The following is a 125,595-nucleotide window of genomic DNA, read 5'->3' as shown; positions in this document are numbered from 1 at the left end:
CGCATCAAGTACAAAATTTTAATCAAACACTGCAAGTGACATTGCACGTTCGGTCAAAACAACCGAAAAAAAAAATAATAATACACAATGATATTTTCACATCTTTAAGGCGCAAAAAAGTTCAAAGTCTGGCTAAGCAGTTCAAGTAATCGTTCAGTCTGGTTTGTTACTTCTTTGCACTGAATTAAGCCTCTTTTGCATTGAATTACCTGAAAACTGCATTTATCTTAACCAATCAGAACTGAGTGATTTTTTCATGTATATTATTAGTTCTTTAACAGTTAATTTTTAATTATCTTGAAACAGCTGTCCGTTTAGTGAATTCCAACAATTCACCAAGTTCTGGTCGTGTTGAAGTGCGGTACAAAGGTGTATGGGGAACCATCTGTGACGACTTTTGGGACTTGCGAGATGCTGATGTAGTCTGTCGCCAGCTTGGATTCGAGGGCGCTTTAGAGGCAATGTTTAGCGCAGCATTTGGAGAAGGAACTGGTCAGATATGGCTGGATAACATGCAATGTAAAGGAGAAGAGACATCAATATCACATTGCCCTCACTTGGGTTGGGGAGTTCACAACTGTCGGCACTATGAGGATGCTGGAGTAGTTTGCCAACCTGCCGGTAAGACGGCGATACAATGGATTATCCAAAGTAAAAAAACCCTTCATTAAAACGGTGCGAATGTATGGGTGACGCTATTGGTAGAAACCAACTCTAGGAAAATTTTAAGTAAAATCATCTATTACAGAAAGTTTAGGTCTGCAGTTCCTAATTCGTTTATACTGCATCAGAAATTATAATTGAAAAAAAAAATTTTTAAGGGGGTTCCTTTCATTTGAACATACCCCACATACCCTTGTTAAGTATCATTTCCGCTTCAACTAGAGGTCCTTTGGCGAACTCTTATGAAGTGAAACAAGTAACTTATATTTTCATTTGGGAAACAGTTCGTTTGGTGAGCCCCACCAATTCGCTGTCTTCTGGTCGTGTTGAAGTGCTGCACAATGGTACATGGGGAACCATCTGTGACAACTCATGGGACTTAAATGACGCTGATGTAGTTTGTCGTCAGCTTGGATACAGTGGAGCTTTATCAGCGCCTGGTGACGCAGCATTTGGACAGGGAACAATTCAGATATGGTTAGATGACCTGCAGTGCGAAGGGGATGAGACGTCAATATCAGAATGCAGTCACAGAGGATGGGGAGTTCACAGTTGTGGGCATAGCAGAGACGCTGGCGTTGTATGCCATCCTATAGGTACGCGATGATTATGATATACGAAATCCCTTTTGACAAATGAATGGCTTAAAGCATGTGTTGCCCTGTCGATGATAAAAATTTAGGGGAGACCCTCACAAATGAACTGCAATAGGACCATAGAGGAGCCTGTAGAAAAAGACGCCTTTTATTATTAAGGATTGGGTATGATTCGAAAATTTGCCTCCTAGATACTAATTGGGTTTAACTACCCATGAGTTACAAATATTGAATGATAAATAATTTTTAAAGCGCGTAGTATTAATATTTGGTGTATCATTTCGCAAAGTTGGTTTAAAGATCTACGGCATCCAGTTCGGAACTGTCTTGAAGTTTCAGATGGCTTTGAAGCATTTGTGAAGAGATTTTACAATTTGATTTAAGTATATAATAATATGACATACAGATTATAGCGGTTCAGGAATAAGACACTTGGTCGCCGAACTCGCTTTTTGAGTTACAGACACATAGAAGTCAAACCCAGGGTGTTTCTAGGAGGTGGAGAGGTTTACATAAAAGTGATCAAGTTACAGTCAGAAAAATCGAATATTTAATTTGACATTAGTTTCGAGGTAGCCTTCACACAAAAGTGTGGTAGTATCAGCGAAGAGTTGACGTCTAGAAATAACGAAACCAATTTGAACCACCTGAAATAAACTCTAAATAGCAGTAGACCGACGAAGCGTGACTTCGTGATCGTTGATACCATACATACACAGCGCATAATTCTATTCGAATATCTTCAGCTGTGCATAAGTTACAAAAAGCGGGTTTTGGCACATGTTAGATTTCACAGCCGGCCCTTGTGAAATTCAAAATGAATTCCAGGGTCATTGACACGCGCATGTGCGCTCAGCTTCTCTTTCAACTTTTACTCTTGCATGCTATAATGTCCAGTGGTCGTCTTGTCATCTTGAACTTGTCGTCGTTTGTTACTTATTGTCTCAGTAAAGATCTGACATCGTATCAAGTGATTTCTCTTGAAAACTTGTTTAAACACGTTTCATGATTTTATTGAGATTGTCATGCCACAGGATCAATGTTGTATTAATGTTGTATCTTGTTATGAAGAAGTCGTGGTGTGCCTTAATTTGTTCCCATATAAAAACTGTCATTGGAAATGAGAAAATATGACAGTCTGAGTTTAGACCTTCATGAAAAAAAAGTCTCCGTCTTGATTTGAAAAATATCCCCATACATAATGATCATCTGTATTAATTCCTCTTTCAGTAAAGTTGAGAAGCTTTTTTGCACCACAGCTGAAAGAAGAAGTGTTTACTTCACTCCTCCTTCTGCTGGGTTTGCTCTTGTCTTGAATGCTGGTTAAATATTAATGAAATATTATCTAAACCCTCTCCTCTCTGTATTCTGAATTTTTTTTGCAAAGCTATCGTGTTGATAGTCTTAGTGAAGATCAAATGCATTCATCCTCCTTATTTGCATTTTTCCGTTAAATGGACACTCTCTATGATCTTCGTGGGAATATTATTCTTTATCACAGGCTTCTTCACCCCTTTGCACTTCTTCTCCTCGTTTCCCTCAAGAATCTTGAAGCTGTGAATCTTTGCTCTTAACCAAAAGAAATCTTAAATGATCTTTACACCAGTTTCATCTTTCATCATGCCCACAACCTTCTTGTTGCATCCGGTTAGAATACCAGAGCGGTGATCTTTAGGGAAGTTACTTGTTTCAAACTTGTCTTTCACATTACGGTTGACGTCTTCGAAGAATTAATCGCTTTTAATCTCTTAAGCAAGACCGTCCGTATATTCAAAGAGCAGCTTTGCACGATCTCCATATTTAGATTTGATAAAGTTGTAGTGAAATTCGTACATCAACGTTTCGCTGATATCGAGGATGCTCATTGCGCAATAGACAGGCTTAGCGAGTGCCAACTTCGTTCGCTTCATGTGGATTTCCATCGTATGCATCGTCGTTATGCAAGTTGTGAAACTCTTTGGATATTCAAGATCCACTTCAAGAATGCAAGGAACAGAACAATTTTCCAATTCAAAGTCAATCAACCATTTGAAATTTCCAACAGCAAGAGACTGACACATTGCCAATCCGTACAAATCATTCGCACAGAGATAGAAGATGCAATTCGTTGGCTTTGTTTCATCATGCACCCATGCATGAGTTGCTTTCTCTTCCATAGTGGCTTGAGATCACAGAGATTTCTCCCCGACCTTTTTTTCAATCATCAATTGAATTGCTAACTTTTCTTTGCTTGAGAAGGTGTTCAGACACCTGAGGCAATATTCTTTCGTGGTTGGCTTGGGAGTAACCTGCCCGTGACATTCAAAAAGAAGTAGTGCTTCATTTCACCATCTAATATGAGAAGAAGGTTGGTACTTTGCCTCCTATTTTTCTTCTTGCTTATTCTGAGAGTATAGACTTCACGGTTATAATCAAGCACGTTTACGGCGATGTCCTCATTTTTCTTTTAAAACTTTCTAATCTCGTCAGGCTCTACAGAGAAAATGGTACCACTTCAGCTAAGCTTCTCAGATGGTGCTATAAGGATCTTTGTTACTCTTTGAGTTTTTTTTCGCAACAGGATTGGACGCTCTCGTTATACGCCATTTAAAGCATACATTATCTTCGTTCTTGATATTTATGATCGTCTCCTTTTTCGCGATGAATTCTGGGATTTCGATGTAAGATGAACCACCTAATGGATGGTAATCAATCATAAGAATATTAAGAGATAGCACTCTCTGAAATCTCCGTTTGCTTCCCCTTAGATTAAAATTCTGAATTTTCTCATCTTTTTCGTCAAGATTTCCGAATGGTTCGGTTAAGAAATAAGCATTCAGAAGTTCAACATTTTCGTTACATAACTCTTCTCTAACCACCTCACAATTCAAAATCGCAATGACACTTGTCTGACGGTTCTCTTCTATTAGCATACAAGACTTCAAGTCTGGCTCTTTGCATAAATTCTCTTGGTTTTAAACCTTAATAATAATTATAATTCATTGACTATGCGCAATTATCAATATAAAATTTTCAATTGCGCACTACAATGTTAAAACCTTCAACTCTTAATTTCAAAATTGTCTCGTGAAACCTCTCAATCCGCCGGCTGTTTCACTAATCTGAGTTGATTACTTTCATCAGTTATCTGTTTGATTTCTCTTTCTCGCTCCTCTTCTTATGAATTTAATACTTTGTGGGATATTCCTCTTTTTTCTTAACTGATCCTCTTCTCCCTGACGATCGTTACGCGACCTGACATATCTTTTTGATCTGAGAATCGATATCTGAAACTGTCTTATGAAAAATATTAGAAGATCCTCGTATCAGCTCAATCAATTCCTGCCTTCTCAATCTTGAATTCTTTTGAGTCCAAGTCTTTTTGCTTCAGCTCTCAATTCCGGTGCATTCATGTTCTCCATTTTATCAACAAAATATTTAATCATCTTTCACCTTTGTATTCAACTTCATCGACAGTAATTCCTCCATTTTTAAGGCAAGTTTATTCCCACTGACTCTGAGGCACTAAAAAAGCTTTTTCTTCAAGTTCTGAATTCAAACTTCTAGCCTCCACTTGCAAAAGTATATCATGTGGTTTTGACCTCGGTTTCTCATCCATGATCTCAAAACCGAATGCTTTTTTGAACTCGTATTTAGTGAGGAGTAACTATTTTTATCTGATATTTCCTCGTCTCGCCTTGTAAAAAAGTGTATACGAGTCTGTTCGACTCGATGCACTTTGATCTGGAGGATGAATTCAATGAGATCCTTCTTTGTTTTGGCGTGTTAATGCCCTTTAAAACGTTTCACTTTTAATCTCAAAATAACAATTTTCATACGGTTCATATGTTGAGACACTCACGGCTGATGAATCATGAAACTGGTTTTTGTTTTGAACTTAGTGGAAATTGCAAAAGACTGAAATTAGCATTTTATGTATTGATTTTTCAAATTGATTTCCTTCAACCTATTTCGAACGCGTGCGAAAAACTTTTCTGATGCAAGAAAGCACCGGGAATAGGAGGGTTTCCCATTAAACATATTTTGAACCAGGAGGCAAAGAAGGAGGTACCAGCTGTTCATTTCACGAGAACCTTTTGGGTCGCTCGAGTGAGGAGGTCGAGGTCTTTGTTTACCCATCCCAATATTTTACGGTAAAATTCAGAGAGATATTCACAGATACGAAAATCAATAATGACATGAGAAATAAAGTTCAAGTTGCATTACACCTCAGATAATTTCTAATTCTACAAATCCAAGAAAAGTAATAGACAACAAAGAAACAAGACATTTCGATATGACTTAACCTGTTCATTTTCAAAGAGACCAGATTCTCAGGTTTCGATCCCCGATAACAACTAAAAGTGCGCTAGTGAAACGTCTTGCCCTATCTGAAAAGATCACATCAGGCAATAAGCAACAATAGTAAACAACTGTGATCTATTCGAGATCATAAATATTCTGTTTAGGACGACAATAAATACGAATCACAGTAGTTTGTTCTGGTGCTCTCAAACAATTTGTAGAAATTGTGACAGAAACACGATTAAAGTTCAAGTTCAAAATTGGATTAAGACATTTTTAAATTTTACAGAGAGTGCTTTTTTAAAATTCCTAACGAAGGAAAGTTGAAAAGAATAACTATGAAATAGGACGTTTTTAAGAGCGCGCTTCCAACATAAAAAAATCTGTTTTTTTTTTTTGTTACAATCGTCTCAAATTCTTACCAGGAATACAAATTTTCATTTATTAGCTCTGCGATAATAGTGATCACTACTTTCATTTTAACAGCTATTCGTTTGGTGAATCCTTACAATTTCTCACGCTCTGGTCGTGTTGAGGTGCTGTACCATGGTACATGGCGAACTGTTTGTGGCAGTTATTATTGGGCCTGGGATTTAAGAAACGCTAACGTAGTTTGTCGCCAGCTTGGATACGATGGAGCTTTATTAGCACTGAGTCATGCAGAATTTGGACAAGGAACAGGCCAGATGTGGTTGAAATATCTGGACTGTACAGGAAACGAGATATTAGTATCACAATGTCCTCTGAGGAGGAATCCTCACGGATGCTGGCACCATAATAATGCTGGCGTAGTGTGCCGACCTGCAGGTAAGACAGCGATAAACCCATACAGTACATTGAGCAAAAATTAATAATAACCTTTTTTCCCTCTCGCATTTTGTAAATTGCACCATCCTTTTGGGTTAAGCAACGATATTTGCTCTGAATCAACGTGAAAATGTTTATGCGACGAAAATGACATTCAGAAAATTATTTGATAAAAATTAAAATTCGTTCAATTGTTTAACTCTTTTTTCGTAAAATGTGTATTAACTTTCTCACTGACCGAACGTGAGGACCGAGGTCGTGGCCCAAGGTGGTGGCCCTAATACGTGGTTGGAAGGACCATAAGTAGTTTAGCGGATCTTACAGTGCGCGCATCATGATCCCATACTTATCAAAAATGATAGTAACCCATTAAGCCGATTAAATTTGTTGACCCTTCTACCGCACGTATGAGGCACTACTTTTAACATGTGCATGTCTACACCATAGGGTTACGTTTTTATAAGCAGGCGAGTCTGTAGCCTGACGTTCTTTGATTAGAATTGTGCGAATATATAATTATAATACATATAAGTTAACTTATATGTTATGACATTTGGGTGGCATTTAAATATTCAGGCTCAAGCGTTCGGTTGTGGTATTCTTACAAATACTTATATCCATTCCACAAAGGGAACCTTGATATATGCAATTTTTCACAAAATATGCGAGTTTTGCGAGGTGGGAATCTAGAGAAGGAATGATTCTCCTGACAACGCCATGAATTATAGGACGTCCCCATCTTTTGAGCCGTGCTTTTACTTTAACCTGCCCCCAACCCTTTGATCCGCAGGGACACCGAGATTTAGGATAGCTTTATCGTATTTTGACGCACGAAGTTTAAATCCACAAAAGGCTAAAAGGGGCTTCACCCCCTGCCAACTCTATATGATTATTGACTGATCCCTTAATTCCCATGTATGAATTCTTCAACAGCCAGGGAAGAATTCTAAAAAAGTGAAAGGCTAACTGAAGCTCCACTTTAAGGCTTGCTTGATCTCTGTGGCACTGACTGAGTTTATTTATTTTGAATTTGCTGGGTTATTTGACGAAAAATACACAGCTTTCGCCGTTTCCATGGAAACAGTCTGAATGGCAAAATACGGAGCAACTAGGAACCAATCAGAACGCTCGAAGCGTCGACAAGCTTCGCGCGAGGTGTAGGTCACAAAAAGCAAATGACGAGTTAAAAAAAAACTTAAAAGTATGGACGGTCCTGTAGGGCTCCTGCCGTTCGCAAGCGATTTTAAACTTCTGCCTTCAGAGATTAGCTCTAAAAAGGATATATTTGAATGAATTTCCTTTGAAATGTGATCGAGTACGTTGATTTTGAATGGGGTACCATTTCCTTATCAGTAAGTTTTTGGGGTTCACTTTTCAGATTCAGAAGATTCAATATGTAATTAAAATTAAAATTCTAAAATAAAATTAAGACTTATCAAATTCTTAACGATTTAAAAACCACTATTGATTTAGAATGACGCTCTGCACAGTTTTGTCAAGTTCCGAAATCGCTCCTTCGATATCAGGTCTACTTACTTGAGTTCTTTCCGAAAGCTACAGAGATTTTTTTGTAATTAAATTGTTTTTTCAAGCTTCTACTATGTCCAAAAGCGACAACTTTTTTTTGCCGTTCCGGAAATAGGAAAATTTCTTCACAGTTTGTGTTGGAGCGGAAATATTGTTCGCGGATCGTGATAGAGGTTCCTACTAGACTAAAGAGATTCAGTGGCCAGAGTCTATTTTTATCGAAGCTGCTATAAGCGCTAGTTCGCGAAAAATATCGCCGAAAGTCCATCATTTCGTGTAGCATTGCACTTCGAGAATCGATCGTTAAAAAGGTGTGTTGTGTTTCTAGTGTAGCACTCCTTCCTCTGCCTGACCTCTTTCCTCCTCCTTTTGCTGCTTGAAGTACCTTCCATATTGACGCACATAGCTACATATTCACGCGTGTTACACTTCATCTTCTCGACCTACATGTAACGCCTTACATAAAGTGTCTGCTCTTTCCTTTCTAGCACGCTTCAGCGCCGACAGGTAAAACATTGCCTGATGGCTTGCTCCAATATGATTGGATAACAACCTTCACAGGCGTGAAGTGGTAACGCGTTTATTTAAACAATACCGAAACCCGAAAAAATTTCAGTTCGCTTTTTCTTGTTACAAAGTGTTTTGGTTTGAGTTCTGGTCTTTGAAGGGTTCATTCTCGGCCGATATTCAGTCAATTTTCGTAAAAATTTGGAGATAACCACGTAAATGCAATAAACCCCAGAGGGTAGTCCCGAATTTTCGATTTGTTCCTTATTTCTTGAGAAGTAGCGTCTTCATTGGAAACTTTGCTTTATTGCGCTACTTTGAAGGTTAACAAAATAATTAAAAAATAAGTCCGCAATGCGTACTTGTGTGGCTTACGAAATTGAGCTGCTTTTTAGTGTCTGGTGTCTCATTGGGTTTCTATTAGAAGAGCTAATATCTAATTGCCATTAGATAGTTTTCAATATTGATCCTGTTCATCAATAACACAAAATAACTAGCATACAAAAGTCCTGAAATGTTCATTCTGAAGACGAGAGTTATTAGCCAAACTATGTTATGGAGGTCTCATTTTGACAACAAAGGTTGCACATGTAACCTGAGGATTTTAGAAACTGAAAAAACATCAGCATAATCTCCCATAGTGGCCTGATAGATTCAGTCATGATTTTGTTTACGTAACGAAGTGGAATTGACTTCTGAAGTTTGTAGGTTGATTGTTTTTTCCCAAGACAAGTGATATGAAATGAACTCTAGGGAAGCATTTCATATGAATATTTTTGACATTTTGTGTACCAGTACACAAGGAAAAAACTTTGCAGAAGGGTAGGGACATTCAGGAAATGATGTAATCTACACTAGAAGCCATTGGGAGCTTGATTTGGTTTGAATGTATGACTAATTTTGGACAATACATACGTGTGAAGTAACACAATGTTGAAAGTAGGTTTCTTTTGTCCATTAGGGCATAAAGTTCAACTTTCAGTTGGTTGAGAGCAAAACTTTCACAATAATTAATGCATTTAGGTTTTGTGGGACTGTATTTTCAATAAAGAACACAGAAAAATTTAGTTGAAGTAGGTAGATAGGAGGTTGCAAATGGAAGAATCTAAGGAAAAAAGATAGGCACATTACAAGATCAAAACACAAGCAATATATTAATGAATCATATGTTGAGTTAAGTACTCTGAAGTAACATTACATTAACATTGCTAATAATTTTTAACCCAATAAGATTTACAATTTGACCTGGAGATTTTATTTAAGAGAAAGCTCAATAGAGATAGAGTGTCACCATGATAGATTTCAGGAACAGTAATCAGAGACATAATTTAAACACAGCAGAGTTCAATGTACAGGCAAGTGCATGATGGTATCATATAATTTAAACTACCAGAAGCTTTCAAGTTTTCTTATTATTGAAATTGTAATTTTATGCCAGTGAGTCTACCAAATTCAAGTTATGTGGAGAAATGAATAGGTGAACTTGACATCATCATGCAAATGGTCAACTTCACATCATCATGCAAAGTGCTACTCTAACGTACAAAAAGGTCCAAAACAAACATGGTAAGCAACTGAACTTCATGTATCACTTTGTGTTAGAGCACACAAGAGTACTTGTGAGAACTACTTCACTCTCATTTGCCGGAACAAGATTGAACATCTGGTACCAATCAAAATTCAGAATGACTGTGACAATTTGGAACTGACCTGTTAAGACTGTGCTTTTAAGGGGTCTACAGTTGTGATTAGAACCCTGGGTCTCTGAGGATACCTGATGGTTATCTAATCCACATCAAGTAGCTCTAACTTTTAACTATAAGTGTAACAAATGTCAGTTCCATTGAACTGTCTTCATAAAAACTCAACAAAGTCTAAGCTAAGTTAATTAAAGTGTACTTTGGTGTTCTAAATAAGCACAAGTAAATTTTTCACAAACAACAAACATTGAGCTCATAGTGTGTGTGCAGTTTAAAGTATTTGAAAAATTTACAAGTAAATATCATATGAAAAATCATGTTATTAATTATTCATAATGTATACATGAAAGATACACATTCACAGGAAATCAACAAACTGATGGCAGATAAATTTGACATTATTGATTAAATGAAGTGTGTGCCATCAAAATTTGTCCTTCAGCTGAATTCTTACTCAGGAATGCAATTTTGTAAGTGTTTATCCATATACATAAAAGTATCCAAGCTTTTTTAATTTTTGTCAGCTACTGCATGTATCAATCAGAACAACCTACTTTGTGTAAATCTGATTGGTTTCTAATGTGATCTATTGTTGCTGAGCCTAGTTCATATTATTGTGTACATGAGTTATTACTTTTTCACTAATGATAAATGGAAAAGGCACCTAGCTATTTTCAGTTGATCAAAAAAGTGTAATTTCTCATGTATATCAGTATTGTGATGAATTCACCAGACTAAACAACTGAAAAGGAGTTGTAGTCTACCAAATAAAGGCCTAATACACATGTATTGCTACCAAGTATAAATACCAATGCTTATCTGAACCATTATGAAGAGAATCTAGAAGACTGCTAAGTTTACAGGAAGTCATGAAATGTTAAGGTCTGAATAATTCTGGCCATAACTTGGAAAACATAACACTAATCACAATTCAGTTGCAACATTAACATGAATTCACCAGACCAAACAACTGAAAAGGAGTTGTAGTCTACCAAATAAAGGCCTAATACACATGTATTGCTACCAAGTACCAATGCTTATCTGAACCATTATGAAGAGAATCTAGAAGACTGCTAAGCTCACAGGAAGTCATGAATTGTTAAGGTCTGAATAATTCTGGCCATAACTTGGAAAACATAACACTAATCACAATTCAGTTGTAACATTAAAGCACTAGTCTCCTATTCACATTTTAATAAAAGCGAAACCACTTTCTTACTGAGTTCAATGGATTATTCACCAAAGTTTGGAATCAATCACTACAACCATTTCGCACCATGTTAACGACAAACCGCAGTCTTAGGTTAGGTGTTAGACGTTTGTGACTTTTATTGGTTTAGCTATGTAAACATGAAAGTATAATTTCATTTAAAGAGACCGTCAAATTGAATTTCCAGACAACAGCAGTGTTTGATTTTCTAATGGCAACAAAAAAGTCCTATTTTCACTCATTGGCTAAAAATTGTTCATTCTATTTGTATTCGATGACATGTAATGCCATGGGTGGCAGGGTACTCTGCAGTTTAACCAAAATTTTATCTTAGCATGTACTAAAAAGACTGGGTAAGTAATTTTCTTACTGAGCATGTAGCATAAACCGAAATTCAGGATAAAAAACGTTCCGGTAAATGACTTACGTGAAACGTGACCGCACAGAGAGTTAATGATGACTCCTAAGTTTCAATGTGGCGCGACCTGCACTAAAGGTCCAGACCGTGAGATGTTGGCCTGTGAGAGCACAACTCCTGGCTGTAATCCGCACTTAGAAGACAAGCCGACTGTAGGAAAGCCGGCGTGTGAAATCTAAGGAACAAAGATGAACGAAAAAAATAGATAAAAAAAACGATCTTCGACAGCGTGTTGCAGTCTCCATTGAGAAATGCTCGCTTTCTGAAGCCTTAAGGCTGGCGTAACTTAGCCGAGCGTAGACTGGAACCTATCTTCGACAATAGTAAACCACGTGACAAGCACTCTATTCACCGTGACAAATCCAGCCAGGAATAAATATCTTGGATCATGACATAGCGTGGTTTACATTTCCTGTAAGCCACACAAAAATAATTAGGCGTTAAAACACCAATCACAGACACGTTTCTAATGTTAAATATGAGCAGATCATGTTCCGGTAAAAAAAATAAAAGTGTTGATTAAAATGCGTCGTTAAATGCTCTTGTAAAACGTCTCGGAGTGAAAGATTAAGCTCCCATACTGATCAATGGCAAAAAGGAATAAAAGTACAATAAATATCCGAAACTAGTGGTTATTAAGCTTACAGATAATTCATACTTTTACAGTGATAGTGAGCATGATTTTCACGCTATCTCAGTTTGAATGAATTTTCCTTTTATGATAACTTAAAATGAATCCTTTCTTCACACCCGGTAAATATTGTTGACGGGCCAGTGCGACTCCTGCTTAGCGTTGAGTGTACTGTCGACAATTGTCCCAATATGTAAACAAATACAGAGGCGTGGTTGACTAGGATCCTTTAACAGAAGCAATTCGACCGAAAACAAATATTAGTCCATAAAAATGTTGATTGGATACGCTGAAAGTCAAAGATGATCTGGCGAGGAGAGAAAATAAGTCGCTTTATAGAAGTACCAACTTGAGATAGAGTCCCCTTTGTCCCATGTTTTTACAGTGCATCCAGGAGTCAAGCACTCGGCCATTTTCATAGGTAAGTGTGATGGAGTGTTCGCTACTTTGGATAATGCGTGGCGTATCTACGAAGGATAGTGGGAACGATTTCCTATTTCAAGGTCGAATCGTCTAATAACCATGACGAAATCCCTTGCAAAACTTGGATCGGTACACAGAAACCCAAAGCTGATGAAGCGAAGAAAGAGGTGCAATCTATCGATGAAACTGGGAAGAATACGTCCACCCTTTGATATGCTTTCAAAGTAAATTCAGAAGTTTAGCAATCGGCGATTTGGCAGCCTTTGTAATCGCAGGAAAGGGGGGAGTGTTTGCGATGAGTTTATCATATTAGCATCTTTACTTTATGCGGGTATTCCTCACGGTGTTTACCTGATTTGCTATAAATCATATTATTCATAGGTCGAATGTTATAAAACCGTGACCGTGAACCTTTATAATATATATTCTTCCAAAACTGGGATCATGGGCAATTGATTTCTGAGGCTGCTTCTTACAACAGAACATGCATTGACCAGGTATCTACAAGTTTGAATGACGAAGCTGTTCAATCTCATTTCCTGATTACAATCTTGTTGGTGTTATATGGCGAGAACTTACAATGTTTTGATTGATATTATCCCTTAAAGTAAAATTTTAAATGTGTTGACAAATGTGAAAAAGGAGCATTTATATACATAATACACACTCGCCTTTGGTTTTATGGAAGATTTCTTAAAAAATTACTTCATGTTTCAGGTTTGCTTAGTATATAATTTTTCAGGATAGCTGGTTTAGGGTCATTTATGATTTAGCTATTAATATAGTTATTGTATTTTGAGGGTTAAAATTATTGATACTGAAAAAAATATAATGTTATCTTAAATGTATTAAATACATTTAATTTATGTTATATTAAATGTATCTAACAACATGCAATTATATCATGATTTTGAGAAAAATATGACTGCTTCTTATTTTTCTTTTGTAGCTCGCATAGAGCTCACGACATATATGTGCGACACTGTAAACAGATTGAGATTAGCTTGTAGAATGTGCTTCCTGGATACAAGTTAAATATATTTTAAAACTGATGTGCAGATATTCTGGATAAGCTAAACAAATTGTTCTCAACCATACTTACCAAGCTGGAAGTGAAAGCAGTGACACCTTTTCTTCTTCACGCATTATTGGCTCAATTAATGACCGCAACAGGATTGATTAAGTGAGCTAAGTTGAATGTTGCTACAAATTCCATTCAGCAAACATGTGGAGCTATTAAATAGTACAGATTGACTTTTTGGTCGTGTTCATTAATACCCAAGGAAGTGTACTCGTCCAATTTTTACTTAATGCGCTTATTATTGTAGTATCCCACAGATACAGCTATAGGATACCCACTTTTTTAGGAACATTTCTCACGTTAAATGATTCAACTTTTGTTTTTGAGAGAAAACCATTTTTTCTTATAAAAACTTCTCTGACTATCTTTTTGTCGGAAGTGGAAGTCAATTTTCTACGAACTGAGTTCACGAGAGGGAGATCGTTCCATTCAATGCTCTTGAAATGTGTTGTAAAATTGTCTTTGATCCAAATAGGTAATTAGTTTGTATAAATAAACAGAACATTACATATCCGCTTGAGCATGCACACTTAACTTCACAAATTGAAGACATCTTTTCTTGTTCACGTTTTGACTTTTTGTTCCTTCTTCGTGATGTTGGTAACACTATTTGCGGCAACGCTAACGGAAGTTCATATTTTATTTATACTCCAATTGAACAATCTGGTTAAGTACAGTGATGCTTATTGATGCTTATACTTGAAAAGTGTTAAATGGGAGTTCCTTCTATTTTGTTAAATACCGTGATTCATCGCAATATCATAGATCTTTTTCAAAAACCCTGACAAAGTGCAATTTTCTAATTTTAATATATTATCTGTTAAATTTACGGGCTCTACCGGTATATTAACTGGTTAACTACAACTGCTACGCTAAGCTTACGGACAAAACCCCTACAATACCAGCATCCCACATTAACAGCTTCTTGTTAGGTGAGCCCCACCAGTTTTGCGTTTTCTCCTAGGAGCTTGAATTATAGTTATATAACTAAAGACCTTCTGCAATCTTTCTAATTGGGCATATGTTCAGTACCTATTTTTATATTTGTTCCATCGAGCCAGCGCTTGCGATTATTACGTCATGTAGCATGCGCTATTTAACAAATAGAGAAGCCTTGACTGTGCTCTGTTCTGTTATAAAGCACGCAGGAAGCGGCTAGAGCACGAAAGAAGTGTTGGGAGAAACACGAGACGTAGTATTAGGACGTATTACTTTCAATTTTCAAAACAAACTTTATTTCCAAAGCGAACAACAGTGTCGTCAGCATGCTTTATACTCTCATAGAGCACGCTACAATAAGCCAATCAGAATCCCTGTTAGAATGGTTCAAATAATCTGATTGGCTGTACAAGACAAAAGCTGTCAAAAGTGTCAAACCATCAAAGTTCAAAAACCATCAAAGTTCACACTCTGCGATAGTTTACAAACTAAAATAATTCGGCAGGTCGAATCTAACGCTTTTGCCTGAAGTTTTTAGTTCAGAATCTTGAAGTGAAATGTTCAGTGAACTTCAGCCGAATTATGGCTCATAAAAACACGCGGGTTTTTTCACATGACAAGGTAGAAAACAAACTGTTCAAGGCGAGTGTTTTTTAAATGAACGACAGCCGAATTCACCGGAACATGAAGATCGCTCAGGATGACAGTGCCGCAAAACTCGGCTGCAGTGACTGAAGTGACTTTCCACTCAACACATTGAAAAGGATATCAGAGCGAGCTCTTACTTTTTCACTCGAAGGGCAGCTGATGTAGTTTGTGAGGCTTACTTTACTGTGATGACCGGAGATCGCCATGATAAGTGAGCCGCGACGGACTTTAGCATGATCATATTTGCTCAGACACCGTCATGATTAGTATGAATTTTAACAATTATGCAAGTTTGGTTATATTTTTCATCATTTCTGTTTTGTTCTGTTTTGTTTTTTAACTCTGAACTTTATATACTATACGAGTGTTGGCTGTGTTTGATTTTCATTACCGTACGTAAGCTTGCAATCTAACTGAGCGTGAAAATCTTTAAAACTCGGAATGTCTATTTTGTTTTTTCCTTTGAGGATTTTTGTATCTGCCCACATTTTAATAATGTAAATAACAGCGCCTGGTATGTTTACAAACCTTTCTTTGGTTCTTCTGTTACTACTTGCCGGCTCGCTTGTTCCGAAATAAAAAGAAGTCCCGGAAAAGGTCGAACATAGTACAATTTGGCAGATGGCGTGACAGCTTTAGCTCAGTTCTATGCTCTATACTCTCATAGAGCACGCTCTTTCAACCAATGACAGCGCGCGTTATATCCGAACTTTATTGTAAGTTTATAGGTTGTTATTATTATTATTGTTGTTATTATCGATTGATCTGGTGAGTAAGTAAGTAGTAGGATTATTTCAGTTAGGTAACGTGTAACGGTAACCACAAATACGAATACTAATCGAATGCAATTACAGTTATGAGTTTTACTGTGATCTTTTTTTTCTTTTTTTTTAGCCATAAAGACATTTAATCAGACCAACCTTTCTCATGTAAAACTTGCTAACGAACAGTTATATTCTCATATCGACAACAGTTCGCTTGGTGAGCCCCAGCAATTTACCGTCTTCTGGTCGTGTTGAAGTGTTTTACAATGGTACATGGGGAACCATTTGTGACAATTCGTGGGACTTACAGGACGCTAATATTGTTTGTCGTGATCTTGGATACGGTGGAGCTTTATCAGCCTCTGGTGATGCAGCATTTGGACAAGGAACTGGTCAGATATGGCTAGATGACGTTAAATGTGTAGGAAATGAGACAATGATAGCTCAGTGCAGTCACGGAGGATGGGGAGTTCACAGCTGCGGGCATCATGAAGACGTTGGTGTGGTGTGTCGACCGGCAGGTATGGTGAAAACCAGTGTACATACTATTACCAATAGTACCAATCAATAACTGTACCCTTTGGGTGCTAAAGGGTCAACACTGGAGACACCAGCTCTTCAAAATTCGCGGTTACAACTTTAGTCTTAGTCTTACTCTAACTTCTTCGTGATGATCATTAAGGTTAAGGAAGTTGGCATTTATGAAAATGATAATAACAGAGTAGGACAAAAATTGTGTCTCTATTATGCAAAAGCTTTAATATCCTATGATAGACAAGTAAATCGCAGATTGAGGTTAAAAAATTAGTTAAACCTATTCGATGTTCCTTTCAAAATGAATAAAAGTTGTGATTCTGTTCAATCAATCATAAAGCTTTTCCTATCGCTTCGAAAGAGGGCACTTGTTTAATGGGTTTCAATAACTTTATTTCAAGCGAAAGATGGTCTTTGTCTTGTCAATAGCGTAGGACAAAGAGTCCCCAAAAAGAATCAAAGCTTTATTTTTTTAAAAGTTTCGTTGTGAGAATCGGTTCAACTTGTATAATCATAACAGTTATAAACATTATTTGCTCCTCGGTAACCAATTAACTCATACTTCTGCAATAACAGCTGTCCGTATTGTGAATTCCTTAAATTCGTCACGTCATGGTCGTGTTGAAGTGCAGTACAAAGGTGTGTGGGGAACCATTTGTGGCGACTCTTGGGACTTGCGGGACGCTGATGTAGTTTGTCGCCAGCTTGGATACGAGAGAGCTTTATCAGCACCAAGAGATACAACATTTCGTTACCCAACACCTGGACAAAACACTGGTCAGATATGGTTAGATGAAGTAAATTGCGAGGGAAATGAAACATCATTATCAGATTGCAAGCACCTTGGATGGGGAGCTCATGACTGTCGGTATCATTTTAACGCAGGCGTAGTGTGCCGACCCACAAGTAAGGCGATGAAACACCTGATAAAAATAATTTTAAAAATTGTTCTTCCTTTTTTTTTTCGCATGCTCCTTCGAATCGACGGTTATTAAACGAATTACATTGTAGTCAACCAAGGCTAACCTGCGTCACGGGTACTATGAAAGATCCGGTTACTAATTTCCAAATAAAATTTTAGAAAAGGCATTTTTAGAAGTTCCCTTTCATTTGATTGATTTGTATTTTCAAGTTAAACAGCTCCATATTTTAAAACTACTTATGAAAAAAATAGAAATTTATAATTATACGCTATAAACGACATTACTGGTGAACCATTAAAGCATTGACATAAAATGCAGCATGTAAAGTGAGCTACATTGTTTTCGCTTTAATCATAGTTCGTTTGGTGAGTTCCATCAATTCACCGTCTTCTGGTCGTGTTGAAGTGTTTTACAATGGTACATGGGGAACCATTTGTGACAATTCGTGGGACTTACAGGACGCTAATATTATTTGTAATGAGCTTGAATACGATGGAGCTTTATCAGCACCTGGTGATGCAGCATTTGGACAAGGAACTGGTCAGATATGGCTAGATGACGTTAAATGTGTAGGAAATGAGACAATGATAGCTCAGTGCAGTCACAGAGGATGGGGAGTTCACAGCTGTGGGCATCATGAAAATGCTGGTGTGGTGTGTCGACCCGCAGGTATGGTGAAAACCAGTGTAAATACTATTACCATATCAATAATTGTACCCTTTGGGTGCTAAAGGGTCAACACTGGAGACACCAGCTCTTCAAAATTCGCGGTTACAACTTTAGTCTTAGTCTTACTCTAACTTCTTCGTGATAATCACTGAGATTAAAGAAGTTGGCATTTATGTAAATGATAATAACAGAGTAGGACAAAAATTGTGTCTCTATTATGCAAAAGCTTTAATATCCTATGATAGACAAGTAAATCACAAATTGAGGTTAAAAAGTAGTTAAACTTTGTATAAAACCTATTCGATTTTCCGTTCAAAATGAATAAAGATTTGATTCTGTTCAGTCAATCAGAAGACTTTTCCTATCGTTTCGAAAGAGGGCACTTGTTTAATGGGTTTCAATAACTTTATTTCAGGCGAAAGATGGTTTTTGTCTTGTCAAAAGCGTAGGACAAAAAGTCCCCAAAAAGAATCAAAGCTTTATTTTTTTTAAACGATTCGCTATGAGAATCGATTCAACTTGTATAATCATAACAGTTATAAACATTATTTGCTCCTCGGTAACCAATTAACTCATACTTCTGCAATAACAGCTGTCCGTATTGTGAATTCCTTAAATTCGTCACGTTATGGTCGTGTTGAAGTGCAGTACAAAGGTGTGTGGGGAACCATTTGTGGCGACTCTTGGGACTTGCGGGACGCTGATGTAGTTTGTCGCCAGCTTGGATACGAGAGAGCTTTATCAGCACCAAGAGATACAACATTTCGTTACCCAACACCTGGACAAAACACTGGTCAGATATGGTTAGATGAAGTAAATTGCGAGGGAAATGAGACATCATTATCAGAATGCAGGCACCTTGGATGGGGAGCTCATGACTGTCGGTATTATTTTAACGCAGGCGTAGTGTGCCGACCCACAAGTAAGGCGATGAAACACCTGATAAAAATAATTTTAAAATTCTTCTTCCTTTCTTTTTTCACATGCTTCTTCGAATCGATAGTTTTTAAACGAATTACATTGTGGTCAACCAAGGCTAACCTGCGTAACGGGTACTATGAAAGATCCGGTTACTATTTTCTAATCAAATTTTAGAAGGGACTTTTTTAGAAGTTCTCTTTCATTTGATTAATTTGTATTTTCGAATTAACCAGCTCCATATTTTAAAACTACTTATAAAAAAATTGAAATATATAATTATAAACTATAAAAGACATTAATGGTGAACCATCAAAGCGTTGAAATAAAATGCAGCACGTGAAGTGAGCTACATTGTTTTTTCGCTTTAATCATAGTTCGTTTGGTAAGTCCCAGCAATTCACCGTCTTCTGGTCGTGTTGAGGTGCTGTACAATGGTACATGGGGAACCATTTGTGACAATTCGTGGGACTTACAGGACGCTAATATTGTTTGTAATGAGCTTGGATACGATGGAGCTTTATCAGCACCTGGTGATGCACCATTTGGACAAGGAACTGGTCAGATATGGCTGGATGACGTTAAATGTGTAGGAAATGAGACAATGATAGCTCAGTGCAGTCACAGAGGATGGGGAGTTCACAGCTGTGGGCATCATGAAGACGCTGGTGTAGAGTGTCGACCGGCAGGTATAGTGTAATCAAGTGCACATACTATTACCATATCGATAACTGTACCCTTTGAGTGCTAAAGGGTCAAGACTGGAGACACCAGCTCTTTAAAATTCGCGGTTACAACTTAGTCTTAGTCTTACTCTAACTTTTTCGTGATAACCATTGAGGTTAAGGAAGTTGGTATTAACGTAAATGATAATGTCAGAGTGAGAATAAAAGTGTGTCTCTATTATACAAAAGCATTAATATCCTATGATAGACAAGTAAATCTCAAATTGAGGTTAAAAAGTAGTTAAACTTTACATAAAACCTACTAGATTTTCCTTTCAAAATGAATGAAAATTTTGATTCTATTCAGTCAATCAGGAAGCTTTTCCTATTGTTTCGAGAGATGGCATTTGTTTAATGGGTTTCAATAACTTTGTTTCAAGCGAAATATGGTTTTTGTCTTTTCAAAAGCGTAGGACAAAGAGTCCCCAAAAAGAATCAAAGCTTTATTTTTTTTTAAACGTTTCACTGTGAGAATCGATTCAACCCGTAAAATCATAACAATTATCAAGTTTGTTCTTCGGTAATCGATTATCTCATATTTCCGTATAACAGCTGTCCGTATTGTGAATTCCTTAAATTGGTCTCGTTTTGGTCGTGTTGAAGTGCAGTACAAAGGTGTGTGGGGAACCATTTGTGGCGACTCTTGGGACTTGCGGGACGCTGATGTAGTTTGTCGCCAGCTTGGATACGAGAGAGCTTTATCAGCACCAAGAGATACAACATTTCGTTACCCAACACCTGGACAAAACACTGGTCAGATATGGTTAGATGAAGTAAATTGCGAGGGAAATGAGACATCAATATCAGATTGCAAGCACCTAGGATTTGCAGTTCATGACTGTCGGTATTATTTCAACGCAGGCGTAGTGTGCCGACCCACAAGTAAGGCGATGAAACAGCTATGTATAATTTTAAAAATTTTTCTTCCTTTCCTTTTTCGCATCTTCCTTCGAATCGACGGTTTTTAAACGAATTACATTGTAGTCAACCAAGGCTAACCTGCGTAACGGGTACTATGAAGGATCCGGTTACTAATTTCCAAATCAAATTTTAGAAAAGGCATTTTAAGAGGTTCTCTTTTATTTGATTTAATTGTCTTTTTAAGTTTAACGGCTCCATGTTTTAAAATTTTCTAACAAAAAAATAAAAATATAAACAACTATAATCTGTAACAAACATTAATGGTGAACCATCAAAGCATTGAAATATAATGCAGCATGTAAAGGGAGCTACATTGTTTTTCGATCTAATCATAGTTCGTTTGGTGAGTCCCAGCAATTCACCGTCTTCTGGTCGGGTTGAGGTGCTGTACAATGGTACATGGGGAACCATTTGCGACAATTCGTGGGACTTACAGGGCGCTAATATTGTTTGTAATGAGCTTGGATACGATGGAGCTTTATCAGCACCTGGTGATGCACCATTTGGACAAGGAACTGGTCAGATATGGCTGGATGATGTTAAATGTGTAGGAAATGAGACAATGATAACTCGGTGCAGTCATAGAGGATGGGGAGTTCACAGCTGCGGGCATCATAAAGACGTTGGTGTGGTGTGTCGACCGGCAGGTATGGTGAAAACCAGTGTACATAGTATTATCATATCAATAACTGTACCCTTTGGGTGACTAAAGAGTTAGCACTGGAGACACCATCTCTTCAAAATTCGCAGTTACAACTTAGTCTTAGTCTTAGTCTTACTCTAACTTCTTCGTGATGATCATTGAGGTTAAGGAAGTTGGCATTAATGTAATTAATGCCAGAGTAAAAAAAAAAGGATGTCTCTTTTATGCAAAAGCTTTAATATCCTATGATAGACAAGTAAATCTCAAATTGAGGTTAAAAAGTAGTTAAACTTTACATAAAACCTACTATATTTTCCATTCAAAATGAATGAAAATTTTGATTCTATTCAGTCAATCTGGAAGCTTTTCCTATCGTTTCGAGGGATGGCACTTGTTTAATGGGTTTCAATAACTTTATTTCAAGCGAAAGATGGTTTTTGTCTTGACAAAAGCGTAGGACAAAGAGTCCCCAAAAAGAATCAAAGCTTTATTTTTTTTAAACGTTTCACTGTGAGAATCGATTCAAACCGTATAATCAAAACAATTATCAAGATTTTTTGTTCTTCGGTAACCAATTAACTCATCTTTCTGTAATAACAGCTGTCCGTATTGTGAATTCCTTAAATTCGTCACGTTATGGTCGTGTTGAAGTGCAGTACAAAGGTGTGTGGGGAACCATTTGTGGCAACTCTTGGGACTTGCGGGACGCTGACGTAGTTTGTCGCCAGCTTGGATACGAGAGAGCTTTATCTGCACCAAGAGATACAACATTTCGTTACCCAACACCTGGACAAAACACTGGTCAGATATGGTTAGATGAAGTAAATTGCGAAGGAAATGAGACATCGATATCAGATTGCAAGCACCTTGGATGGGGAGCTCATGGCTGTCGGTATTATTTTAACGCAGGCGTAGTGTGCCGACCCACAAGTAAGGCGATGAAACACCTGAGTAAAAAATCAAAAATTTTTTTTCCTTTTTTTTTTCCAATGCTCCTTTCAATCGATGCGTAGCGGTTATTGTCAAGGATCCGTTCCCTTTTTTTGATCAAATTTTAGAAAAGGCAGTTTTAGAGGGTCTCTTTCATTTGATTTATGTATCTTCTCGACTTTGCCAGCTCCATATTTTAAAACTACGTTTAAAAAGATAGAAACATGTATATAACTATAAATTATGACAAACATTAATGGTGAACAATCAAAGCATTGAAATAAAATGCAGCACGTGAAGTGAGCCACATTGTTTTTCGCTCTTATCATAGTTCGTTTGGTGAGTCCCAGCAATTCACCGTCTTCTGGTCGTGTTGAAGTGTTTTACAATGGTACGTGGGGAACCATTTGCGACAATTCATGGGACATACAAGATGCTAACACAGTCTGTCGCCAGCTTGGATACGATGGAGCTCTATCAGCACCAGGTGATGCAGCTTTTCGACAAGGTATTGGTCAGATATGGCTGGATGCCGTTAATTGTATAAGAAATGAGACCTTGATAGCGCAGTGCAGTCATGGAGGATGGGGTGTCCACAACTGCGGGCATGGCAAAGACGCTGGTGTAGTGTGCCGACCTGCAGGTAATGCCACATCTTGCGTTCAATATATCAATATTTATCTATTCACTGAGGATATTGCTGATACAGGTTTTTTTCAGTATCGGTCTTGACATACGAATTGGCCCTTTTCACTAAGTGGTTGATCACATGTGCAGGATAGATGAGGCGAATCACGCGCGCTCTCATTTGCTACCATGGGGGCTTAATGGAGGTTTTATGAGTATGCTACAAGAAACAAGTGATTGTTTCCAGTTCATATGCCCCGTGACCTTGATAAAACATTTTACCTTATAAAATGGGTTTCCAGCGTTGTTGCATTACAGGATCACAAGAATTTTTCTATGACAGTCAAACAAAGAAAATATGACAAGAATAGTGAATGCCTTAAAAAAAATCTGGCAATTTTCTATGGCTCCTCGGTGCTCTCACTTAAGTGAGTCACTGGTTTTTACTCCTTTCAAAGTCCTATCTCCTGGTTTTACTACTAAATAACGAAAGAACCTAACAATAAACAATGGAAATCTGTGCTGTCTTATTCAGAGAGCCACATGGCTTTTGTAGTAATGTTGCACGTTTTAACCGTCTTCAGTTCAGCTTCTCCTTCTGCTGAGCTAATCGTTTGTGAACGGTACATTCAAATTCTGCCTTCGCTGAACAGAAATAGGTCACTGTTTCCTGTTCTCAACATGAAATTCCTTCATGGCCAGGGGGGAATCAACTTCATTGCCAACTTTTATTCACAAAGCACCAATATCCATGACTGTGGAAACGTTCAAGACATTTTTAGAAGGGAAAAAATCACAGCAAGCATCACTGGCCTGCATGACCCCTAACATGTTACACCGATACAAAATTGCTTTCTTCCACCGTCAACGAATTTCTCACAAGAGGCTGCTGTGGAAGACTTATATAATGCATATTACGACTTATGTTAACAATTAAGAGGGTGCAACATAGGTTTAGTAGGATGCGGGATGAGGCTTAAAATCGAGACGTGATAAAAATAGGAAGGCGAGACCTGGATATGCTCCGTTTCGAAGACGGGAAAGGGGACAGGAGGAGTATAGGCGGGACCATAATTTAGCTCAAGTTACGCCTCACCCGACCTCAGAGAAATGAGAAAGTATTTACTTTCTTAATAAACGAGCGGTTTGTTAGCACTTTTATCGAAGATTTGATTTTCAATTTTAGACATGAAGGTGTTTGAATAAGCTGCTCCCTTTTTGGCGACCATGGCGATTCTGTTCGTTTGCAAGTACTTTTGTTCGTGAATTTGAACGAGTTTCGTCCAAGTGCTTTCTCTAGCAAGGTCTTTGGAATGAGGGAGGCATCTCTCTAAAAATTCTCGTGCGCGGTGCATACTTTGTTTATGCCCTCAACTTGCGGTATGTTTAAGTATAAGCTCGTAATATGCATTGAAACGAATATCACTTCTTTCGGAAGCTCTTTTCCCTCTGAAGTTCGCGACGTTTGTTGTAACGGAGATATGATCTTTATTGTTGTGCGATAGGCTAAATAATTTGATAGCTTTTCTGTTGGTCCTCCTGTAGGTGAAGTTCTTTTAAGCCGGCTAACTACGCTTAAGCATGTCTTTGACTTTTTCCATGATAGGAAGAGTACATTACCAATATTGCAAAGCTGTAATTTGTCCATCAGTTTAAATAAGGCGGTGAACTTGAGCAACTTGGGTTTAACAAGGCGGGATCGGGATGGAAATGTTCATTGCAGCGGGATGACGGAATGGGATGAAAAATAGCGGCGGGTTGCTGGATTGGAAAAGTTTTTTTTGGACCCTCAGTTAAAGGTTTCGAGGTACAGATTCTCCAATTTTCTAGTATTGATGAGCCAAGGAATAAGAGGAGACTCTCCGGCTGAAATCGCTGACATGGTTCTAGCAGTCGTTTTTCTGTCTGTCGATACAAGCCGTTAGAATCGTCACCTAACACTTATGCATTTATTGTAGAATGTAGTGGACATTATAATCACCTTGTCCTTGTAGGAAGCTATTTCAGTGCTTTGCGCTATGTTCCTGATGTCAGCAGAAAAAAACCGCAAGATTATATACAGAGAGTAGGAGAAATTTAAAATTCCATCAAGAGAGCTGTGTAATAAAAAGAAATTGGCATAAAACAACAATCAACTGCAAAAAAACGCGCAGACTAAGCTTTACCTATTGAGCCCTAAGATGCCTTGGCCTATAAATCTCAGGCAAAGAAAAGGCAAAAAACAGATACACTCGATAAGCTGGAAACCACTCCGCTTCGCGTCGTGGTTTCCTAAGTTTATCGCGTGTTATCCCAACCTCCCGCGTGTTTACATCAGGCTATGTGAACACGGAAACCATTTTACATTTCTTCAATATGATTCGTGAGACAATTCCAATTTTATATACAAATTAAAAAATCCGAGTTTACCATTTCCACGATGTCTAGTTAACGTCTACATTTACGATTTCAGATATTCGTTTGGTGAGTCCCGACAATTCACCGTCCTCTGGTCGTGTTGAAGTGTTGCACATGGGTACCTGGGGAACCATTTATGATAATTCATGGGACCTACGGGAGGCTGATGTAGTTTGTCGTCAGCTTGGATACGATGGAGCTTTATCAGCGCCTAGCTATGCAGCATTTGGAAAAAGAACTGGCCAGGTATGGCTTGACTTTGTGTACTGTGAAGGAGATGAAATTTCGATCTTGGACTGTTATCACAGCGGATGGGGAGTCCACTACCGTTGGTATTATAATGACGCTGGCGTTGTGTGCCGACTCTCAGGTAAGGCGGTGAAACACATTCAAAGTGTATTGTTTAAAGTGATTCTATCTACTGTTTCCGATTTGCTAATCGACGCTAACCCATTCACACCAACAAAACACATTTAGCTAAACTTTCAGGATTAACTGAATGAAAATCAGATCCAAGTAGTCACTGATTTGTTCATTAAATGTGCTAAATCTGAAGTCGTCAAACATCGGTTTCGCAGTTTCTTTGTAGAAAACAAATTTAAACCGTTTCTAACGAAACAGATTTAAAACATGTTTAAGCTTTTGTGTGAATGGGGTGTAAGATCCGTTAAAAGAAGTCTTAAGTAACGGCCCTTTTTACTGTCCAGTTTTTCTTTCGTTTGCATACCATCATAATAATCTGATCAGTTAATTACTCGTAGAAAAGCACCAAAGAGGGAGTTCCTCCTCATTTGAATTGACATTGTACTCGTCGAGTTAACTGTCATAGTATGATCTGTCGAGTTTACCGTATCCATATATTGTCTGCCTAAGGCGACTCCTTAGAAAAAAAAAGTTATCGCATAATTTTTTTTTTTACACGTTCCGTAAATGTTCCCTACCATTGTCTGTTTCGAAAAATACAATGAGAAAGATAGGTCAATGATACACACCTTATATCTTTAACTCTTTCTTCTCCTTGTCAGAGACTTACGCTTGGACTTACGGGAAGAGTCCAAAACAAATCATTTGATCATTTCCTTGAAAGGTTATGAAGTTTGGCCAAAAGCCAATCTATGAAGCCAATCGCAACCCCGTACTTGAATGGGTGACTGTTAAAAAAATATCCACGTTATGAACTTTTCGTTGTTCTTTTGAAGATAGCTAAGCCATGGTACAAAACCCATGAACATTTAAAATTAAAAGAAAATACGCTTAAGGACACTACACAATTTTAATCAGCTGAAGAGCTTCATTTCAAATCTGCAAATTAACTTGTAAGAAGTGTCTTCTGCTTTGCCTTTTCTATGCAATAGATTTATCTCGCTTCAGGCTAGTACAAGTCGCATATTTTTCACAATTTTGAAAGTTGCGTCTTGGGTCAGTGGTTTGGTAGGTAGGTAGTGGAGTAAGTTACAAAGTGAATGGCTAAGTGAATGCCCGTAAACAGTCAGGTTCGCAGCTCGCGCATATATTATGACCGTCCACTGGAAGGTACCCAGATTCCAAAATTTGAGCCTCAAATGGCTACCATTATTTTCATGGGACAAAGTAGGAGTAACACGAAGAATGTACGGCGATAAAAAATAAGGCGGTGGCCAAACTCTCACATACTCAGGCGTTCTCTGACAAAGCTGAAATACAAAATCGAAGTGATTTCTTGCCACCCTTACATCAGTACGTTGTTTAAAGTTTACGGTGACGTTACAGCTTTGTTGCTCCCGATTTTTGTTCCCCGTAAGTACATAATTTTGTTTGAATATTTCGGGCATCAGTTATACTTCTTTTTTAAGATTTCCAAGTCTCTGATTCTATGGTTCGAGTTTGGGTCCGGATTATCACAAAAAGTGTTTTGTGAGCTTAGATTTAATGTAAGAGTGAGTGGCGAATTAGAGCAAACGATCTGAAATAACTCGGTTTCCAGCGTCTCTCATTTAAATAGATTATCGTGATCTTCTTGTATTGTATTTTATGTTTTTTGTATAAACCATCCAAAGATTTTATAAAAGCAAATCTTTAATCAGCCATCCCTTTAAGATGACGTTAAAAAAAAACTCTATATGAAACGTCTCAGCATTTTCTGAATCAAAACTGGTAAAACGCAATGGTAATCCAAAACCCTGAGTAACAACCGACAATCTTGGAAGTTGCAACTCGGTGGCCTCGTGGTTAATTTTGAAAAGACCGCCTCTGTGCACTTCTGAAACCTGAATATCCAGTATGGGAACCCAGCTGGGGAGCGCGAAGTCCAGCTGCAACAGTCACTGTTACCTGCTACGTCATTTAGCTTACGAAATAAAGACGCGAGAAGAGTGAAACCCAGTTCAAGAGATATAGGAACATTGTCAAGGCCCACTCCCTATCTGGGCGATGACAAGAATTAGTAGGGGATAGGAAAGGCTTCAAGCTCACCACAAACCGGCCCAAAGGTATATACAGGGCAATAGTTCTGCAAAAACTTCGTGTATGCCCTTGAGTCCTAAAAAGTATACGGGCGACGAGCCAGAACCGTGAATCATTTTCATGTAGAACGCTGGAAAAATATCCTGTATATTAGCCGTCTGGACTAAGTTCCAGACACAAGTGGTGACTCAACACCTTAGGGCATGATTTTACCGTCCTCACACTGACAAGCTGGTGTAATCCACCTCGTTGTGTGGCGTTAGCGAGCTCTTCCATTGGAGGCAGGTTATTTAGTTTCCACTAGACTGGGCAGCATCAGTAACTACGTTTTGAGTTGCATACGGCTTACAGGCGGTGCTCTTAGTTACTCTCATGACTTGATCGGTGATAGGGCGATCTCGGTGGCCTAGGGGTCAGTCGCAGTTTTGATGTCTTCGTACATCCTTATGGCGTTCCTTTTTACTGCGGCTTACTTTATCTTACCATATCTTCCAAGCTTCGCTGTCGGCTCCCAATTTAACGTTGACGTTACCAAGAAGGTACATTCCTTCAATGAAGGGGAGCCTGGAGACTGCCTGCAAGGATCTCTTAATTTCGTTTCTTAACCGCAGTGCAAACATATGAATTTCATATATCTAAAATCATCATTCATCACTTGGATGGTTTATTTGGACCCAACACATTGATCAGCTCCCAGTTGGCTTGTTAACTCAGTTGGTAGAGCGCTGCACCTGTATCGCAGAGGTCATGGGTTCAAATCCCGTACGGGCCTGAATTTTTTTCAGGTCCTATTTTCAACTACTAGTTCAGTAGTGTTCTTAGCTACGAGGATCTCTTAATTTCGTAACTGATACAATTTGTTAACAGGTACAAGAATTGCCGAAAGGAGATGCATTACGCCCTCAAGCATTGATTAGTTATCGAGCCCTCTTGGAAAAAACAGCGAGTCGTATTTCCACTGTCCAAGAAATCCTGCCAGCTAAATTGGCCATACCACTCGGATCACGAATATTATTTTTAAGTCTGAATTCCCCTTATTTTACCACGTGTCCTCACTCGTTCAATAATGAGCACACTTACCGGGCATAAGATCCCTTTTGAACAACGACAGTTACTTGCATTACTATTTTAGATAAGAAGGGAAACTATTCTATACCACAGTATTTTTCTCGCGCAATTTCACTCGACATACTGACATCTTTCTTTTCGCAAGTCGATAAGTCTTAATATAATACGGAAATTATTTTAAATTAATTTTTTAACTGATCTTTTTCTTTTCTCTTTAGCGGGACCCCAGATTTTAAACATACAATGTCCAAGCTCTCTAGTTCAGGGAAGTAACTTGACTCTTTATTGTAATGCTACTGGTAATCCTTCTCCGAATATTACTTGGATATGGGAAGAAACAGGAGAAGTTCTTAGTAGCAGTGAGGAGCTCACTTTTTCAGCTTTTAACCGTAGCCAAACAGGCAATTATAAATGCCTGGCGTGGAATGGAATTGGTAAAAGTTCCACCAGAACATGTCGCCTAGACGTACCTGGTAAGTTGAAATCGTGTCAACCAAACCCTTAGGGCCGGTTATTTAAACAAATTTTAGCCTTTGTTTAACAAAACCACGTTCAAGGCTATCTTCAATTTAGCCCAACCTTTTATCTAAGGATCAATTGTTTGTGAACAGTGTCAAGAGGCCGAGACTTTGTAGTGGAAGGACATTTATTTCTCTGAAATCAACCCCCCTCTGCAGAATCACCGAAGTTCACTGCTTGCGTAAAACCGCAATTTGGGTTGGATCTCGTTTCAATAACCGGCCTTTACTGTTTCACTACACAAATGATGTCTTTCTAATTCATACAAATTATTGTCAAATCAATAACTTATTTCAAAATCAGAATCAACTGTACAAAGCGTGAATCCAGGAATTACTGAAAAGGAGGGTTCAAAGAAATTTTTTTCGTGGCAAACAACTTTTCAACCGACCCAGGTTCGCCGAACCCTCCTCCACCCCACGGTCACACAGCACACCCCATTATCAAGTTAATACCTTACCGTGTCCATGAATTGTACTCATAAGAGGAGGAAACTGTAGACCATTAAAAGAAATTATACCAGACGAGGAGTAATATTTCATCCCTTCAATGCAAAACTTTGGTGGGAAAACTCACTAGTCTGATAAGGGGAAGGGGTCTCCGCACCTCCCAGACATCCCTCTGGATCAGCCGTTGAAGTACACCTTTTAAGACCTTTAGATTCTCAAATGCCATAGCGCGTGGGATATTTCCACTGAAGCAATTTCTACCGATAGGGGCTGACCTTGACAGTAGAGTGATCGATTCGCCGAGCAATTCATCAATATCAAGTATTATAACACTTAATTTTCCTTTTTTTCGTTTAGACGAACCTCTGGTTCTAAACTTAGAGTGTCCAGCATCAATCATTGAGGGACATAACGCGACTCTTCACTGCAATGCAACTGGAAATCCTCCCCCAAATATTAACTGGATACGGAAAGACACAGGAGATGTTCTTGGCACCAATGAACAACAGCTTACTCTGTTGGATGTTCATCGCAGCCAAGCGGGGACATATCAGTGCTCTGCATGGACTGGAATTAGCAATAGTTCGATCAGTACATGTCAACTGGATGTGTTTTGTGAGTCAATTAACTGTAATGTTTTTAGTGCACGTATCAGCTGAGGCGCATGCCAAGAGTAAATGTGGTGATGACTATAGAGTTTAAAACTCTAATGTAAGAAATTGTTTCTTTCGTGGGAGTGGCATGACATACGAATGGAATTTTTGATACAGTCGTTCCCCAATCAGGCCCTGATGCGCGACCGCGAGAACAACGAACTTTGTTTGTGTTGCAGACTTGCCATCTGGGACAAGAATGACACTTGACCTAAAGGATACTGTCGTGTTAGCTGGAGGCAGTTTGTTCCTAAACTGCACCTCAGATGCAAACCCTACAGTTAGTGTGTTTCAGTTGGTATTCGATAGTGCCTTAATCGCCAGCAGCAGCTCTGGGATGTTTAGCGTTACTGTGAAGAAAGCTGGAATGTACACCTGTATCCCTGTTAATGAAGTCGGCCCAGGAGACAGTGCTACAGTCAGAGTCACTGTCCTCGGTAAGTAGATAACGTCTAAACTCCCTTTTATTACTCAATGCTCCGGCCTGAAATTGCCATTTTAATTTGAATTAAGTAGTAGCATAACACTTATCTGGCAGGTGCTACATCTGTAAATGATACTGTCGGCCGTGAAATTAATCAGAATAGAATGGATGAATTTGAGTCAGCATAAAAATCACGTCTAGATTGCTACTGAGTTATTTTGATGAAAATCATGCAAATCTTTCAGTAAATGTCCTTTCATAGGATCAAAAGTCTATTTAAAAAAAATTGGCAAGCATGTGCTTCCGTTTGTTGGAAAATCTAAAAAGTTACTTCTTAGACAAGGTTGATAAAAAAATACATCTTCTAAAGAAACCAAGGATATGTAAATCAACTATTGAGAGCTTTTGATTTTCGGAATAATCGGCAAGTTTCCGGAGTACTAATCTTGGTGCTCACTGCGCTTTAGCAGTGAGTGTGAAAATTGAATGATCCGTAGATTTGTGCAGTTCTGCAGCCCCAGCTTGAAAATTCTTTTTTTTTAACTAAATTGGTATTGCATTTTACTGAACGATTGCTCCTGAAGACCCGCAGCCCTGTCGCTGGGAATGAATGAAATGAAGTGTGAAGAAATGACTGTCCCTGCCTTTCCACGGTCCTTTTGAGGATAGGTGATGAAATTAGGTGTGATGAATTGACAACGACAGTTTGTTGTCCTGTGTTTGATGAATGATTAAGTAATATGCGGAAGGAGTGCTACCGCGGTCCCTCGGTTATTTTGATCTGTTAATAATTTATGTACAGGTTCAGAGGATTTTGGTACCAGAATCATTATTTTCTCAATACGTTCGTTGATTATATCTTGTTTTTGTTTGCTTTTTTTTTCTCAATTCCGTTTATATGTTTTTGAAGATGCCCCTGGTTTTCCGGTATTTGTAAACAACACCGTTGATACAATCACTATCAGGTGGTCACCAATTTATCTTCAATCTGCTACATATACCGTAAATATAAGACCTGGGGAAGAAACAACGTGGATGAACGCAACGTGTAAACAGACTATTTGGAATAATAAATGCACGGTGACAGGCACAGTTGCGGAGGTTTTTGGTCTCGAAGAGGACTCTGCGTATCATTTTAGAGTTTATGCTAACTACAGAGGAGTCAGAAGTGACGCCAGTTTACCGTCAGGAGCCTTCAGAACAGCAGGTGATGTTGAATTATGTGATTTTATGAGTTGTTGCCATGTAATGGAAGTTTTTCCTTCATGTAATGTATTCAGAGATATTTAATTGATTATAAGTATTATTGAAACGAAGCATTCAGATATTGAATGTTTTGTTTTTTAATTTGTATTTCCATAAACTTGCAATTTGCATTGGTATTTGCTAATCAAATCAATAGTCAAATAGCAATGCTAGCGAGGCCTGACAACTGTACAAGTGTAAAATATACTGTATAAAGAAACCCAAGAAGTGGTTTTTCTTTATCATCTGTCACTCAAAATATGTTGTATATCTTTACTGCGCATGGCAACAGTAACACAACAAAGATATATTACGACTCTAGTTACCTTGTTTATTTAAGGTGTTAGTTTTACCTTATCTAGACATCACTTATTTTACCCTGACTGGCACTTAAAATAGCAAGTGCTGGTCATGGTTCAACCTGCTTCATAACAATTTTTCCCTGGGGCGCGCTTAACTGTCGAAAATAGGGAAACCGTTCATTGCTATAGACGGGTGTGTAGTTTTCTCTTTCAGGTTTACTCTTTTTTTTTCAGTACTGGCTTAACTGATGTTGCAGCAGATGCCTCTCACGTTTGCACCGGTTTACGGTCTTAAAGCACTTGAGGCCTTGAAATGTCTACCAACGGTAGGTATAGTAGGCTATAGTTGTTTAGCCATAATCATAACAATAGCAATACTTTACTATCAGATGTTCATAATTTTTTAAACATTTCAAAATATGCTCCAGAAAGCATAAATTTCTTCCTTCACCAGCGGTGATTTTCAGATTAATAATATACATGGAAAAATTTCCCAGTTCTGATTGGTTAAGATAAATGCAGTTTTCAGGTAATTCAGTGCAGAAGAGGGTTAATTCAGTGCAAAGAAAGTAACAAATTAGACATTCTGATTGGTCAATAATCAAAGAAACTCACAGATAAGCCAATCAAATGCGAGCCTTGGATGTCGCAACAAAATTTGAAAATTTGAACATTTGAAAATTTGCGAGCGAAACAATGGCCGGCGTTTTAAGTAGGTTTTCTTTCGCCACCGCAGCTGAAAAACAGCTCAAACAACGAAAATACTGTAAAAAACACTGCTTTTTGGTTGTCGGTTTGGGAAAAGTGGTGTTTAAAGAAGGGAATTACCAAGGAAATCGAGAATTACGAGCCGACCTAGCTTAACATTTTGCTCGAGCGATCCAACGCCGAAATTAGAAACAAACATGGTTAAACCTCGGAAACGATTCCATTTCATCGAAAGTGATTCGGACACAAAATGAACAATTCCTTGAACTGTTTAGCCGGACTTTGAACTCTTTTGCGCCTTAAAGATGTGAAGATATCATTGCATATTATTGTTTTGATCGTACGTTGTTGTTTTGCCCGAACGTACGGTTTGAATAAATTATTTTTGCACTTGATGCGCGCCCTTTGCTTATGCTTAATTTTGATAAGCCGTCTCGAATGTTTCCATGTATATAATTAACACGTAATCACATGATTTTTCTCGTGCAATTTGGAATAAACAAGGACTTGTTAATTTTTTCAAAGACCACAATTTTGTTAGTCTTTGAAAAAATTTACCCGTGCTTATTTATTCCAAATTGCACTCGAAATCATGTGATTACCTATACGAATAGAGAGGAATTAGGTTGATTACTGTCCTCGTTTTCCTTTTCGAATACAGCTCCTATTCCTAACATGATCAAGCCAAAGCTAAAAGTTGTATACTTTTTTATCTTTTTGACCGAAGGTGAAAAAAAACATGATGAAAATTCCTACAGAAAATTTTCAGAGTAATATGCTAATCACGATGCAAAAAAAGTTCATGTCAATTTCACAGAACAAGTTTACAGAGACTGGCTGATGTTCTTTGAAACCATCCGAATAAAACTGTATTATGAAGACTGTCAATCTATCTTTGAAAAACGGACTTGATTGTGGGTTTTTTCTTTCTCGCCTTTCTTTCTAAACCAGTTTTATTACGTATAATAATGCAAACTCACTTTTTGCAGTTTTGATGTCGGACTGAAAGCTGGAAATTCCTGTTTTAGTTTCATTACCTTTGAAAAATTAAAACATTCCATGCAAGTGTCAAGGATACGAACCGAAACATCTTATATAAGATAAAATTTAATTTCTCGAAAGGTATTAAAGAATGAAGAAATTTTCGGAGGATGTGTTAATGAGCTTCCTCTATTTTCTGGTCGTCTCTCAGACTATCCACTGGTCACAATAGCTTCGCCATCTTGTTTGACGCAGAATCCAGGCACTCGTATGGAAATCTACGTTCTTTGGCAGCGGTCCTTCCCTCCAACGTTCTGAAGTTATCCAGATTGATGCCTCACCACACAAAGTAAAGCCTGGAATTTCTAGCCTTTCTGATGACCCGACTCTAGTTGAGTCTTTCATGAATCCTCTACTTGAATCTGCTTAGCAAACCATCCCAGACGACAAACAAGTATCCACTGCGATATATTTGTTAGCAACAGCAGTCAAACGCTATTTTAGATGAGCTTAGGAAACTGTGTAATGACAATTTCAAATGTCCTTTTCTATTTAAGAACGATTATAATGCTAGAATCATCGTATGGTAGTTTAGAAATGGAAGGAGCATCCCACCAAAATTCTCGGGAAACTGACAAAGTAGTCCTGTTGTTGTTGTTTTTGACGTGGCTAAGAAAAAATAAGGGGTTTTGGCTTTTTATCGTGTTTAACAGATATAGGCGCTGTTTGTTCTGACTACGTCAAAAACACAGTCAATTCTGGTAAAATAAGGCTGTCCTCGAATTCATTCTGTAAGAAAGACTACAGTGAGATTGATAAAAACCCTTATGCCAAAAATAACTGCTTTGGGGGAAATTATATAAACGCGCTGTTGACTGAAAGGTTTGGACTCGGTCGATTAAAGGTAATTTACTGAATTGGTTCCAGTTAGGCTGGACCTTAGGTGGAGGTCTGCTTAACAGGGTAACGTGGACGAGTAATTCGTTTATTTCCTAAGTTCTTCTTACAATAGATATTGAGAGGCTTCAAATGCATCACCTCGAGAGCCAGAATATGTCTTTTGAATAATCTAAAGAACATGAATAGAGCTCACCTTAGAGAAGCAACTTCCATTTTTTATTTTTCGACATAATGTCTTATAACTCATCATTATTCATATGGAAAATTTAAGTGGAGCACAAACTATTAGGAGGCCAGTTCTTTTGATTAATCGACCGGTCGAACGCTATATTCAATACAGGCAGCATCTAAGCTCACTTGTTTTGGGTGGTAATTGAAATATCAATGGAAATCCTCCTCCAAACATCATTTAGTTAGGAGAAGACAAAAGAGGTGTTCTCTGTGTCTGAAACATATGACTCTTACAGCGTTAATCGCAACCAAGCACGAAATTATCAGTGGCATACAAAAGATGGATTTGCTTATAAATTCATCAAAATATGCCGCCAGGATGAGCATTGTAGGCCTTCTTCAAACCCATGAAATGTCTATTTTGTCAGATGATCGGTCGCCCAAGATAATTTCTGAAAAAGCTGTAAGTGCTGGAATGCCTCTATGCTGGAAACATCTACCGCTGATTATCATATGATATATTAAAACACCTTTGCTTATTAGATTGAGCCTTCTGAGTTGTTGAATAGTAGTGAGCTACCGTAGGCTGAACAAACAAAGGGGACAGCGGAAGGAAAGAGAACGAAGGAATCTTTTAACCCTGTAAGAGGGACTCATGTGTATTAATCTGAAGAAGTTTCGTAAAAGCTAAAATGCTATAACGCTTATTATTCTGAGGGAAGATGATTAACATACATGTATAAAAACGGCTAAGAATATATGAAAGTCATATATTTGAACTGAGGATAAAGACGTGAATGAAAGGGATCCTCGCAGTAATGTGCATTACTCGAGCAGTACTGAAAATAAGGCCTGAGATTTGAACCCATGAACCTCTGCGATACCGGTGCAGCGCTCTACCGACTGAGCTAACAACCCAACTGAGAGCTGGTCATTATGTTAGTTCCAAATAAACCCGTGAAGTGATGAATAAACGGCTAAGAATAAATGAAAGTAATATATTTGAACTGCGGATAAAGACGTGAAGGAAAGTGATCCTCGCAGTGATGTGCACTACTTGAGCAGTACTGAAAATAAGGCCTGGAAAAAAAAATCAGGATTTGAACCCATGACCACTGCCATACGGGTGCAGTGCTCTACAAACTGAGCTAACAAGCCAACTGGAAGCTCATGTGACATTGTTTCAAACTTGTAATTAAACAGTCCGTTTTCGTTTTCTTGAAAACGAGTCGACTTAATTTTCCTTTTGATAGATAGTTAGATAGATAGTTTTATTAAAATTACCCTTGCAGCCCGAGGGCTGAATTACGATAATTTTTACAAATTTAAAACGTAAATTAATTATAACTATAAATTATATAACGATAAATTAAGAAAGTCAATTCATAAGAATTTAACAATAATAAAGCTTATCATTATGTAAACACTAAATTAATTAAGATACAACTAAAATTGTTCGAAATCAGATCAATTAATATATATGAGTTGTTCAAGGACGTTCATTTGACTTATTCTGATAAATCTAAGCTACTTTTTGAATCGTTCACGGGCCTAAATCATGTCATTAGATCAGTATTTTGGCCAGGATCATAGTAAAACCTTGCTCTATTGTTGCTTCATTAAGCCTTATGAAACCAATCAATTTAGGTCCTGAAGAAGGCAAGTGATCAAGTAACGACGTCAAACTAAGAGCGTTTATTGGGATTCCTGCCTTCATAATCTTTCCTTTAATAATTTACATAATCTGGCTACACGGGAGAGGTGAGTAGCAATTTCATTACCGACGTTAGAGTGGTGGGGCAGGATCCGTCGTGAAGCAAGACAAACTTTTTTTACCTCAAACCAAAGAATTCCAATTTTTTTTACCTTTTTCTTCCTCCTTAGGCGCTGAAGAGAAACAAAGGTAAGAATTTGCTCTCACGTGGAATGGTTTGAGATTATTCTTCAGATATGATTTCATCCTAAAATATAATGAAACAAACTGACGAAATTCATTTCCTAAATATTTGTATGTTAGCGCCAAAACGGCTGCCGTGAACTTTGAGCTCTTGAGAACTTTTTACTTCGTTCTTTTTTTTAAATAGTCTTTCATTACCCGACCATTTATTCAAGGATGCTCGGATATACCTAAATTCTACCGTGCCATATAATAATACTGTTTACCATGATTTTGGGCGAAATCCTGACCTTTCGATTGCTTATATACGCCGAAGTCTTAGATTTAACTCCAAATGTTTCGTCGAAGCATATTAATTCATTTATTCTTCTAAAAACCTACTTTTCTAGCGAGCTTATGACTAAGTTAATTAGTTATCAGTGATTTTTTTCTCCTAGTTTTTATTTTTTAAATTCACATCAATGCCAGTTATCCTTAACTTAGCTTCATTATTTGTCATGTGCATATGAACATACTTATACGTGCGCAATGTAAGTTCTTTATTCACTATTATTAGTATTAGTATTAATGTTAATTATTATTATGATTTTATTTTTCTTTACAGTAGGACTTATGAAGAAGAAAAAAGTGTTTAGGACGTAAGTTACAGCTGAGACATTAAGGTTGCATCGAAACGAGGAAAAAGTGCGTGATCTTTATCTTAATGTGCTTTATTCAACATTCGCAATCTTGAAACGAAGAGAAAAAGGATTCTACTAAAAACGCAGAAGGAATACATTTAAAATGGGTGGCAGATACCATGTAATTAAATTTCTCTACCCGCCCGTAAGGTGACTGCAATTTGTGGTCTTTGGAAAAATTTTGCTCATGCTCATTTATTCCTAATTGCACGAGAAAAATCGTGTGATTACGTATTAATAATATATATGAAAAAATACGAGATATCATAATTGTGCAGAAGTAAAGCGCGCATCAAGTGCAAAAATAATTTATTCAAATCGTGCGTTCGGTGAAAACAACCGCGTATAATCAAAACAATAATATACAATGATAAGTCTGGCTAAACAGTTCAAGAAATTGTTCAGTCTGGTTTGTTACTTCTTTGCACTGAATTAACCCTCTTCTGCATTAAAATTACCTGAAAACCGCATTTATCTTCACTAATCAGAACTGAGTTGTGCCCGTATCTATTCCCCTATTTACGTGTGAAAAAGAGTAACAAATTCACATTTCTCTAAGAATTAAAGCATTGAATTTTATCAGTACATCTAACATTTCTTATTGTAGAGCTGGTCTGAATTTCATCTCGCCTTACTGTTTGTTAATGTGAGCATATAATACAATGATTAAAGGGGATAAGTTTCTACAGAAACTGCGGTGCTGCGTCGGTGGGAGAGTATAAGAACGTAATTTGGTATTATTTACTCAGTTAATAATCTAAGTTGGCAAAAAAGGGTTTCAAAGCTGACGTTTCGAGCGTTAGCCCTTCATCAGAGTGAATGGCGAAGGGCCAATGCTCGAAACTTTTATCCTCCATGGAAACTTTCACTCAACGCGTCTTTGATAAGTTTGCACCATGCTGATACAGCTGCTTTTCCAGAGACCATTCGTTCTGGCTTTGGAATAAAAGTGCCTTCTTATTGCGTTTTCAGAATTTACCTTTATAGCTTGGGAACACCAAGGAACCCAAACTGGAATCCAACAGGAACCCAAACTAGAATCCAAACTCGAGCATGCCTTACTTTCCTTAAAAGCGCATTTACTTTCCGTTAAAGCAAAATTGTTTCACACTTTAAACAAGTGGGAAAGCCCTGCCGAAAATAGAATCGATATTTAACCAGAATTAAAACGAAATTTTTGAAGTTTCAATCTGCAACTCTTTGACTTTCTGTTTTCGAATAAGCTCGTTGTAAGTGTCATCGAGTTGAAAGTACTTTATCGACTGAATTATTACAGTAACAATAAACATAGTAAAATGATAAATAATTAATAATATTTTAAAATGAGGCCTCCAATCGCCCGAAGGTGGTTTTCAGGAGGACCCTCATAAAAATTAAAAAAAAAAGATCTTAAATTCTAAAACGGGCTGAATTACGTTTAGACTGACGATAAGATATATAAAATGTCCATATAAAAGTATTAATAAAAAAATTAAGTACTTTCCCTTCGAGTTCGAGGTCCGTACAGTGAGTTACGGACCGAGGTTTCAGTTCGAATTTACGACCCAAGCGCAAAGTGCGCGGGCCATAGGTCCCGATGAGAAAACGAGGTTCCGTAATTACCGCGAAAACGAGATAAATTATTTATCATATCACTGGGTCACGTCGTGGTGAAATGGAAGCCAGTTTATACTTTTGAAAAATTCAGTACTGTTCGCTTGCGTGTTAGCGTCAAAGATGTTTCGCGCTGCTCGATTTTAAAGGCGAGATACTCTTTGCAAATTCCCAACAGAACACGACGACCACACTGAGGAGGCATAGAGCATTACTTGCTTGATAATCTAATATGTTATCCGCTATTCAAGGGGGAGCAATCTATTAATTCTCCTTACCACAGTAATTCGCTGTGAGAGTTTCCTGCAGAGTTCATCGATATGGTCAACGAAGGACAACTTGTGATCTATTTTGGCTCATAACAGTTTTTGTGAATCTTTCCTTCCTCAATTTCGGTGGCATTTAATTTGACTGAATATGTGTCAGTCTTTTTTCAAGCCATTTAACGGTTGCCAGCATTACCTTAGTCTTTGCAGCTTTGACAACGATCTTGCTAACCACACAAACTTAACACCTACAAAAATTGCAGACCTCTTGAATTTCGTCAAATTTTTCAAATTTCGATCAAAACATATTTCCAATACAGCGGGTAGATTTATGAACAACAAGACGGAGCAGCTATGGGAAGCCCTGTTTCCGCTGTCATAACTAACATCCACATGGAAGAATTTGGGGACTGAAAAGGCGACAGCAAGAGCGACTTACAAACTTAAGATCTGTAAGCGATATGTAGATGGTGTTAGACCGAGACCATGTAAACGGCTTTTTACAATGTCTATAACACCATTCCTTTTCTTGACAAATCAGTTACAAGGGACTCAGACGGTCTTCTCACTAGCACTGTCTACAGAAAGCCCACTCACACTAACTAATACCAGGAGCACATAACTTAAGGGCTCCTGCCAGTACCTAGCCTATGATTCACGCCATCCTCAGTCAGTGAAGCGTGGTATTGTTAAGTGTCTATACGAACGAACCAAACACCTCACAACGAAACCATCAGTTATCTCTGAGGAAAAGAAAACGAGAGTAACAGCCAACAAAGAAACCGTGCAGGAATTTAAATCTACTGCCGTTCTCCTTTACATAAAAGGGTGTATCAGAGGCTCTTCACCTCTGCCTACAACATCAAGGCATACCGTTTTCGAGTTTGAAACAACGCTTAGGTCTCACTTAGTGCGACCTAAAGACGCCTTAGAACTAACAAAACAAAACGGTTTCGTTTGCAAGATCCCGTGTGAATGCAGCAAAGTGTATATCAGTGAAACAGGGAGATCAATGCGAGAAAGGATAAAAGAACATGACTGACACAGTTTGCTCGTACTCAGACCTCTGCGGTTTCGGAGCACGCTAATGAAACGGGGCATATTCCTATTTGGAGCAAGGTTAACTTTATTGATCGTGACCCTCACTGGTACACACGTAGGGTCAAAGAGGCTATCCATATAAGATTTCATCCCTGCAACATCAATAGGGATAGTGGAATCGAAATTCCCGAAGCTTGGATACCCACGATCCAGGCGGTGTGCGCACTCCGATTGCATTGCATTGTGGTAGCTTCATTTTGAATATGGCGCTGAAAGCGGCAGAAATCAACAGATTTTGACTGGATATTCCGTAAAAAATAGGCTGTTCCTTTTTCCTTTCACCATAGTTAAATGTAATTTGATTTATTCTGAATATGTAAAAGTATTTTTTGTACTTATTTGTCCTGTATTCTATGGTTCTCAACGACAAACGAGAAGGTCAAATTTGATGTAAGTCGTAGTTTAAAGCCTTTCAAAGATTTGGATGGCCACTTTGATCCTTCTTTAACAGCTCTGACCAAACGCTCTTCAACGGTACATGTGTTTCTCACATTTTAAGTGCTAATGTTTGAGGCCGATTATGATCGAGAAAAAGCCTGTTGTTACAGCTGTGTTTAGTGCTTTGCGTTACACAGCGTTACTATTGTATACTCAATTGTGTTTTAAATCTACTTTCCTAAGTAAATTAACTAATCGCGAGTGTTTTATGGTAATCTACTACCTTTATCATTGAATGACGGACAGTTGTATTAGAGCAATAAAAAGAGTCACTTGACCGATAAATAACTCTACAATGTGCACGGTGACATGTCGTGTAAGCCGGAAAGCAAAACGCAGTCGATCGCTAAATGGTCTTCATAGGATTGTGCGAATCCTGCCACTCGCTTGCGCTTTTAAATCTTCTAACTTTAAGCTGTTATTAGGATATCTTTAAATAATTTTCGTTTGCGATGTGATAATAACGGTTAGTTTTAAGGTGTCATTTCCCCATCTGTATGTTCTTGAGGTTTGGCAGAACCGGATGAGATTGTGTTACAAAAGGTAATGTTTTCATGTGCGCGCGCTATTTTTGTTTTTTTAAGTATACTGCTCTCCTACAAAAAATAACTCCAGAGATACGTTTCTCAAAGCACTACTGAGTAATTTTAAAAGTTTGATAATTTAACACTTTTATTTGTAATTTTTTCCTCTGGAAATCTATAAACCTTTTATCATATTTGCATATTTTAGCCTTTTAAATGTTCTTTAGAGTTTTTATAATTTTTACTCTGATTTTAAATTTTTAAAATCTACTTATTTTTTTAGATTATATAAATTGTACATATCTTTATTCCCCAGGGCCCCTATGGATACCAGCTACGTTGCTGAATGGGCTACACTGGTTAAATAAAGTCACTATATTCTAAGTATTCGCTATTCTTTTAGCATATTTGAAACTCAGTGCGTTTTTATTTAAGTGTATGACATGAAAAATAGTTCGTGTATTAGAGGGTTGCTGTCTCTTTGTAATGTGTTTGCAACTGAATCCCCATTACATTCCACGTTTATTCACGCCATCATGCTGCCACCAGAGATGTTCACTCGACCGCCACAGGATACAAATGACTCATTTTTCGTTTACGACTATGATGCAACCCAATCAGAGTGCGCACACTGCCTGCCCACGATCAAACAACACAACAGCCGATCACTGCAAACCTGTGAGGGAACACCATTTAACAACCGGAATAATACTGAGGATCGAAATGCACCATTGAGACAAACGTGAGACAAACGAAAAAAGTTAATCTCCTATCTTACTCCACGATGAACAATAACCAGTAGGCTTGTTAGCTCAATTGGTAGAGCGCTGCACCGGTGTCGCAAAGGTCATGGGTTCAAATCCTGTCCGGGCCTGAATTTTTTTCAGATCTTATTTCAGCTACTAGTTCAGTAGTGTTCATAGCTGCGAGGATCTCTTATGTTCGTTTCTTCACCGCAGTGCATATATATGATTTTCATATATCCACAATCATTAACCACATATTTTATTATAAATCATCTATGCGAATGTTTACAAGTGATGCTTGATTTGCATATGGCATTTGTTTCATTGAATGTTTGAGAACATTCTTTCAATTGTGCGCATTGAGTAAGTCGGACGCATCTAGAGACTATCGTGGAAAGCGAATCTATTTCCTCTTCAGGATCTTTAAAATACCTAGAATGAAGCTTGGAGCGTTTACTTTACTACTTGGAAGTAAGCACTTGTCATTATGATAAGTTAATTTTTTAATTAATCTTTATCAAACTTATCTGTGGCTTGAGATCTCTGTCGCATGTCAACTAATGAGGGTGAAGCCTGAATCATGCGATGAAAATTTAGAGGGAAAAATCAAACTGTCTACTTCACCTTCAAAACACAGGCTCCTCTTTTGATTTGATAATTAAGTAAACCGTTTCTCAGACGCACCAATTATTGACAACTGCGCCACACATCGTCATTCGCTCGAAACTGAAACGAAGAACCTTCTCTAAATCTGAAATGATAATCAAATACATAACTACAAAATAGAGCCCTTGGAAGCCAATTTCAACTAAACGAGTGGATATGTATTTCACCAAAAAGTTGAATTGAATAAGTTGGACGCATCTAGAGACTATCGTGGAAAGCGAATCTATTTCCTCTTCAGGATCTTTAAAATACCTAGAATGAAGCTTGGAGCGTTTACTTTACTACTTGGAAGTAAGCACTTGTCATTATGATAAGTTAATTTTTTAATTAATCTTTATCAAACTTATCTGTGGCTTGAGATCTCTGTCGCATGTCAACTAATGAGGGTGAAGCCTGAATCATGCGATGAAAATTTAGAGGGAAAAATCAAACTGTCTACTTCACCTTCAAAACACAGGCTCCTCTTTTGATTTGATAATTAAGTAAACCGTTTCTCAGACGCACCAATTATTGACAACTGCGCCACACATCGTCATTCGCTCGAAACTGAAACGAAGAACCTTCTCTAAATCTGAAATGATAATCAAATACATAACTACAAAATAGAGCCCTTGGAAGCCAATTTCAACTAAACGAGTGGATATGTATTTCACCAAAAAGTTGAATTGAATAAGTTGGACGCATCTAGAGACTATCGTGGAAAGCGAATCTATTTCCTCTTCAGGATCTTTAAAATACCAAGAACGAAGCTTAGAGCGTTTACTTTACTACCTGGAAGTAAGCACTTGTCATTATGATAAGTTAATTTTTTAATTAATTTCTATCAAACTAATCTGTGGCTTGAGATCTCTGTCGCATGTCAACTAATGAGGGTGAAGCCTGAATCTGTTATCATGCGATGAAAATTTAGAGGGAAAAATCAAACTGTCTACTTCACTTTCAAAACACAGGCTCCTCTTTTGATTTGATAATTAAGTAAACCGTTTCTCAGACGCACCAATTATTGACAACTGCGCCACACATCGTCATTCGCTCGAAACTGAAACGAAGAACCTTCTCTAAATCTAAAATGATAATCAAATACATAACTACAAAATAGAGCCCTTGGAAGCCAATTTCAACTAAACGAGTGGATATATATTTCACCAAAAAGTTTGTTTACGACCGTTGTTTCATGCTGCGTATATACTGAAGGGGTGCCACAGCAGATGAAGAGCTGAATAGATTACACTTTTTGAAAATATCAGGCTGATCAGTGAATCATCGAAGTTCTTTCTACAAACACTTCTAAAACGGGAAAAAGCCGTCATGTTAGTCTCCTCTCTCCCTCTGAACCACCGAAAAATTTCCTTATTTACCCGAATCAACACCGGAAATGGAAGCAAAACTATTTACACAGCCTAGGTATTTTTCAAGTAGCTGTAAACTCGATTTGTTACTTTTTCTCGCATTTAGTATCCGCTTTTAATTTTTTTTTCGAAGTCCTTACTTGCTTGCAAAGTCTCGTCAGTCTTTTGAAGACACAGAATAAGCAGTTTTTGTAAGACGTCTACCATGCGTTTCAACCCTTGGAGGTCATGGGTGACTGATCACTACTCGCCTACTACTCAGTTTACGATAAAATAGGCTTACTGTTCACAGCTAACTTGAATGAATTGGTAAAATTTATACAAGAAAAACTTGGGCTAAAAAAATTGTTGATTTAAACGATCGTCTTATCATTCTTAACTGCTTTCTTTCCTAGCTTCAAGCCACTAACTAAGCAACACAATATTGAAACAATCCTCTTTCATCCATAGAATAATGAATAATAATGATAATAATTATGATTATAAAAACAATACTTCCGACAGAAACAGAAACACTTTTGAAGATGTTAGTCTACCTACCATTGTACATATTGAGGACAATTGAGTGGTATCAGATTCATTCGGATCATCTTGTTCTTTAAAAGACATGAAATGATATACAGAGAGTTACATAAAGTATTCAATTTCTAGCACCTAAGTGGATAGTCAAAAGTACCTTTATTTCATTATACATTTTGGGAATAATTTCTTCGTTGTTTGCCTTCCGGCCGTCAGACAGTATCACGCTTGGAACGTGTACCTTTACCTACACTTGTCATTATGCTAATGCTTGTTACTATGCTTCGGTTTCTCATTAAAAATGTTGAACAATCATTTGATTAAAAGTTAAAATTTTTTTTCCAAACTCGGAGCTAAAAATTAAAACTTATGAAATATTTCGTCCGTATTTCGACCGGACTTCATCAGTCAATGATATGAATGTTAAAAAAGATGAATTTTAAAAAGGTTTTTTAACGCCTCTTGGGGGTTAGAATTGTGTCATAGATAGCTGCTAATTCGTAACCATTGTCTCTGTTTAACGCCGGTTTCGTAAGTTTAATTTGAATAGCTTCTTTTATCCTGCGTTTGAAGGTGTTAACTTCGGTTGATAGTACTTTTGTCTTATTTGGGTCCACCGAGTGGCCCTCTAGGCGACAATGCTCGTGAACCGCTGATGAACTTCTTGATTGGTGTTCTTTCACTCTGATTTCCAGAGCGCGGGCCGTTTCACCAACGTACTCCTTGTTATACTTCTCACAATGGATCTGGTACACAGTACCGCATTTCTTGAGATTGACAGTTGTGTCCTTGACACGTACCAATTGTGATCTTAAAGAATTGACTGGTTTATGAATAAGTGTAACATTGTGTGACTTGAACGCTCTTTGCAGGCGTTCCGAGATACCTTTGATGTATGGCGTTGATGCATAGATTTTCTTCTCGTTTCGAGGCTCTTCGGTATCTTCTGTTGTAGATTTTGGATGTGGTATTGTTAGCATCCATTCTGGATAGTTATTCATTTTTAGAGCTTGCTTGACATGCTGTGTTTCTCTAGTTCTGTCCTCGTTTTCCGTAACCAAGGTCTGAGCTCTCAACATCAGGGTGTTAACCACGGCTCTTTTGTGTTGTAGATGATGGTTTGACTGGAAGTTTAGGTACTGGTCCGTGTGCGTAGGTTTGCGGTACACTGAGATCTTGGTAGAGCCATCTTGGTTAATACTCACACAGGTATCAAGGAAAGGAATCCTGCTATCCTTTTCTTGTTCCGAAGTGAACTGGATGTGTTGGTCAATGGAGTTTAGATGTTCTGAGAAGGAATCGACGGCGTTTTCCTGAATCTTGGCCATCGTGTCATCAACATATCGATACCACATAGTGGTAACATATCGATACCACATAGTGGTGAAAGGAGCCGCAATGGGGTCTCCAATTTCCCCTGTAGTGGCCAATCTCTACATGGAACAGTTCGAGAGCAGAGCTCTGGACACCGCCCCCACCCCTCCAACTATGTGGTATCGATATGTTGATGACACGATGGCCAAGATTCAGGAAAACGCCGTCGATTCCTTCTCAGAACATCTAAACTCCATTGACCAACACATCCAGTTCACTTCAGAACAAGAAAAGGATAGCAGGATTCCTTTCCTTGATACCTGTGTGAGTATTAACCAAGATGGCTCTACCAAGATCTCAGTGTACCGCAAACCTACGCACACGGACCAGTACCTAAACTTCCAGTCAAACCATCATCTACAACACAAAAGAGCCGTGGTTAACACCCTGATGTTGAGAGCTCAGACCTTGGTTACGGAAAACGAGGACAGAACTAGAGAAACACAGCATGTCAAGCAAGCTCTAAAAATGAATAACTATCCAGAATGGATGCTAACAATACCACATCCAAAATCTACAACAGAAGATACCGAAGAGCCTCGAAACGAGAAGAAAATCTATGCATCAACGCCATACATCAAAGGTATCTCGGAACGCCTGCAAAGAGCGTTCAAGTCACACAATGTTACACTTATTCATAAACCAGTCAATTCTTTAAGATCACAATTGGTACGTGTCAAGGACACAACTGTCAATCTCAAGAAATGCGGTACTGTGTACCAGATCCATTGTGAGAAGTATAACAAGGAGTACGTTGGTGAAACGGCCCGCGCTCTGGAAATCAGAGTGAAAGAACACCAATCAAGAAGTTCATCAGCGGTTCACGAGCATTGTCGCCTAGAGGGCCACTCGGTGGACCCAAATAAGACAAAAGTACTATCAACCGAAGTTAACACCTTCAAACGCAGGATAAAAGAAGCTATTCAAATTAAACTTACGAAACCGGCGTTAAACAGAGACAATGGTTACGAATTAGCAGCTATCTATGACACAATTCTAACCCCCAAGAGGCGTTAAAAAACCTTTTTAAAATTCATCTTTTTTAACATTCATATCATTGACTGATGAAGTCCGGTCGAAATACGGACGAAATATTTCATAAGTTTTAATTTTTAGCTCCGAGTTTGGAAAAAAATTTTTAACTTTTATTATGCTTCCGGAGCAGGAAATTAACGTTTTTGATTGTAATCATTTGATTGACAGCTTTCCTTGTCAAAGAGATAATCAATCATTTGAATAAAGACAAATTGTTTTTTCGCCTCTGGTCAGGTTTATCAGTTGGTGAAATAAAGTATACCTTTGCCAAGCAATTTACGTATCTACGTTACCTAACACTGATATGGGGAATTGACAGAGTTCGCGAAAGTTTTCCTTAAACAAAACCAGTGTGTTTGCACATTATCCTCCAAACAAAGTCGACTCAAAAATAACTTTTCGTGGTTTTTCTTTCAGGTATTTTGGTGCTTCTCTCGAAAGCAGCAAGTGTTACTAGTAAGTGTTATAGCAACTACTCCTGCATTACCATAATGATTTGCTCAAACAACAAGTTCATTTATACAACACCGTTAATAAAATCCTCCATTTCTATCCAAAAATTTTCAATAGCATCGATCCTTGACACATCCCTTATTTGAAATTTATGTTCAGAGTTTATGTATAATCCCACGCCACCACGACATGAAAATTGGGGATTATCATTTACAAGACATTGAAAAAATTTTAAAACAATCCTAATTAAATTGAGGTGAAAGCCAAGTCTCAGAGCATGCGATTAAATCTAATATTGACATGAATCGATAACATTATGCCTAGTTTTTCTTCTACACAAAAACTATCAATATAAAAATTATTATGATAAAAACATGGCCTCTTTGCCTCATTGTACGCCTGCTATTAGCCTCTTTTTCTTTTGCCGGTCATCTCAGGTTAAATCATCGGACGCCCTTATAACATTATTTATACTTCCGTTCTTCTGGATTACTCGAAAGGCTCGAGTACAAAATATAAACGTTATATAAACTTCTCACTACAGGTAACCCGTCTGCTCCACCCCCTTTCCTGTGTCCCCCAATTCTGAGTGCATTTTCTATCACTGGCTTAATAAACAAATTTCCAACTGAAATGGTCTTCCAATTTTTGATCAAGACGGATAAGTTTGACTCCCGTCAAACGATGGTGCAGTATACGTATTGTAGCACCACAGTAAATCTGCACTTTGACAGGAATCTTCTCAATTTTCAAGTTACTACAGATGTTTTGGTCGCTACTTCGCATTGAGTTGACTGCTCGTCCTTAATTGCTTGTCACTGAGTTAGTCTTTTCCGTGCTATCGTCACAGGAGTCTAAGAAGAACTCATCTGTGACGGAGTTGACGGTTCTACATATACTTTCTTGAAGCCTAGCGATTCTCTACAATGTGAGATTAAAATATGCAACAACATAGTAGACTTATTGCTACTGATATCGTAGTACTCTAGAAAAACAAACCAAATATTTCCCCTTGCACACTACCTCTCACCCTCCTCTCCCCCTATAGAATTTTGCACTCTGTTTTCTATGATTGTACAACAATGATTGGGCATATGACATTTTAGCGAACTTCTGTTAATTTTATTCAAAATACCTTTTTAAAAGTGGGCCACATGAATTTTGTTCATCGACCATTTTGTCGAGGCTTTGACCTAATTAGTTTTATCACAATAATAGTTCGTTTGATGAGCCCCCCCAATTCACCGTCTTCTGGTCGTGTTGAAGTGCTATACAATGGTATATGGGGAACCATCTGTGATGACAATTGGGACTTACTGGACGCTGATGTAGTTTGTCGCCAGCTTAGATACGAAGGAGCTCTATCAGCACCTAAAGATGCAGCATTTGGACAAGGAACTGGTCAGATATGGCTGGATGATGTGCAATGTGTAGGAGATGAGACATCAATATCACAGTGCAATCACGGAGGATGGGGAGTTCACAACTGTGGGCATAATGAAGACGCTGGTGTTGTGTGTCGACCCACAGGTAGAGTAACGATACGAACACTTTTTATTACCATTTTTACCAAGCATGAAAATATAAATAATCGGAATACGAGAAAACCGTTGCATATTCGTCATAATCAAAACTGTTACAATTTCCTGATGTGATTGGTGCATTAGCAGCTTTATTTTCCACTAATCATTCTGTACAGTTTTGATAGGACAGCGTAATCGGACAGTTGGTTGTAATCGGACACCTTTGATCGGAAAATCATACTAAGTCCACTCAGCTAAATCCATCAATCCCAGAATTGATCACAATAACTATTGCAACAACCACTTATCCTGAAAACAAAATAGGGAATTTTCAAAGTGGAGGAATTTTGTACTTCAGACATTGTCTCTACCGGAGATGTTTGTCCTCGATGTTTTTTTTTTCCTGAAATTGTAACGGTTATGGTAACAGGACTTTGTGTCGTCCAATTTTGTCTGTAATCATTCTCATGATTGAAAAATCGGACTCCTGCTTCGCGGTTGTCCGATTTTGTTAATTCTTATGGTTACAGACCGAACTGGACTCCATTCGGTCCTAGTATCGCAATTTATTATCCAACTGCTCGAAGTAGAGTACAAGTAACGCGTGAATCGAGTCCCGCGATATTCGACAGCTGGTTATTTTGTACTGTAAAAAATCCTGTTTGAAAGGTCGGCTTCGCTTGCGTTGAAATTGTATAAAAGAACAAAAGAGAAAGTGGACTGTACCATCGTTCTTGGATCAGCAGCCTCCTGGTCCTCAAGTACAGGCGCGGCAACGATTCCTGCGAAGCGTTGTCGCCATTTTGGTTCAGTCGGATGATGAAAATGAAATGTAGTTTTGAAATTCTGTTAAGCACCTTTATTATATGCTTCGAGCTCGTACATGTCTAAGAGAGTTTTTCTTCTGGAAAATTGAAAAGTTTTTGTCTCGATAAATTATTCAAACAGTTTTCATTGATAAAAGGTGACTTTTTTATCCGACGTGAGCGTAACGCAAGACCTGGCAGAAACCACTTCAGTGTTTCCTTTTCCTGCTCAACAATAGATGCATATGAAATAAAGCAATTGGATAATTTATCGGACGTTTTGGTGTATAGTAGCGCTGAGTATTTTTACTCGCTGTTTGCAATTTGACTCGTTCGGCGGGCTCGTGAAAACTCAAGGAAATTTACAAGAGAGGAACAACATCGAGAAGACAAAGACAAGAGTGGCACTACTTACAGCGACTAGTTTTCCTCAACTGGAATTGGTGCCAGCAGTTTTAGGATTGAGGATGACGGAATCCGTTTCAAGAATTTTGAAAGTCAGATTAAATTAGGCCACTCTCTAGTCAGATGGCATGAGTTTTTAATGGGTGATAAGGGGACGAAGTTGGTCTTGCAAACTGTTCGCGACAAACCGTCTTGGAGAGATCCAGACCGCAATGAACCTAAGACAGAGACGATTCATTCCAAACGATAAGAACCCAGCTGATTTACTTAAAAAGGGGGTTGGAATTATCAGGATTGGTCAACAACGAGAAATGGTCGGTTGGGGACTTTTTTTGGCTCAGGAGGACTCAGAGTAGCCTGTTAACAAAGAAGTCGTGAATCAACATTCGGCAAAAGTGGCAGATCGGAGTTACAGACTCGGAGAATCAACGAAATGAGGTGCTAACAATGGTTGTCATCGATCAAGATGCTTAATCATGAATCATGTGCCTAGACCCCAAACGTTTCTCCAGTTGGAAAAGGCTCAAAGGAGTTTACGCGTGGGTTTGTCGCTTCGTAGAAAATTGCAGGCCGTGAAAAAGAAAGTGGAGAATCGAAAGCAAGTGAGATTGAGGACGCAGAAGTTCGCTTCATTGCAATTGCCCAACAAAAAGCCTTTCTGGGAAGTATTCAGCCCTTTTACGAAAAAAAGAGCTGCCAAAGAACAGCAAACTATTCGCGTTACGTCCACGATTGGACGAGGAGTGAAATACAGGTTTAAACGATGAAGAATTGGTAACAAAATCTACGGGTGCAGAAGTATTGTTAAATTCGAGACCTCTCACGTACCAATCAGCGAGTCATGAGGACGATGCACCATCAACACCAAATCACTTTCTGATTGGTCAAGATAGTGGCCAGTTCACCCCTGAGTCCGTGGAGGAGACAAATTATAATTATTAAAGAAGAAGTAGAGAAAAATTCAAGAGCTGGAACGACACTTTTGACATCGTTTCCTCGGCAGAAATATTGGACAAGATGGCGGCCGCGCTTGCGCATTTCGTCCATAATGGCGTCCAAATAATATAAGAAACTGTATGGAAATTTGTAAAATTTCTAAAATATAACAATCAGGAGCTCATGGTCCCGTCTGCTCTCGATCGAGACATATTCAGTACTGATTCTGCTATTCATCAAACCTCACAGGGACTCGATAAATAAAAACCACTTACTTCCCGAGCCAGTTCTCTTGTCATTGATTATTGACCTAGGTCGCCATACAGTTCTTCAAAATCCGTCGTTCTCCATCCCAAACACTCGCCTATTACAGGAAAGTGCATCAATAAAGTCAACTACTCTCGATCGAATTGACTGCTATAGAGTTCGAAGCGTCCAAATATCCTGTAAAATTGCCATTTCCTCCCATCAAAAAAGTTCCCAACGCGCCAGAATATCCCTTATTTTCCATGTTGAGTAAGTGACGAGACGCCATGTTGAAAACTATGACTGAAATAGTTAAACACGAGCACGCTGATCTTCGAATCATCGGCCATATTTGTTTATGTTCTTGCAGGGAAATAAATTAGTTCTCGGTCCTTTTCGGAATAAAAATATGCCAGGCATTGAATGCAAATTCAGTAGTCTTAGCGCGAAAATTAAATTAAAGCAAATCAAAATTCTGACATCATGTCATCGCTCTGCCTCGAAAAATCCCAAAGATTTACTTGCAGGTCTTCTTTTCTTTTTCTTTTCATCAAATAGAAGATCTGCGGTGCTCAAATTGTATAAGTCACGATACGAAATACTCTTCTTCGCAGATCGAGCCGTGATCGCCGGCATATTGAATTCTCTTGATATTCTAGTGTTCCGGAGTGTAATACGATATACCGCTGATAATTGTTAGCGGGCTCGAAATGTCCTTGATTTCTGGCGATGTGTTCAAAGAGTGGATCCCAGGTCTCAGCAAAAGAAGGAAACTGTTAAGAGAAGAACGAGTTCTTCAAACCCGAGACGCTGTGTCGGTCATGTCATCCAACACCCCTCGTGGACATTGGCCTCTAAAAAGAATCATTGAGGTTTTTCAAGGAAAGGATGGTCGTGTGAGCGTCGTCAGAGTCCAAGTAGGAAACAACCAGTTTACTATACCTTTATTCAGGCATTTTTACATGAGAACTGCAGTTAAAGGTCACAGACGCAAGAAGCAGAACAAGAGGAGAATTCACCGAAATGAAACGAAAATTTTCGAAGATAAAGATAATTAGTGGCCCCTTCCAGCCTCTGAGAAAACTTCAGTTGGACGAGGGGTCCCCAAACCTACCCTCCCCACCCCCGAGCCTCTTGCAACCCACCCGTGAATAGACCAGTGGCTGAGCTGCATGCAAGTGCTAGCCTTGAAGTTAGGCCCCCCTGCATTTTCATCAGCCAGGCTGGCTTGAAGCGAAAACCTAGCAATCAGGTTTCTGCAACCCCTCCTAAGTCTGCTGCTTTGGACTCTCAACCAAATTCCAAACGTTCCGTTGGAGTTTCCAATCCACGCCCGTCGTAATTTCTTGCCTGTGCCCCGAATACAAAGAGATAAGGATGTCATGCAGCTCCAGACAGCTAAGCCGTTCGTTCTGCCGTCTTCGTTGTCATTTACAATGCTTGAAAGAGGAACGACGATGGAACTGGTAAAATGACCCTAGATCTTTCAAGTACACTGTTCTGTTTATGACTAAAACCGCCGAAATCTGATTATTAAGCCAAGTAATACAACACAGCGAAAACTGCATTCATGACGAAAACCACTGACAAATTACAGCTACACTTTTTTGTTTCTCCACGACAGCCTGAATAAGGTCGTGCTCATCCCTAGGAAAGACAACATTTCATTACTGTTCCACTGCATTACGAGGCAAAACCGCCATCTTTTCACGATAAATTCTGCAGTCTTAATCAAAGGGTTTCGCTCGAGCAAGTTTAGACGTCCAAGTATCAAGGGAAAACTTTCACTAGAACTCGACTTTTTGGCGATGTAATGTCTTGTGGTGTCTCTGAGTAGATCGTGGATACCTTTCCTATGTGTTTATAAATGCACTTATGCAAGTGCTTGTGTATAGCCATATTGGCTTGATTCCTAAAAAAGTTCATTGGTCAGTTTTAATTGCTAGGTTAGTCTGTAAGAAGAAGTTGGACTGCATCGTCGAAAAGATGATTCACATATATACAAATATAGAAAGTTTGTGTTTCGATTTTCCCGTAGTACAGTGCTCGATACGTTAAGTAGAGCGCGATATATATTGAGATAGGGAAAAAAAAGAGACTATACTTTCATACCTACAAGCCTGTTTCGTGATTACTCTCTCGCCAGCGGATTTTATTGTTAAGAATATTCGTAACCATCGTTTATGTAGTATAAAAATTTGCATAATAGGCGTAGCAGTAACTTTAAATGCTTTGTTCAATTGCTACGCAGTAACGCTTTATTTCCGTAGCGGCATGAGGACACGAGTTCATTATGTTAATTGAGGGGTGATAATTCAGGTCGGCAGGTGATAAGTAATTTTTCTTTGAGGCAGAAGTTGCATCTTTTGCTTGCGCTGTTGTTGGGTGATCTTGACGAAAGGATGCGCCATGAAATAAAGTGGTCAATGTCATTTTCTTTACGGGTCCAGATGTGTTTTCTGAGTTCGGTAGAGTTTCTGTGTTTTGTGTGTCGGAATGATGCGGTGTGATTACTGCATCTAGTCTTAAGTCGTTTTCTGTAAGTCCGATGTGTTTTAGTGGTACTGTTGTCCTTACGTGTGACGGTGGCTTGGTAGATTAGTGATGATTGGAGGCAGTTTCCGTTAAGTTGGCATGTGTTCTTTTATCGGCAGTTGCAAGTTTTGCTGTCTTCTGTGTTGGTGTTATCTGCAGTGTCATCGATGTGTTTGGATGAATTTAAAATGCGATTGTTGTGGTTATCGATGATCTGTTTAGTGTTATTTATGTAGCTGTAACTGATCTTGACTGTATTATGATTGAAGGTTTTTATTAAGTTTGTGGTCTTTAGGGAAGTGCTTGTCCACAAGGGCAAGGAATCTGTGTCCGATATTGGTGCTAACGTAATGAGCTCATATCCTCATGCCGCCACAGAAACAAAGCCTTACCGCGAATCAATTGAACAAAGCATTGAAATTTACCGCTTCGCCTATTATGTAAAAATTGTAAAGTAGAGAAACGATGGTTACGAAAATTCTTGACAATAAAAATGAGTGAGTAATCACGAAACAAGCTGGTAGGGATGAAAGTACAGTCTCTTTGTTTTTTCCCCCTCTCAATATATCTATATATATATACAAAAAAGGTATTACTACTATGTCATGAAATATACATGCATCGTGCATCACATTTTTGATGACAAGCGAAAAGGTATATATATTTGATAAATATTTTAAAATTGCAACGCAAGCTAGTTCCGAATATGAACGTGCAAACTGGATCTGTTCGTTCCATGATCTGTTTGTTGCATTGTGTTAACTTCTTCAACTTGATTGAGCCCTTTCTCCATCTTGCCGTAGAATAATCATCATTTTTAGCTCATTCATGCTGAAAGCAATGAATGAGGTATTGTGGTGAAGCAGATGTTGACGGAAGTTGTCGACGGTGGACGGAAGTTGTATTCCGTAGATGGAAGTTGCATTGAGGACCGTGAACGGAAGTAGTCTCGCATGCTACACCTCCCCACTTAGCGGAACTCAAAATTAATTCCGATGAAGCTCAGAAATGGAAATATAATTAATTAATTAATTAAGCCGAGCCTTTGCGTTCGTCTTTAGCTGGTATCATGTAATCATTGCTCCATCATTGTGCTTATCCTCGGAAGCTCTTCAATATACAGTCCGCACATCAATCACAGCGGCCAAGATAGTCGCACTGAAATTTTTTTTCGAGCTCCAATATATCGGTCCGGACTTGACGCTCGCTCCAACAAAAACAGTATTTCCAATTCGGTCAGTACAAAATGCAGACTGCAGACCGGGTACAAAATGCAGATTAGGCACAAAATGCAGACTGCGAACTGGGTACAAAATGCAGACTGAGGATTAATATATGTGATAACATGTCATCTTACAGCTTACCGAACGTCACGCGATCGCTTTCCGCGATCATCTTTCTCGAATATTCCTTGCCCGTTTCTTGATCACAATCGTTCTTAATATAATTTCAAGCCTTCACATAGTCTTCTCACTTTGCGTGAACTTGATAAAAGTAGATATAGATGTAAATGAGATGTCATTATTGAATATTAAACACGCGCAATATTCGAGAAACAATTGACAGCTTCGCGCGTAGTCCATACGTTTCATATTTTTAACCGATATGAGTTCATTTTGTTGACAAAAATGCGGACCGAGACCAAAATTGTTCCTTCGACTTGTTATATTTTCAACGCTCAGGGGTGTACACACCCTGATTTTCACATATGTGCCTTATATTGTTATCGGCTTACACGAGGAACCAGCGAATTCCTATACTTTTGTGACTGGCCATTTGATTACTTTTCTGGTGGTTTTATCTCTCATTTGCTTGGTGACTACGCAAATATCAATAAGTGAAAATCAGACAATATTAAGGCTTGAAATCCTTTTAAGAACGATTGTGGCCGCTTTGTTAAAAACCAAATGCAATGGCCGCTTTGTTAAAAACAAATGGATATCAAGAAACGTGCAAGGAATATTTCATAAGACGATGGTTACTAATATTTTGCTGCTAGAGCAACATTTGATGCCTGATTATGCCCACCCAGCCCACCCTCCGCCCCACAAACACACACAAATCAACAAAAAGGACTCTGTCTGCTTAATGACCTCTGCCCACCCCACCTCCAGCCCACTTAACCTTTTTTCCAATTCCCATCACGACGAATGCAAGTTTTCTTATCACACAACTGCCCAAAATAAAACAAAATTTATTCTATAAGTCTTGAAAGTTCACATAAACCGAATGCAACTGTACCTATATTCCACAAGTCCAAGAAATCAATACAAACTTAAGCCATAGCATGAATGAGCTGGCTCCGAGAGCCCTTTGATCTTGATAGTGGCGTCATGATGACAACGAAACGTCGAGTTTTTGTCAAAGTTTGTTTATCATATTCTCAAAATAGAAGTAAAGTCCATTAATTTTGATATTTTTCCGCTGTTTTCGGTAAAAGTTTGAAGATTCTCCAAAACAGTCTCGAGAAAAACAAAAAACGAACATACTTGTTGTCAGTAAACTGTGTTTGGAGTCTTATTTGTTTAAAAGCCTGATGCTGGCAGTTCATATGCAATCTTGGGTTGGTGCTGTGTTTTACTCTGTTTGAACTCTTTTTTTGGGATGATGTGCTAGAGTGAAACTTTATTTTCACTTTCATAATCCCTTTTAAAAGGCTCCCTTTTATTTTTCTGAATCTTTCATTGGTTGGCTTATTTTCCAAATGTCTTGCTAAGGTTACAAATTAACTTTTACCACCTTTCAAATAACTAGGTAATTTCTGTTCACACTAAAACAGCTGTTCGTTTAATGAATTCCAACAATTTGCCGTCTTCTGGTCGCGTGGAAGTGTTGTACAATGGTACATGGGGAACCATTTGTGATGACTCATGGAACTTGCAGGACGCTGATGTAGTTTGTCGCCAGCTTGGATACGATGGAGCTTTATCAGCACCTAGAGAAGCAGCATTTGGACAAGGAACTGGTCAGATATGGCTGGACGATGTGCAATGTGTAGGAGATGAGACATCAATATCACAGTGCAATCACGGAGGATGGGGAGTTCACAACTGTGGGCATAATGAAGACGCTGGTGCGGTGTGCCAACCCGCAGGTATGGTGACGACACCCACACATAAATATAATCCTTTGCAAGGCACTATGAATTAGGGACGTAGCTCTTTAGTGCTAGCAATGAAATTAATGATTATGACGGATACAGTAAATGGTTTGAAACTGGGAATAGATTTTACCACACTATCACATTAAAGCCGGAATAAATAAATAAAAAATCACACACAGACACAAAAAAAATTAAATAAGACACTTGACTATGATGAAAAATACCTAATTTCCTAGAAGAGATAAATATTATATGGGATCATTTTTTTTCATCACTTGTACCCAAAAATATAAACTCCTTACTAACCGAGCGCGAGTGGCGTACTGGGAATTATCGGCCTGGGATCGTGGCAGGTACCAATCGAGCACAAGGTGATCCGTAAAAAAACGACCAACATTATCCAGAGCGGATCGAACGATCGAAGTCAATAACTAGTTTGTAATATGGCGCTCGGACCAAACTTATTGCTTTGACTCCAACAGCTCCATGGTTTCGCCGACAGTCTTTTTGATTGATTTCAAACTCTCCAGAAATTCCACCAACAGAGAGTCAGATGTTTTTGTGAAGGGTCATACCTTAATCCATTCTGGGAAGTAGGAGGGCCACGATTTTTTTCGCAAAAAAATTCTAAAATACCCCGACCCACTCCGCCCCCCCCCCCCCTATTAAAAAACGTACCTTCCCTTCGTACTTGAGGTAAGTGATTCTTCAACATGGAGATCGACTGATTGTTTCTTACTTGGTCGGGAATTTTCCATACGGACCGTTTCTACGAAAATGATCTCAAGCCGTGCAGTTTTTTTCTTGAAAGCCGGTAAATTAAGGCTCGAGACGGAGTGGCGTCAATTTTCCCATTGAAAAAGGGAAACGCGCTATACACCTCGCCTATTTGTTAACAAATAAGAGTCAACTAAGCGACATGGAGTCATTTTTTTCCTCGCCGAAAAAAACTGTGACCCTCTCCCAGTTGTGAATAAAACAGGTTTGACCCTCCTCAATTTGCAAAAAATTTACTAATGAAATTTACTAATGACACTCCCCTCCGAAGCCTTATCATCGATCAATTTCCATTAATGTTTTAATCTTCTCAAAAACCACCCGACCTCATGTAAGCAGTCCTTCTCTTCAAATTCTCTACCAATTTACAAAGTAAGAAGCCGCTACACTGATCGAGCTTAGTGCTCAGTTATTGACGGTACTTGAGCGTTCAGAAGGGAGATACACTCGGCTCACGTAAATTTTTCTTCAAATGAATTACCATTTTTATTCGTACTTAATTTCGCGATTTTAGCGAGACAGTATTTTGCGGGGTTTTATTTTCGCGATTTCATGAGGCAAATTTGAAAATACACCTGATACACCTTTTATTTTCCAAGATAAACTGTAACAAGTGTTGAAAAGTTACTAAAACATTTTGACTACAAGGAACCAGTTAATGGCAATTTTAAGGACTGCACAAAATATATTTTCAGGAATTTGTGTGAATCTAGATATTCAGATGACTAACACTAACAGACACAAGACACATAACACAATATACAAAATGGAACTTACAGATGGAACAAGTTGATAACTTGTGTATTTGTCGATACATATCCTGTTATTTATTGTTGTGATTACATGTTAATCATTTTTTCGGGGGTTGTCCAATAAACCCACATTAAGTCGATTCCTCCAGAAAGTTGACAATTCGAGATACCGCAAGTCAATTTGCGATCAGATCATGGAAATCTGAATAAACTGTCTCTCTTGAGGTGGAAATGTATTAGTTCATTTTCAAGACACTAAAAAATATTCCTGCTTCGAGGCAGGTTTGAAAATGATAGAGAATATTTTATTATTCATCGTGGTGAATAACTTAATAGATATTTTATCGTTTGTCTCCTGACAAAGAGTCGGGCAATCAATTTTACTTACTTATGTAATCATTACTTGTACACGGTAAAACAATTCACCAGGTACTTAAAAATTCCGATACAATGACTAATATCTTGAGAACCTAAAAATCCTAATCCTAACATTATATTAACTTACAACAATGTGCCACTTAAAAACCTGATTTCCATGAATGCCGTGTTTAAAAATTATGATAAAGAAGGCGTTTAAATTGGTTTAATGAACCAGACTCTCTGATGTTACAGGGTAAGCTATTCCAAAGGATTGCGCCGCCATAACTAAAACTTGCAACACTACGGACAGTTTATCTGACGAAAACAAGTACCTTGACCGTGTTTTTGACAAAAACAACTACAACACTGACTTCATTAGACGAAACACTCACAGGGTGACCGACACTACAGAAACTAACAGGGACTCCACATCTATCACGACTACAGCTACTATACCCTACATCAAAGGCACTTCTGAGGCTATCGCGCGGATCCTACAACCTTACAACATTCGCGTAGCTCACAGGCCTATAACTACTTTACGACATTTGCTGACCAACGTTAAAGACAAAGACGAACCCAACAACAGACAGGGAGCGATTTATAAGATCGAATGCTCCGACTGCCAGGCCTCCTACATTGGTGAGACTGGTAGAAACCTTAACACGCGACTAACTGAACACAAACGATCTACTAGAAATGGCGATGTAAACAATCACATTTCTGAACATCACCGACAAACTAATCACAGAATCGACTGGGACTCTGCTAAATGCTTAACCTACAGTACAAACTACTTTCAACGACTGACTCTGGAAAGCTGGTTCACTAACTTAGAACAGACGCCTCTCAACAGATGTCAACAATTACCAGCACCTTACAAACGACTCATTAACGACGTGAACAAACCGACAAACAGACCGACAAACAACAGACGGATCGAAACCGACCAATGACTGTTAACAAACTCTACATGAGTCTTCCAGCCAATCACATCACGGCTAAACAGACCAATCACGTTCAACAGACCAGACTTTATAACATCATCGACTGACAACTATTCCTTACTTAACTCTGAAGATGACTATCGCACAGATAGTCGAAACGTCAGTCACCAACAACAGTTCTTTTCAGAACTACACTCACCCGGACGATCACACTACACAAACTAATAACTAAAACTATTTTTCATGTAGTTAGTTCTTGGAAAGGGGACAGCAAGTTTGTTTACCGAGTCCCTTAGAGAATAGTTTGATTCATTTCGCTTTAAAAATTTAGACGTGAGATATTCGGGAACCAGACCGTAAAAAGACTTGAAAACCATTAAAACGTTCTGACTTTGACGTTGAGATTTCAAGTCTTTTCAGCTGAGTTTGTGAAACAAGGAATCGGCATCTACGTCATAGTTTGATGAAGTTATTACACGTGCAGCACGGTTTTGAAGTTTTTGTAGCTTGTTAAATAATGTTTTGCCACAATTACCCCAGACTGAGCTGCAGAAATCAAAGTGAGATTGAACTAGTGAGTTGTATATATTGGGTAGGGTGGATTGAGGCACAAATGAGCGAATGAGCGTAACTCACTTTATGGCTCCAATAGCGGAAGCGATCTTTTTACGCAGTTTATCAGTGTGGCAATGCCATGTTAAATTTTCATCGATTTATATTCCAAGGGGTTTCACAGAGGAAACTTTTTCAATCGGAACATTATCAATGGAAAGTTCGAGTGTGTCAGTTAGAGTACTTAGTCTCTGGCTGGAGCCGATCAACATAAATTCAGTTTTTGTAGCGTTCAATGTATCTCTGTTGGACACAAACCATCTGCTTAGCTTTTCAAGGTCGTGAGGTAGACTAGACTGAATCAAATGTAAATCAGAACCAGCATAAGTGATGTGGGTGTCATCAGCATACATTCTAGGTACGCTGAACGATAGAAAATTAGGCAAATCGTTAATATAAGTTAGAAATAAAAGAAGCTAAGGATGGTTCCCTGTGGCACACCACATTTAAGAGGGGTGAAGTCAGAGAGACAACCGTTAACTGAGCACCGTTGTGTGCGATTCGTCAAATACGATTTAAACCAATCAAGAGTTTTCCGTTAAGACCACACCAATTCATTTTAGTTAGTAATATCTCGTGATCAATATCAGTTGAACGTGCCGTTTCGACTGCTAAACTGATAGTCTTCGTCAGGCGACGAGGTCGAAAGTTTTAGATGTCGCCATATGTAGCACCTGCGTTTGTTGTCATTGGTGTGTTTTCGTGAGCTGTCATTGGTGCGTTTCGATCCTCGTCACTGTTCCGACAAGTAGCTGTTGTTCTCTCATAGGTCCTTTTTTTGTGGATCGGCTGTTAAATACCCGCGAAGTTAAGATATGTTGCATTTGAAGTCACTATTGCTTAGTAAAAGATAACCTGGGAGGAAATTTGCTTGAATGGACGATTGTAAGACATCCTCGTCCATCCGAACCCTCTGATTAAACTTTTAGAGTATATTCTCGGGCTTGTAGAAAAGACCTCAGACGTAACGCTTTTACAGCTCGCGTTTTTGACGGCTCAGCCCAAATATTTCATCACCTCATCATAGTGGACAACGCAACAATCTCCCCAGAATAGCCGTGAGAACCGCAAGCCGCCAAATTTCACACATCAAATTTTCTCATTGCACCACTTTCCAATTGGCTTTTGTTCTCAAAATAGCTGCACCTTGACGGGAAAAGTTCTCTCCTTTCATCCTCTCTTAAACCCAAATAAATGCAAATGCAGTCCGTGAAATACTCAAACTTTTCTCTCTTTAATAACAGTGCGTTTGGTGAGCCCCACCAATTTACCGTCATCTGGTCGTGTTGAGGTGTTTTACAATTTTTCATGGGGAACCATTTGTGACGACTCTTGGGACTTACAGGATGCTGATGTTGTTTGTCGCCAGCTTGCATTCGAAGGAGCTTTATCAGCTCCAAGACGTGCAGCATTTGGACAAGGAACAGGCCAGATATGGCTGGATGACGTTAATTGTGTAGGAAATGAGACACTGTTAGCGCAATGCCGTCACAGAGGATGGGGAGATCACAACTGTGGGCATAATGAAGACGCTGGTGTCGTGTGCCGACCCGCAGGTATGGTGACGACCCACACACATAAATATAACCCTTTACAAAGCACCGTGAATTCAGGACGTAAATTTTTAGTGCTAGCAATGAAGTCAATGATGATGACCGTCACGGATGTACTAAATGGTTTGAAACCGGGAATAGATCTTACTACACTATCACATTAAAGTTGGAGTTTCATCCTACAAAACAGGCTGTTAATAATTATTCAGTAAAGTCCCTCAAAGCATAAAACAGAGAACATCAGTAAATCTTATCAAAAGATCTGATCTTCTCAATATGTTGATAAAATGTTCCTCCTTAAATGAAGGGCGAAGCTGCTTAACAGATAATAATGATAATTATAATTGCAACGATGAAATAGGAATATTGATAATGATGATAACATATTTAACTTCGTAGATGAACAGTGTAAAAAATATCACTGAGTGATACTGTTCATTCTTGCCATTTGCGGTGGCTGTAAACGTTATGCTTAAACAACCGATCATTCTTCTTGGAACAATCATACTCTTTTTTTGTATTAATTCTGATCTTTAATTCCTTTCGTTTTTCCATACGACTTCAGAAATTTGTCGAGACAGTTTCGAGAAGAAAAAAAACGACTTAGGTTCTTAGGTTTTTTGACTAGTGTTTTTACTGGTGGACTTTTCTCCATGATGTTTTCGGCCAGATTAAGATTAAAGTTTGAGTGAAACCTTAGGTAAGGAGTTTTGAGGAGTCCGCTTAAGCGATATAGCCATTGCCTTATCTTCTTTAATGTAAGATTCGCCGACCAATTCACTCCAATATGTAGAATCACACAATTAATTTAGGTTTATTGACTCTACGGTAACCAGATAACTTGTTATTCCACAATGACAGCTGTCCGTGTTGTGAATTCTTACAATTCGTCACGTTCTGGTCGTGTTGAAGTGCAGCACAAAGGTGTATGGGGAACCATTTGTGGCGTGTCTTGGGACTTGCAAGACGCTAATGTCGTTTGTCGCCAGCTTGGATTCGAAGGAGCTTTAGCAGCATCTCGTAACGCAGGATCTGGACCAAGAACAGGTCCGGTATGGTTGCATGAAGTAAGATGTGTGGGAAATGAGTTATCGATATCAGAATGCGTGCACATTGGATGGGGAGATCACGACTGTTGGCATAATTACGACGCTGGTGTAGAGTGCCGACCCACAAGTATGACAATGATATATCTACAATTTGTCAAAGTTAAAAAAACCCACTCTTTTCCCATTGCTCGAATGCTATTTCGAAGGGATGTCGTTGAACCACATTCTATCGCACTGAAACTGGATTAACTCATGGTTATGTGTTAAAAACGATCTAGTCTGATCAGAAAAAACCTTGAGAGGTTCTCTTCTACATTAATAAAAATGTTCCGTCGACTATACCAGCTCCATATTAGCTGGTTAAATATAAGGGCGATAAACTATAAAAAAAACTATAGTCTTTGGACCACAAATTTTTAAATACAGTCCTTAAAATGGGTTAACTTATCTCTCTTTAATCACAGTTCGTTTGGTGAGCCACACCAAGTCATCGTCTTCTGGTCGTGTTGAAGTGTTTTACAATGGTACATGGGGAACCATTTGTGACGACTCTTGGGACTTACAAGACGCTGATGTAGTTTGTCGCCAGCTTGCATTCGAAGGAGCTTTATTAGCTCCAAGACGTGCAGCCTTTGGGCAAGGAACAGGCCAGATATGGCTGGATGACGTTAATTGTGTAGGAAATGAGACACTGTTAGCGCAATGCCGTCACAGAGGATGGGGAGATCACAACTGTGGACATAATGAAGATGCTGGTGTCGTGTGCCGACCTGCAGGTATGATGACGACCCACACACATAAATATAACCCTTTACAAGGCACTGTAAATTCAGGGCGTAGCTCTTTAGTGTTAGTAATGAAGTTAATGATAATGACAGATACGTCAATGATTTGAAACCGGGAATCGATATAACTACACCATCACATTAGAGATGGAGTAAAAAAAAACACACGCAGACAACTGAAAAAATTAAACAAAATATTTTATCATCATGGAAAAGACTTCATTTCTCAGAAGAGATAAGTAAACTAACCATTATTTTTGTGTTTGGTTATCCACGTTCACCCAGAAATATCAACTCCTTACCAACCGAGCGCGAGCGCCGTACTGGGGAATATTTGCCTGAGGTCGTGGTAGGCACAGATCGAGCACAGGGTGATCCGTACAAAAACGACTAACATTATTCAGCACGGACCGAACGAGCGAAGTCAATGACTAGTGAGAGATATGGCACTCGGACAAACTTGTTTATTTTAATTTACCGGCTGTCGAGATTATTTTCGTAGAAATGGTCCGTATGGCAAAATTCCCGACCTAGTAAGAAACCATCAGAGCGCTCGGATTTACCTTAAGACTACCTTGCCATAGAATAACAAGATTTGATAATCGACCTCCATGTTGAAGAATCACTTATCTCAAGTACTAAACTACTGTTTCATCCTACAAAACAGGCTGTTAATAATTATTCTGTAAAGTCCATCAAAGAATAGCAACAGAGAGCATCAGTAAATCTTTTCAAAAGATTTGATCTTCTCAATATGTTGATAAAATGTTCCTCCTTAAATGAAGGGCGAAGCTGCTTAACAGATAATAATGATAATTATAATTGCAACAATGAAATAGGAATATTGATAATGATGATAACATATTTAACTTCGTAGATGAACGGTGTTAAACATATCACTGGGTGATACTGTTCATTCTTGCCATTTGCAGTGGCTGTAAACGTTATGCTTAAACAACCGATCATTCTTCTTGGAACAATCATAATCTTTTTTTGTATTAATTCTGATCTTTAATTCCTTTCGTTTTTCCATACGACTTCAGAAATTTGTCGAGACAGTTTCGAGAAGAAAAAAAACGACTTAGGTTTTTGGACTAGTGTTTTTACTGGTGGAGTTTTCTCCGTGATGTTTTCGGCCGGATTAAGATTAGAGTTTAAGTGAAACCTTAGGTAAGGAGTTTTGAGGAGTCCGCTTAAGCGATACAGCCATTGCCTTATCTTCTTTAATGTAAGATTCGCCGACCAATTCACTCCAATATGTAGAATCACACAATTAATTTAGGTTTATTGACTCTACGGTAACCAGATAACTTGTTATTCCACAATGACAGCTGTCCGTGTTGTGAATTCTTACAATTCGTCACGTTCTGGTCGTGTTGAAGTGCAGCACAAAGGTGTATGGGGAACCATTTGTGGCGTGTCTTGGGACTTGCAAGACGCTAATGTCGTTTGTCGCCAGCTTGGATTCGAAGGAGCTTTAGCAGCATCTCGTAACGCAGGATCTGGACCAAGAACAGGTCCGGTATGGTTGCATGAAGTAAGATGTGTGGGAAATGAGTCATCGATATCAGAATGCGTGCACATTGGATGGGGAGATCACAATTGTTGGCATAATTACGACGCTGGTGTAGAGTGCCGACCCACAAGTATGACAATGATATATCTACAATTTGTCAAAGTTAAAAAAACCCACTCTTTTCCTATTGCTCGAATGCTATTTCGAAAGGATGTCGTTGAACCACATTCTATCGCACTGAAACTGGATTAACTCATGGTTATGTGTTAAAAACGATCTAGTCTGATTAAAAAAAACATTGAGAGGTTCTCTTCCACATTAATGAAAATGTTCCGTCGACTATACCAGCTCCATATTAGCTGGTTAAATATAAGGGCGATAAACTATAAAAAAACTATGGTCTTTGGACCACAAATTTTTAAATACAGTCCTTGAAATGGGTTAACTTATCTCTCTTTAATCACAGTTCGTTTGGTGAGCCACACCAAGTCATCGTCTTCTGGTCGTGTTGAAGTGTTTTACAATGGTACATGGGGAACCATTTGTGACGACTCTTGGGACTTACAGGACGCTGATGTAGTTTGTCGCCAGCTTGCATTCGAAGGAGCTTTATCAGCTCCAAGACGTGCAGCCTTTGGACAAGGAACAGGCCAGATATGGCTGGATGACGTTAATTGTGTAGGAAATGAGACACTGTTAGCGCAATGCCGTCACAGAGGATGGGGAGATCACAACTGTGGACATAATGAAGATGCTGGTGTCGTGTGCCGACCTGCAGGTATGATGACGACCCACACACATAAATATAACCCTTTACAAGGCACTGTAAATTCAGGGCGTAGCTCTTTAGTGTTAGTAATGAAGTTAATGATAATGACAGATACGTCAATGATTTGAAACCGGGAATCGATATAACTACACCATCACATTAGAGCCGGAGTAAAAAAAAAACACACGCAGACAACTGAAAAAATTAAACAAAATATTTTATCATCATGGAAAAGACTTCATTTCTCAGAAGAGATAAGTAAACTAACCATTATTTTTGTGTTTGGTTATCCACGTTCACCCAGAAATATCAACTCCTTACCAACCGAGCGCGAGCGCCGTACTGGGGAATATTTGCCTGAGGTCGTGGTAGGCACAGATCGAGCACAGGGTGATCCGTACAAAAACGACTAACATTATTCAGCACAGACCGAACGAGCGAAGTCAATGACTAGTGAGAGATATGGCACTCGGACAAACTTGTTTATTTTAATTTACCGGCTGTCGAGATTATTTTCGTAGAAATGGTCCGTATGGCAAAATTCCCGACCTAGTAAGAAACCATCAGAGCGCTTGGATTTACCTTAAGACTACCTTGCCATAGAATAACAAGATTTGATAATCGACCTCCATGTTGAAGAATCACTTATCTCAAGTACTAAACTACTGTTTCATCCTACAAAACAGGCTGTTAATAATTATTCTGTAAAGTCCATCAAAGAATAGCAACAGAGAGCATCAGTAAATCTTTTCAAAAGATTTGATCTTCTCAATATGTTGATAAAATGTTCCTCCTTAAATGAAGGGCGAAGCTGCTTAACAGATAATAATGATAATTATAATTGCAACAATGATATAGGAATATTGATAATGATGACGACATGTTTAACTTCGTAGATGAACGGTGTAAAAAATATCACTGGGTGATACTGTTCATTCTTGCCATTTGCAGTGGCTGTAAACGTTATGCTTAAACAACCGATCATTCTTCTTGGAACAATCATACTCTTTTTTTGTATCAATTCTGATCTTTAATTCCTTTCGTTTTTCCATACGACTTCAGAAATTTGTCGAGACAGTTTCGAGAAGAAAAAAAACGACTTAGGTTTTTGGACTAGTGTTTTTACTGGTGGAGTTTTCTCCGTGATGTTTTCGGCCGGATTAAGATTAGAGTTTAAGTGAAACCTTAGGTAAGGAGTTTTAAGGAGTCCGCTTAAGCGATACAGCCATTGCCGTATCTTCTTTAATGTAAGATTCGCCGACCAATTCACTCCAATATGTAGAATCACACAATTAATTTAGGTTTATTGACTCTACGGTAACCAGATAACTTGTTATTCCACAATGACAGCTGTCCGTGTTGTGAATTCTTACAATTCGTCACGTTCTGGTCGTGTTGATGTGCAGCACAAAGGTGTATGGGGAACCATTTGTGGCGTGTCTTGGGACTTGCAAGACGCTAATGTCGTTTGTCGCCAGCTTGGATTCGAAGGAGCTTTAGCAGCATCTCGTAACGCAGGATCTGGACCAAGAACAGGTCCGGTATGGTTGCATGAAGTAAGATGTGTGGGAAATGAGTCATCGATATCAGAATGCGTGCACATTGGATGGGGAGATCACGATTGTTGGCATAATTACAACGCTGGTGTAGAGTGCCGACCCACAAGTATGACAATGATATATCTACAATTTGTCAAAGTTAAAAAAACCCACTCTTTTCCCATTGCTCGAATGCTATTTCGAAAGGATGTCGTTGAACCACATTCTATCGCACTGAAACTGGATTAACTCATGGTTATGTGTTAAAACCAATTTAGTCCGATTAGAAAAAACATTGAGAGGTTCTCTTCCACATTGATGAAAATGTTCCGTCGACTATACCAGCTCCATATTAGCTGGTTAAATATAAGGGCGATAAACTATAAAAAAAAAACTATAGTCTTTGGACCACAAATTTTTAAATACAGTCCTTGAAATGGGTTAACTTATCTCTCTTTAATCACAGTTCGTTTGGTGAGCCACACCAAGTCATCGTCTTCTGGTCGTGTTGAAGTGTTTTACAATGGTACATGGGGAACCATTTGTGACGACTCTTGGGACTTACAAGACGCTGATGTAGTTTGTCGCCAGCTTGCATTCGAAGGAGCTTTATCAGCTCCAAGACGTGCAGCCTTTGGACAAGGAACGGGCCAGATATGGCTGGATGACGTTAATTGTGTAGGAAATGAGACACTGTTAGCGCAATGCCGTCACAGAGGATGGGGAGATCACAACTGTGGACATTATGAAGACGCTGGTGTCGTGTGCCGACCTGCAGGTATGGTGACGACCCACACACATAAATATAACCCTTAACAAGGCACTGTAAATTCAGGGCGTAGCTCTTTAGTGTTAGTAATGAAGTTAATGATAATGACAGATACGTCAATGATTTGAAACCGGGAATTGATATAACTACACCATCACATTAGAGATGGAGGAAAAAAAAAACACGCAGACAACTGAAAAAATTAAACAAAATATTTTATCATCATGGAAAAGACTTCATTTCTCAGAAGAGATAAGTAAACTAACCATTATTTTTGTGTTTGGTTATCCACGTTTACCCAGAATTATCACCTCCTTACCAACCGTGCGCGAGCGCCGTACTGGGGAATATTTGCCTGAGGTCGTGGCAGGTACGGATCGAGCACAAGGTGATCCGTACAAAAACGACTAACATTATTCAGCACGGACCGAACGAGCGAAGTCGATAACTAGTTAGAGATATGGCACTCGGACAAAACTTATTTATTTTAATTTACCGGCTTTCGAGATTATTTTCGTAGAAACGGTCCGTATGGCAAAATTCCCGACCTAGTAAGAAACCATCAGAGCGCTTGGATTTACCTTAAGACTACCTTGCCATAGAATAACAAGATTTGATAATCGACCTCCATGTTGAAGAATCACTTATCTCAAGTACTAAACTACTGTTTCATCCTACAAAACAGGCTGTTAATAATTATTCTGTAAAGTCCCTCAAAGAATAGCAAGAGGGTCTCAATGGGGTGATGGCTTTTACGGCTCTCGGTTAAAATTTTGGCCAATTTCCGGCTAACGGTTAACACCTTTCCATTGTTTCCACCAGACATTTTTTACGGTTAACTTTTTTTAGGACTAACGGTTAAAATTTGTCAATTTTTACGTCTAATGGCTAAATATTTTGGCCGTTTTACGGCTAATGGTCAACCCCATTGAGACCCTCTAGCAACAGAGAGCATCAGTAAACCTTATTAAAAGATTTGATCTTCTCAATATGTTAATAAAATGTTCCTCCTTATTATTATCATTTAAAAGATAATAATGATAATTATAATCGCAACAATGAAATAGTAATATTGATAATGATGACAATATATTTAACTTCGTAAATGAACAGTGTGTAAAGAATATCACTGGTTGATACTGTTCATTCTTGCCGTTTGCGGTTGCTGTAAACATGCTTACACTACCGATCATTGTTTTTCGAACAATCACAATCTTTTTTGTATTAATTCTGATCTTTAATTCCTTTCGTTTTTCCATACGACTTCAGAAATTCGTCAAGACGGTTTCAAGAAGAAAAAAAGCGACTTAGGTTTTTTGAATAGAGTGTTTTTATTGGTGATGTTTTCTCCGTCATGTTTTCGGCCAGATTTAGATCAAAGTTTAAGTGAAACCTTGGCTAAGGAATTTTGAGAGGTCCGTTTAAGTGATATGGCCATTGGCGTATCTACTTTGATGTAATATTCGCCGACCAATTCACTCCAATATGTAGAATCACACAATTAATTTAGGTTTATCGACTCCACGGTAACCAGATAACTTGTTATTCCACAATGACAGCTGTCCGTGTTGTGAATTCTTACAATTTGTCACGTTCTGGCCGTGTTGAAGTGCAGCACAAAGGTGTATGGGGAACCATTTGTGGCGTGTCTTGGGACTTGCAAGACGCTAATGTCGTTTGTCGCCAGCTTGGATTCGAAGGAGCTTTAGCGGCATCTCGTAACGCAGGATCTGGACCAAGAACAGGTCCGGTATGGTTGGATGAAGTAAGATGTGTGGGAAATGAGTCATCGATATCAGAATGCGTGCACATTGGATGGGGAGATCACGACTGTTGGCATAATTATGACGCTGGTGTAGTGTGCCGACCCACAAGTAAGGCATTGATATATCTACAAAGTAGATAGGTCAAAATGAAAAAAGACCTATTTTCGTTATTATGTTCTATGAAGTTGTTTAACCAAATCACATTTTAGAGAAGTAGGGCTAACCTTGCATTAGTGGTTCTAAAAAGGTTTTCTTCCGTCATCTTTACTTAAAGGGATCCAGCAAAATTTTAAGGTTCCCTTTCATTTTTATGAAAAATTTCAGTCGACTGTACCCACTCCATATTAGCTGGTTAAATATGAAGGTATAAACCTATAAACATATTTTGATGACCTATGGTCATTTTTTAACCATATATTGATCCATGGAAACGTTGGAAAGTTATGCTTATGACCTATGGTCAATTTTTGTAACTCTATATTGATCCACAAGCAACGTTGGAAAGTCATTTTCATTTCTAAGCCCTTCAAATTTATCAGCACACACGTGAAGAAAAGGTGGACAATCGAAAGGTGCTTTGGACACGCACTGTTGTGTGTGATGCCAGCTAATTACAATTCTTCATATATACAATTAGTGCTCTCATCGTTTCCTAAGAGTTTCAACAAAGGTCAAAGCTTCCCCTCTCGAGGAAAATACAATCCGTAGGCTATCTGTTGCCGGTCTTGAGCAATAAATAAGAAAAATGCTGACTTTCACGCGCGTTTATATCGGCTAATCGACACAGCACAAACATTACAGATTTGCAAGTAGGATCGCTTTAATCATGGTAATCCTTAAGGTACGTGCAATGGGGGAGTATGTAAAAGATAAATACATTTTGCGAGAGGGCGACCTCAGAAGTTCGATGCCATAAAGAAAGTATATCCCGCAAGCTTTAAAGATAAAACTGGCGAGGTCCGCGAAAAAGTCGATTGCATTGGCGTTGAGGTGATATTTAGCAGTTATTTGCCTAAGGCTCAGTGAAAGTGTTGAATATTCGTCTCGGGAAGTATTCAACAATGGTCACTGAGCCTGAGGCGAATACTTGTTTTAGCATAATTGCTCAGGTGCTTTCGAATTCTGTTGTAAATGAAGAAAAAATTTCGCATGTTTTGTTATAATTTTGTTGATCACTCGTATCAAGATAAACAGACAGTTTTAACAAGTTTATTTTATTCAATCAGCAAAAAATTCACATCCTACTTTTGAAAAGTGTTCCGTCAAACTCGGTAACATCTTTTGTGCTCTTCCAAATTGAGTTTTCTTCTTTCGCGTTTATTACTTCCTCGGAAACATTGAAAAAACGCGGGACAGCCATTTTTGAATTAAGCACCCCTGCTAAGATTACCCCATGAGAAATAATTATAGCAAGATATGATGCAATCCTCGACCAATCAGAGCGCGCGCATCTCGATAATCATCGAGTAGATATACTAAATTTCAATAGCACTCTTCTCTCGAGATGTTTAAAGCAACACGAAACGCAGTCGAAGGTTCTTACTTCAGTCGAGTGAGAAAATGAGACAGATAGATTAAAATTTACAGCACCTCATAGCCAATGATGCGAGGAAAATATGAAATCAAGGAGGCCACAAGTGGCTTTGAAGATTCCTACAACTGGCCAACGCACCCTGGAATAAATAAATATTTGCAAAGGAAAACTTCTCTCCCCCAGAATTCGTCCTTAAAACATGTTATTCTTCAAAAGAAAAACTGCGTTGCAGCAGGCATCTGAAGCTCTCCTTCATGCTTTCGAACTTGCACCACCAAACGAAAAATTTGAGGTATAAATGTTACAATAGACGCATCGGTAAGGCCCTCGAGATCAAGGCACAATTAATCCCACACGGACCGACCTAGACCGATAAATAACTTATTCAGTTTGTCTGCTGGTTTCTTTCTTCTTTCACTTTGCTGCAGATGGCGTGGAAAAAAAATTCCAGACCGTAGTCCTTATTGTAAAAAGCTGAACCAGTTTCGAGCATACTATAGAATATACCTAATGGGTAAATATTTACTCCGAAACAGCACTAAATATGTATCCTCGATATGACAAGAATCTAAGACCTCTGGCGGTTGCAACATCCCAGGTGTGAAGCGATTGTGTGAAACTCGACGGGAATGGCTGCCATTGGCCCGTTGTAAGTCGCGAGTCGTGACGAAGCCCTTTTAACGTCGGTTATCGTTTTGATGGGATCAATGTTTTTCAGACGGGAACATTGTGGTTTTTCGGGATTAAGGGTCAAAATTATCCGAAATTTTGGGATCATGGATCATAAGATATGGAAGAAAATTGGGATCATTATGTAACTCAAAAACCTCGCTACGACCCTATAAGATGCGTCAGGGGAAAAATGGTAAGATTTTCACTCCAAAACAAAATTAACTGAAAATCCTGGACATGAGTAGAATCTTGGACACTTCGAAGGTTGCAACATCCAGGGACTGAATCGATTGTATGAGACTCTATGGGAATGGCTGTCATCGGCCGTTGTAATGTAAACCCTTTAACATCGGTTATCGTTTTCATGTTTTCAATTTCTCACATAACGGTCTGGATAACTTTAATAAAGCTTAACAAAGCAGTCTTCTTCAGATCCTCCACTAGTTTTTAGAAATTAATGAGCCATGAATCTAGCGAATTCAGAAGCTATTAAATTTCATTACGTAAATTTTTAAACTATGAAATTGTTTCGGCAGCGCGATCGAAACGGTTCTCTTTCTGCACTCATTACCTTAAATTAGTAAAAATTTATTCCTTAAGAATAACAGGATATTTCTTCTTTCGATAATTCATTGAAATATCAAGTTTTATAAATTTGTTGGAACTTAGCTTCACGGAATTAGTAAGAAATCGCGCCTGAATTTAGCTTACCATCGGTCAATTTGTATTGGAGTTTTAATCTCTTCAAAAACCACACGGCCTGATGCAAATTGAAAATAGAGCAATAAATTTCGAAATTCAAGCGTTCTCAACTGCATTTCATCTTTCAAAAAATCCAAGCCTTTTATTCTCCAAGATAAACTAGAACAAGAGTTGGAAAGCTACCAAAAAATTGTGAATGAAAACTACAAGTAATGAAGGCAGTTTAAGGACTGCTCAAAAGATATTATCAGAAATTTGTGTGAATCTAGAGATTCAGATGAAGATGACCATTTTAAGGACTGCTCAAAAGATATTATCAGGAATTTGTGTGAATCTAGAGATTCAGATGAAGAAGACCAATTAACATACATAAGATACATCACACAAGATACACAACGAACTTACAGGTAAAACAAGTTGATAGCTTGTGAATTTGTCGATACGTATCTCGTTATTTGTTGTTGTGATTACATGTTAATCATTTTTTTTTTGGGGGGGGGGTTGTCCAATCAACCCAAATTCGCCTAAAGTAGATCAATTTGCGGTTAGGTCATCTCATGATCCTGGAAATCTAAATAAACCGTCTTTCTTGAGGTAGAAATGTATTAGTTCGTATTCAAGACACTTAAAAATATTCCTGCTTCGAGGTGGCTTTGAAAATGTTAGAGGATATGTTATTATCCCTCGTGGTGAATAACTATATATTTTTTATCGTTTTTCTCATGATACAGAGTCAGGAAATCAAAAGCAAATGACCTTGCCATTTAGACTGCTAAATTGATATTCTTCGTCAGGCGACGAGGTCGTAAGTTTTAGGTGTCGCTATATGTAGCACCTGTGTTTGTTGTCATTGCTGCATTTTTTGGTGCGCTGTAATCGGCGCTTTTCGAGCCTCGTTGTTATTCTGACTGTCAGCTGATGTTCCCTAAAAGGTACTCTTTGTTGTAGATCAGCAGTTAAATACCCGCGAATTTAGGAAAGTAAAGATATGTTATATTTGAAATCACTATTGCTGAGTAAAAGATAACCTGAGAGGAAATTTGCTTAAATGGACGATTGCAAGATATCCTCGTTCATTCGAACCTTCTGATTAAATTTGTAGATTCTTGGAAATTTATATCCTCAGGCTTGTAGAGAACACCTCAAACGTAGCGCTTTTACAGCTCACGACTCAGCCCAAACATTTCGTCACCTCATCACACTAGACAACAAAGCAATGTCCCCAAAAGAGCCGTGAGAACCGCAAACCATCAAACTTCACACATCAAATATTCTTACAGAACCACTTCTGTGAGAAGGAGTTCTGTGAGAACTTTTGACTTTTGTTCTTAAAATGGCTGCACCCCAACGGGAAAAGTTCCCACGTTTCATCCTCTCTTAAAACATAAAAAATCGTAAATACAGTCCGTGAAATGTGAAAATCTTTTCTCGCTTTAATCACAGTTCGTTTGGTGAGCCACACCAAGTCACTGTCTTTTGGTCGTGTTGAAGTGTTTTACAATGATACATGGGGAACCATTTGTGACGACTATTGGGACTTACAGGACGCTCATGTAGTCTGTCGGCAGCTTGGATACGAAGGAGCTATATCGGCACCTGCATATGCAGCATTTGGACAAGGAACAGGTCCAATATGGCTGGATGACGTTAACTGTGTAGGAAATGAGACACTGTTAGCGCAGTGCCGCCACAGAGGATGGGGAATTGAAAACTGTGGGCATAGTGAAGACGCTGGAGCAGTGTGCCGACCCGCAGGTATGGTGACGACCCACACAAATAGTAAACCTTAAGTAACTGAGGCCGTTTAACATTAGAAACGTCGTCTATTCCATTATTTCAGGATGATAATCATAAAACCCTTTGAAAGCAACAATACGAATTAAAGAACGTGGCTTTCTCAGTTTGGTGGTTGAAATCAAGCCAATAAAAATGCCGGTCACTATTGTACAAAAGGCGTAATTTGCCAAGTTGCCCCAAAAAACTTTTCAACTACTGTTGAAGGTATTCTGTTGAGATCATAGTACATATCGATCAAATTAAACTTAAAAGCGAAACCACAACAAGGTTCGATCATCATTCAAATATTACCAGCCGTTTTAACCGACGCACGACTACTGCATGAGTGAAGCAAAGCCGCTAAATTATTCCGGTCCTTATCCAATTGGTTTGACATTATTTTATGTTAATATTCGCAGCAAATTTAAAGAACCAGTTTTATGCACAAACTTAACTCAAACGGCTTCTTTGGGAGCCAAGACACATCCTGAAGCAATGACCTCGCGTGTCGTTGTGCCCGGCGTTTCATAGCAACCATCGTGTTTTTCGTATTAAGGCGAAATTAAATGTTTCTCAAGACATGTTATAAACAAAACGAGTCAAGGGATTTCGGGGCGAACTCACAAAATATGGTAAGGGGCGAACTTGCAATGGGACGAAACCTGCATAACCATTAGTGTTGTTGTTGTTGATGATGTTTTTTATTCACTAATACTCAAAAATTATGAAGATATTCGACCTTGAAGTTAAAGAATCACTTTCCTCAAGTACTAGGCCACCCTTTCATTTTACAATATACGCTGAATTATTTTTTTCAATGAAAGTACCTCAAAGAATAGCAACAGAAAGCATCAGTGGATCTTATCAGAAGATCTTGCCACCTCAACGTGATAGCAAAATGTTCCTCCTTCAAATGAAGGGCGAAGATGCATAATAGGAAATAATAACAATAACAATAATGATGAAGATGATTTTTATATCCATTAACAGTATGGTGTAGGATTTTGTATGATATACGTGAACTTGTCTGGTACATTGTAGTTTTCCACCTTTCAGAAAACTCTTAACAGGTACTTTTATGGTTATTAATCCTCAGAGAATCAACGAGCGCTTTTCATTCAACTAATTTATTCTTATTTCCTCGTCACCATATTCCCACCGATAACGTAGCTCCATTTCTGCGTATAAACACACACACAACCCACATTCCTCCAATCCCTCGGACGAAGGTCTAACGCTGGAAACGTCAGCTTTTAAACTCTTTACGGTGGCCAATTTACTTTATCAATTCAGTTCAAAATACTAAATTACTTGTCTATCCCTTTCGAGCCATTCCACTCCTATAACAACAGGAAAGCTTTTAATAAAGGTGACTCAATAAGGTATGAGAGGTTCATGTTGTTGGCAATCCTTGTATCATTGCAGTGGTTTTCAAAGCTGTTTTAAAACATATTAACTAGGTAACTTGGTGCCAGCACGGTTGCTCCTAGATTTGAACATCTGGACTGTGTGTCTAAGTCATAGCGGAGTTCTGGTCGTTTACGTAAGTAGGTGAGATCTTTTCCTACCCTTTTTTCCCCTCACAAGTGTAACATCATGTTATTGGCTTTTTAGTTCGTTTGAGGTTACTTTCTGTGGTTTTCGAAGTGTCAAGTGGGCTGACAGACCGACGCGACTCTTGCTGTTTTCGTGGTTAGCTTTAGACCTTTGCTCTGATTTAAATATGAAATTATTGATAAGCTCCCTATACATCTCTCGAAGCTTAGGCTGCTCCTCAATAATTTGCCAATTGCTCAATAAAATCTTTTTAAGGCTGGTCACTGATGAGTTATATTGTGTAACAAAAGGCAATTTAGTTAGTAGGACTTTGTTTTTCGCCTAGAGTGTTGTTTTCCTGTTAGTGAAATCAACCTCTGTGAGAATACTTTCAACCAGATTATTTGGATAGCCCCTTTCACGCAATCTCGACTTGGAGTGTCTGATTTTCTTTTCAAATATAATTTTTGACGAATTAGTTCTTAGATCTCTCTTAGGGCTTCTCCTTCGATAAATCATTTTTTCGCGCCTGAAGCGCGACAGAAAGTGAACGAAAAGTTTCATAGGTTTGAAATGTACGTATATAGGTTCGTAAATCGTTCGCCTTTAAGAATCGCAGTATTGAGAAAGATGATATCTTCTTCAAGTATGTCAGTCGTGAATTTAAGGAGGATACCTGTTGGCTACAATAATGAAGAGGCCTATTTCTAAACGGAAGGCACATCGTCCATGTTCATGTATCTCTCCCACACGAGTGGTTCGATGGAGCTTGCGCTAGTTAGTTCGTTTTCTATCTTAGACGTTATTATGTTGGTAGAAACAATAGCCATTTTTGTGCCCAAAGTGGTGCTTTGTGTTTGAAGATATATATAGTTTATCCCACTGAGTTCAAATGAATTCTCCTTCGGTATGAGTCTAGGTATTTCTCTAAACTAGTTTGTTGGCATTGAGGTTCTCCCAAGTACAAGGCTTTCAATTCCTTCCTCTTGCAAAATATTCGTGCACAGGCTGGTTACATCCATAGAGACTAAAACTGCACTTTGTGCGACTTAAGTGCTTTCTATGCATTGATAGATTTGTTTGTCATTGTATCTTTCAAATACCGCTTCTGTGTTTTCGCTATCGGCTGAAGAGTGTAGTCTACAAAAGATATTTCTGTCGCCTGGTTGATATGATACGAGTTTTTGTTTACAGGTCTTATCCCCCCACCCCTACCCGTTAAACGTACCAAAGGAAAATACCGTATTTATAGTTCTGTCTTTTAGGATTTGGAGCGATTTTCCTCCATTCCGTCTTTCAAGATTTGGGGTAATTTTCCGCCGTTCCGTATTTCAGGATTTGGGGTAATTTTCCGCCGTTTCAGGATTTGGGGTAAAATTTTTGTTCCGTTCCGTTTGGGCAAGCTGAATGAGTCGATCTCTGAAGTTTATACCGCTGAGTGAAATCTTGCCAGGTACAGTTCCAGATTGCAGATGTGCGTCTCCACTTCTTTCGATAATTAATGCAGTAGAATTTATCGAAGCACCCGAGTTGATGTTATAAAGGCAGCGCGACCTGAATCATCTCTTTGTTTTTATCTTGGACCCCATTATCAGCTTTCACTTTTTGCAATGTGAAGCTCTGATTGTACTTTCCAAGCCACACTTAGAGAAAAAAGACGAAAGTGAGCCCTCTTGTTGTGGCAAGTACTTGAATCAACTTGAAATCGTAACTTCATGGTTGATTTCTCTCTCGAAATCTTTCCAATACTAGGAAATAAACCATTTCTGTTTCTCCTTAAACTTAAGCATATTTAGTGAAGTTGCCATTTAAATTCTGGCTGTTCTCAAAGCACAGTAACCAAAGAAATAAAAAAGAGTTGCTAATCATTCCAATTGCTAATAGCATTAGATGAAAAGGATGAACTTCCAACAGTCTACAAGAGCTCACATTCGTTTTTACGGTGGGTCATCTTTTTGGTCTCTAAGATCGACTATTTTCAGGTTCGGTCCGTGATTCAGTCTGTTTCCAGTTTTTCAATGTCTAGGGGGGAAGAAAGTTATAGCAATACTGATCTGCTCGTCGTCCAGAGGACTGGGCACACCGGAAGTAACTATTGCGTTGGTCCCAGTTCCCGCTTTCACAAACAGCAAAATGGCGTTAAAGAGAAACATAATGCTAACAACGTACTTTTTGACTCATGAGTCACCGCTTCAAGTGTGGAATTAAGTAAAATAATTCATTATTTTTATCACAGCAAGTACGTAACTCAAAATAAGAAGACATCATGCTTTATCAACAAGAAATATGTAATTTAGACTGGTTTTTTGTTTCTTTTTCGAAAAGCATACTTTAAAAAAAGTAGCGTGATTTTCAAAGACGAGCATAATTTGGAGCATAATTTAAAAAATCGAGCAATGCTAATAGCGTAATAGGCTACTTTTACTGGCACAAACTATTAGGGTTTGACGCACTTGTCCTAAAAGGCTGTGTAAAAGTGAAACATCCCCGATTGGCTGCGCTTCACTGCATTTCCGGAATTGAGTGAATAACCAATCAGACGATTTTATTTAAAGTCCGGAGGCTCTGCATTCCAACAAAAACAGACGCACGCTCCATAGCTCCCAAATGACAATCCGTGAGTGTGGCTGCCGTTAATCAAATCGAAAATGCCTATTCCATTATCCGCTAGAAATGCGGGAGACATATCATATTCCGAAAAAACTTGGCAGCTTCCTAGGTAGTACGATGGAAATTAAAATTTTCACCTGTGACAGTTTGCAATGACTTTTTTCTACAAGAGCGAAATGAAGTTTGGCTTGTTATTGACCAACGGAGAACAGGTGTGGGAAAGTGTGATTTCTATTGTCCCAAACCCCCTCTCCTTCTTTTGACCATCGCTCACACCCTCAAAACAATTATTTTTTTTCTCCCCCGCACTTCCGCTTCTGTGAAAATCAAAGAAGGCAGCTATAATTTCACCCCAAAAAAAGCTGAGAGCACGCTTGCTTAAGTCACGCCAGTTCTGCAAGCAACATCAGTGCCCCAAGCCAACCTTAAGTAAAGACGCTGGCAGAAACAACCTTCCGACGATCTGAACGAAGCTGTTCAGGTCACATGTCAAGTTATCGGACCAAATTATTGTATACAGGAATCTAGGAGAGTCGAAAGCTCAGAGTTTTATTTTCCATGGTGTAGAATCAAACATTCACAAAGTTCACGTAGATTAGGAAAAATCCGACAACATAAATTTAAAAGTGTATTAATATCATCTTTATTATTATTGTTAGTATTATTGCCATGATTATCATTGTCTATTAAATGTATTCGCCCTATTACTGTTCTTCGAACAACCATAGTCTGACTTACGTTATTTGGATCTTTAATTCTATGGTTCTACCGGTTTACTTTTATTTCGTCGATAACAGCTGTCCGTGTTATGAATTCTTACAATTCGTCACGTTCTGGTCGTGTCGAAGTGCAGCACAAAGGTGTATGGGGAACCATTTGTGGCAATTCTTGGGACTTTCAAGACGCTAATGTCGTTTGTCGCCAGCTTGGATTCGAAGAAGCTTTAGCAACATTTCGCAACGCAGGATCTGGACCAAGAACAGGTCCGGTATGGTTGAATGAAGTAAGATGTGTGGGAAATGAGTCATCGATATCAGAATGCGTGCACATTGGATGGGGAGATCACGACTGTTGGCATAATTATGACGCTGGTATAGTGTGCCGACCCACAAGTAAGGCGATGATATATCTACAAAGTAGATTTGTCAAATTTAAAAAACCCATTCTTTTCTCATGACACGAATGCTACTTCAAAGAGATGTCGTTGAACCACATTCTATCGCAGTGAAACTGGGATCTCTTGGTAATGGGGTAAAAACGATTAAGTCAAATCAGAAAAAACCTTGAGAGGTTCTCTTCCACTTTGATGAAAATGTTCCGTCGACTATACCAGCTCCATATCAGCTGGTTAAATATAACAGCTATAAACTTTAAAGAAACCTATACCCTTTGGACCACAGAATTTTCAATACAGTCCCTAAAATGGATTGACTTCTCTCTCTTTTTAATCACAGTTCGTTTGGTAAGTCCGGCCAATTTGCCATCTTCTGGTCGCGTTGAAGTTTTTTACAATGGTACATGGGGAACCATTTGTGACGACTATTGGGACTTACAGGACGCTCATGTAGTCTGTCGCCAGCTTGGATACGATGGAGCTATATCGGCGCCTAGATATGCAGCATTTGGACAAGGAACAGGTCAGATATGGCTGGATGACGTTAATTGTGTAGGAAATGAGACACTGTTAGCGCAGTGCCGTCACAGAGGATGGGGAATTGAAAACTGTGGGCATAGTGAAGACGCTGGTGCAGTGTGCCAACCCTCAGGTAACTCGACAACTTGCACAAAATACATTACATTTGTATATTACAAGTACATTTTTGCCGAGGGAATTCATGATGCACTTTGTATAATGAAACTTGGGTTAAGTACTGGTCTCGAGGAAGAATGTATTTTTTGACCCAACCGATTTCATTTGGCCGAGGCCACGAGCAGGCCATTCAGATGAGGCCAGTTCCGTGATGTTACCGAGGGGACAAGTAAGCCGCTTCATGATTCTCAAAAAAAAAAAAATGCTCATTCTCAGTTTGCATACCTCATAACCTAAAGATAATTTTTTTCTTTTGAAATAGAAGTTTTCCAGCTAAGCTTCCAAAAATAGGGTCACATCCACATCTCATCACAATCAAAACCAATAGAGTATGACGTGACTAGTAAATGTATTTAGAAATAGTGTGATGTTTTTTTAGGGTCTTTCAGTCAAGATGGCTGGATATCGGCTACTCCTTTTTTTTCATTTCGACATTCATCAATTTTGTGTTGGTCTATAGAAACCCAAGATCAGAACTTGGCTTATATCAAGCCTTCTTTAACTCTTTGTTAACCCTGTGAAACTCCTTTCAGTGGATTTTTTCGTTAGCCAATGAAGAATAAAGCCGTCGATACACCTGGAAATTTTATGCCGATATCTGGCATACCAGATATCGGCGATTTTACACGCCAATTGCGGCGATCGGTGGAAGTTGCAATCGCTGCACTGGGCACAACTGGCGATTTTTCCCGATCGTCGTATAAAAGCGGAAGGTGTGTCGCCGGCTTAAGCCTCCCTGGTACCTTATAAAAATTTTGATCCTTTAGAACCTAGTGTATTTCAGTTCTGTTGGTTCGTAAAAGGGAAACCAGACTATGGGCTGGAAGAATCAGAAACTGATTTTAAGAATGCAGATCATGAAAGAGGTCCGTCTTCTGTCATGGTCTCAGACAGTAAATTTCGATACACCCTAACATTTTGTAACTAACAGCATGCCCAATTGTTTTGAAAGCGTTGACATTTCTAAATCCTAGCAACAAGTCAAAGATTGCACCGCAATGGTAGACACCAAGACGGATCCACGTCTAATGTTTTGTGCCATGCATATTTCACTAGTAACACTCAAGAGTATGTTCATAATAAATCAAAGAGGGAGAAAACAAATAACACGTAAGGAAGACAGATTAAAAAAGGATGCGTGACAAAGGTCAGAGCAATGGTCCTCGTTCGAGACCTGGCTGGATCAATTTGTTTTCTTGGGCAAGAGACTTTGCTTACGTCATGCCTCTCTCCACCCAGGAGTATGGGCAACGGCGAATTGCTAAGGAAACCGGGATAAGCTCCGGCCAGTTGGACCTCTAGGCTCGAGTACAGACTTTTCCTGCTCTCTATGTACGAATTTTCAAATAATTTCTGAATCAAGCGAGGCTGTTCCCTCTTACTCCAAAGTGCTCTGGATTGATGGTCACTGAGATCAAAGACCTTTTTTAGGTCAACCAAGTAGACCACAGCGGTTTAAGCAAAATGCTTTTTGCGAAAACCAGATTGAAATACTGACGAAACATTGTCCACTTCAGTAAAATCCCATAGTTCAACTTGAATCGCTTGCTCCATGACTTTGGAAACTGAGGGGAAGAATCGGGCGATAGTGACCCGGTAGTTGTTTTCGTCATCCTTTCTTCTCTTCTTAAAAATGGTGGGGGCTACCGAGATGGAATTTTAACAAGTCGAAATCGAAAGTGACTGGCTTTGCTAAATAAAGTTTAAAACGCAATTTGCGTTAAAGTTTTAATAGACTCTTAAATTAAGGTTAGTTTCAGGTTTCTACTTTGCTAAGAAACCTGTCAGGAATGTATTATATTTAATTACTGTTCACAAAAAAAACTAGGAAGGCCCATTCTAATTACTGACATTCGTGATTCGTTGGGCAAGTAATCACAATTTGATATTAAGACATAGTTAATAATTTGTGTTTAGCTTACTACGATACTTGATTAATTTCTACTTTCACAGTAACAGCCATTCGTTTGGTGAGTTCCACCAATTCACCATCTTCTGGTCGTGTTGAAGTGTTGCACAGGGGTACATGGGGAACCATTTGTGATGATTCATGGGACTTACAGGACGCTGATGTAGTTTGTCGCCAGCTTGGATACGACGGAGCTTTATTAGCAACAAAATGGGCAGTATTTGGACAAGGAACTGGTCCGATATGGCTGGATAACGTGCAATGTGTAGGGGTTGAGATTTCGATATCGGACTGTCAGCACGTAGGATGGGAAATCCACGACTGTAGGCATTTGGAAGACGCTGGTGTCGTGTGCCGACCCCCAGGTAAGGCGATGACACAATTTCAAAAGGATTAGTGAAAGTGACGCGATTTTCAGTAAATCAATACTAAGGAAGGGCTGTTTTAGAGTAGCCTGAAATTAAGACTTTGATGTGTTTAAACAGATGAGTCTTGTTTCCAATCTGGCCCATATAAAATATATATAAAGATAATGAAGTAAAAATATTATTCGTGGAAGCTAAAACATGAATATGAAAACGAGTTACGGGAACTTCCAAGGGTCCAGTTTTGCAAAAGCATTACAATTTATTTCCTATTATTCTTATTATAATTTCACCACATCGCATTTATAAAGTTCCTGCTAACTGGTCAACTGTCATTCCCGTAATAAAAAACAGTTCGTTTGATGAATCACGCCAATTCAACGTCAGCTGGTCGTGTTGAAGTGTTTTACAATGGTACATGGGGAACCATTTGCGATGACCTGTGGGACCTACAGGACGCTGATGTAGTTTGTCGCCAGCTTGGATTTGAAGGAGCTTTATCAGCACCAGGATCGGCTGCGTTTGGACATGGAACTGGTCAGATATGGCTGGATGACGTTAATTGTGTAGGAAATGAGACATTGATATCACAGTGCCGTCACAGAGGTTGGGGAATTGAGAACTGTGGGCATCATGAAGACGCTGGTGCAGTGTGCCGTCGACTGAAAGGTCATTGAAATATAATCTTACATCCCATTACTCTGAAATTATATTAGCTCTTTAAATCTAATTCCTGGGTTTTGGTCTCTGAATTTTCGGAAGTTGCAAACCTATAGTTGGCAGCTTGGCAACAAAGAACTTACGGAAATGCATGGAGACTGTGGTCTGAACCCAGTCGAAGCCTGGTATTTTCAGACTTCTTTCTCCGCAATTTCCTTAAGTCCAGTTCACCTGTGAGGCTCAATTTCTCGCTAGTTGTCATCTACAGGTCAAAGTATAATCTAATTTTTGTTTTGAAAGCTTACAGTTAGTCGCCAGTGAAGGTTAAACATTATTAAGTTCCAAACCTTATGAAGTTAATTCCTTTTACTTAAATCCCTAAATACAATGTTAAGGAAATAACAACAAACAAAACAGTGCAACATTTATGGAATCAGCCCGTTGCAGAGCACGCTTAATCCCTCACTCAGCTTAGTGGTCATGAAGCGTTAGCCAGCGTACATTTTTTTTCCTCTTTTGCCATTCATTACATATGCAACAACTTATCTTATTCCCTAGTGGAAACTTATGAAAACACAAGTAAGTTTAAGATTACAATTGCTGATTTCCGAGTTCTCTTACGAATAGCAAAACTTGCTTGGACTTGACCAAAGTCAATAAAGTAAGTCTGATGACTCATCCGCCGAACTAAGTGACTGATAATGGCTGTTCCGAATACAGTTCTAGGAAGACATCTTCAGAACACTTTACAATTATTTTTGCTTTCGAGTCGGTACATGAAGAGTGCGGTGTTTGAATTTAGGCCTTTGTTATGCCGTTCCAGAGTCGAAAATTAATACCGTGTGAGCCATGCGCTAGGAACGACGTAGCAGCTGTGAATGGATTCAGATGTCGAGTTTTTCACGTACTTAATCAAAATTAGTAGGTTCGGCTTTTGAAAAGTACGGTGAACAAAACAGGGAGTAACACCAAAAAACTGAGTGTTTCGAAAAGGAATATATAAATTGATATTGGTTCCAACTCTCTTTTATACGATAAACTTGCCTCAAAATTGGTTTCTGCAGCCAATCTGATGCGAACAGAAACTCATGAAAGCATTGCCATGATTGTGGGCAGAAGCACCAAAATCCTTTCCTGCGACCAGATTGCAGGATTCGTTACCGCACCTTCTAAGTGAAAAAATTTTTTTTCATTTTACTTTATAAAACTAATGTGAAACTGCAAAACCAGCTATTGATCTGTCGCAGTCCTTGAGCCACAGCCAGGTCTTCAATCATACTTGCCGAGACAGCCCAGCGTATTATACAATAAACTTCCATCGTCACTGTCATTTAATTGTGGAGCTTTGCAATAGTGTGTGAAAAAATCTGCGCACTTTGAATCTCCATCACTCGCTCTTTAACGCCAGGTTTGGATTTTTCACATTCAAGTTACAAAAAATAAATAAGACATGATTGGAAGTATGATACATGTGATAATCAAGACTGAATATTCCAGTCTTCAAGTCTTTAGAAACACGCTGGTTTGTCGACAGATCAGCGGTCACGAAATATGACGACCATAGTCCGTTCGTGACGACATATCGTATGTTTTCATTTTAGAAAACAACGTAAAATGCTGTCTTATTTTTTCACTTAAATCGCAGTTCGTTTGGTGAGTCCCACTAATTCACCATCTTCTGGACGTGTTGAAGTGCAGTATAGTGGTACATGGGGAAGAATTTGTGGGTACAGCTGGGACCTACAGGAAGCTGATGTTGTCTGTCGCCAGCTTGGATACGATGGAGCTTTATCAGCACCACGATGGCCAGCATTTGGACATGCAACAGGCCCGATATGGCTGAATGAGTTACAGTGTGGAGGAAATGAGACATCAGTTTCACAGTGCAGTCACGGAGGGTGGGGAGTTCTCTACTGTAGAAATCATATGGATGCTGGTGTGGTGTGCAGCCAGCCAAAAGGTAAATTTTCATGATAACCAATTCATATCTTAATTATCAAAACTCTTTCTTCTCCTTTCTCAAAACACTTGCTCTGGGAAGAGTCTAAACAAATCATTTGATCGAATTCTCGTAAATTTTATGAAGTGTTATATAATTTAAAAAAAACTTCGATTTTCTACAGCCTGTCATTCCGTAACGCGGTAGGAATCTCTCGCGGCACTTTAATGCTGGGCAACACGTTTTTCTAAAGATCTGGAAACAGTAATCATCAATTTGTTTTGTTCAATTTCTCAAAGACAAGAGAAAATCAATCTTATAAAGAAATTGATTCAAAGCATTTGAGAAAGAGATACCAATGTTTAAAATTTAAGACATCTTCAAGTACCGTGCAGTAGCCATTGTATGACTCTAAAAATGATTTTAATGTCTTACCCTAGCCTAAAAGGCAATTAATGGAACCAATCGCAAGCTTGTTCTTGAATGGATCACTATTGAAATATCTCCGCGTACGTGATCTTTTCTGTTCTTTGAGGATACCTAAACCATAAATTTAACAAATCATTGAAATTAAAAGGAAGTAAGCTTTGTTGACTTGAAAAACTTCGTCCCAAGTCTCGAAATAATTTCTAAAAATTGTCTTTAGTTTTTCTTTTTCCACGCAATAGATTTACTTTGCTTCAGACGATAACAGTCTGCATGTTTTTCATAATTTTGCGAATTGTACTTGGGTTGGTAGGCTGGTAGGCGAGTGAGTGAGTGTGGGAGTGGTTAAGTGAGAGGATTAGCCGTTACACATAAAACGGCGAAAAAATTATTTGTTAGAAGTAAAAATTGACATATTTTGACCATTAGTCGTACAAAAAAAAGTTACCGTAAAAATGTTTCGTATTTACGACCTTTCTTAGCATTTGGCTCAGGTCCTGCTGAGTCATATTCTGCGCACCGAAAGTGTTTGGTTTTCGCGAATGGGATGAGTTGGTGGACGATTGTTCACTTTGGCGGTCTTAAGTTTCTTCATTCACTGTTTGAGTGAAAGCTGTCCTGAAACGCATAATTAGTATATAACGAGAGGGAAGGAGAAGCCAATCGAAAGATATCAGGCAAGAACAAAATCGGAGACGAACACCGCTCTATTTCAGCATTTGAAGAAATCTGTTTGATTTTCCTAGTCTCAAGGACCAAGCCAAGAAGTTTGGGCTGTAGTGATGAAACAGTAAATTACTCTTTATCAACCGAACAGCAACTCCGACTGGATTACCCTTGTCGCTTGACTCTGATGGTAAAAGTGAGCGAGTTAATGTGACTAATTGTTCATGAAAACTGATCAAGAAATTTTCTGAATAATTAAATTTCAACATTTCTGTTACACGTATTTGAAGAAATTTACCGTTAGCCGTAAAAAATGGCCAAAATTCTAACTGAAAGTAAAAAAGAGACATCACTTCATTAAGACTCTCTCAAGTCAGTGTCCGTAAACTAAAAGGTTCGAAACCAATGCATATATCATGAAGGAATTTAGTCCTCTGGAAACGTCCTTAAATTCCGAACTTTGAACCTCAAAATTCTAACTGAAAGTAAAAAGAGCCATCACCTCATTGAGACTCTCTCAAGTGAGTGTTCGTAAACTAAAAGTTTCGAAACCAGTGCATATATCATGAAGGAATTTGGTCCTCTAGAAACGTCCTTAAATTCCGAACTTTGACCTCAAAATGGAAACTTATTTTTTCAAAGAACAAAGTAGGAGTAACACGAAGAATATACGGCGATAAAAAATAAAGCGACGGCCAAACTCTCACATACCCCGTCCAACTCTGAAAAAACTGAAATACAAAATTGAGTTGGTTCCTTGCCTCTCTCACATCAGTAAGTCGTTCGAATTTCACGTTGACTTTACAGCTCTTTTGCTACCGAACTTTTTCACCTTTCGTTCATTTCTTTTGAGTACTTCGTTTATTAGTCATACTTATTTTTTAGATTTATGTGTCTGTTATTCCGTGGTTCGACTTTCGGGTCAAGAAAATAACAAGAAATGTTTTATGTGCCCAGGCTCGAAGCCAGGCTGCGTGACGAATGAATGCAAACGATCTTCAATAACTGCGATTGTGAGGGTTTTGTTCATATCATTAAGAAAACTAATCGACCTAATCCGATTAACCAATTCATCGCATGAAAAGTTTCATTTGTCTCAGTTCCCTAGTGCCCGAACGTTTTCTATACTGCTTTACAACAAAAAGAAAAACGTTTTGTAAAACCCCTACTCCGCTGTATTGAAGGGAACCTCCAGTCTTAAAGTAAAGATTGCTCAAAAGGCTCTACGGGCCTTCAAAACAAGCTTTCACGGCAAGTTCGAACTTTCCGCATCCGCCATCTTGTTAGGTGCGCAAGGCATTTTAGGTTAATGACTCGTAATGCTCGGTTCTTTGGTTCTTTCTTTTCGTTCTTCCGTTCTTTAGTTGCTCCGTTCTTTTGTATTTGGGGTTTTCCTGGCAGAAAAATACCTCATTGTGTAGCTTTCGAGTGCAGTAGTCAGGCCAAAACCAAGCAGGATCCCAAGCTTCGCTTTTTTAGCTTCCCAAAAAATAACAGTTTACCACGTGCATGAATTCATGCTATTGCAAGGTCATCTCTTCCGAAAGATTTACGTTTGTGTTCGGAACCATTAGCAACTTACCATATTGATTACAAAGCAAATTTTTGACGATTGGTGAACAAATGATCAGGGCTTTTCTTTCCATGCAAAGAAAAGTCTGCTTTCGAAGCACAATCCTCTGAAGAATCATCTCTATCTTGAGTCGTCTTCGAATGCTGATTTGTTGCGTGGTGATTTGCAAACCAATAGCTCTATTAATTCGGTCACATGGTCGAGATGTCTTTGTGCCTGTCGTTATCAGGCTGTCTGTATTATCACAATTTGCTGCGAACAGTAATTCTCAAAACCTGAGTAAAAACTGACAACCTGGGTAAAAACTGACAATCTCGCAACTTTGCCCATTTCCAAACTTAAATGTCCAATATGTCGCGCGAAATCCGACCGTAACAGGCATTGTTAATTGTTATTTCGTTTAGCCTAAGAAATGAGGAGACAAGGAGAGTAAAACCCAGACCAAGAGATATTGGGTGCGTACCAACCTTACTCGTGTTGGTGAGAATGCTTAGAAGTGAAATACCATAGTTGCTGAAATTGCTGTGGTGACAATGTTGGCGTCCCGCATGTCATATGAGGTGCAACTTTTTCCCAAAAGAGGCGTAGGAGCTCATGGAGATGTTTAGCTGGTTTCACACTCTTGAGGATCTCAAGGGCAATATCGTACTTCAAATGGGTCTTTCTACAAGGGAGATTATTCAGACTTTGCTGAGCTCTTCCATTGGCAGGTCATCTAGTTTCACCTAAGCAGGGAATCATTGATCTTCATGTTTGTGCTGCATACGGCTCCAGGTGATGCTCCAACAAGCGTTGCAGTTGCCCGCTCTGATGTGAGATAATATTACATGAATTGTGGGATATTGATCAAATGAAGCCTTTAAGTGCTACTGTGGTTCTTTCTTTATTCACTCCGAGCTTTCGCCGTTCTACGGCATAATCAGGGAGGACATCAGAGGACATTACATGAATTGTTTGGTGGTAGGGCGGTCTTGGTGGCCGAGGGGCCAGTAGCAGTTTTGATAACCTCGTACATTCTTATGGTTTCTTTTCTGCTAAAGTTCGGCTTACTTTATCCTACCACACAACTTCAACCAGCATTATTTTGAATGGAAACGAGTGAAATCTTTTTCCTTGTTCTGTGTGGCTCTGTGGGCATCACATACACTAATGCAGGATTTAGGCTTGAAAGTCAATAGCGCTTTCTTTATTTCATCTGTTAAAGGCTGAATCTGTGCCCAGTATGCCTCACACTTTTCTTCGCTTCAGTTCTCCTTCTTCTCAAAAACTGAGATGGCCGAGGTGTACATGGCATTTTTCAAATGAGACCACTTAGGTGTTTATTGTTGAACTCTATTAAGGTCAGCTGTGTCGCAGATGTTGATGCATAGATAGCGTGTGGTACTTGTTGGTGCATCTTCTTTGGTATCAACCTCATCTTCCTGTTTGTAAGGAAGTGAGTCACAGTCTGCCCTATAGTAGGTCCGAGTGTGGCGAACCTAATGAAGAATGTCTAGCTCTTTGCTCAGGTTTCTTTCATTTTACCAAGCTTCGCTCTCAGTTCCTTCTCTAGCTCAGACTTCATCGAGTAAGTATATTCATTTCATTTGAGGGAGCCTACATTTTGCGTTGTGCACTGCCTCGTAAAACTGGTTTTTGGCCGCAGGGTAGAAATAAATTTTGAGGGCACAGATGCTTGGGAGGTTTACAGGGCCTGAAGTTGAAGAGCAAGGATTCTGTCCGTACCTCGTATTGGTGTTCCTTTGGAGGCGATCAGGGAATTTTTCACAGTAAAACCAACATAGTGTCTCCTCGCTCCATCCATTGATAACCTTGCCAAAAGAAGGCGTACTTGGATTCTTTAATAGAGCTACGTTCAGCTGGGCAGAACGCAAACAGTGTCGATGTCCAGTCTTTCCAGTACATTGCAATTATTGCGGTTTTACAAGTGTCGCTGATCTCATTCAGATCTTAATTTTAGCCCAGCACATATGGTTCGAAAATTTCAACTTGCAAGGCAACAATCTGTAGTCTTCGGCTCTTTTGTGTTTCACGTGTATATACCTAAATGTCAGTTTTCTCATCGAGTAAACTCCTAGCCCCACACAACCAGAGGAATAGGGAACCTTTAATGGGACAACACTTACTTCCTTACCAAAGCCAATGCGATAGAGCCTATAACCATTGATCTTTCAGTTTCCGTGTTGTGCTGATGTCCTACCAGGTTCTATACCACATCCAATGTGGTATAGAGAGAGAGAAGCAGTGGGCAATCCAGCCACGACTCGTATCGTGCCCCCCTGGAAAAAAAAAAGGCGTATTTCCATAGTTCGAAAAATCCCACCCGCTAAGCTGGCCGTACAGTCTGTCTGTTTTCAAGTGTAGATTCCACTTTTCGTATCACGTGCCTTCACCTGTCACCGTAACGACAGCTTCTTACTTACCAGTCTAAAGAGAAAGGAAACTATTCTATGCCAAGATATTTTCTCTCGCAATTATCCTCCACATAAGGAGAACATTGTTTTACATGACAGTAAATAATGAACGTGAGACCCTTACTCTGTTACGAAGATTTGTTAAATTTGTTTTTTAACTTATCTTTTTCTTTTCTTTTTAGTCGAACCCCAGATTCTAAACATGCAATGTCCAGGCTCAATAACTCATGGAAGTAACGTAACTCTTTATTGTAATGTCACTGGTAATCCTTCTCCGAACATTACTTGGATATGGGAAGAAACAGGAGATGTTCTTAGTAGCAGTGAGGAGCTCACTTTTTCAGTTATAAATCAAAGCCAAGCAGGCAACTATCAATGCCTGGCACGGAATGGAATTGGTAACAGTTCCACCAAAACCTGCAGCCTAGACGTGCTTTGTAAGTAGAAAATCCTGGAAGCCAAACCCTTATTGTTTCACTTTAATGTATTAAGACCAAAGCCCGCTTCCCCCTCCCCCCACCAAGTCCTTTCACTCGTGGTCACACGCCACACCTCGTGATCAATCAACACTTCACCGCGTGCATGAATTCTACAAATGAAAGGAAGCAGCAATAGACCATTAAAGAAATTAAACCAGATGAGGAGTAATATGCGATCCTGTTGCTGAAAGAATTTTGGTGAGGGACAAGTGGTGAAAGAATCCGCGGGTCTGACGAGAGAAATAGGGTGAGAGGAGTCCGGACCTCTCAGACATCCCTCTGGATCTGCTAATGAATTGAACTTTTTAAGACCTTTAAAACCTGTAACAACCGTCTTTCTCTACCAAATAGTGGGATTTCTAATCTCTCAGATTCACAAACACCTTCAGCGTGCACGATCTAATTTTTTTGTGTCCAATTTAAGAAAATAACTACCGAACGGCATATTAATTTATACAATTATAGAAAGCATCCCATTTTCTCCCAAAACCTTGCACTAAACTTGTTTAGGACCTTGTGTTCAGTAACAGGACAAACTGTGCCCAAAGTCCTACCGGCGTGTAGGCTTTGTGTGAGGACAAGAATTCTCCCAGCACGCTATTGTTGTCTACGTGTCCACGTGATCGAGACTTCGCACCATTTCAGCTCGTAATTTACAACGTAACGAGCACAATACAGCGATACTAAGTACTCAAACGCTTAATATTTTAGTTACTTTTATTTTATTCTCCTTGTAGATGAACCTCTGGTTCTAAACTTAGAGTGTCCAACATCAATCATTGAGGGACATGACGCGACTCTTCACTGCAATGCAACTGGAAATCCTCCCCCAAATATTAACTGGATACGGAAGGACACAGGAGACGTTTTGGGTACCAATGAACAACTAACTCTTACAGCTGTCAATCGCAGCAAAACAGGCACTTTTCAGTGCTTGGCGTGGAACGGAATTGGCAAAAACTCCACCAGAACATGCAGTCCGGATGTGTATTGTAATTGCCATTCATTGTCATTACTGAGGAAGATACAGTAGAACCCCGCTAATTTGAACTCGATCAACTCAAACTTCCCGCTATCTCCAACAAAATGAAATAGACCCCATTTTCTCATTCATTTACTATCAGCTAACACTTTCTCAGTAAATTCGAACTTCCCACTAACTTGGACAAAATACCATTTCCCCTGGATTTGACTCCATTTTCAGTCGTTTGCTTTCAATCAACTAAAACTGGATTAACTCGAACTCCCCTTTAATTCAAAATAACCTTTCTTTACCTTGACTCAAATTAACCCTGATAATTCAAACTTTAACTGAAACAGACTTCTTGCCATCTCCGTTTGTGAATTACTGGAATAGAGAAAAAACCAATCGAATGCAAAATATTTTTCTTTTTCTCATAGATGAACCTCTGGTTCTAAACTTAGAGTGTCCGACATCAATCATTGAGGGATATAACGCGACTCTTCACTGCAATGCAACTGGAAATCCTCCCCCAAATATTAACTGGATACGGAAGGACACAAGAGATGTTCTAGGCTACAATGAACAGCTGACTCTTACAGCTGTCAATCGCAGCAAAGCAGGCACTTTTCAGTGTTTGGCGTGGAATGGAATTGGCAAAAACTCCACCAGAACATGCAGTCCGGATGTGCATTGTAAGCCATATGTTGTCATTACTGAGGAAGATACAGTAGAACCCAGCTAATTTGAACTCGGTCAACTCAAAATTCCCGCCATCTCCAAAAGAATGGAATAGACCCCATTTTCTCATTCATTTACTATCAGCTAACACTTTCTCAGCAAACTCGAACTTCCGACAAACTTGAACAAAATACCATTTCCACTAGATTTTTCCCATTTTGAAGTCATTTGCTTTCAGTCAACTAACACTGGGTTAACTCTAACTCTCCTCTAACGCAAACTAACCTTTCTTTATCCTGACTCAAATTTACCCTGATAACTCAAACTTTAACTGAAACAGACTTCGTGCCATCTTCGTTCGTAATTTATAACTTTAAATAGAAAAAAAACCAATCGAATGCAAAATTATTTGCTTTTCCTCATAGATGAACCTCTGGTTCTAAACTTAGAGTGTCCAACATTAATCATTCAGGGACATGACGTGACTCTTCACTGCTATGCAACTGGAAATCCTCCCCCAAATATAAACTGGGTTAACTCGAACTCCCCTTTAATTCAAAATAACCTTTCTCTACCTTGACTCAAATTTACCCTGATAATTCAAACTTTAACTGAAACAGACTTCGTGTCATCTCCGTTTGTAAATTACTTGAATAGAGAAAAAACCAATCGAATGCAAAATTTTTTCCTTTTTCTCGTAGATGAACCTCTGGTTCTAAACTTAGAGTGTCCGACATCAATCATTGAGGGTCATGACGTGACTCTTCACTGCAATGCAACTGGAAATCCTCCCCCAAATATTAACTGGATACGGAAGGAAACAGGAGATGTTCTGGGTACCAATGAACAGCTGACTCTTACAGCTGTCAATCGCAGCATAGCAGGCACTTTTCAGTGTTTGGCGTGGAATGGAATCGGAAAAAACTCCACCAGAACATGCAGTCCGGATGTGTATTGTAAGCCTTTCATTTTCATTACTAAGGAACATAGTTTAAAGGTATACTTTCTATTTGAAAATAAGCCCAAGGGATACTGAGGAATTTACTTTATTGAAGCAAAAACACAACTAACAGCTATTCACCGAAGTGGAGATGCTAAGTGGTGGAAGTTTACCGAGCCACGAAGCAGCGAGGTAAATATCCACCGCTGGCCACCTACACTGAGTTGAACAATTGTTTAAGTACCTGATAAAAAATAGTGAGGTAATATAATGAAATCAATTATAATACAAAGGAAATGAACTTAAAAGAAAGAAATGAACACAATCACCTTGTCCAGCTTTAGGACTGCTAGTTTTACAAACGAATTCCACGATAACGAGCGATATCAATGAGCGTAAATTAAAATAACCACGCCGAAAAAAACAAGTTCTTCTAGATCACATGACCGAAAGTGCACGAACTATAGATGACGTACCAAACTGGACTGGCCACAGTCACATGCACCCACAGTGGGGATTCACTGTTAACAAGCAAATGTCCAATAACTATCAAAAAGGGTAACGTTAATAAACTAAAACAAGCCGTTCTGAACTACCCCTACAAACTGGATACGGGTTTAGCAACACAAGTCTGGTTCCTAGTCTCTTCACTGGATAACGACCAACTTGTGGATTGGTCTTTGTAGAAACTAATTTTCACTGATTCATTGTCTTTTCGTCAAGGCCGCTGGCGGCCATCATGGCGAGTCCAATACCCCTTACATGGCCATCGGTGCTCGGAAACGCTTCGTCCTCATTAGCTCACCTCCGTGCGTTTCTTGGAGCGTTCTCGTCCTTCATGATGACAACATCATTAACTGCTAATTTTCTCGCTGGCTTGATCTACTTGCAGCGTTTGGAGGACTACAATTTTCCTTTGTTGTCCTGGTGAGTGGTGCATTATATAAGAATCTTCTAGTTTGAATTCATATATCTTCTCACGACCACAGTCTCAAGGGCGGCCTTCCATTTAGGCCCGCCCAATGATAGTCGTGCACTCGTAGAGTGTTCGCGAGATTGGAGACTCAAGAGGAATCGCTGTGGTTAATGTCTGTTTGCTAACTGAGTTGCTATAGTAATTAATATGGTGCGGTGGAGTTGGTTCTGCATTCGATGGTGCCTCTGTATTGTTTTTTACAATCTGTAATGGAGACGTTGAAGACTGAGTTGAGCTTGTCGTGTTGAGCGATTCCGGTAAAGGAACCACGCTGATGGCTCAAAAGTATTTGAGTTTTTTATATCGCATACTTCATCTTCACTTCTCCTTTGGCTAGTTAAGTCAGAGCTCTCAGAGATCTTTGAAGTTGTTGACGTCTTTGAAACACCAGTAAGGCTTACTGCTACGTAAGCACAACTCTTCCTTCTCTTGTTGAAATATTTTCTCCCCAATACACACCCTCAGCTTTACAGCTTGCTTGGAGAAGAATGACGTTGTGTCAAGTACATGACAAACTTCTTTTCCATCAACAGTAGCGAATACCCTAGCTAGGCACTTCCTAAGTCTTGTCTACGTTCTTCTATGTCTGATCTCTCCTTTTCGGAGAGTGTTGAGGTCGAACCCAGTGTATATTAAGTTCGTGTCACTCTCATAGTTCTTTGATAACTCCTCTCCTTTAACGAACACTGATATTCAAAGCCCCTTTTCAGTTAATGTTTGAGATCTTCTGACAAGTTGTTCGATCTGATCTGAAGAATATTTTCCTTGGACGACAACATGTTCATCTTCGTCATTTTTTCCGAAAAAAAATATGTTGCTTTTTCCGCTACAGTATCCTTCCTGGAAGCAGGGGGATCCGACGGAGCCATTTGAAGTCCAATAATTTTTTCAAAATTCGCACAACAACCTTTCATTGGCTGTATTTAGGGCTGATGTCGCACAGGCTCCAAACTGAAGTCTTAAAACTAACGAATAAATAATATACAAAATAAACGTCGGTGCAAATCTTATGACAACGTAACAAATACGACACTAATGCGCGAAATCGATTACAATACAGAGAAAATGAACTTAAAAGAAAGAAAAAGAAACAATATTACCTTGTCCAACCTTAGGACCTTTATTTGCAAACAAAATTCGCGCTAAACGAACGATATCAGCGTGCGTAAATTAAACTAAACACGCTTAACGAATATAAAGTTCTTCTAGTTCACATAGGTGACATAACAAATTGGACTAGCTACAAGCTGGCTACAGTCATAATCATAATATTTTCGAGTGCAAATCCCGTGCGAGTTGCTCGGAGGTAAAGAGCAAAGGAGGGTTTATCGGTTATAAAGATTGTTATCTTTTACTCAGGCATATTGAAACGTTTCTTTTCCAGTTGATCCACAGATATTCCACATGCATTGTCCAACCACGACAGTTGAGGGAGGTAACGTAACTCTTCACTGCAATGCTATTGGAAATCCATCTCCAAATATCACCTGGGTATGGCAAGATACAGGATACGTCCTTGGTAGAAGCGAAAAGCTGACCCTTAAAGAAGTTGATCGAAGTCAAACAGGGACTTATTTGTGTCGTGCGTGGAATGGAATCGGCGGCAATTCCACCAGAGCATGCAATCTGAATTTGTACTGTAAGCAAAAAAAGTATTTTCCTTTCCCTTAATTAAAGAAACTCTCGCGATAAAACAGAATATTTTTGAAACCTGAAAATAATGTTTGCTCTTAATTAGGGCCAATTCATTGCTGCATTGATAGTAGAGATCCGTATTGAAAGGAAAATAACAGCGCATGACTTGTTGTTGATCATAACGAAACCACTTTAGATGCTGAGTTAAGGCAACGTTACATAAATCAAAAGTGCTGGGAAGAGTTTCGTGACTTATAACACTCTTTTAGTCAAGTCAGTTTTTTTTCATCAGTCGAAACTCAAGTTCAAGCTTTGCAGTGTCCGAGCTCAGCTATTGAAGGGAGTAACGTAAATCTTCAATGTACTGCTACTGGTAATCCTCCTCCAAACATCACATGGATATGGCAAGATACAGGAGATGTTATTGGCAACATTGAGCAGCTTATTTTGTTCGATGTTCAACGCAACCAAACGGGGTTTTATCAGTGCCGCGCATGGAATGGAATTGGCAATAGTTCGATCAGTACATGTCACTTGGATGTATTCTGTAAGTCAATTAACTGTAGAGTTTTCATTGCATGTGTCAGCTGAGTAACAAGCCAAAAGTAAACACAATGATGACAATAGAGTTTTATAACCTTTTTGCAAGAATTTGTTTCACTCGTGGAAGTGATATAACATACAATCGTTCCCCCAATCAGGCCTTGAGGCTGACCGCGAGAATAACGAACTTTCTTTATTTTGCAGACTTGCCGACTGGTACACGAATGACATCTGGCCTGAATAATACTGTCGTTTTAGCTGGAGGTTTACTGTTCCTAAACTGCACCTCAGATGCTAACCCTGCAGTTCAAGCGTTTCAGTTGATATTCAATAGTACCCTCATCGCCATCAGTAACTCTGGGATGTTTAGTGTTACTGTGAGGAAAGCTGGAATATACACATGTATCCCTGTAAATGAAGTGGGCTCAGGAGACAGTGCTACAGTCAAAGTAACTGTTCTCGGTAAATAGATATTGTCTAAAAGTGACTTTTATTAATCGATTCTTCGGTCTAAGATTGCCATCTAAATCGGTTTGAATTAATACAATCGAATCATTCAACGGATAACTAGGGAGGACCTTTCAAGTGTTAGCATCGTACTTATTAATTAATCAGAATAGAATGGATGAACTTGAGTTAGCCAGAATATCAAGTCTAGAGTTCTACTAAATATTCCGGTGGAAATCCTGCAAATTTTTCAGTAGATGTTCATTCATAGGGTCACTATGAAAAGTCTATTCAAAAAAGACGCAAGCATGTGTTACTTCGCAGACAAGATTGCTGAAAAATTATCTTCAAAAGAAACCAAAGGATTTGTAGATCAACTATTTAGAGCTTCCTTTATTCGGAATACTCGGCCAGTTTTCAGAGCATCAATCTTAGTGCTCACCGCGTGTTAAGAAGACTGGCGTGTCGTGCAATTAGCGCGCGCGCGCTGAGACATTTAACGTTAATCAGTCGTAAGCAAGTTACGCGTACGATTTCTCGCGTGTGTGTTGTCGCAGTTTTAGTTGCATTTAGTCGCAGTTTTAGTCGCAGTTTTAGTCGCATTTGGGAGATTTTCTTTATCGCTTGTGTTTTTCAGTTTAGTCGCATTTAGCAGATTTTCGTTATCGCTTCCGCACACCGTGCTTTAGCGGTGAGTGTGAAAATTAAGGGATCCGTAGATTTGTGCAGTTTCGCAGCCCCAGCTTGAGAGTTTTTTTTAACTAAATTGGTATTACATTTCACTGAACGATTGCTCCTGAAGACCCGTAGTCCTTTTGTTGAGAATAAAAGAAATGAAGGGTGAAGGAATGACTGTCCCCGCCTTTCCACGGTTCTGTAAGGGATAGGAGATGAAATGAGGTGTGATTCAATGATTGTTCTGACAGTTCTGTTGTTCTGTGGTTGGTAAATGATTAAAGTAATATGCCGATGCACCGCTACTGCAGTCCTGCGGTTGTTTTGATTCATAGTCAATAAAATAATTTACGTTCAGGTTCAGAGGATTTGGTTACAGAATCATGTCATCAGCTCACTGATTAATTCTTCGGATGTGAATATATATATATATATATATTCATTACATATTTTGAAAGAAATGATATATTTTGTTTTAGATGCTCCTGGTTTTCCAGTATTTGTGAACAACACCGTTGATACAATAACTATCAAATGGTCACCAATTCATCTTGAATCTGTTACATATACCGTAAATATAAGACCAGGAGAAGAAACAGCGTGGATGAACGCAAGTTGTAAACAGACTATTTGGCAGAATCATTGCACAGTGACAGGCACAGTTGCGGACGTTGTAGACCTCGAAGAGGACTCTGTGTATCATTTTAGAGTTTATGCTGACTACAGAGGAGTCAGAAGTGACGCCAGTTTACCGTCAGGAGCCTTCAGAACCGCAGGTGATGTTGGATTATGTGGTTTTATGAGTTGTTGCCATGTAATGGAACTTTTTCCTTTATGTAATGTATTCAGAGATATTTAATTGATTCAATAAGTATCATTGAAACGGAACATTCAGATATTGAATGCTCTGTTTTTTTAACTTACATTTCCATAAACTTTCAATTTGTATTGGTATTTGCTAATCAAATGAATAGTCAAATAGCAATGCTAACGAGGCCCGACAACTGTACAAGTGTAAAATATACTATGTAAAGAAACCCAAGAAGTGGTTTTTCTTTATCATCTATCACTAAAAACATGTTGTATATCTTTACTGCGTGTAGCAACAACGACACAATAAAGATATATTACAACTCTAGTAACTCTGGCCTTGTTGTTTACATAAGGTATAAGTTTTACCTTATCTAAAAATCACTTGTTTTACCCTGACTGGCACTTAAAATAGCAAGTGCTAATCATGGTTCAACCTGCTGCATAACGATTTTTCGCCCGGGCGCGTTAGACTGTCGAAAATAGGGAAAACGTTCATTGCTAAACACGGGTGCGGAGTTTTCCCTTTCAGGCTAACTCTTCTTTTGTCAGCACTGGCTTACCTGATGCTGTAGCAGATGCCTTTCACGTTTGCGCTGGGTTTGAGTGGTTGGTTTACGGTCTTAAAGCACTTCACGCCTTGAAATGTCTATAAACGGTTGGTATGGTAGGCTATAATTGTTGAGCCATGATCATCATAATAGCAATACTGTGTTATTAGATGTACGTAATTTTTTAAATATTTCAAAATATGCTCCAGAAAAAAAAATTTCTCCCTCCACTTTTAAATTCCCAATTAAAATTATGACACTGATTGCGTTCTGATATCCTAAGAGTAAATCTACCTGCTAAGATTTTCGATTGTACTGAAACTCAGTTTCACTACGAACTCCGCCATTTTGAATCTCTCCCCTTTTTCTCACCTTTGTTTATTTTTCCGGAACAGAAAAGCTTTTAAAACAAAAGATGACAGGAGGCGACAAAGAATTGGAACTTTGACTCATGCACGAGCTGCTCTTCCTTTGGGTCTAAAGTACAACCAAACTAAAGGGTATCGGTTCTATTAAGTAAGCAATGTTTCGTGACGAAATTCGAATAATTTTTTCCGTCTCTAATATGGCATTCAGTTTTAGTTCTTATATCTTTAAATTCCTAAGTCTGCTAAAAAGGGGCATTTCAAATGCATTTTAAAGGACATTCATTGAGATTAGGTAGCAGCGAAGAAATCGAATACTACGCTTCTATTTGCTTAGAATAACTTAACTGACACACCGATATCTCACGAGAATTTTGATAAGTGTCTAAATTTCGCATTGGGTGGCATACGATCGGTTTTAAATTTTCTGTAACATCCAAAAATGTTGGTATTTGTTAGCGGTAATTTTCAGATGAATAGAGAGGAATTAGGTTGACTACTGTCCTCATTTTCCTTTTCGAATACTGATCCTATTCCTAACATGATCAAGCCAAAGCTAAAAAGTTATATACTGCTTTATCTTTTTGACCTAAGGTGAGAAAAAACATGATGAAAATTCCTACAGAAAATTTTCAGAGTAATATGCTAATCATGATGCAAAAAAAGTTCATGTCAATTTCGCAGAGTAAGTTTACAGACTGGCTGATGTTCTTTGAAAACATCCGAATCAAACTGTATGATGAAGACTGTCAATCTATCTTTGAAAAACGGACTTGATTGTGGGTTTTTTTCTTTCTCGCCTTTCTTTCTCAACCAGTTTTATTACCTATAACAATGCAAACTCACTTTTTGCAGTTTTGATGTCGGACTGAAAGCTGGAAATTCCTGTTTTAGTTTCATTATCTTTGAAAAATTAAAACAATCTATGTTAGTGTCAGGGACAGGAACCGAAACAACTAATAAAAGATGAAAATTTAATTTCTTGCAAGGTATGAAAGAATGAAGACGTTTTCGGAGCCTGTGTTGCTTAGCTTCCTTTATTTGCTGGTTGTCTCTCAGTCTAGCCACTGGTCAGAGTAGCTTCGCCTTCTTGATTGACGCAGGATCCAGCGGCCTACAAGTTCCTTACCAGCGATCCTTCCCTCCAACCTTCTGACGTTGTCCAGATTGATACCTCACCACATAAAATGAAGCCTGGAATTTCTGACCTTTCTGTTGACCCGACTCAAGTTGAAGCTTACATGAATCCTCTACTTGGATCTACTAAGCTAACCATCCTAGAGGACAAATACGTATCCACCCCGATATTTTTGTTAGCAACAGCAGGCATGAGACTCTTGCCTGAAGATCAGGCAAATGTTATTTTAGGTGAGGTTAGGAAACTGTTAACGACAAAGAGAAATGTCCATTTCTGTTTCAGAACGATGATAATGGCTAGAATCACCGCTGGTCAGGTCGAAGGCATTTATGGTTGGGTTACAGTAACTTTTATTTTGGGTGTTTTCCCTTTAAACGATTCTGTATCGTATGGTAGTTAAGAAATGGAAGGAGCATCTTACCAAAATTCTCAGTAAAGTGACAAAGTAACCCTGTTGTTATTGTTTTTGACGTGGCTGGGAAAAAATAAGGGGGGTTTTTAAGTTAGATATAATTACCTTGGCTACGGAATAGACCAAGTTTTGGCTTTTTATCGTGTTTAACAGATATAGGCGCCGTTTGTTCTGACAAATTCTTCGTACAATAGATAATGAGAAGCTTCAAATGCATCACCTTGAGAGCCAGAATATGTCTTAAGAATAGTCTAAAGAAAATGAATAAAGCTAACTTTATAAAAGCAACTTCTAGTTTTTATTTTCTGACTTCATGTAATTTAACTCATCTTTATTCATATGGAAAATTGAAGTGGAGGACAAACTTTTGAAGGCCAGTTCTTTTGATTAATCGACCGGTCGAATGCTAGATTCTATACAGGCGGTATCTAAGCTCACTCGTTTAAGGTGGTAATTGAAATATCCTCCTCCAAACATTATTTAGTTAGGGGAAGACAAAAGAGGTGGTCTGTGTGACAGGAACAAATGACTCTTACAGCTTTAATCGCAACTAAGCACGAACTTATCAGTGGCATACATAGGATGGATTCGCTAATAACTCAATCAAAAAATGCCACCGGGATGAGCATTGCAGGCCTTCTTCAAACCCATGAAATGTCCATTTAGTCTGATGATCGGCCGCGCAAAGATAAATTTCTGAAAAAGCTATAAGTACTGGAATGGCTTCAAGCTGCAAACGTTTACCGCTGGCTATCATATTATATATTGAAACACCTTTGCTTATTAGACTGAGCCTTCTGAGTTGTTAAATAGTATTGAGCTGCCGTAGGCTGAACAAACATTGGAGAACGAAAATTATACTCACTAACCATTCACTCTGAGTTTGAAAGCTGATTTCCACGAACATAGACAAATATTTGCAGAAGTAGTTTGCTGTTGCAGTTCTTCGACTGTAAACTGAACACATCAAGCTACCCGTTGAATTCCAATTGCAAGGGGTACAGAAAGTTCATTTTTAATTGATACAATCCTAAGCATCACCGTAGTGATAACTTAAACTCCCCATTTTCAACAAGCGTCTGCCAAAAAAAATATTGGTAGGCTGAGACGCAGGCGCCTTTTTGTTTCTTCCTAGGATGGAGTAAAAGTTTCCCCATGTGCCGTGATGAACGGCAATTTCAGAATATATAGGGAATAGATTACAGCTTCGCTCGCGTTAATGGACGGCCAAATGACGATGGAGATTTATAATAAAGTTTGGATATAACGCGTGCTGTCATTGGTTGAAAGAGCATGCTCTATCAGAATACAAAGCATAGACCTGAGCTAAAGTTGTCACGCCATCTCACAAATTGTACTATGTCCGACCTTTTCCGGGACTTTTCTCTAGCTTTTTTCATTAATTGAAAGTGAAATTTCGGGAAAGCGAGCCGGCAAGTAGCAACAGAAGAACCAAAGAAAGGTTTGTGAATATGCCAAGCGCCGTAATTTAAGTTACTATAACGTAAGCAGAGACGAAAATCTTCAAAGAGAAACGAAATGGACAGTCCGGGTTTTGAAGGTTTTCATGCTCAGTAAGATTGCAAGCTTAAATACGGTAAAAGCAATCATTCGTATAGTATATAAAATTCCGTGTTCAAAAACAAAGCAGAACAAAACAGGAATGATGAAAAATAAAGCCGAACTGGCATAACTGTTAAAATTCATACTAATCATGACGATGTCAGAGCGACTGCGGTCATGTTGAGGTCCATCGCGGCTAGCTCATAAGGGCGATTTCCGGTCATCGCAGTAAAGCAAGCCTCAGATATTACATCAGCCGCCCTTCGAGTGAACAATTAAGAGCTTGCCTTGATATCCTTTCCAATGAGTGGGAGGCCACATCAGTTACAGCAGCCGAGTTTTACGCCGCTGTCATCCCTAGCAATCTTCATGTTCCAACGAATTCGGCTGTCGTTCATTCATAAAACACACGCCTTGATCATGAGCAGGTTGTTTATTAGTTGTCATGTGAAAAAACTTGCGTGGTTTTATGAGCCACAATTCACGGAGAATTTCATATGCAGATTCTGTATAAGAGACTAAGAAAACTTAAAGCAAAAGTGTTAAAATCGACCTGCCGAACTATTTCAGTTTGTAAACTATTGCAGATTGTAAACCTTGATACTTTGACATTTTTACAGCTTTGGTCTTGCTCAACCAATCAGATTATTGGAACCATTCTAACAAGGATTCTGATTGGCTTATTGTAGCGTGCTTTATGCCGAGCATGCCGACGACATCGTTGTTCGCTTTGGAAATGAAGTTTGTTTTGAAAATTGAAAGTAATGTGTGGGAAATTTCACGAATTCTTAATTATAAAACAGATAAAGGAATGGGGAGAAACACTCGACCACGTCTCGAGTTTCTCCCTACACTTTTTTCGTGCTCTAGCCGCTTCATGCAGAACAGAGCACATTTAAGGCTGCTCTGTTAGTTAAACAGTACATCATTCTAGATAATCAGAGTTAGATGTTTCCCTGCCTGTACACTGAAGTATTTTTTGTATGCAATGAAAGAAAGTATGATGCCAATGTCAAAACCAGCCTCGCAGCATCCAAATATCCCTTGTTTGACAAAATTACCATATGACATTTTTCCTAAGGTCCATTTAATCCCAAAAGCCTTCCATTGGTTCAATATACTTCTATTTACTTCCGTTACTACTGTTATTGCCAAAGACCGAATAACCAATATGTACTAAACTGACAATATGTGGTTAACCAAAATGCGTACCTCGTGATGTCACCATCAAACAACTCAACAACATTGAATCCATTCCACAGAGATGCTTGTACCACAAATCAGTGGAGTACGCAACAGCGAACGAGTTGTGTTACAGAAGGATATATTTGATGGCTATTTTGAGAGTCCTACTTTGTATATTTTTTGTCGGAGGTAAGAACTAGCCACTTAAAAAATTTCTCCGATTGAAAATAACTTGACACAATAACGAATATAGTGCAGTTGAAGATCAATCCTGAGTCCAAATTTTGTACTCGCTCAGTCATTCCTTTCTTTTTTTTTTCCTTTAAAAGCGATGTGATGTGATCATGATGTTGGTCATCATACGTACTTTGTTTCTGATTGATTTGCTTTTACAAAACAGGAAATATTATAGAATCTCAGCAGTTAACAACTTTTTGTGACTTTATCTAACAACTTATTCGTCCCAAGCCTCGGTGATTTTTAACCATTTAGCGTATTCAGATCAATACTTAAGAATTCTACCCTACGGCTTGATATTATCAAATATAGCTTCGCTTTCCCCGCAAATGTATCAGAAGTCAAGCGTTTGTTCTACCCTGGTAAATGAGTGATCTCTGGCAGTTTATTCTTGATAACGGCTCTTAAGGACGTCTAGTCACGTAACTGCTAATTTTACTCGAAATCACTGAATGTCTGATAAAAATCTCTTTCGATACGAAATATATAGCCATCATTTAAATTGATATATAATTTTCAAAAGGAATATTTTACATTAAGAGCTGACAATGTTCAAATGTTCCTCAGATACGTCACCAGACTGGCCGATCGTAGCTAACTTCAGAGACACGTTTCGTTCATCTTCCCCCTTTCTCAGCAGATGTGTAGATATATATAAGCATCACTGACGATAGTTCAGAAATAAATTTTTAGACCACGACCAGAATCCCTCTACTGATATTAGGATTTATTTGTTGTTTGTAAATTTTTCAGGACTCTTTCCTCGGACGGGAACTGCGTCAGATATTGTTGGTAAGTAGATTTACTCCGTAGTTTCATTCCTGTCCTAAGTCCCTCAGTCAGCTTTTCACCATCTTTGTCAAATTTCTCGCTTTATATTATGCTCAACAGTGCGATTAAGTGGCGGTTATAATCTATTTTCGTATGGCCGTGTTGAAGTGCAATTTAATGGGACCTGGGGTACGTGGTGTAGTGCTCCGTGGAACCTCAATAATGCTCATGTCACTTGCCGTCAACTGGGGTTTGATGGAGCTGTTGCCCTGCGACCCGAGCCTCACTGGATTTATGATGGAGTCGAGTGGAGAAATGATTTACGGTGTTTTGGGAACGAAACTTCCCTAACTGATTGTCCGCAAACTGGATTCACTTCAGTCAGATTTTGCGCTTTTGGCTACCGGGCCAAAGTCATGTGTAATTTACAAGGTAAAACTAAGCATCCGATTGTGCACTTATTACCCGAGAATGACTAATTTCAGAATTTTAACATTTTTAAACATTTTTTTAAAACGTCATTATAATATAAGCAGCATATAGAAAAAAATTTCAAATATTTTCCATGAGCTAGAGAGGGATATACTGGTTCAACGTTGGTTGGGGTATAGCAAGATAATTTGATTTTAACAACTGACTCGATGATGTAAATTTGCTACCGTAAAGAGATACTATGCTGACGTTTTTTGCGTTTGCCCTTCGTCTGAGGCAATAGAGAAATTATGAGTTGTGTGTGCTTTATACGCCAAAAATGGAGCAACGTCCGAGCGTTCGTTCATACTGTTAGAATAAAGAGTGCAAATATAGGGAAAGGCTGCAGACTGCCATATGCTGCTTAGAATGATTTGGAAAGTGTTTAGCGACTGGTTTGGATTCGTCCTTATCATTCTTCTCACGTCACGAGGTTGTTCCCGGAATCGAGAACCATTCACCAACTGAATGAATTCAATGAAAGGGAAAATGTAAGCAATAATAAGATAGTATTCAAGAGTTAAGCTTCACCTTTTTATACGCGAAATATTACTTGCACAATCAGAAATTACTGCATGGTAACTAATCACGAAAGGGATTATAGGTAATTTTAACTTTAAAGATGACTTCAAAATCTTCTTTATGGTTTAGCGATGTTAAAAGGATGTTAAAAGGAGTTCAATGTAGGAGGAGTTACAAAGAAAAGAACAAAGAGTGTCACAAAGAACCTTATATTGTTATTTTAATCCTACATTGCTGTTAATTATATTTGATAAAAGCATTTTAAGGCAAATGGTGTAAATTTGTTCTTTTGTTTGTATGTTGTTTATGCTGCGTATTATCATGAAGTGAAAATAAGAGTAAGCAGTGCCTATTGTAGTACTGTTGAGTACAGCAAAAAGTGTAATATTTTAAGTAACGTAGTAACATTATTAGTAACGTGACGTAATCGGTAACTAACGTCTAGTAAGTATAGGAAATCGTATGAACGCGAGTGCATTTCGTGATTTATGGGCACGAGTGATGTTTTGAAAGTTCTCAAAATTGCACGAGCCGTAGGCGAGTGCAATTTGAGAACTTTCAAAACATCACGAGTGACCATAAATCACGAAATGCACGAGCAGGTTCATACGATTTTTTATTTATTATATTCTCGACAAAATTACTCCATCGCGCTACTCTGCACGCCTTACGTACTACAAAAAACACTTCAATGGGTTCCAAAATGCTCACATGTTTTATTTGAACCAATCAAAAATGCAATGTTGTGACAGGTAAATCAAGCGTGAAGTTCTTGAAAGTTTCTCAGAAAATATTACAAGCCGAACTCTGTCAGCCATTTTTTTATAAGTTGGTGTTCAAATTTGGCGCTTCCCCGGTGTTTCCATGGCAACTTCTCCGTATTGCACTCTATAACCTCTATTGCACTCTATAACCTATTTATGCATTCATCATTGACCAATCAGAAACGCGATATTTTGTTGAGTATATAATAATAACTGGTATTGTACGTAAGGCAACATAAGTGGTAGCATTGCTGTACGTTTTTCAAAGTAGATTTTATCAGCATTGTATATAAAAAAGAGAAATTCCCGCACACGAAGTAACTTCGAATTCGTGGTATCCTCTCCTTTCAAATTTGGTTCGTCACAACAACTTGACGGGCAATCGAAAACTTTCGATATATTTCAAAATTCAACATGGAGCAAGAGACCTCAGCCCGATGTTCCAAAGGATAGGTAAACAGTTGTGTTTGTGGAATTTATTCCCCAGGGTATGGAAGAGTTGTCTGTGAGTCTATGCTCTTGTAGCCTAAACTCATTCATTAGACAACTGATGTTTGGTTTCCAAGGAAATTTAGAACCAAACCATCTGGAAAATGTGAAAATGAAAATACATTTTTGTACAATCGTCTCAGAAAAGATACTTCTTTGCTAATTTAACAAACATAATTGACAGATTTTAAACTTCACCAGCGACATTTATGAACTTCTTTTTTCCTTTGCAGTCCGCCTAGTAGGTGGGGCATCTAACAAGCAAGGTCTGGTACAAGTTTATTACAACAACAATTGGCACTGGGTTTGTGGTGAGCAGTGGGACAAACACGATTCTAATGTGACTTGTCAGTGGCTGGGATACTCAGACTCCTCTGAAGCTTACACGGACACAACACGTGACGGTGCTAATGGTACCACGTGGATGACCAATGTAAATTGTACTGGAGATGAACGCTCTCTTTTTTCATGCGTTCATGATGGATGGTTGGGCGGGAGCTGTGCAAGCAATCAAATGGCGGGAGTGCGATGCACCGGACCTGAGGGTAACACCAATTTGTTCTTGTAAAGTTTGTAATATTCTTAGCTCTTAAGTTTAATCGATATTACTTATACCTGTGCTTCTCAGATTACTGACAATATTGCTATTACTACTATGTTTCTATCAACTCTACTACTACTTGTACTATTACTACTACCGCACTACATTTACTGCGTTTACATTGCTGCTATTGATCCTAAACCATTCCGTTGTGAAGCCAACTCAGCTGTAAAACTTAAGCGTATCCTTAACGATGTCACCATGGTAAGTTTTATTGACCTTCATGAAACTCCCAGTTCGTGTTTTATCCTTTCCGAAATTTCCGAGTAACTGCCGCTTCCTTGACGTTAATTTATCTCATCATTAGACTGTTGGTCCCTCTCGCCTGATGGGGTTAGACCAATTTCCCATACTTTTGCTTAGTTATAATCAATTGATTCAATGACATTTAATTCTCTCTCTTTTAAAGTTCGCTTAGTAGGTAGTGAACATACATTATATCAAGGCCAAGTAGAAGTTTTGTTTAATGGCGTCTGGGCAGGAATATGTCAAAATTACAATTGGGATTTTCCGGAAGCCAATGTAGCTTGTCGTCAACTGGGGTATCATGGAGCTGTGCAACCCACCTACCATGGACCGTCTGCAATAGGAATAGATGATGTAAGATTGACCAATGTTCATTGCCTTGGAAACGAGACCTCAATACTAAACTGCACACACGACTTGTTTGGCGTGGGCCGCAATTGCTGGAGTGGAGAAGTTGGTGTGAGGTGTTCTCCATCAGGTGAGGACATCAGAAATTTCAAAGGGCTTTTTGTTTATGTTCCTGAGAAAGTGTTTTTTTTTTTAAATGGAAACAGGCTATTTCTAGTTTTAGTTCAACAACCGTCAAGTTTTTGTTTGTTTCTTTTATTATTTAGGCTTTGCCTTCGAATAGCATTGTTCTGGTTTGAACATCTAAATAGACCAGTCGTTTGCTCGGCAAAGTAAATGTAATAAATAAACATCAGCCATTGACGAACTCCACTGCTGGATCTAACATTCCCCTGTTATGTCGCTGATTGTAATTTTTATGGTTCTTTTAAATCTACTAACCTGGATCATACACAACTTTAACTGAATTTATTTGTTTTTCAAATAGAGGTAGGAAAAACGCCTGTGAGAATGTGGCTAATAAGCAAATAGATCTATATGAGATGATATGAACTTCTATGTTTTTTTTTTGTTATTTAAATCAGAAATCTGTCCTAAGTTATGCCTATGTTGTCGAAGTGATAATTTGATTTAGTTAATTACCTTACTGTTTTGCTAATAGCGTTAAATATTCCCTTCAGTTCGTTTAGTTCGAGGACTGTCAGCCAGAGAAGGCCTTGTTCAAGTCTATCGTAATAACACTTGGGGCTGGATCTGCGCTAAGAACTGGAAACCTAAGAAAGAAGCGAATGTGGTTTGTAAAGAGTTGGGTTACACAGGCGCATCCTCAGTAAATACTTTTTCTCCAAATGAGCAGGGAAATGGTTCGTTGTGGATAAACAATTTTCAGTGTGCTGGAAACGAGAGCTCGCTTTCCATGTGTGTTCACGATGGATATACTAATAACAGCTGTTCTACCGGCGGAAACGTTGGTGTTGTCTGCACCGGTCCAGTAGGTATACTCACATAACATCAATAAAAGTTTTAAGTTATTTCTACGTGGTTCGTTACAAACAACTAATAAATTACAAATTATGCAGGTTTGGTGCGAGCATGACAGGGATAAAAAACCTGATCGTTGATTTCATGATAATATTACAAAGTGACAAATGTATTAACTGATTTCGAACTTTGCCATGGTATCATATCTGTTATTTCATAAATTCATCTGGCCCGAATTTAAATTACTTGGAATTATAACGCTGCGAAAATGAATTCCTTAAGTGTCAACATCCAAAAAAGGAACAAACTTATCCTTTATAAAAACCTTGACAAATTAAGACCCATCAATGAGCTCTTTAATCATGAAGCATGGGAAATAAAAACGCTGCTTGCACTTATGAGAGTTAATACGAGAACACCAAGGAAGTTACAACATGAATTAAATCTGACTTTATCTCAACAGCAAGAATCAATGCAAATGACTCGCATAGCTTACACCCCCGTGTGGAAATTCTGTTTGGAGGATTCTGGGGACCAATTTGTGGTGATCATTGGGATCAGCAGGATGCAAATGTAGTTTGTCGTCAGCTAGGTCACGATGAAGCGTTAGCAGCTCCTGTTTTCCATGGTATTTCGGGGATCGCAGAGGTATGTCTGAGATATTTGCAATGTACCGGAAACGAGACTTCAGTTTTGAGCTGCTCGCACCAAGGATGGAAATTGGTCTTCGATGTCATAGATGGTGAAACAGAACCTCCTACAGTTGGCAATGTCATTTGTACCCCTACTGGTATGTTCACTTGATTAGTGATTCAGCAAATATGGTCGCTAAATTCAGCTTTCGTGTAATTCAGTGCGCGGTAACCTTTTAATGTTTATCGGTTCAAAATCATTCATCGTGCGCGTTCTCTCATTTATTATCGCACACTTGATGATATTTTCCCGTCGCCATTAGAGGAGTAGTCTGAAAAATAAATCACCGTAACTTATTTGGAAGTATGTCTTGGGAAATGTGTTAAAGTTCTACTGCTATAAGTAGGCCTTCAACAAATCAGGCATGTGATTTGTGGCTTTTATTTCTGATATGTACTGAAAATTATACATAACCTGACGCTAGCCTGAACAGTTTTACCATTGTCTAAGAAACATGCCTCGCTATGATTCCAATTGGCAGTGGTAATTTATCCATTTGATATGTTATGTCCAGCAAGAGAGCAGCGTGGAAAATGTTTTGACTATAGCAAGAGAAAAAATAAAAACAGCCCACTGACCGTTTTGACTCGTAAAGACAAATTTGGTAAGTACTAAAACCTTAGTGTGGCTAGATACAGCTCAGGGTTGATAAGCACTTCTTCGATGTTTTCCTTTAAAGGAGTAATGACTAGCTTTGTCGCCATAGGTCAATTAAATACAAATTCTACACATTTCAGTGCGAATAGTTGGAACAACAGCAACGCTAGGTGAAGGTTTAGTACAGGTTTACCACAATAACATGTGGAAGTTGGTCTGCGATGAGCAATGGGATACAACAGACGCTGATGTAGCTTGTCGGCAGTTAGGTTACCAAAGCTCATCTACAGCTCTGAGCTTTCCAATTTCTAACCAGAGAAAGGAGCATTGGACAGCGTGGTTAAATAATGTGCAATGTGTTGGTGATGAAAGCTCCCTTTTGTCATGTAAGCATGGTAGTTTGCTCCAGAAAAGCACTTGTACAACCAAACAAATGGCTGGTATGAAATGTAGCGGAATTCAAGGTAAAATATTGATTGTTGATGTCCGTGATTATTGGGGTAAGCTTCAAAAGAAACTGTGGCGCTGCGTGGGTGGGAGAGTATAACAGGGTAATTAAGTATTATAAAGAGCTCTGCTTCGCTCTAACGAAGGGCTAACGCTCGGAACGTCAGCTTTGAAACTCTTTACGGTGGCAAATTTACGTTATCAATCAGTTGATAATACTGAAATTAATCCGTGATTATCGGTTTCGTCAGACATTTCTGTTGGGATCAAGGACTTAGTCTATTGTTATTACAGTAATTTCACGGCTGCCGTCCGCCTCATTTGTCGGCCGCCTTAAAAACTTGACTTGACTGAAAGGAAACCTCCTTACCTTGTTTTTGATTTGATTTCAAGAACTATATTTCCTAAATGCTCTGAATTATCCATTTAGGTATTCACAAAGGATAAAGAGTTTGTCACGTTTTGACTGCATATATAAAAGATGGTACGGCTATGCTTTGGACAAAACGACCCAAAAACAATCTTTGACTCTCTTGTACTGACAAGATTATAGCAGTCAAAATGATATAGATGAGACATACTTACATCTTTTTCGTAACAGTTAGGTTGGTTGATATGTGTGAGGATTCTTTACGTTCAGGAGGTGTCGTGGAAGTTTTGTTCGGGGGAGTGTGGGGTACAGTGTGTCCTGACTCGTGGGATCTCAACGACGCCAATGTAGTATGTCAACAACTGGGCTATGAGGGGGCACAGAGTACTTTTGATCCCTACGCATGTGAAGGGGATCCACCTGTCACCTGGATGAGTAATGTACAGTGCAAAGGCAACGAGACCTCACTGTCACAGTGTAAACACATGGGTTGGAATGCCACTAGATCTTGCCCGCCCTATTCTTCTGCAAGTGTAATTTGCATCCCTCTAGGTATGTACATTGTATGTCAAAATTGAAACCGCCAGACCAAGGTTCATGGAGGTTAGACCAGATATGTGGGATCCCGACTGAAGTATACTGTTATTGACCTCGAGTTACCACGTTAAAAATCCTCTTGCGAACGGTAAAATATGCACTTCAACTAATTGACAAACCTTTCTTGAGAACGTAATTGATTTTAACTTTTGTAACATTATTTTCCTTCGTTCTTCGCAGTATTATGATTCAGCCATTCGTCTGACTTCGTTTTGATTCATATTTCCTTAGGTGCCTTAGGACCACCGGAATTTGTCTCAAGCGACTTCGTAAACATTGACATATCATGGAATTCTTCAAGGTCCTCAAAGTTTACTGTGCAGATGTGGAACAAGGACACCATGACATGGGCCTCTGCGTACTGTAAGGAAAGTTTAATCGCTGATTCCTGCGTGAGGGAAAGCCTGAAAGCCACTGTGGTGAACTTGAAACCATCCACAACATACTACTTCAGAATTTTTGTCAGCAGATTGTCTATTAGTACCCCATCAGGACCAATGAAAACAAAGAATCTTGGTTAGTTGAGGAGTTTTTCATTAGACAATAACAAACAAGACCCTAATTAGCAACCACCAGAATCTAATTTCTCAATTTCTTTAAAAAAGCGTGAGTTAGGATATGTGTCATTTAAAGAAAGTAAAGACATTCAAAGCAACTAACCATTTGGTTGAGTTGTTATTTGCTTTCGGTGCAGTTCTTGAATGTGCAGCGAAAAGGCTGCCTGAAATAGATCTAGTACGTGAGTACAAATTGATGATTTGTTTATCGCTGAGAAGTAACTGGTCATTCTACTTTGAGGTTACGATGAATTCAATTAAGTTCACTTTTGAGACAAGTGAAATGATCTTCTTCTCAATTAAAGCTCCTTGCTTTGAGCGAGCTTTTACATTGGAACATTGTATGACGTATATGTACATTATGATTTAAAGTAATAGATGAAATGGGTACGTTGTTGCGGCTGGATGGATTTGCATTGCTTTATTTTGGGAGCAAAAAGAACATCTAATCATTTGTTATTAACATTCTAATGTTTTTAGATCCACCCCAGAAGCCTACCTTCATGGGAAGTACAACAAATAGCATCACTATTAAATGGAAGTCGACTTCTTTGCTTAATGTGACGTACGCAATTCAGATTAAACGTCATGATGATTACTCGTGGGCTTGGGCCAAATGTGACACAGAAAGCCTGGTACCAAACATCTGTACAGTACGTGGTACTATGGCAAGGGTGATTGATCTGCAACATAATGCTGAGTATTACTTCAGAGTGTGCACCACCTCTGAAGATGTCAAGAGTGACTTTAGCCAACCATCAAAGGCATTAAGAACAACAGGTGATGTTAGATACACTGATTCTATCAGTTGTTGTGTCTTAAGCTTCTTGTTTTTACATTCCAGCTATTCATAGCTATCGATATTTTTCGACAAACATTTTTCGCCAGCGTCAAATTAGACTTGAAGTTTCATGCAACAGTATCCAAAGGCGTACGTCTGTTGAATACGATCGTCTGATTGAGGAGCCAAATATTTGTTCGAACTAAATGTCACCAGTTCACTTAGCACTAAAAAAGTTATGCGAGTCTTACGTCCAGTTAAACAGAGGCAACGTTCTGAGAATAATATGTTTTATGAATTCGGAGGAGCTATTTCTTGTCACCCCTGCGCTACGTATGTCAATTTTGCCAATCTCGTACAGTCAAATACCAAATTGGACCCTTTCAACGAATATTTAAAACGATTTTTAATCAAGGAACAGGTCTCAGTGAGAGGCACCGGAATGTTTTGTCGAGCTTTTTTGGCCGATTATAACGGAAATGAATCACAAAAAGCAATGATTTGGAGCTACGGTCGAACGTCTGTAACCACCGTTTCATCAAACATGGGAGGTAACGGAATCTTCGGTTGTCAAGGTGTACATACCGTTGAGTTATCATCTCCATGTCGTTAGTAATTACATAATGTATTGCAGAAGAATAGTGTATTCACGGTGAACATTACAACGCGTGAATGCCCTTTTCAGTTTATCTTTCTAGCTGTATGATGCAAAGCTAAGCTTTGACCACAATTAGAAATATGAGAGGTTTGACTTACAGATCATGAATAGCGGAAGTGTGATTTTTCATTGCCACTAATTCAGATCTAATATTCCATATAAACAGTTGTTTTATTTCACACTGGTATGCTGTGAAAAGGAACAGACTGGAGAGAAAGGCACACTCATGGTACACTCGAAGCACTTATTTCTTAATTCCTTTCATTAAAGATACATCTTTTGATAAGAAAGTAAACAGCTTCGAATTTGGTTCTATTTGCGATAGAAATTTACAGCAATAAAAACGTTGAAGTTAGCGAAATTCGTATATCCTCTTAACGGATGCGCCCTATGCTAAACTTCACTCCTTTCATGACGTCCCGTCGCGTGCAGTAAATTGATAGTTATTTGCCTGTCAAAATAAAACAAATCTTTACTGAAAAAGACTAAGATAGCAAACAGTTAAGTGTAAAGGGGAACGTGCGACCGCCTTGGCCACCAGGGATCTGAAAATCTGACATGTACAGTTTTTCTCTTTGAATTTTTCAGGGAGCCCTATAACTCCAGCTTCGATTCAGTTTCCATCCGGTAACTCATTGTGTAGCTTCGTCGATCCTGTAGATAGCAAAATGGAAATTTTTTTTTAAATGTTTAAAGGTTATCCCTGCTAGGTGTCTCTGTTTTGTTTTGCAGATTTATACTAGTGTCGCTGAAGAATTTTTAATAATGCATCCATGTTACATCCATCCAGCTGACTTGCCGTTTGTGGTGCAATTTGCACTACTCCTTCATAACCACTGGAATGGAATAGTTAGCTTGTGGTTAGTTATTTCCTGAGGCATTATTCCATTTTCTAGATTTAAGACTGTGTTAGCTTTGAAGGTAAACTTAAAACAGGAAATAGTTTGTTATATTACCTCAAAGATCGAGCACAGGTGACGACAGTCTGACCATACTTCTCAACAAATCACCACACACCTCTATTTCTACGCAAACTACCGAAAAACTTGAAAAAATTAACTTTTTTCGAAGCAACGAATTAAGAATTGTTGTATTTTCTCCTTCTTACAACCGTACTTTTGTGGGGACAGTGATAATTCATCCGGCATGTTGAAGGGAAGCATTCAAAATGAAACAGATCCTCCCTTTATCTTTGTTGAACTTGCCTCGCATTTTTCCTCTGTGCCATTTGATTTCTTCTAGGTTTGTTAGAACGGCCTGATCATGTTGAAATTGCCTTCTGGCTCATCCTCTGGAAAATAAACTCTTCTTGGTGTCAGCCAAATGCTTGGTAAGTAAACTCTCTTCAACTGCTGAGCTCAAGCCGAACAATTGAGTTTGCATGAACATGTGTTCTTGAAGATTTCGTTGCAGAAGAGTTTCTTTTTTGTTTTCCCCACAAGCATTTAGGCCAAGCAAAAGGGATTACAATATATCAAATTCTAATTTAATCTATTCAGGCTCACACAAAAACAAACACCACACACAAAACGAGTTAAACATACAAAGCTAAAGATATATCATTTAAAACAATCAAACAATGGTTACGAAAAGCGATTAGTATTGACTAAAAACCTTTGTACTTTGCGAAAAAAAAGCACAGTTGACGTCGTAATTTACAGATATAACACTATACAACAAAAAACTTAGTTTCTTTTTATCGCACCTCGATGACCATGTTTCAGCTGGGATATTAGCAACAGATGTAAGGAGGACGTTACGTTGGGCGGCATACCTTAGGCAATACAAGAAAAAGTGTTCCACCGATTCAAAGTCAAGACCGTTCTCACAAATAGACGATGCACAACTATTAATTATTTTATTTTATAACTTTTTTTTCTCTGAGACAAGAAAACCCAATTCTAAGGCGGGTGCGATCAATAGAACAATCAAATAACTGATGGTAAGAATACGAAAAGAGAATCATTGACCGTGTTTCGGCTTTAAAACTGGAAAGAAATACAGAGTTTCGGACATCTAGTTCCAGAGAATTCCAGGCGAAAATCTAGAAGTTCTGCAAGGAAATTGAGTGAAGTTTTCTTTTGATCTGGGACGAAAATGCGTACTTTCACTAGATAGTTAAGTTAATGCAGTAGTTCAGTTAAATAACATAGAGCAAGATTCTTAGCTATCTTGAAAATTTGCTTAATTCACGTATTTCTCTTCTAACACTGAGAGGGTCCCAAGCAAGTTCATCCTGTAACTTCGCAGACCTAGGTCTGGTGAAAAGAGAATTTTAAAGTGTCTCATCCCAAGCCCATCCTAACCATGTTCGTCACGCTTGAAGTGAATATTTTGGAATGATCAACGACACGAAGGGGGAAAAAAACCAGAAGAGAAGGAGAATTTTTGAGAGAATAGGAAACTTTAGAGCGGCACAAGTCTTTGTAATTATTTTGTCTTATTTCACTACACTGCAGATTTTTTCTTCTTCGGGCAACTCACTGTGAAGCCTTTTTTTTGGTACAATTTTTACTCTTTATTACGGCCTCCCTTAGTGTAAAAAGAGTAAACTGGGTAGGTATGAATCCATGCATAGAAGGAATTTTGTCTTTTGATTATCAAAATCCCCTCGGCTTAATTGCCAATAAGCTGTTTAAACAAAGAATTAAACCAAGAGAGAGATAAATTTCTTGACGGAAGTGTTGGCATGCTGCATAGTTGTCATAGTTACGCCCGTTATTTTTTTCTTTGAAAATACTTCCTTTATTAGAAAAAAAAAGACAGATTTACGCCTCTTAATTCTGTTCCCCAATTCTATGCGAAAGAAAAAGTGGATAAATGGATTGTTTCGAGGCCGTTCGTGACGTTTATCGATCTAGATTCGTAGGCTTGCTATGGAAATTAATTTAATATCAGCAATGCTGATGAAAGGCCTTTTTTTTCTGAAAAAAAATGTTAGTCAAGTTCTGTTACGCCGACACCTTACAAAGCGATCAGTTTTGTCTTCAGAGACATATCAAGCTTACAGTATGAAATTAAACGCATACTTTCCCAAATATTTGTCCCTGTATGCTTGCCAAGTTTTATTTCTTTTACTTTCCAAATTAAATGGTCTACGCGTCAACGAGTCATGTCAACGCTTGGTTGTTCTGAACGGCAGAAAGGTCTACGGCTGAAGTTATCAATGGTACTTAGCGAAAGTTCGGGAACCTGTAATCAATGCGTGCGGTCAGGAGCCGGCATGATAAGTAAACTGAAGTATTACTTAATTTGATGCAATGTGCTTTTGCTGGTTGGAAACTACAACCCACTCCTTTCCGGCTCGGCAAGCTATTTAAATTCTACAATTCTGCAACAACAAAAATGGGAAAGCTCACCAACATGATGCTGAATTGTGAAAAAGCTACTTCGTTCGAAACGTCAAACGAAGAATGAATTTCCATACTTGTACAAAACAAATATATAGACACTATATAAACACTGAGCCATTTTACATGTAATAATACTAATTTCTGAAAGGAATAGTGATTCCGTCCCAATTTGAGTAGAATCAATATAATCTATTCTCCGCCGGTGCGTTTTTTGAAGAATTTTTGTCTCTCAGTGAGGTTACCAAGGCTACAGGGTTTACCTAAAATTCTACCAGCTTTTTAAATGTCATTTTTGTTTGTTCGATTTATTGATCCTTGGCACCAACGTGTTTTAGACACGTCGATGTACAAATTCTCATCCAAATTCATGATTACAGTCACGAATATAGGAAATGTATATAATTGGAAATTGTGTTCATTTCAATAATTAAACGTAGAAATGAATGACATAAACTAATTTTGAGTGTTTTGATAGGTTGAATAGCAATTTTTAGCACATATATTGCAGTAATACTTGAGAAATGGAAACAAAAGAATTCAACAAAAGTTTGGTGCTTTACCTCACGAGCGATTCCACTTTGATCATCCGAGTACAACGCGACTTACGAGTCTGGGTTCCGTGCTGTAAGCTATGATTTACATTGTACCATATGCATTACTTTATCAAGTTATTTGTGCTAGTTCTTACGGTTAATAATTTCGTCCTTTAAAAATATTGCACAAGGCAGTTAGCATAGCGCAATTGAGGAACAATGACTTAGGTGGAAATCAACGAGCACATTTCTCTTTGCGTTATAAAATTTAACGATGCTCTATTTCAAAAGGGTTTTGATAGATGTCAGATTTTCCTCTCCGCGGCCGAAGATCGATAAAGTGGTATTTGTTAATGTTTACTATCCAGTTAAAAAGCAAGGAACGTTATATTAGCTTTAAAAGTCAATTCAGTGTCTCCGTCGTCTCTAGCTTCACCTTCTATATTTCGTATTTTTATCGGTGAATTACGGCACAGCTGAAAAGAACATTGCATTGGGTAATTTCTTTGTAACTGAATGAGGAAAATCAATAAAGAATCCAAAATTTTACACAATTTTCAGTCTTACGTAACTCATTGAAAAGGAAATATAAAGTTCCATTTTTTTTTTCGGTGAAAGTTGAAAGTCATGTGTTGATCATGATGCAAGAAACGTTCGCGTACGTTATTATAAAATCAGGAGTTAGAGAGTCCCTGGTTTTTCTCAATGAAAATTTCGAAAAAACAGAGTAACTGTGAGTCGCTATTGGCTCTAAAAAACCAACTGGGCGCGGTATTTTTTTTTTTTTTAACAGCTTCCCTCAAAACATCGTTACGTAGTTTCACTTTCCGCAGAGACTGGAAAATGAATACTCCTGTTTTACACTCTCAGCCTACGAAAACTATAAATGCTTATAACTTAATCTGATTATTTAAAATTAGATTGCTATTTAAATTACTATTTAAAAGTAGTATGACGAATTTCTGAAAACTGACTATCAAATAACGAATGGAATTTAATTTCTCGCTAGTTCTGAGGAATGAAGACATTTTCGGAGCAAGTGTTGCTGAGCTTCCTCTATTTGTTGGTTGTCTCTCAGTCCATTCCAGTTCATCAAGACACTGGTCACAATAGCTACGCTATCTTGTTTGACGCAGGATCCAGCGGCACTCGCATGGAAATCTACAAGTTCCTTGCCAGCGGTCCTTCCCTCCAACCTTCTGACGTTGTCCAGATTGATGCTTCACCAGACAAAGTGAAGCCTGGAATTTCTGACCTTTCTGATGACCCGACTCAAGTTGAAGCTTACATGAATCCTCTACTTAAATCTGCAAAGCAAACCATTCCAGAGGACAAACAAGCATCCACTCCGATATTTTTGTTAGCAACAGCAGGCATGAGACTCTTGCCTGAAGATCAGGCAAACGCTATTTTAGATGAAGTTAGGAAACTGTTTAACGACAAAGAAAAATGTCCTTTTCTTTTTAAGAACGATAACGACGTTAGAATCATTACCGGTAAGGTCGAAGGAATTTATGGTTGGGTTACTGTGAATTTCCTTTTGGGCGTTTTTGCTTCAAAAAATTCCAATTCGTATGGCAGTTTGGATCTAGGGGGAGCGTCCCACCAAAATTCCATGGACTTTGACAAGAGTAGCCCGGAAGTTGTTGTTTTTGACGTGGCTGGGAAAACATACAGTGTTTTTAGTCGTAGTTATCTGGGTTACGGACAAGACCAAGCTCGAGAAAAATATCTAGCATACATTGCACAAAAAGCAAATTGCGCTGAGGATTCCAAGTGTGTCGTGCAAAGTCCTTGTCATAATAATGGTTTCAAAGAATCTCTTGAATATCAGGATAAAGAGAGTATATTTAAGGGGACAGCTGAAGTTAAACAGTGTAGGGAGATAATTCGCGAGTTGTTTTTCTGTAAATCGTGCCCCTTTAATGACCAACCCAATTTAAAAGGAAAATTTTATGCGTTTTCGGCTTTTTACTATGTTTTAACAGATATAGGCGCTGTTTGTTCTGATTGCGAGGAAAACACTATCAACCCGGGTAAAATACGTGAGTCCTCGGAGTCATTCTGTGAGAAAGACTACAATGAGGTTAGTGAAGACCCCTTTGCTAAAGATAACTGCTTTGGGGCGAATTATATATACGAGCTGTTGACTGAAGGGTATGGTCTTAGCGGATTAAAGAAAATTACTGTCACTAATTCGCTGAATGGATTCAGTTTAGGCTGGACCTTAGGCGGAGTTTTGCATAACACAGGCATCTTGAACGAGTAATTATTTAATTTGCTGCCGTTACACTAAATTGTATCCAAACGATTAAGTAAAAATAAAGCTCAAGTGACCGACAATACTGTCAGTTTGGTAGCCTTTAGATTTTTAACTCTCTTTAAGACTATTTTTCTTCTTTAAAAAGAGATCATCATACGAAACATGTACGTACGACCTGTACTGATCGTCTAATGTATTCACGAGTCGTAAGATTGAGTCGCACGACTCGTAAGGCTGTTTCATACGACCCGTACGAATCGTGTAGTGTACTCACGAGTCCTACGATCCCTACGGATCGTCGATTGTACTCACGAGTCGTAAAGTTTTCCAGACAATCAGACTTAAAATCTCTCTGGCCACGACTTAATTGGTTTGTCGACTCGTACGGTGGATCACGCACAAACGCGCAAACAACAAGTGTATTCCTCGTTCTACTAAAACGTACTGTGCGAAGTGAACGATAAACAAGTGTATTCGTCGCTTTTAAAGCAACGCGCGAATTATATTCCTCGTTCTAAAAGCTCCGAGCGAAGTGCACAATCAGCAAGAGTAGCCCATGTTCTACTGAAAAAAAATCTCTGAGCGAAGCACACAAAAAAACGGTACTCCACGTTTTAATAATAATAAAAAAAAAAAAAAAAACCGCGCGCGAAGTGCGCAAACAACAATTGAATTCCCCGTTCCTGCAAAAAACACTGCGCGAAATGGACCAAAACATTTTAACTGGGATCAAAGCTTACTCGGCTGGGGAGCCGAGAAGAAATAAATTAATTTATTTTCTACCTTCTTTGGCGACATTCATAAAGAATTTTATTTTGGGAGAGAATTTGTCACGTATAATTTGTTCTAAATTGCAACTTCTACGCACATTTATAGAGTAATGATGGAGTTATTGAATGCGATGTCCATTGGAAACACAACTTTGTGATAGGAAAAGGGTAGACAGTTTTATCGTTATCAAATAAGAACCAAAAGTAACGTGAACTCTGTAATATTGACGAGTGGACAATATCGACGCAAGTCAGAGCACCGAATACACGCAACGTGAGCGTAGAAAAAAAAAGAACAAAGAAGTCCAGAAATTTGTGTCCAATAATGCCTTTATTGGGATCAAGAGTAAGAATTACGGTTAGATCGCTCCAACAAAAAGTTAGATCGTTCCACTCGAAAGTTAGATCGCTCCATCAAATAAGTGACTTTGCTCCCAACATAAGTTACTTCGCTCCATCAAGAAAACTAAGGTAAAGGTAGCAGACCTAAGCTATCTTGTTACACAACTATGTATCACATGCTTCGTTGCACCAACATGTATTACCGTATTATTGCACGGACCTTTGTATACTTTACACCTTTGCATACCTTGTACATATTTAGTGATTGCGATGCATTAAATATTCAGTTTTGGACGTGTAACAGAGACATTGACAAGGTGGCAGCGGTGATTTTTTTTCCTCCTTCCTCGCAGCATTTAGATGGCTTAACGATTTAAATCTATTGGCAACCATGGCTTTAAACACTCCTTTTCCAGATTTTAAAACAACGGAAGATGACAAACACGACATTAAGGTATACATTGCAGATCTGACGGACTACTGCACCATGCAAAACTGGTTCGATCCGTCGAAGGAGACAGAGGCTGCAAAATTGACGAAACCAGAGAAAGCGATGGCATGCCTTCGGGCGTCGCTATCCCCTGCGATCAGAGCGGTCTACAAATACAGTTTATGGCTTTCAGCAGAAGATCTGGCGAAACCTCACTTGGTTATTAATGTACTGACAGAATATTATGGCGCAAGCATTGGGGTGTCCCGGGTGAAAGACACAAGCTTCTTCACCTGACGCAAAACTAAGACGAATCGATCGGCTCTTGGGAAACGCGTATACGAAATCAAGCTTCACAGTGCGAATATGAGAATTTCGCTGACGAATTTATGTGAGACCAGTTTATCGCTGGCTTAACGTCTGAAACCTTGCGTGTAAAACTAACCGGTAAAGGCCACAGACACCGAGATGCGGCAACCATCCCAGTCCTCGTCAACATCATTGCCCTGCGTTTGGTAAGAGATGCAATAAGTGCGGAATCGTTGGTCATTTCGCTCGTGCATGTAAAGGAGGAACAAGAAAGCAAGCAGGCAACAAGCAACAGTCAAATTTCGTTGATGATGATGCAGATGAGGAGGCGTTTGTAGCAGAATGCAAAGCATCACATCTGCGCTCATTTACACCTTGTTCACGACGGGAAATCGAAAATTGTGAGAGCAAAAATCGACTCAGCTTCAACTTGCAATACCATGCCCAACAATTTATTAAGCCAGTTATTCCCTAATTTGAAGGTTTCAAAGTCCAGAAGCAGAATCAGCACATATGGAAGTCAAACAATGCGACCAAAAGGTCAAGTGACCCTAGTTTGCGACAGAAGCAGACTAGAGACAATAGATTTTCTTGTGGTGGATGTCCCTGGCGACAAACCGCCACTTCTTAGCGGAAAGGATGCGCAGGCTCTAAAGTTTTTGAAGATTTATGCAGACGAAAGAGACGCAGTTGAGGACGAGATTCCGCAAACTCCGCAAACACTTCCCCCACTCGGAATGTTAACGGCGGAGGACATTTTACGGCAGTATGTTAATGTGTCTAGACCGTGGCGCGGGAAACCCCTTGGGACACCTATTCATATTCAGCTGGACCCCTCCGTTACACCTGTTTCATGCCCCAACACACCGAGTGCCTGTGGAAAAGTTAGACCAGGTAAATCAAGAGCTGAAAAGGCTTTCTGAAGAAGGGAGATTATTAGGCCTGTTACCCAACCCACAGATTGGCTGTCTAATATGCTGGTTAAAGAAAACCCAAACGGCAAACTTCGTATCTGTATTGACCCAAGCCAGACCATAAATAAGGCGATTAAAAGACCCAAGTACACGATATTTGCTTGTATGGGTGTGGCGACAGAAAGGAAGACGCTGACATGGACCACGACCGAAACTTAATGCAGCTCTTGGAGAAGTGTGCTGAACACGATCTACGGCTCTCTGCGAAAAAAGCTTCAATTCAAATCCCCGTCTGTCACTTTCATGGGGCACAAGCTTACCCATAAAGGGGTGGAGCCCGATTCTGCCAAAGTAGCCACCATCAGAGACATGCCAGTTCCAACCGACAAAGCGGCAGTACAACGCTTCCTGGGAATGTGCCAATACCTGTCCAAATTCTAACACAACCTGTCCGAAACAGTCTTGAGGAGCCTTATCAAAGATGACTCTGTATCTCTTTGGTCTGAAAGTCACGAAACAGCGTTTAACTCAGCTAAACGCCCCATCGCCTTAACAACCGCGCTGCGCTATTATGACCCACACCTCCCAGTGACACTTCAAGTAGACGCATCTGACTATGCAATAGGTGGGGTTTTACTAAAGGAGGGGCGCCCTGTCTGTTTCACTTCACACACCCTCAGCAACACAGAAAGAAACTGTGCTCAAATCCAGAAAGAGTGTCTTTCGATCGTGTCCTGCATGGATAAATAATAATAATAATAATAATAATAATAATAACTTTATTTAAGTGTCAGTGTATTTAGCACTGCTGTGCTAATTGGGGACACTGTAAATAAGGAAACAAATATCGTAAATGAACAGAAACTCGTTAAAAACCCCAACTGGTAGGAGGCAGACCAGTTGGCTATTTACAAAGCGTGCAGGAGTTGAATTCGGGGCCACCGAAGACAAATCCATCCAGTGGTAGGGAGGAGGACTTGAACCCGGGACCTCCGGCTTACAAGTGCAGCGCCCTAACCACTAGGCCACGCTCGCCTCCTGGCGAGCGTGGCCTAGTGGCATAAATGGCATTACTACTTGTACGGCAAACATGACATCACCGTCCACTCAGACCACCAACCTCTGGAGACAATCTTTAAAAAACCCTTGAGCAGAGCCCCTCGCAGATTGCAAAGAATGATGCTGAAGTTGCAGAAATACCAGTTCAAGAAAGGGAAAGAGCTTTTTATAGCAGACACACTTTCTCGCTCAGCCACCAGTGTTCATGATTACACAACCGCGACAGTCATACAAGAGTGCAAAGTGTTTCGTGTAGAACTGGCACAAATGGACCTAGCAGCAAATAGTGTAACCGTTGAAACAATGAACCAGATAAGAGAGGACACTTCAAAAGATTCTGTTCTAGCAGTACTACATTAAGTGGTGCTAAGTGGATGGCCTTCAGAAAGGAAGGAAGTGCCCGATCAAATTAGAGTTTACTGGGACTCAAGAGACGAGATCACAATGTATTACGGAATCCTTTACAAGTCTCATCAAGTTATCGTACCCACATCCTTGCAATCTGAAATGTTACGGAAGATACACGAAGCTCACCAACAGCGCAGATAGCAGTATACGACGGGCACGCAAATCCATGTACTGGCCAGGTATGCAAGCAGCAATCAGGCAGACATATTCATCTTGCGGGGTTTGTGCCCAGTACTTGAGCAAGCGACCTCGAGAACCTATGGGGTCACACGACATACCTTTCCGGCCTTAGTCAAAAGTGAGTGCAGACCTATTTCAACTAAATGGCAGCAATTACCTTGTTCTGGTGGACCACTACAGTGGCTACTTTGAACTCGAACCTTTGCAAAACAGTCA

At 38.9% G+C, this 125,595-nt stretch overlaps 4 protein-coding genes, 1 non-coding gene and 2 pseudogenes across 11 annotated transcripts in view; all 7 read left to right on the top strand.

Annotated features, from left to right (window-relative positions):
* LOC113671737 (scavenger receptor cysteine-rich domain-containing protein DMBT1) overlaps positions 1-1,270 on the top strand; it is a 38,343-nt gene extending 37,073 nt beyond the window's left edge. The window contains exons 7-8 of the mRNA XM_089210835.1: positions 307-621; positions 948-1,270. Coding sequence (XP_089066961.1) covers positions 307-621; positions 948-1,270 — 638 coding nt within the window. The remainder of the gene's footprint in view (positions 1-306; positions 622-947) is intronic.
* Positions 1,271-16,328: 15,058 nt separating this feature from the next.
* LOC113678441 (scavenger receptor cysteine-rich domain-containing protein DMBT1) lies at positions 16,329-35,889 on the top strand. 3 transcript variants are annotated; one of them, XM_089208665.1, is made up of 15 exons: positions 16,329-16,719; positions 17,309-17,638; positions 18,013-18,324; positions 18,917-19,246; positions 19,620-19,931; positions 20,520-20,849; positions 21,224-21,535; positions 22,132-22,461; positions 22,793-23,104; positions 25,541-25,855; positions 29,214-29,468; positions 30,321-30,578; positions 30,796-31,053; positions 31,951-32,913; positions 34,488-35,889. In XM_089208665.1, the coding sequence occupies exons 1-14, from the start codon at positions 16,635-16,637 to the stop codon at positions 32,328-32,330; spliced, it is 4,119 nt and encodes a 1,372-aa protein (XP_089064791.1). In that variant the 5' UTR covers positions 16,329-16,634; the 3' UTR covers positions 32,331-32,913; positions 34,488-35,889. The 3 variants fall into 3 exon arrangements, with proteins under 3 accessions (XP_089064791.1, XP_089064792.1, XP_089064793.1); XM_089208666.1 differs by having other exon boundaries at positions 34,418-35,889; XM_089208667.1 differs by lacking the exon at positions 34,488-35,889 and having other exon boundaries at positions 32,006-32,193.
* Trnat-ugu (transfer RNA threonine (anticodon UGU)) lies at positions 28,627-28,699 on the top strand. The gene has a single exon. It is a non-coding gene; the product is annotated as a tRNA-Thr (tRNA).
* LOC113678440 (nucleoside-diphosphatase mig-23-like) lies at positions 34,428-35,157 on the top strand (annotated as a pseudogene).
* Positions 35,890-43,442: 7,553 nt separating the features above from the next.
* LOC113665385 (scavenger receptor cysteine-rich type 1 protein M160-like) lies at positions 43,443-102,228 on the top strand. Its single transcript, XM_089208644.1, has 28 exons — positions 43,443-43,549; positions 47,953-47,991; positions 49,207-49,518; positions 57,219-57,533; positions 62,235-62,546; positions 63,405-63,719; positions 64,057-64,368; positions 65,709-66,023; positions 66,360-66,671; positions 68,013-68,327; positions 68,667-68,978; positions 70,529-70,843; positions 75,087-75,398; positions 80,363-80,677; positions 81,020-81,331; positions 83,335-83,649; positions 84,004-84,318; positions 85,955-86,269; positions 91,510-91,764; positions 92,544-92,798; positions 93,208-93,462; positions 94,150-94,404; positions 96,749-97,003; positions 97,292-97,546; positions 97,747-98,004; positions 99,144-99,440; positions 100,421-100,541; positions 101,380-102,228. The coding sequence occupies exons 1-27, from the start codon at positions 43,516-43,518 to the stop codon at positions 100,471-100,473; spliced, it is 7,230 nt and encodes a 2,409-aa protein (XP_089064770.1). The 5' UTR covers positions 43,443-43,515; the 3' UTR covers positions 100,474-100,541; positions 101,380-102,228.
* Positions 102,229-104,706: 2,478 nt separating this feature from the next.
* Positions 104,707-121,047, top strand: LOC113665383 (ectonucleoside triphosphate diphosphohydrolase 1). 5 transcript variants are annotated; one of them, XM_089208672.1, is made up of 13 exons: positions 104,707-104,877; positions 105,679-105,717; positions 105,817-106,128; positions 108,176-108,487; positions 108,953-109,267; positions 109,818-110,132; positions 110,582-110,908; positions 111,549-111,872; positions 112,457-112,777; positions 113,054-113,338; positions 113,860-115,678; positions 116,061-116,148; positions 119,714-121,047. In XM_089208672.1, the coding sequence occupies exons 1-11, from the start codon at positions 104,835-104,837 to the stop codon at positions 114,231-114,233; spliced, it is 2,967 nt and encodes a 988-aa protein (XP_089064798.1). In that variant the 5' UTR covers positions 104,707-104,834; the 3' UTR covers positions 114,234-115,678; positions 116,061-116,148; positions 119,714-121,047. The 5 variants fall into 5 exon arrangements, with proteins under 5 accessions (XP_089064798.1, XP_089064802.1, XP_089064800.1 ...); XM_089208676.1 differs by lacking the exons at positions 104,707-104,877; positions 105,679-105,717; positions 105,817-106,128; ... (2 more) ...; positions 109,818-110,132; positions 110,582-110,908 and having other exon boundaries at positions 111,760-111,872; positions 112,461-112,777; XM_089208674.1 differs by lacking the exons at positions 104,707-104,877; positions 105,679-105,717; positions 105,817-106,128; ... (5 more) ...; positions 112,457-112,777; positions 113,054-113,338 and having other exon boundaries at positions 114,070-115,678.
* Positions 121,048-122,470: 1,423 nt separating this feature from the next.
* On the top strand, positions 122,471-123,951 carry LOC149044104 (uncharacterized; annotated as a pseudogene).
* The last annotated feature ends 1,644 nt before the right edge of the window (positions 123,952-125,595 follow it).

The sequence above is a fragment of the Pocillopora damicornis genome, chromosome 6, assembly GCF_964200805.1.
Source record: "Pocillopora damicornis chromosome 6, jaPocDami1.2, whole genome shotgun sequence".
NCBI lineage: Eukaryota > Metazoa > Cnidaria > Anthozoa > Scleractinia > Pocilloporidae > Pocillopora > Pocillopora damicornis.
The sequence above is the reverse complement of the archived record's forward strand: the minus strand, read 5'-3'. Positions and strand labels throughout refer to the sequence as shown.

What these genes read in the sequence shown, in the direction of transcription:
- LOC113665385 (XM_089208644.1), top strand. Translation starts at nt 43,516, where the DNA reads ATGAAGCTTGGAGCGTTTACTTTACTACTTGGAA. An exon ending in TGTTGTGTGTCGACCCACAG is followed by an intron (nt 49,519 to 57,218) that starts GTAGAGTAACGA and finishes ACACTAAAACAG; the next exon opens with CTGTTCGTTTAATGAATTCC. An exon ending in ATGCAGTCCGGATGTGTATT is followed by an intron (nt 94,405 to 96,748) that starts GTAAGCCTTTCA and finishes TTTCTTTTCCAG; the next exon opens with TTGATCCACAGATATTCCAC.
- LOC113665383 (XM_089208672.1), top strand. Translation starts at nt 104,835, where the DNA reads ATGGCTATTTTGAGAGTCCTACTTTGTATATTTTTTGTCGGAG. An exon ending in AGTCATGTGTAATTTACAAG is followed by an intron (nt 106,129 to 108,175) that starts GTAAAACTAAGC and finishes TTTCCTTTGCAG; the next exon opens with TCCGCCTAGTAGGTGGGGCA. An exon ending in TGTGAGGTGTTCTCCATCAG is followed by an intron (nt 109,268 to 109,817) that starts GTGAGGACATCA and finishes TATTCCCTTCAG; the next exon opens with TTCGTTTAGTTCGAGGACTG.
- LOC113678441 (XM_089208665.1), top strand. Translation starts at nt 16,635, where the DNA reads ATGATAGCTCAGTGCAGTCACGGAGGATGGGGAGTTCACAGCTGCGGG. An exon ending in CGTAGTGTGCCGACCCACAA is followed by an intron (nt 20,850 to 21,223) that starts GTAAGGCGATGA and finishes ATCTAATCATAG; the next exon opens with TTCGTTTGGTGAGTCCCAGC. An exon ending in TGTAGTGTGCCGACCTGCAG is followed by an intron (nt 23,105 to 25,540) that starts GTAATGCCACAT and finishes TTACGATTTCAG; the next exon opens with ATATTCGTTTGGTGAGTCCC.